At 39.3% G+C, this 130,793-nt stretch overlaps 3 protein-coding genes across 5 annotated transcripts; 2 read left to right on the forward strand and 1 right to left on the reverse strand.

Annotated features, from left to right (window-relative positions):
• The first annotated feature begins 5,456 nt into the window (after positions 1-5,456).
• On the forward strand, positions 5,457-25,539 carry SLC39A6 (solute carrier family 39 member 6). Of its 3 annotated transcripts, none has more exons than XM_005517346.3 (10): positions 5,457-5,545; positions 6,860-7,635; positions 8,812-8,992; positions 9,265-9,434; positions 10,700-10,909; positions 12,563-12,632; positions 13,928-14,305; positions 19,437-19,517; positions 21,895-22,085; positions 22,188-25,539. In XM_005517346.3, exons 2-10 carry the CDS (start codon positions 6,889-6,891, stop codon positions 22,338-22,340), a joined length of 2,181 nt encoding a protein of 726 aa, XP_005517403.1. In that variant the 5' UTR covers positions 5,457-5,545; positions 6,860-6,888; the 3' UTR covers positions 22,341-25,539. The 3 variants fall into 3 exon arrangements, with proteins under 3 accessions (XP_005517403.1, XP_087918650.1, XP_087918644.1); XM_088062524.1 differs by having other exon boundaries at positions 12,566-12,632; XM_088062518.1 differs by lacking the exon at positions 5,457-5,545 and adding an exon at positions 5,780-6,380.
• A 182-nt stretch (positions 25,540-25,721) lies between these two features.
• ABITRAM (actin binding transcription modulator) lies at positions 25,722-29,707 on the forward strand. The gene is made up of 6 exons (XM_005517458.3): positions 25,722-25,824; positions 25,900-25,951; positions 28,259-28,388; positions 29,103-29,179; positions 29,251-29,320; positions 29,389-29,707. Exons 1-6 carry the CDS (start codon positions 25,761-25,763, stop codon positions 29,515-29,517), a joined length of 522 nt encoding a protein of 173 aa, XP_005517515.1. The 5' UTR covers positions 25,722-25,760; the 3' UTR covers positions 29,518-29,707.
• Positions 29,708-30,236: 529 nt separating this feature from the next.
• On the reverse strand, positions 30,237-86,680 carry CTNNAL1 (catenin alpha like 1). Its single transcript, XM_005517347.3, has 19 exons — positions 86,504-86,680; positions 66,163-66,352; positions 59,883-60,070; positions 55,007-55,126; positions 52,733-52,822; positions 52,253-52,423; positions 51,035-51,235; positions 49,088-49,174; positions 45,885-46,043; positions 44,321-44,413; positions 43,859-44,009; positions 37,843-37,880; positions 34,540-34,590; positions 34,289-34,443; positions 33,371-33,419; positions 32,494-32,550; positions 32,255-32,374; positions 31,014-31,097; positions 30,237-30,916 (listed from the first exon to the last, which is right to left on the reverse strand). The coding sequence occupies exons 1-19, from the start codon at positions 86,627-86,629 to the stop codon at positions 30,755-30,757; spliced, it is 2,292 nt and encodes a 763-aa protein (XP_005517404.2). The 5' UTR covers positions 86,630-86,680; the 3' UTR covers positions 30,237-30,754.
• Between the last annotated feature and the right edge of the window lie 44,113 nt (positions 86,681-130,793).

The following is a 130,793-nucleotide window of genomic DNA, read 5'->3' on the forward strand; positions in this document are numbered from 1 at the left end:
AAAAAATGGAACAAACAAATGAGGAAGCTATTGCTTCTGTGTTTTTTAAATATAACTTTTTCTAACTAAGCAGAAAGTTGTTGATTAAATAATTGCTACCTCTGTATTTTAGACACACAAAAAACATGCACATTCTATGATACAGAATCTCTTTGGCAACTTTTAGAAGTAAAGAAAAGCTCTAAGCACCAGATGATAAACTGTACTCAGACATTTTAACTATTATATTTCTATGGCACAGGCACAAAGGAACTGAATCGCCATCCTGGGATACCTTTTAATTATGTAGAAAAGTCTCCTGTGAAGATACATAATAACTTATGCTACTGAAAACATGCCATGCATGAATAAATGCTGTTACTCTCTTCCTTCAACATCTTTCAGTCAGTAACACCTACAAGAATGCATAAAATTATTGCATATTATTGTACTGTGTATATATAACCTTGCTATATAACAAAGTGAGGTTTTTCTGCAATTCTGGAAGATTTCTCTGGAAATCTTGGAAATCTCTGGAAATAATGTGTTTATATATATATATATATATATATATATATTTTTAGCTCATTTTCTCCATATTCTTTTCTAGTATACTTTGCTGCTGCTTACACTCTTTTCCTGGAAACTCAGCCTTTCTGCATCTGAGATCTAATGCCACCACAATACCCAAACAACAATAATTGCTAGAATTTACCAAATCTCATTACCCAGTAGAGGCCAGGCTGTTGCTGCTCTGGATCCCACAGCAGGGAGGCTGAGCAGGTTTTCTCAAAAAAAGATGGAGATGCACAGTACCCACAAAGAGCCAGTGACAGAGATACACAGACCAAAACAGCCCTCATGCAATCACTACAGCACCAGCACCCACATCCTGTTCCCCCATCTGGATGATTAGGATGAAAGCCTGTGAGCAAGGACTGCATACATGGATATAATACAGATCCCTCCAGCAGCAGACTCCATCTGCCTAGTTACTGGCTGCTGGATCTTCTGGCGTCTCCAATTGCTGGCACCTGGAAATAAAAGCCCCAGAGGCCTGTAGCCCCACAGGCTGCTGGCTCCCAGACCCACTGGAGCATGTGCACACATGCACACACTGACACACACCCTGTGTCTCTCTCTGGTCTTAGTCAATCTATACCCAGCTTCTGAATCCCCTGGCCTGACACTTGCCCCACGTACAAACAGGCTCTCTCACAGCCTCACCCCCTAATTCCATGGGTCCTTCCAACAGCTGGCATGGACCTCCGGCTTAATGTTCATTAGCAATTAATTACACACACTGACAATATGCAGGCACGCCAGTCTTTCCAGTTGCTGTCACTTCAGACACACAAACACCTATGACATACTTACGGCCACCTGTCCAGTTGCTGGCACTCAGACCTCCACACATTCGTCTTTCCAGCTGCTGGTGTCATAAGCAAGGGCCCCTGTAATTCCTAGTGTCCTCTCCAGCCACTAGGATTTTCTTATCCACCCACACAGAACAGACAGACCCTCATCCACAAAGTTGCCAATGGAGTTCAGTAACAAGGCTGGAAAACCTGCAGAGCATGTTCTTATCAGCACCTTGCAACTGGCCCTTATTGTCACCTCTTCCCTATCTTCTCATCTTTGTCCCTTCTCAAATCACCTTGATCTTCCTTTTACCCACCTTGGTCTTTCCCTTAAACATTTTATAATAAGCCTTGCACAATCCCAAGAATCCCCGTCCCTGCATCCCATAATGACTCCAATGTCCTTCTCAGGGTGATGGGATGTCTGTAGTGATCCAGCCAGCTTCTCCCATTAACTTATTGGGTGAATTTCACGCTTGGTCCCAAGGTTGATCCTTCTCCTTTGTCAGTCCCAGATGCAGATCAGGACTTTTCCCTCGTGCTTACCCAGTAACTTGGTCACTGGAGTTTCCCCTCAAGTCGTGCTCCTCTGTGCTCATGGCAATGAGCCTCTGATACATATACACACATAGCTTATGCCAGGACACTTTTCTGTGTTATGTCATTACATTATCAAGCACAGCTTAACAGTTTACAGATTATTTCCAATACTGACATTCTACATGCATCATAAACATTGAAGAACACAAAACATAATCAAAATTACCGAACATAAAAACTGCAGCAGACCCAAACTGCAAAGTTTTTGGTTTGTATCTGTGATCGTATGTTCAAATCCCTAAGGACTTTTTCCACAGACTTCAGTAACTGACAGATGAGGCTAAAGGCAAAAGATGCTCTGCAGGGGGAAATAGCATAACTTTAATATTTTATTTCTCTTCTTTACTATTTAATTAATTTCAGGGCTTATTCTTCAGAAATTATTTGCAAGCAGGTCATGGTTATAGCCACGATTTGTAAGAAAATGTATGATACAAGTCAATGCCCCACCCTGGCAGTCAGTACTTCCCCAGACATCTGTGCAGCTAAGCACAGCACAAAAGGATCTTGCTGCTCTTGCTGTGAAGCTTCCAGATAATTGTTTCTTCAGCTAAAACCTCTCTGTTTAAGAGAGGTCTTCAAAAAAGAATTTGTTGACATGAGAGAAGACAGGAGCACAGGAGAACATCATGGAGATTCTTACATAAGGAATTCTGTGCTGACATATATTCATATATGTTTTTCTACTTAAGAAATTACTGTTATGTATTTGTGCTAATTAAAAAAACAAAACCAAACAACAAACCAAAACTCCCCTCCAAAGCTCAGTTTGTAAGCTGCAAAAAATCTGTAGCCATTTGGGAAACATAACTAGTAATACCAATTTTATTTTTTTCCAGACAGAATTCTAAGGATTTTGAAAACCACCATAGAGTGCAAATGCAAACAAAAAGGACACTGCTACATTAAAATGTATCTTTAGGACTTAGAATACAATAACATCAAATATGCAATTGCCAGCCTGTTGTTCAGCATAGTACTGAGAAGAGGAGCCTATTGGAACAATGAAAAGGAATACCTGATTCAGAGATTTCTTTACAATTGTGAAGTGCTGTTAATAGAATAAAAGGATTACTGGAGATTTTAAAGAAAGATATGGGAGTTTTGTGTGAGGTTTCAGCTGTCCAGAAATTGTATGGTAGCAACTTTGCAGTTTAAACTAAAATCAAATTTTTTAACTTTCAGAGTTTTCATTTATTTTATAAAACATTTAATACCTCTAATCACGTAGCTGTTCTCAATAAAAAGTTAAAAGGCAAGGAAATAAAAAGCTTTCCAAATCTCAAGAAACTTTTAGGGGTAGAGGCTTTGGACCACAGAAGGGTGGCTGTCAGCATCATGCTTAGGCCCACTTCCCTATCATCACCTCCATTAAGAGTGTAATATTGAGTTCCCTGATGGACTAAGACAGCAATCAAGCTGCTTCCTGGTTTGTTCTCCACCAACTCTCAAATTAATTCTTCCCATTTGTCCACGGGTTGAGAGATTTTTACATTCATTAAGCCATCCACAAGGATCACCAAGACCTTTGTTTTACGTAACCACAACTGCTCCAGTGCCCATGGTTGGGTATGTATTCAGACTAAAACACTCAACAACAGAATGGGAAAAAAATATTAAAGTACTTTAATTTTACCATAAGAGAACCATACTGAGATCAGTTCAGGTAAAATAGACCTCAAGTTTTATTGCAAGTAAGTGTTTTAGGTGAATTGTTTTTACTGTAAAATGTATTATGTTTTTTGCCTAGCTGATATGTGTTAACTACTCAAATGAAATAAAAAAGATAGAGAGCACTAAAGACCAGTTCTGTGCGACCTAAGCTCTGACACTTAGGTTTGTAAATGACCATGACAAGATGTGAAGGGAAACTCCAGATTTGACACAATGAAACAAAGACGGTCAATTCATTCAAGAGGCTAGAAAAAGGGGCTGTATCATGTAGCAGCTGTAATTTCAAAAGATAAAAAAAAAAAAAAAGGAAAATAATCCACAAACAAATGCCTAACATTAGCATCTTAGGTATAAATGTTGTGTTACTGAAATAACAGAAAGGCACCTGGTAAATAGTATTCCTGAAAAATGAATTAGCATTAAATTAAACAAACAAACAAAAAAATCCAACCCCACCCACTCCTGCATTTAAAGCCTCCCTCAGTTCCTTTGGGGAAAAAGAAAAGAAAGAAAAAAAAATACTAGGGGTGAATGACACAGAATTTTTTCAATACTTGAAAAGCAAGTGCATGGAACAAATCCATAACCTTCTGATGTGTTGCTCTCTATTTCTGGAGTTGTTCACAACGCACACTTCCATTCTGTCCTTCAGTCAGATGAACTCAAGAACAAAGAGATTTAATTCAGTCAGTGAGTGGGAGGTATTAGACATAAAGAAGAGACATCTGTCACCTCCTGACTGGTGAGCAAGGTGGCTGTCAGGAGCTCAGGCAGCAGGAGAGAGATGGCTGAGAATGGTTTGGATGTTAAGTTTAAGTCACTGTCATAACATTCAGAAGTCATCAGTAAAGCCAGATACTAGGGCAGGATTCAGTGCTGCCTTTGCACACTAGCAAGCTGAAAAACCTTGGCAACTGATCACACAAGAGAGGCCAAATTCCAGAGGCAGCGCTGGGTAAGCACAACTGCACCCACTTTACCAGCTATATTAATCATGTGGTGATAGAGAGAAAAACCTCTGGAAATGTTGGAGAAAGAAACAGGCAGTGTAAGAGAGCCTGTGCCTGGGACTCAGCGTAGTGAAGGGCTCATGACCATTTAAGTGCCACAGTGAAGCAACATTCGAAATATATTTTTCAGAAGAAAGCAACATGTTTTTAGCAAGTTTCAAGTCTTTCTCCATGGTGATCTCAGTCCTTTCTTACGTTCTCTTTGTCCTGGTGCACAGAGTGATTCTTCTGCCAGATCATTAATTATAATGACAGGTTTGACCAAGCAGGGCTCACCGCAAAGGCCTTGTGGATGCCGTGGGAACCCGGCACCCCTTGCCATTTACCCGCACCCTTTGCTCACAACCGGCTAGCCCAATTCCGGCCCTTGCTTGCCCACACACGTACTCTCTTAAACACCGGGACAAATCCCTTTCCAAGCCTACAAGTGTGTGTTGCCACACCCAGCGCCATCATCCAAAACAGCGCTGCCAGCCCTGAACGACTCGTGTTTTCTGGGAGAAAGAGACCTCTCTGACTCTCATCCTTTTAACTCTCTGGCAATTATTCACAGCTCCCACGAAACACTAAATCCAAACTTCAGTGTTTTCTGAAACAGGGAGCCTCTGGGGATCCAGCCTTCCTCCCGGGCCACCTCCTCCTTGCTGCTGATTCTGTGTCCTAGCGTGACTGCAGGCACCGCTTTGGAAAACCGGGACGCTCGGCTGCGGGCCCTGGACAGGAGCGGTGGGACCCCGGGCTGGCTCCGGGGGCAGCTCCGGGTGCCGGCGAGGCCGCTCGGGCCGCACGTGAGGCGGCCCCGCCTCCACCGGAGCCGCCGTACCCGGAACAGGAAAGGGAAGGGAAGGGGCGCGGCGAGCCCGGCGCGGGCGGGCGGGCAGCGGCGGGAGTGCGGCTCAGCCCGGCCCGGCGGCGGGAGAGGTAACCTCGGGCTTCTTTTCCTCCCCCTCCTCACCCCGATTCCTGCGGCGGCCTCTCGAGGTGCGGCGTGTGCCGCACTCGGGGCAGCCGCCGCGCTCAGGGCAGCGCGGGCGGCCGGGGCCGCCTCCGCCGGTGCGGGGCCGCAGCGGGGGCCGTGGGCGCTGAGCGGCTCCTGCGGGTCGCAGGGTGGGGGACAGGTTGTGAAGAACCACGGTGGAGAGTCTGGTCCAGCCACCCTGCTCCAGGAGGGTCATCCCAGAGCACGTGGCACAGGATTCTTGACTGTCTCCAGTGAGAGAGACTCCACACCCTCTCTGGATAGTCTGTTCCAGTACTCGGTCACCCTCACAGTAAAGTTCTTCCTCATATTCCGGGGCCACTGCCTGTGCAGCAGTTTCTGCCAGTTCCATTGCTGGGCACCACCGCGAGGAGCCTGGATCCATCGTCTTGGCACTCCTCCTTCAAATACTTATGGACAACGACGAGGTCCCCTCGCAGCCGTCTCTTTTCCCCGTCTTTTTTTGTGGTGTTTTCCAGGCTGACTAATATTTTGGCAACGGAGGTTCTCCATCTCTCCCTGGAAGAGGGCTGAGGCAAATTAGCCCTGCATGCAGTCTCCACAGCAGTTGATTGGCCGCCCTGCTGAAGTGTTTGTGGAATGAAGCACACAAACTCTCACACTTGTGAGCACGCTGTCCACAGCAATGCTCTGCTGCCTAGTGAAAGGAGCTGTGCGACACTAATGTTAAAACAAAGACAGAACGTGACAGCATAAAAAACCAAATTTTTGTAGAGGGTTGGAAACACTTGCCCAGCTGGTTTACCAAAACCATTGGTGAGAGAGAGGCTTGTGATGAACCAGTGATGAAGGGTTGGGAATTTCGATTTTTAAGCAGGAGTGTGTAATTTATTGCTTATTCATTGCTAAGAGAGAAAATACAGGGCTTCTTTTAAGCACGAGAAAACCCTGACCTAGAACTTAGTTGGTGCACCCTTGAGGGCTCTCATTGTATAGCCCATATTCGAGTGACTCATAGCTAAAGAAAGGCAAGCTGGCACCTGGGGAGGTGTTCATGGCCAGTGACCTACCTCACTGTGGCATTCAGCTTCTTCTGTTGCCCGAGGCAACACATCTGGGAAAAGTGCTAAATGTGTAAGAAATTTAAACAGCTCTTGCTGCATTGATACTTTGAGAAGGAGGGTTTTGTTTTGTTTATTGTGGTGTTTTTTTGTTTAAACAAATTACGATTGTGTGTTAGAAAGGACAGTGTGATTGGTTATGTGCAAACTATTTAAATTTTCCTCTTTTCCCAGATTATTTTCACCACTGAAAAGGAACTGCAATGGAGAGTACGGTATCAGTTATTTTCCTTGTATCGTTTTCCATACTGCTGTGTGAAAGTTACCACCATGGAGTGGAGACAGCTACTGTTGTGCAGACATCGGAGAGAGCTTTTCCAGAAAAGACAGTGGGTGTTAATAGTGACTTGGCAGGACTAATACAGAAGTTGCACCTTCAAGAACTTTTTAATCGTTATGGAGAAAACAACTCTCTCTCAATTGATGGGTTTAGAAAACTGCTACAGAACATAGGCATAGATAAAATGAAAAGGATTAAAATAAACCATGATCATGATCATGACCACAGTCATGACCATCATGACCATGACCATGATCATCACGCTCATCATAATCATGTTTCATTGAGTAAAAGCTCTGAGAAGACTGTTTGTCCAAACCATGAATCTGATGCTAGCAAAGACTACAGGAACAGCCACGCAAAGGAGCCTCATAAAGCCGAAGGCGTGGAGCGGCAGCAGAACTTTGTGCGCAGCAAGAACACGGTTCATGAGATCACAGCGTCCGTCATCACCGCTTCCGCAGGCGGCCAAGCCGAGCTCCAGAACGTGCAGCCTGGAGAAGTCAAGATGGTTGTTCGTGTGGGTGCAGCTGGCTCTGGTGCCTTTAATGTCACAGGGGGCCGCAATGCCACCTGGCTTGGTGCTGCGAAGACAAACGAATCTCGTGCTTCTCCGAAGGAAGAAGGGAGCTACCTCTATTCTAAACTGAAAAAACAAAGCACTCAGGAGGTGAGGCTGGTTCTGTTGTATTCTCAGAAATCCTGATCCACCAGGAATGTTGTCACAGCTTATTTTTCAGGTGCTTATTGTTTACCTGGGTGCAAATTTTGTGGTGTAACAATACCCATAGCCAAACACATGCAAACAGCTTTCCTTGGAACTTAACATTTTGAGTTAACATGGTGTTATGCTCAGGGGAAAACTAAGTATAGACATATACTTGGTTTAATGTATTTATGATTTATATATTTAACTGCTACTAAACCTGAAAAACGTCTACAGTTTTAGACTTGCAGTTTTGCCTTAAATCAGGAATCTGCCTAGTTTTTCTATTAATGGAGTGAAAGTAAAAAAATCCAGTTAAGGTACTGTGATTCTCGACAAAGCTGTCTCACATTGTGATAGTGTAAGAACTGTCCTCCTCTAACACCTTCCACTCCCCATCTAACAACTGTATGTAAAAAACAACTCTAAAAAAGACTATGGCAAAATGCCACGTTACTTTAAAATAGTATAAAATTATCACTGATAAAGAATATAGTTGTGTTGTAGACATTTTTCTTAAAACAGTCAGATCCTTTTCCATTAAAGGCTTTAAGAAGCAAGCAGGATCTTAATGTTTGCAGCCGTGCCAGGTAATTCTGAATAGGTGTTGTGTGGCATGTGATGGTGGGTGCTGAATTCACAAGTTGTTGCTGTGTTCTGCACTGTTGAAGCAGAAGTACTGCTGGTTTTTAAACCCACTGAGATTGTGTGTAGGTTGTACAGTGGGGAGCTATTTACTCAAGGGAGTGTATGTACAACATGCTCTGTACAAGATGTTCCACAGCAGCCACTGCTACAAAAAGGTATTTGACCTTGTTAATGCTTCCTTAGGTGGCCTTTAAAACTGACTGAAAGGTATCAGGCTTTTTCTATTTGTACATCAAAGCATCTGACCCATTTGTGCTGAGAATGAGTAATAATTATACGTCATCTACCCAGCAGCCTCCCAAACCAGCTTTCTGGGGCAGGATTGGGATGGAAGTACATTTTTTACTAAAAGGGTTTGTTACTGGTTTTTGAGTTGCGTTGATATAACTGCTTTCATGTGGTGCATTTCAATTAAGATGGGATGTGCAGTCCTTTTAAGGTGTATCGTGGTATTTTGGTCCTAGTTAATCTTTAACATGTCTCTTTCCACAGTGCTCCAATGCATCCAAACTGATGCAGTCTCATGGAATAGGCACTCAAGTACTGTTGACTGCTACAGAATTTAGTTACCTCTGTCCAGCTCTTATTAACCAGATCGATGGCAAATACTGCATAGTCCATGCTACTAGTGAAAAAGCTGAAACTCCTCCAAAAAGTTACTCTCTGCAAATAGGTAGGCTGGGTTTTTTTTTTGTAACATCGAAGCTTAATGGAAAAACATTTGTTGGTTATAAATCCAAGAAACCTATTCTCACAGTTGTAAGAAGTGTCATTTTCTTTTGGCACTTCACCAAGATTAGAGAGAAATCTTTGTGGCATACCTTTTGTTAACATCTGATTAATTGAATGATCAGGTGTGTTTGATTACAGAAATGTTAAGCAAACAAAATCATGTACAGCTGTTACTTACTGTTGTTACTGTTTTATTATTTTTTTTTTTGCCAGCTTGGATTGGTGGCTTTATATCCATCTCTGTCATTAGCTTTCTTTCCTTGCTGGGTGTTATATTGGTACCACTGATGAATCGAGTGTTTTTCAAATTTCTTCTGAGTTTTCTTGTGGCACTGGCTGTTGGGACCTTGAGTGGAGATGCCTTCTTACACCTCCTTCCACATGTAAGTGTTAATTACTGTTTCATTCATTCATTATCTCAAAGCAGAGAACTTGACAGCTGTATGTATTAGTGCCCTATTAGTTCATACCCGTTTGATGAGTCACTTCTCAACCCTGTTATGCAGGTTGTTTGATGGAAAGGTTTTCCATTTGGAACATCTGTATAATTAATTTCACAGTCTTTGAAAGTTCAAGAGCTTCATAACATTATCCCACTCTTTATTTCCTGTTCTTAGTCACATGTGCTGCCAGATCCTTTTATTGTTCTTTGAATACAGGAGTTTTGCATAAATTTTCTTAGTGGTTTACTGCAGTGCTTCCCCCCCCCATTTTTTTTTCCCTGTTTAATGGACTTTAGAGATGGTGGAAATTGCTCACTGAACACTTTAAATGTGAAATGAATAATCAACTATTTTTTGTTACAAGCCACTTATGTTGATGGCTTACCCATTGTGACTTTTTTTTTTACCAGAATCCATAATTTTTGAAGTCCTGGGGAAAATACTACTTGATAGATTTTGGAATTGCTGTTATGTAATAGGGACAATGAAATGGGAATATGATTGCTAAATTTCTACCTTTCTTGAAGTTCTTAAACAAGTTCTTAAATGCTCTCCCGTACCTCCTCTCCCAAAAGTAACTTGTTCCAGCTTTCAAATAAAATGGATAAAAGTGACTGCAGATTCTGTAATCCACCATGTAGTTCTTTTTTCTTTCAATTAATTTTGCATTTGCTGTGTGAGGTTATGTAAATCAGAACATGTGTGAATGAGATGTGCAAAAAGGTTTTTAGTTCTGAACATACCAGTATCCAGTAAGGAGAGGAAAAGCCAGACTTTCTTTAAAGAAAAAAATTTCAGCCAACTTCCTTGTAGAAAAAGTTGTTTGACATCTATGAGTTTTCTTAGATGGGAAGCTAACTGCTGTGCTGGCTGGAACCGCTGCTTAAAATGTGGCTTCCCTTGATGATGTCAGGAGTTTGTGTGGGGACAGCTGTACACCTTGGATTAAACAGTGTCTGTGTGGGTTCAGTGTGTGGGCCAGTGCCAGACCTGTTCTCAGTCCTTGCAGTGTTTCTTCCTAACAACAAATTTCCAGCCAACGGATTCTTTTGTAATTGTTTGAGTCCATAAGCAGAGCATTTTCCCTGTGGAAGTTAAGTCTGGACTACAGACATGAGGAAAATGATGTGAAGAATACTTTATATGTTTCTTACACTACAGTTCTTTTGGATATAATGACTTTCCTCTTTTTGTTCTCTCCTTAGTCTCATGGAAACCATCACCATCACCACGAAAAGCCTCTGCTTGATCAAAAAGGCTCTATGTACAAACATCTTGTTTTTCAAAGTACAGAGGAGAGTGCTTACCTGGATTCTACATGGAAAGGACTTACAGCACTTGGAGGCTTGTACTTCATGTTTCTAGTGGAGCATTTGATCACTTTAATAAAGCAATTTAAAGACAAGAAGAAAAAGGTAGGGAGACTATTACTTTATAGCTCTGTTGTATTGCATACTCATTTCTGAAAACACTTATTAAAAAAACTTCCCATGAATATCATACATATTTTGATTTTATAGCAATGGCTGACTATATTAGTGTTAGAATTTCATTTTCATTAGGGACACATACACTTCTAAAGTATGTGAAAACCTTTTTGTGTTATCCTTTTATTAAAGGCTCTTTCCATAACCAGACAATAAGGTACAGGCTTTGACATTGCAGAGAATTGTTTAATAAGCAAATGTCCAGTTGCATCTTTAGTTTTAACGGAGTGATTTAGGATGTCACGTCATTACTGACTTACTTCTCACATCTTGAGACATTTATAACTATCTGAACTGGTTTTATTATTATTTTTATTCCAATCCTGGATGCAATAAATTTGCATTGTACAACTATTGTACTGCTGTTGAGGAGGGCACTTGCACAGACAGGTAAGGGTTGGCAGTAAGTGCTTACCTAAATAAGCATCCAAATATGCTGTAGAAAGTGACTTTATGGTATAGCATTCTGTGAGGAAACATGGTCTGTCAAACCCCTTGGTGCTTTCCCTTCTCTCCCACAAAAACACAGCTCTCATATTGTTATACCGGTTTTTATGTGTAAGATAAATAACTGGATTTTGGCAGGTCATTAGTGTTGGTAACTTGCCAGTTGCTGGTAACAGTTCTTTAAAGTCCAGTGTAGCCAGGAATAAAGAATGATATCAAAGCTGACTCAGTAAGAAAGATTAAGCAGAAGTTGGTGATACCGTAGAATCATAGAGTGGTTTGAGTTGGAAGAGATCTTTAAGGTCATCTGGTTCCAACCAATGCTAAGCCTTACTTGAAGAAAGTTAGTAAATAATAATTATTTTAAATTAGTTTAAAAATAGCTAATTGCCAGGCTGCCTCAAAGACTGATAATCTCTGTTTAGTTTTCTCATTAAATTGGTCATTAAGGCAGTAGTCACAGGGCAGATGCCATGTAAACTCTTTCATCGTGGGAGGTTGTGTTGGTGTGGTTTATACTGAAGCTAAGCTGACTGAGAGATTTCTCTATCTAGTTAAATTTGTTTGACAGGAAAGAATATGAAGAGTTTCAAGCCCAGCAAGAATTTTGTCTCCTCCCAGCCACAAGGAATGGCTTCCCAGTTAGACTAATTATGCCTTCCTAGATACTGAGTCACTGATCACAAATTGTTGTGATACATACTTTAGTGGGCAAGGAGAGATTTTACTTGGTTTTCTTTCTGTACATTATTAAAAAAAACATTATATTGACATTATGATAGAAAAGAATTAGTGGAATAAATTACTCACCATTTGATATGTTTCGCTTCTCAGATTAAAATCTGCTTATTTCTTGTGAAAAATGTAGGGCGTTTATGTGTGTGGGTTGGTCTGTTTGTTTGTGGTCTTTTTTTAGTTTGTTTTATTTTTATTCCCCTCTTATGGAGTGTGAGGAACCTTTGTCATCTCACTTTAGTAAGTTTCTAATAATTCCTTTTCTACACTCTTTATACGGCTTCCATGTTGTCCTCTTCCTGTGCAGGCTGCATAAATGTTGTGAATATAATGTTGCTCATGTATATCCTGAAAAACAAGTAAAATATTCATAACTGCAGTATTTTCTTTTGGAATAAGAAGAAAAATGAAGATGATGGAGAAAGTAAGAAGTTTTCAGCAAATGAAGAAAAGTTGGATACAGATGATCGTAAGTTGCATTAATATCACACTATTGTTACTCTGTGGCAGCACTGTTTACAAAACACCTGACTGCAGCTCGTAGATCTGCTTCTTACTGTAGGTTGGGTCACTGCCTATTTGAATTATTTTCAAAACAAAACCCGTCTGTCTGCTGATATGTAGAGCACTAAGTCTATCTGCTGCTTTCCTTTGAAAAGGATTAGTGGGTTAGAAGTAGTGAATTCACAGTTTTGGAACTTAAAGCCTATTAATTCTGGATTTAGCAGCAGAAGTTGAAGTCATTCTGTGAATGTTGCAATACAGCTACTGACTTCTTCACTTCTCTTTGCACTGCTAGATGTTATATGTATGACTCGACTCATTATTTAGATTTCTGGATTTTGTTAGTTTGATTTATTATTTATTTGTAAGTGTAATATTACAAAATTCTAGACAATAATTGAAGTTCAACATTCAGAGAGCAAATGAACATGTGTCCCCATGATCATGCTTTAAGCCAATGCACACCAGTTTTGGCTTACTTGTTACTTTGGCTAACTTGGCCATGAGTTACTTGTTAGCTCTTGTTGCTAAAAGAGATGTTCAGTTTTTCAGAGTAATTTTATAACTGATGAAATACTTGTCTGTAATGTCGAAAAAAAGGTGTATTTATTAATTTAAGTGAAGAGGAATAATTTATCAAGTTTTAGAAATTAGTTAAAAGACCCAACTGTGGTGTGTCAGCAATGTTTATATGAGGTATTTCATGGTCTGTATTGATGACTTTGTTTTTTAGTGTTTATTTTCAAGGTGTTAAACTCAAGTGCCCATATTTGTTTTGAAATACACGAAATACAGTTTCCAAAATTATCTATAACATAATCCTTTTTCCTGAGCCCTGAGATAATTAAATGGCACATGCTTTTCAGATACTTGGTTTTTCTAAAGCAATTGAACTAACAGTCTTCATGCTGTGAAACTGGGACTTGGAGCCTTTTGCTGTTGTGTTTAAATTGCAGTGAGTCCTACATGAAAAGATTTTTTGCCTTTTAGGAAGCATTTGTGGCCATAACGTGAGGGCTGCTTCAGCAGTAGGGGACAGAAACTAAAAGTTTTCCTTATTTTGAGCTATTGGGAATTATCTCTGAAGTCAGAATAAGTTGTGGAAGCATTTCAAAAAAATCTTCTGGTTTAAGAAATTGGATTGTCAGTCTCAACTTCTGAACTTCTTTACTGCTTCACATATTCAAACTGTTTATTGTATCTTTGCTTCTTAGATTATTTTTAAAATGCGTAACATTGTACTCTGCGTTTTTGTAACAGGGCCTGAGGGCTATCTAGGGACAGACTCCCAAGATCCATCAACCTTCATTTCTCAGCAGCCAACTGTACAAGAGGAAGAAGAAGTGATGATAGCTCATTCTCATCAAGAGGAGGTTGACAATGAATATGTGTCCAGGGGCTGTAGAAACAAATGCCATTCTCACTTGCACGATACTCTAGGACAGACAGATCATCTAAGTCACCATCACCATGACTACCATCACATTCTGCACCACCATCATCATCAGAACCATCACCCCCACAGTCACAGTCAGCGCTACTCACGCGAAGAACTGAAGGACGCAGGGATAGCAACTCTGGCGTGGATGGTGATCATGGGAGATGGACTGCACAATTTTAGTGATGGACTGGCCATTGGTAAGTGCTAACTTGGATGCTGCAGCTTCCTTGGATGTGAAGGCAGTGAAGTCTTCTAGCTATCTCTTATGTCTTTTAGGGATGTAGCTAATTAGAGGATCTCTGAAGCCTAAACTTTTTTCTCAGAGCATCATCTTAATAAGTAAGAAAAATCTCCAGCTTAACAACCTGGAGGTGATATATGAAAAAGAAATTATGTGTTTGCAGCTGTGTTTAATTAGAAAATCTATAAACTGGGCTTCATTTCCTTCTTTTGAAGCGTTAAAGCTAACATTTTTCAAAACTAAAGCTAGGCTTATAAAAAATATTTAAGATTCAGTGCCTGCAAGTGCTTACCAATTTTTTAAATTTTAATTGTTTTTAGGACAAGCTTGTATTTTTCATCACATGCAAAGTAACTGTTTTTTTCACTTCAGTCAGACCACTGGTACATTGGCTTCTTTACTTCTTTATCTCTTTCATCTTTTCTTGTGATGCAGGAAGGTCAGGTTCTATACTTGGCATATCTGCCTGCCTGCCTATACTGGGTCCTGGTTACACATCAGTGTTTCTCCAGAGGACTGGTGGGTAGGGAGATGAGGCCCTGGTTTCAATCTGTTTTAGCCTGAAAATTTTGTTTTCTGAAACAGTGGTTATACTACACCCAAAATCTCATTCCTAAAGTTGAGCATAATAGTCCCTTTTAAAAAAAATTGATTAGGTATAAACAGTAATTTTACTTGTAAACAAAATGTTTATCTTTTTGTTCCTGTTTACTTCATGCCCCTATTCTTCCCTTAATGCACGTAGTTGCTCAGTCTTTTTTGACAATGCTTCAGTGAAAATATTTCATTATCACAAAAACAGTAGATTTAATATTTTGTTTTGGACTTCTGTCTGGGAGGTCAGGTTTGGGAACTCTCACGTTTTTCCTAGAAGGATAAATAGACTACGGGTATATTGAATTTAAAAGGTTAAAGTAAGTTACAGAAAGTGAAGTCAAATCAATAATCTTCAGTACTTCTGCTAATCTTTCCTGATCTTGACTATTGTATTTAAGACTAATCTTTACAGGTATTGGATTGATTTCCAGGCTGTTTAGCATACTGGAGGCAGTTCAGCAGTATCAGTCTTTCTGTAAATTTTATTGTAGGAAAAAATTCATTCTTGTTTGAAGAGGAAACCAAATAATAACTATTTTTCACAGCAATATTTGCAGTTGTTCAGATTCAGTCAATTCAAAGTGTAATGTGAAAAGAGACTTTCTGATTTAATCTCATTTTTGATGAAAGTTGAAGCATGAAATGTAAATTTTTGAGCAGATCAGTAGTGAAAAATGTGGTAGAAGGAAGATTTGCATACAAATGACACAGAATCAATTACCTCTTGGCATTAGGGAGATTTGGGAATGAGCTATGACTTTATAGTTATGAAGGGAAAAGTACGAGAAAGGTTAATAAAGGCTTATTGAACAAGTGAGAGCAATAGCTTTCAGAAGTCCTGCTGTGTAGCTTGTTCAGGCTAATGGAAATATGGGTTTCTTTCAGTTCTGTATGTGCTTAAAAGTATTATGGGAAAACATCAATTTGATGGTGTTGTAAAAATGCCAATGCTACTTGTGTAGTAGTTCATCTGTATTTTAAAGAAGAGGTGAGCACCTCTGTAAAGATAGCTTTAGCCAGCATAACCCTTCATTTAAGTTCATTCACTTCATGTGATTTTTTATTCATAAGTTCCATCAGTTGCTTTTTTCCTCAAATCTGTTGTGCTAATTATGTAGGAACAAGATTTAAAAGTGCTTATTTTTTTATTAAGATGTGGAACTGTTGCATCTGACTCATTTGTGCAAAAGGATCATCTGTGATTTGAACTTTTATGTGTAATTACAACTAAATAAGTAAAATGCAGAATACTATTTTTACACTAGTCTTGCATACATGTTTTTTTCTTTAGCTTTTGAGAGAAGTCGTGCCTTAAAAATATATTTTAAGATAAATCAGCATCGTGAGAGGGGATAATGCCAGATATATTAATTTCATCTTCAGTTTGTTAACATTTCAGGACTTCTTTTTAGCAGTGAAAAAATAAAAAGAGATATTCTTGATATTTAAGCTTGTACTTTGATTACTTCTTACTTTTCCTCTTCGAACTTCATAAGTATTAAGTTTGCCCTGATCTTGTCTAAAGCTCTAGTGTTTGGTTTATCACCTCAGCCCTTACTTTCTCCCCGCTTTCCTCTAAATTTGCTATTGGTGCCATCTGTTTTATCCAGATCATTAGTGAAGATACTGAAAAAAATGGGTTGCAGTTTTTGTCCTGGTGAGCTCTACTTCTTACCAGCCACCAGGCCCTGTTAGCCCAGCAATTCAGTCAGTGTGCGAGCCCATATTTCCTCTTTACCCAGATAAGACTGCTATAGGAGACAGTGTCAGAAATCCTACTAAAGTTCTGTTATATTCACCGTCTATGAATATTTACCGTATAATGGTCTATTATCTCCTCAAGCTGGATGCAGCTTTTGGACAGGGATTTTAGGAGGATGATCTTCACATGATCTTTTCAGGAACTGAGATGACACTGACTGCTCCTGAGTCCTGTTCTTTGCCTTTCTTAAAGATGGGGATAATGTTGTCCTTTTCCCAGAGTTCCAGTGGGGCCTTCTATAGCCATGGTTTTCCACACATGATCGACAGCAGCGTTTTAGTCACACTAATAACTCTGCCAGTACCCTCAGGTGAGTCCCATTCTGGGATGCACCTGAGCATTTCCAGTTCTTTCTGCGTTTCTCTGAACTGTTACTTCTGTGGTTTGATCTCTCTTTCTTTCCGGAATGAAGTTGGGATCTGGCTTTCTTGAGAAAGACTGAGATGAAGGCTGTGCTGGTGCTTTGCCTCTTGTCAGGTCTACTGCTATGTCTGTCCTTGGAGTCTTGTTAGTTTTGGATCAAGCTGGGCTTTGGTCTTCTTCCCTTTTGTTCCACTGCTTTTAGTTTCCTTGTTGCCAGTCTTTGTTCCTATTTCTTGTGTGCTTCCTTTTTGAATCTTAATTTATTAGGACACACTGCTTAGCTGGGTGCATCTTCTGCAAGTGTCTGCATACAAACAGGCTTGCTTGTGCATCTCTGTGTTTTACAAACTGGCCACCCCTTCTCAGCACATTATCCCTTTTGACTGATTCCCAGGGTATCCTGTGCTGCAATTCCCAAAATAAGTCAAAGTCTGCTTCGGTAAAGCCTGAAGTCCCAGTTTTGCTTCTTCCTCTTCCAGCCTCCTCCTGTGTCCTGAACTCAGTTATCTCATGCTCACAAGATGTCATTTCTTGCAGTATTTGCCATCAGTTTTTCATTATTTTTAAGCAGCCAGTCAATTTACAATGCTAATCGTGGCTGGCTTTTGTGTCATCTGTAGCAGGAAGCCATTACCAGTACAAGTAAGGAACATCCTGGTTTGTGTGCCCAGTACTGTTACCCCCACAGCTGGAGACTCTTTGTGCTAATGGTGATGTCCTGTGTTCATAGGTAGGCTTACTCACCACCTTTCCTTGGTTAGATGATCTGTAACCTTATTCCTAGTGTTGCTCTGACTGACCAAGAGTCTGAACTCCAGTTCACACATACTTTTATACTGGAGCTCTCTGTGATCAAGGAACCCCTTTATGGAGGTAGCCAAAAAAACTCCAAAGTGAATTGTATTCTGTCCCTGTCAGCAGTTAGTATCTATGCATGAGAGGCCAGACAAGCTTTGGAGGTGTCTCCACAGGATCATTCAGGCAGGCTCTGGGCAACCCATGGACTTCCCTGGCCAACAGGTCACCAGGTCTGTCTTTGTCCTGCATAGGAGGGAATCTCCTATCACTAAAAGAAATCTTTCCTTTCTTTTTGTACTTCTCATCTGATGTATGGAACTGCTGGGCAAGGCAGGACTCACTTATCCTCTGCTGCCAGGGTCATGACCATGTTCTTCAGATCAGTCGCTGCAGTGGGGACAGGTTCTTCCTGTTGCCAGACTTGACTGTTTCCAAATATTACTCATCTCAGAGTTAATGTTTCCTGTTCCAGTGCTTCTTTGGTTTTGCCTTTCTCTTTAGTCTCATGGGCTTGGGCTTTTGCCTCTGTAGAACCTCTTCTGAGGACTCTCTCAATGCAGTTTGTTTCCATTCATCCAAAGGTGCCTCCTCACCACGTCCTGCATCCTCTTGCCTGGATGCCACAGCACACATCTCAGACATAATGTTGCTGCTGTTGTCATCACTCAGGGGGGAGCATCAGTAATTTCTTGCACTTAAAGACCTGGATAGCCATGTCTCCCTCGAGTTAGGTCAGCATGTAGTTCCCCCAGTGAAAAGAAGGGATTGTCTCCAGTGGAGTCATTGCTACTGTGGGAGCAGTACTCCTGGGTCCCTTGTGTGCCAGCTGCTGTGACATGGCTTTGTGCCTCTTTGACTGCTTGTTGGCAGCATCTTGTTTGCTGGCAGGCTCCTGGTAGCAGCTGAAGAGGAAGCTGGATGTGGCTCTGCACCCTCGGAGAGGCTCTCCACGCAGCTGGGGACCTGACATGCCATGTATGAGCTGTGGTGCAGCCCTGCAGTGTGCTGCGTCCTGAGCTGCTGCCAAACAAGAAAAATGGCAAGCAACAGGAGGAGCAGAGAAGATGAGAAAGATGAGGACTGTTGGACTAGTTTAAATGGCTTTTGTGGTCTTGGGGCTTTTTTCCTCCACTTAAAAGCAAGCTGCTTAGAAGTTGATCTGTCACCATTGATTTCATAGCCTCTCTTATTTTTGTCTTGACTTTCTTAAGGTGTCTGACTCTCAGGTGCACTTGAGCTGCTTTGTTCCCTTTGTATCTTTTTTTAAAAAAATGTATTTTTGGACGGTATTTCCTTCATTGCATTTTTTGGGAATGGTTGTGTTGTTGGAATATATTTGGCTTAGTTCAGAAATAAGATCATGAAATTTGATTTAATAGCAAGATTTGGAAGAAGAATTTTGCAATTTAAGAATCATAAACAACTGTTCTGTTAAAGTTTAAATGCTTCCACTAAGAAAAATTCGAGTGAAATATATGTCCTAATATGACACAAGCACGTGCAACAGTGCTTCTGCACTTGATGTCTGAATGTTTTGTTTGCTTTTTTTTCCCCTGTCTCTTCATAGGAGCAGCCTTTACTGAAGGGTTGTCTAGTGGTTTAAGTACTTCTGTGGCTGTATTTTGCCATGAATTACCTCATGAGCTAGGTAAGACACCAGTATTTCCATATGCTGCATGTTTATGTACTTACAGGTGCATGTAGGAGAACAAAATTTGATCAGAAAACTTCATCTGTGTCAGGTTGTCTATTCAAGGATACTTCTGATTTCCTTAGACTGTTTAACCATTTCTTAATTCAATTAATAGTTTTAAAATCTAACTATTTCAGCTACTCTGTTTAAAGCTGTCCCTTGCAGTTACAGCTTTTTCTGTCTACTTTAGTTGTAGTTCTTATTCTCCTTGTATATAACATAAGTTTTGAATTGCAGGAGAATGCATGACAGAATTTGCTTTTCTCACATCTCTCCTTAATTTTATTCCTGTGATTGTGCTGCTAAAAGGAAGGTCATGATTAGTCAAAGTACTTTTCGCATAACATTTGCTGCTTTTTCATTAAGTCTTGCAGAGAACTGCTGTAGCTCTAAATTAAACTTGAAACTACTTAGAAATCTTTCTAGAAACAGTTTGTCTTTCAAGCTCAAGTGATTTAAATTTGTGTGCAGCCCCATGAGAGATTATTGTCGTGTCTTCCAAGATGAGTTCAGTATTTGGCCCTTCTGAAGGGCAGCTGGTGAGAAGTGGATGGATGTGCTTAGATGAACTCGAGACAAAGCTGATCTTTCCACTTGTCAAATTATTTCAGATATGCAACTGGTGTTTATTTTTTAGCTGTCATGGTCACAGTCATACTTGGTGTATAGAATGAAGAAACAAGAGTTTGCTTTCCCTTTTTTAAAGGTTTAATTCCCCAGAGGGGAGAACATTCAGTTTAGTTTAATGGAGCTTGTAAACCAGCACATGTAAACATTAAATTCTGTGTAACAGCTTGATGTATTTGTACAGTAATGTTACACAGAAATGTGTTATTGTGGAGAAAACATACCTGATTTTATGGGTTGGGAGGAATTAAGTCTTCCATACTAATCATGGAACTTGTATTAATTATGCATAGTAAATATTTTTAGTTCAGATATAAGAAGTAAATTAATCTTATGAACCTGATAATTTTAGATTCAACTGTTCTGTTGCTTTTAGAAACAAAACAAAAAAAAGCTTTTAAAATTTAAATCATATTTCTTTTATCAGAACAGAAAACTTGATAGAAATACCTTCTTTACCAGAGGAGATGAAGTGGTCTAGGAAAATTGAAACAGAAGTTGAGGTTAGCTGGGAATAAAATTGTATAATTTTTGTTAATGCTAAGCAATGTTTTTAATATACCAGTTCATCTTAATTGCAATAGCTTGTAGGAAAAGCTGTTGTAACAAATGATGCAAATCAGCTTTGAAAATAATTTTTGTTTACTTTAACTGGAGATAACTTATAAAGAATCCATTTTATTTTCAAATAATAAGCTTATATTACTCTGGTTTAGAAAAAATATGTTCTGAATTACTGAAAATCTGTTTCTGGCTGGTGGTCTTATCATTCCTTCAAATAAAAATAAGGTGTCAAGGATCAGTTACAGAAATGAATAAAGAAATTATTTTAAATTTATAAAACAGATTAAAAGTACAAAGAGCATTTACAGGATAATAAACTGAATATGCAATTGAGTTGGAATATTTTTAGGAACACTCAAGCATATCAGGTACTGCAGCATTTTACAGTGGTAATTTAAATTCAAACTGCTTGAAGATATGAAGTTATTAGAGACCATCCAAAAGAGGGGTACGAAGATGGTGAAGGGCCTTGAGGGGAAGCCATCTGAGGAGTGGCTGAGGTCACTTGGTCTCTGCAGCCTGGAGGAGACTGAGGGGGAGACCTCATTGCAGTCTGCAGCTTTCTCATGAGGGGAAGAGGAGGGGCAGGCACTGATCTCTTCTGCCCTGTGACAGGACCCGAGGAAATAGCCTGAAGCTGTGTCAGGGGAGGTTTAGGCAGGATATCAGGAAAAAGTGCTTCACCCAGAGGGTATTTGGGCCCTGGAACAGGCTCCCCAGGGAAGTGGTCACAGCACCAAGGCTGAGCATTCAAGGAGTGTTTGGACAGTGCTCTTGGGCACATGGTGTGACTCTTGGGGATGGTCCTGTGCAGGGCCAGGGGTTAGACTTGATGATCTTTGTGGGTCCTTTCCAAGTCAGGATGTTCTGTGATTCAGCAAAAAGCAGTGTTTTTCAAAAATGCAGAGACTTTTGAAGTTTTAAACTTACAGTATTTGCTGCTGTGGTGCTGTTCATGCGTACCCTCTAATTTTCCGTCCCTCGGTGATTTCTTATGTTATGAATGAAAAAAATAAATAAGGCAAGCAACAGCACAAAAGTAGCTTAGTAATCCTGTAAGTAAGAGAACTGTAAATAAGACAACACTGCAATACTTGGGTGAAAATGAAAACTTCGTCTTGTTTTTTTCCCCCTGTTACAGGAGATTTTGCTGTCCTTCTAAAAGCTGGTATGACTGTCAAGCAAGCTGTGCTTTATAACGCTCTGTCAGCTATGCTGGCCTATCTTGGTATGGCGACTGGCATCCTTATTGGTCATTATGCAGACAATGTTTCAATGTGGATATTTGCACTTACTGCTGGCTTGTTCATGTATGTGGCTCTTGTGGATATGGTAAGTGCCTAGACCTATTTGAATTTTGTATAGCACAGCTTAATTAATGATTTGAAGTAATTGTTTCTTTTGAAGGCATTTAACACTTTCTTGTTTGTTTAGGTACCTGAAATGCTCCACAATGATGCCAGTGACCATGGATGTAGCCGGTGGGGATACTTCCTGTTACAGAATGCTGGGATTCTCCTGGGTTTTGGGATAATGCTGCTTATCTCAGTATTTGAACATAAGATTGTATTCAGCATAAACTTGTAATCCTGGTTGCCAGGAAGACACCTTGGTGTTAAATTATAAGTGGTAGGGGTTTTCTTCTACAAATTTTCTTATTGGGAAGGTACATTTGATATAGACTAGATATTTTTATTGGTGTGCTTTGTTGTTGTGTACTTCCCTCCCTTCTTGCCTGATTGAAAGGGACACTGTAAAGTTTGGGGTTTGTTGGGGTTTTGTTTGTTTGTTTTTAATTGTGTTTTTTTTTACTTGGGATTTAGCATTGCTTATGGTACTGTGGAAAGTGGTACTTAGTAAAACATGGCCAAATCTATATTATTTGTATTGTCTGTACTGTTTGGGGGGTTAGGTTGTTTTTTTTTACTGAATTTATTTACTGTATGTAATTATATGTAATGTTTTTTACTTCTGTGGTTTTGTTGGTTTAAAGAGATAAAAACAACAGTGGGGTTTTTTTTAGCAGTTAGAATCAGTGGATACAAAGCACAGTGAGCAAAGCAAAACAAGAACAAGACATAATGAATGGTTAGCATGTGTTTTTTGGTAAAAACTCATTTCTTCTGCATCCACCTGGTTTATACAGAAAGGCAGGTAAGTCCATTCCATCCTTTGTGGTGGTGCTGATTCTCTCAGTAGCTTGTGGATTCCTGTGTATTTTTCCAGTTGGTTTCTACCCCAAACAAATTAATATAAAACTGTGTTCTAAGTGTTTACATCAAATGTTTAACTTGTTTCATCCCTTCTGATAGGAGTTGCTCTTCACTGATTTCTCAAATCAGCAACAAAAGTCCAGTTCTTAAATTGCCAAAGCTTTAAGATATGTGAATTCCATCAAAAAGACTTTAAAAGCAGTGTTGTATCCCACTTACACTGCCTGAAGTGACAAAGGTGTATTAAAGCCTGTTTGATATCAAGGGGGAGGAGTGCTACAGGCTGAGATAAACAGTCATTTCCTACAACAGCTTCTTGAAGTAAAGTGTTGATTTACTTTGGGAAAATGAGCTGAGTGGGAGAGCTGCCTACTTCTAGTTCAGTGTGATTGCACACAAACCTATGCTATATTTTTTGTAAGAACTAAAGCTGAGAAATCCAAAATAACAAAATTTCTTTGGTACCATAATCTAGAGAAACAGTGTGTTAAGGATGATAAGTGTATACTTAAGTATGTAGTTTAAGCCTACAGTCTTAATATGTTTAACTGCCCTGAATGTCACTGAAGGAAGAAGGTTGAAAAAAACAATAGCAAAAGAAATTCTGCATTTGTAGGAAAGGTGAACATGTCAAAGTTGTTTAATGATGAATAAAAAACAGAATTACGCTATCTTACTAGCTGGCTTTAAAGATCCCAGAAATAACACAATTAGAACCTATTTCTAATCCACTGATTCAAATCATCAGCTGAATAAAAAGCTTGAACAACCAGAGCAATTTTTGATGATACCGTGTATGACAGGTTAAAACAGTTTTTTGGTCTGTCACACAATGGAAGCCAGGAAACATTCTATCACTGCAGAAATAAATGTTTTCAATTCATTGAGAGGTCTGAGGGTTTTTTAGGAAAAACTCCACAGGAGTTTTTGCAGCCAGTGGACTATTAGCTGCTCTTCCTTCAGCCTTTCCTCAGGTTAGCAAGATTGTTATTTACTTCTCTGCTCACAGTGATGAAATCCTGTTCTGTGCCTCCTTTGAAGCCAGGGGTTGAGAAAGGTGTACTTGCTTCAGCTCTCCTAATGCATCCCTCTGTCCTAGCGGGCTTTTTAGGGCTTGGGCACAGTGTTTACCTGTGGTGTGGGAAAACTCCATAAATGCAGTGTACTTCAGCCCGTGGGGCTTCCACCTTCTGCACCGCAATCCTGGCTGCTACAGAAATGGGGCATCTCTGTAGTCCTGGGGCATTTCAGACTTGGATGAGCTCAGTTTGCTTTGAATTTTTCACTGCTGGTTTCTGTTAGCCTACAGCCATAATAGCTGCCAGTTCAGCTGGACTTCTCTTGTCTGGATTTGACACAGGAAGCAGGCAGGTAGCCTACTGTTGCTCAAGAGATTTTAAGATCAATGACTAAACTATGGAGATAAATCTACAAATTTAATTGTTTCCAGTGGGTTCTTGGCTGACTTTTGATGTACTTGACTGACATTAAAATATCCACATATCAAAACACATTGCTAATTTAATCATAAGAAAAATGAATTGCCTTTAGAGCATGTGGGCAGAAATGTCTATCCTGTACACAAGCATGTTCCACCCATTCAGTGCTCTTCAATCACTGATGGAGAAATGTCCATGATAGGCAGCTGTCCAAACTGATAACTGAGAAGGCTACAGACTGAAACTTGCTGTAGTTTTGTATCAGCAGGATGAAAAAAGGTTAGTTGTTGTTTGTTTTGAGTTGGTTTGTTTTGTTGTTATTTCTCTGTCAGCCTTATAAAGTAGAATCTGCATCTGTTGCAATGTATTCATGTTGGAAGTACTCATTGTTTGGCAAACTGGTGGGGCAGAGCCTCTAAGTAGCCCTTTATTTTTATGGGTATATTTTTCTGCAGCGGTTTTTAATGTGCCTGGCTACTCTGGATAATAAATGTGTCTGCTTTGTGTATTCGTCTGTAGCTTCATAATGGTACAGACCTTAATTTATGCTGTTACAGCTGCCTTTAGTGCCTGTGCTAGATACAGGTAAACAGAGCTGGATTCAATTTTGGTTTGTGTTTTTTCTTTAACATATTCTTCTAATGGTTTTGGCCTGTATTTGTACATAAGATGTGTCATGTTACTTTGGGCAGCAGGAGTCAGAGCAAAGGTGTGGAGGTTCTCAAGTTCTCCCCTGCCTGGCCCGTGGGGATCAGGTGCTGGTACGGTTTCTCTGCATCCTCTGTGCCTAAATGTGATGCCAGGTGTGTTGTGGGAATGCAACTCTTTTATGTTTATATAAAACACAGCCCAGGCCGAAACAGAATTCAAAGGCTGAAATGGAATTCACAGAGGCTCTCCTGCTGCCTGAAGTGAGACACCAGTGCAATTAAAATCTCTGTGGAAAAACTGGGGCGTTCTGTTTTCCACGAGCAGGAAACTAAAAGATGATTTAATGGAATGTGGGTGGGGTTGTTTGTTTTGTCGTTGTTTTGTTTTGTTTTGTTTTTAATTTAAGGTACTTTTTTTGGTGTGTGTGTGTATATGGTCACTGTAGCTGTTACTGTATTGCTGTGTGCTAGAGAAAATAAACCACTGAACCAAACCGCAGACGTCTGAGCGTTTTTCTCGGCGATGCAGATACGAGGGAAAAAAAAAAAAACAAAACAAAAAACTAAAAGGTAGCGCTGTATTTCCTCGGGGTTTCCCGTGCCGGGGCGGGGAGAGGGCCGGGCTGGGGCCGCCGCTGCCGGAGCCGCCCTCCCGCCGTCATCGCGCCGCGCCGGCGGGCCGGGCCAGGCCGGGCCGGGCCGGGCATGGCTGAGGGGGCGGCGGGGCCGGGCGGCGCCGAGCGGTACTTCACACGCTGGTACAAGCCAGGTACCGCCGGGGGCCGGGCCGGGCCGGGTCGGGGCGGCGGCGGGGCTCTGACTCCTCTTTGTGCCCTTCTTGCAGACGTGAAGGGGCGGCCGTGCGAGGACTTCTGCGTGCTGCAGCACTCCAACAGGCGAGTGGCCGGCGGGAGCCGGGGTCCGCCTCTGGCCGCCGGGCCCCGCGCTCGGGAGGCCTCGGGCTGCGTTCGGCGCTGCCGCAGCGCCGGGCGGTGGCTGCAGCAGCCGGAACATGGACAGGCTCGGCCTGGGACACAGCACCGGGCGAGCCTGCCTTGTCCGGGAAGGTGGGAGAGTGGCAAATCTGCCTTCTCATCCTTTAATTACTGCTCCAATGAGAAACAGTGAGGCTTGGCCTCCTCCTCCCCGAGGGCCCCCGCTCACCCCCCCCGTACTGCTCAGCAGTGTCCGTGGTGCTGCCCTCGCTCCCTTGCACCCTCTCCTGCTGACAGGGCCCCATATACTGTCCCTAGGGATATCTCTGGAAAGACCGGACGTGGCGCTCAGTGCCGTGCTCTAGGCGACACGGTGGTGTTGGGTCACAGGCTGGACTCGATCTCAGAGGTATTTTCTAACCTAATTGATTCTGTGATCATCAGCAGCACAAGAGCAACGTTCCAAAAGGCCCTTCCGTAATGACATTTTGAAGGTGTCTGCTTAACTTGATTTAGAACTCCTTCAGTTTGAACAAACATTCAGCTTTCTCTAGATAAAACTTAATTGCTTTTCCTTGTACATTTTTGCACTAACGGATGGTGAAGGCAAGATAAGAAAGTGTCTTGCTTGTGGTTGGATGTAGCTGGGTATCATCATTTGGAGTAGATCAACCTGTACCTGATGTGTCTCAAGGTATGGAGTCTCCTTCCCATACCTAATCTCCCCCTGCTGCAGATGTTAGGGCATCAGGAGCATTCTGTTTAGTTCCAGAGGGAAGAACAGAACCTAACAACTGCCCGCATGAAAACTGGCAGGGCCAGTGGCTCATGGGCTGAGGGAAGGTGAGGCGGCATTTGTGTTCCTGGTGAGTTGCCTGCTCTAGGATTTCAGAGTAAAAGGAAGGGCATGCTTGGCACAGGGCAGAACCATAACCTCACTGCAACCTTTGGAGTTGGAGCTTCCCTGTGGCTATTTCCTGCAGTTCTTCCTCAATTCTTTCAAAAGGGAAACCAGAGTACCTTCAAGTAAGAGGTGTAACAGTAACAGCAGGGAAGGACACCCTTCCATTTGTACTTAATACTAAAGGTTACTAATCTCGGGTGTCTTAATAAAAACAATAGTTTAAATACTATTAATTTGTTCAATTGTCTATGAAGACTGCTACTTTGAATTCTGAAATATCAGGACCCTTGGATTTCACAGCAGCTTAACCAGATGTTCTGCAAAGTATTTTACCATTATTGTTATGGTAAAATAACATTTTAATAACATATATATATATATATATATAAAAGTAACATATGGGGCTGTGGCTCAGTTTGCTGTTTTTAGGCAATGTAAAGTTGTCTCTTGATATTTTGTTTTGCCAGGTCTCAGCTCCATGAGGTGATAGCTCAAAGATAATTTGTCATCTTCCCCGTAGAAGGAGGTTGGGGTGAAAGGAGGTAGCTTTGCTGCTAGGACATGCTGGATGCATTCACCAGAGTCCAGCTCCCTCTTGTGGGAGATACGCAGCCAGAACTCCAGAGGAGGAGTGTGGGGAGATGGATACAGCATCCACAGGGAGAGATCTGGTTCTGTGCCCTGGTTTTCTCTGCACCCTTCTGTTGATTCTGGTGCTTGCCGTAGGTTTTACACTCTCAAACAGAATAGCTTTCACTCTTCATTTACTGTCAAATTCATGCTTGTGCATTAAGCATGGTTCTAGGCCAGGAAGGCCTAGTTTCTTCAGCTGGGCTTGTCTCAAACTGTCCAGTGTCATGGTAAGAAATAACCCTCCTTTAGAAAATAATGAAATGCAGGCAGCAAGTTAACTAAGGCCCAGGTCACTGATGGATTCATCAGCTGTAACTGTTCACTACAAAGGGCCTTTAGCTGTTGAGAAACACTGCTTTGTGTTACATTTTGTGACAAAAGTGCATCATGCTTTACTTGTTTGCCTTAATGTGAGTACCTGCTTCAGCTGCTGGCTGAAATGAACCAGTCATGCTCTCATGGGGTACAACAGTTAGAACAGCACTGGCTTATTTACAAGCAGCGGTTCTGTTTCAGTAAGAAGTGTAGGGCTTTTGACAGTCCAGTCTGGTATCTTAAAATGAAACATTTTCTGTGGGAGTGGTTTTAGGTCAGAATGCCATTTTCATTCAGTTTTGTACAGCAGCTGTCAAGTAAGATAGTCAGAGAAGGTTGTGGGACTTGTTTAGAGCACAAAGGTGTGGCTTCTTACAACTACAGTGGAATAATTATATTTTTTTTTTTTTTTGCAGAATTTGTGTCATCACCTTGGCAGAAGCCCACCCTCTTCTTCAAAGTGGGAAAACAATTAAAAACATTAATTACCAAATCAGTGCAAACTGTAGCAGACTCCAGAATAAGGTCTCCGGGAAGTCAAAAAGGGTATGGCTTTTTGATTTCCTTAGCTTTCATTTTAATCTCTCATACCGCCTGAGATCTTTCTGTCCTTTTTTGGATAGAAACCCAGCAGGTTACTTTAGTATTTGATTTAAAACCAGCCCCTCTGCACTTGAAGAATTCAGGCTTCCTCAAGAAGTGCCTTTCTGCCTGTCACAGCCAGGGTCTCGCAATGCTCCTACAGCAGTGGTGGTTTCCAGTGTTGCTCAAACGCACTCAACTCCTAGTAATTTTTTTGGTAGTGTACAGAGGGACATAGACATCCCTGAAATAATAAAAGTTTATTTCTAAAAAGATGTAAAGGATTTGGAGACTACTCTTTTTTTCAAGCAGATCGAGATAGTAGATGGGCCAGCTCAGTGTGGTGTTTTTTTGATGATGCGGTTTAACTTGCTTACACCAAAATCAATGGTGCTGTTCCTCTCCTCTCTCCTGACTTTGGTCTTATTAAAATACAAGTTTGCTAGTCTCAAGAAACTTAATTATGACAAAATCCGTAAGCTTGTAACAAGCTTCTGTTTGATTTGTACACATAACTAAATTGGCATCTTCCCTTCTATAGGGAAGCACAGCTCTGGAACTTGGAATGACCTGTAATTGTCACACATCCTTCCTTTTAGGCATTGCTGATGGTAATACTTTTATACAAGCCCTGCGTAATTAAAACTACAGACATGTTTATTTATTTTCCAAATGCAGGGAGCTCAGTTTTTAACAGAACTTGCCCCTCTGTGCAGGATTTCTTCATCAGATGGAGAGGAATACACCATTTACAGGTAAGGTTTTTCCCATTTTTTTCTTACCTTGACATACCACACACATCTACAGAATCTGAACACTTTTGCAGTTGCATACGAGGGCGGTTGATTGAAGTGAATGAGAACATCCTTAGTAATCCTGCTCTTCTGCAAGAAAAGGTAAGACACTTCCTTGTTCTTTATTTTTCAGCTTTTATTTCACTGCTAACTTCAGTCTCACTTTCTAGCCATCAACTGAGGGGTACATCGCAGTGGTTCTACCCAAATTTGAAGAAAGCAAGAGTATAACTCAGGGACTTCTGACGCAGAAGGAGTATGAGGAAGTTTTGTTGAAACGCCGCAGTTCTGCTTCATGAAATCAATTCTACACTTCCCGTCTGTGTTTGATACTAAATAAGTGACTTTTATTGTACACTGTGAGTTTTATAGTATTGGAAAGGCCCAGTGCCAGATTTTAAAAGTGGAACTAAACTCCTTGATTCATAAAAGAATAAACCAGTTCAAGTAGTTTGGATATTAAAATTTCTGTAAAAACTTGATATAAAATTTCTTATTCTCTGAATTCTAGCACTATAGGTTTTTAAATAAGTTCAGAATGACATGTTGGAGATAATTTATGTTCCACAATCAGCTTTGCTTCTGCTTAATTCAAGCATAGTACATACAGAAAAATCATAGCATTTAGCTATCATGTAATTTAGCTAAACTAATACAATATAGGTGTATGGAAAATAAAAATGCAACAAAAGCCTATGTACAAAGAGCAGATAAACTTGACAATACATATTTCACACCAAGTTGTACTTTCGTAGTATCCTGAAGTCAAATAATGCCCTTTGTACAGAATTTGTAATGATCAGTATCTATTTTCTTCAATTTTAGATGGCATAATGTCAAGTCTGCATAATACTTCAGTGGTTCTACAGGCAATTCAGATTCTGCTCACTAAGTTTTAATAAAAAAGAAAGCAACAACTGCCATCTACAAATAGGGTAAAAGAAAAAGTGTTTGAGTTAAGACTATTAATCACTTAAAAATACACTTTTTGTAGAGATGAATCATATCAAGATTAAAATGCAGCTATTGAAAGAGGGTTTTATTTTTCCCTAGGACTACTTCATTGCAGGTATAACTTGTAACTAAGGTATCATTTCAGTGCTTCAGGCCACAGCCTTTCAGACTATATTCCTGATTCTGCTTTATCAAATACATAGACTGAAATAGGCCAGAGATGAGTTTACAGACTTCAACAGTAGTGTTACATATAATGTATGCAGCACGGGGGTCTTTACATAAAATGTCTACTAGCAGCATCTTTGGGTTGACACATCCATTAAGACATTCATAAGCATTAATTACAAAATCGGTATCAATAGTGAGTATAGGAAAGGCATTCACATTATAAAAATACAGAACATTTAGATTAGCTGGTGTTTTAATGGCTAAGTAATGGGACATCTATTAGATGTGACAAAGGTCAACAGTTTTATATCAAATTAACCTGGCTTGACTTTCCACAAATGAAAGCAGTATTGAAACTTCAGCAAGTGTTACATTTTCAAATGGGAGTTCCTGCATTTCTCAGTGCTAAGATTACTTGCTGTCTAAAAACGTCATATTTGTTACATGATTTTCTAAAGACTTGATGCCAAATGTGTCCACTCTTCTTTCTGAAGTACGTGCATTTGTACCAGTTCGTATTCTGTCTTCTTTCCATGGTGGAGCAGGCTTAAGACAATCATTTCCTGCTTTATTCTGTGTATGTATGTAACAAATATTTCTTAAAAACAAACACAACCCCACCAAACAAACACCAAAACTTTTAAATAGTGCAGATTAAGCAAGTACTTACCTTTCTCAGTAATTTGCAGCAAAGTGGAAGAAGTTGACATAACAGAGTCATCACATTCCTTGTTTTCAGAATGCATGCATCAACCTAAACAAGATAATTAATACTAGAGAAATTAATACTCCATACTTGTGTTAGGCAGTTGGTTTTGGCATGAGATGGTGATCTGCTTTGAGCTAGATTAAGTAATACTTGTCCTTTTGAAATATCTCCTAATCAAATGGGTTTGCCTAAATTTTTAAAAATTTCTCTCTAGTACATGTAAAACAAGAGCATCCCTTCTGTTAAGCATGACTTGAGCTATGATGCAGACACATCCCAAGAGAATGAACTAGTAATAAATATATTAAACAGTAACAGAAGTCTCTTGGAAAGGCACTCTTACAGTCTTAAGTATGAATCAAAATTCTTCACGGTTTTCCTTTTGTTTTATGTCTTGCCAGCATGATTTAGAAAGTCATGCATCATCTAAGCCTTAGTTTGATGTTACACTCAAAGTTATCTTAAATCTTAACACTCAAACACAGGTCACAAGCATTAATTTGAGAACCTGTTATTGCTGTGTACTGATACATCACTGTATAAACAGACTGGAGTTCCCATTTAATTTAGAGAGTGTAAAAGAAACCATGCAGTAGCCCCAAGGTGCTCAGTTTGGTTCTGAGTGGCTTGCATGCTTTAGCAAGTTTGACACCCCGCTGTAGAACTGAAACGCCTTTTCCACAGCCAGTTGGAAACAAACATCCAGGTGCATGGAAATGGTCTTGCTCACATTCATCTCTGCTGGCTCAGGGATACTGATCCCCTCTGATCTTTGCATATCTGCTTCTTGTGTTAACAGTGATGGAACTTTCATGGCAGCTATGTAGCTATTTATAGCAAATATGAATATCAGAAAAAATCAGTGCAGTCCAGGGTAGACGCTACCTACTGAGAAGCAAATGTGTTTCAGTAGTGGAGTTGGGGGTTTGGAGTTTGTTACATGTTAAGCATCAGTAACAGTAATAACAGTAATTATTACAGTAGTGGAAATACATATTACCTTCATTAAAATTTTGATCCCTGAAGTCCATACTGAGGTGCACTTAATTACAGTTCCTGTTTATCTTAATGGAGTTCTATTGGATTACAGTACCACTACAGACTAGTTCCATATTTTGACTGGAGCATAAATTAGTAAATTACTTTATCTTGAAACAAGGTAGGTGTTACTTTGAGACATATATATATAATTTTTATCTTACCTTTGTAAATGTAGCACTTTTACCCTGAGCAGAAGCTTTAGCTGCTATCTGGAGCTGCTTGCACATATAGATGAGTTTTTCAGCCTCCAAGAGAAGCAAAGGCTTCTCATCATGATGTACCTGGTACATGGTCCAGGAAGACAAAATAACTCTGTGTTAAAGACTCCAACATTAAGTTAAGGGAAAAGACAGCACAAGCAACTTCTAAGCAGCATCACTGATGTCGTAAGATACATTACCTGTTCAGAAAGAGCATGAAGAGCTGAAGCAAGCTTTGTGCCCTCTGTAGCAAAAATCTGAAAGGAAGAAAAAGCATGTAACAAAATAAACCACAACAGAAGGTAAGGCTTTTCCCCTCCTCTTTTAATAGTGTGCTTTTAAGTAGAAAGGTAGCAGGAAATACTTGTGAATTACAGACATATACCATTATAACAAGTCAGCAGTTTGCAGTGACTTCTGAAATAACAAGCTACACTACAAACTGCCATCCTCACAGATAAGCAGAGTTTAAAGGTGACAAAAGGCTTTCCCTTTACATATAACAAACCCCCCAACTTCCAATTATTTTTTGCACTGTGGCAGCTCCCAAATGTTTTGGGGGTAGATGACACCTGCCCTTGTTTGTTTATTGTCCTTTCAAAGGTAACTAGTCTCCTGTTACACAGGCATGCCTCCTGGAAATAGCATCCCACATCCCTTCATTTGGACCCTTGTCTTCTGTTCACATTGTGCAAAGTTTTACATCTTCTCTCTTTCCCATGAAAATCCTGCTGCTCAGGCTAGGATTTATTATTTGTTAACACTACCAGGGACTGAGCTGAGTGACACAACAAATACTACAAATATGTTGAAGTCCACTGTATTTGCCATAATGCCAGTTTGCTATCCGTCCTCCTAACTGGAATCTATCAGTGTAATGATCCTGTCTGAAGCTACAACTGGAACACTGGGAAGCTCACTTTCAGAATATGTACCAGAGTTAGACTGCTCAAAATTTATGGCTGCCAGTCAATTCATGTACTGTACACTGTACTTATGTGTAAGGAATCAGACACTGAAGTTCCTGTTTGGCTTCACTCAGAGTGTCTATGTCTTATTTTGTTAAAAATACACTACCTCTGCCTGATGAAATAAATCTTGAGTAGTTTTCAGAAGTCCTTCTCCTCTGTGGGAAATAACAAAACCAGGAGATATGTCATTTATAGACTGCAGATTATTTTGGTTGCTACTTACAAAAATTACAGTCTCACCACTGAACATTTTACAGTTCACACCAGTGAACTGTAAATATCAGTCTTTTAGAAGATAGTAGACACAACAATAACTACCTACAGGAACTGCATTAATAATATTACACAAACACCTCAGTAGCTACAGCACTGTTGGGGAATTAACAATGGCTCAGTTCTCATAAGCTGAACAAAACTAGAAATCCATGTCTCTGGCATACTGAGTATTATTGGACTAGTAGGTAACAAAAAAAATCTCAACTCTGGTAAAAAAAAAACAAACCAAGAAAACCTAAATTCTTCAAGTAAGAAAGCTGATGTTGCAAAGGCAAGTTTCAGATAAACACTTTTCAGTACAGCAAGGATCAGTAATTCTCATCTACAGTTATAGCTCATCTACAAGTATATACTTGTGCTTTAATTCCCTTAATTTTCAAAGTATTTATGAAAATAGTTCTTAATTTTTTTTTCTGTACTCAAGAGACATTTAAATAGATGCCCTCCAACAAAACAGATGTTTAGTCCTTTAAAAATAAAAAGGGGGTTTAAAATTACAGGGTTTTTAAACAGCTTAGAAATTTAAAAAAAATTATAAAGCTTATAATTAATTTTATTTAATTATTATTATATTTTTAATTATAAAGCTTATAATTAGTTTTAAAATTTATAAAGCCTATGGACAGATTCAGGTTCCTTTCTAAATGGGTCCCAATTATTATGCTCTGAAAATGAAAATTTGTTCTTTCTTATAAACACTGTTAATGCTCTTTTTCCCACCAAAAATTGCCACATGCAGTGTAATTACCTGGTAAATAAATACATGGAGTAGGCCATACTTGACATGCCTTGCCCATGTTGCACAATCTCCTTCTCTTGATCCTCCCATTTCTCTGTCTCAGAATCCACATCAGATGTTAGCAGATGCAATTCTAATCCAAGTTTTGCAATTTTCGCCTGTTCCTGTAAATGGTGACCATATTTATGGCACTTAAAAGCACATTCTTAAGACAAGATAAAAATATGAAAGGTTTTTTTACTAAAATGATGGCATCTTACCTCAGTATCTAGTTTGACTGGCTTTAATGCTTTCAGATTTGCATTATGCTTCTGTTTCAAACAAAAAATAATATTTTTAAATAAAAGGAATTGGTAATCATTCTACTAGCAAATCTTAACGAGGTAGTTCTATATTCAGAGAAAGACTTTGTAGGAGAGTTCCAGAGGTTCAAACAAACCTCTCTGCAGAAACTGAGAATCTGTTCTTATCTGTCTGTCCTGAAATGGCAGGTGCAGATGCCCTGAAATTGTAAGGAAAAGACCTCTTCCACAGTTCTCAGGCTCCACTTCCTAATAAAGTAGTCTCTTCTCTTTACCCTCTAAATCCTCAATAATACTCAGGACTAAACAGTCTTAAGCAAGTCCTCCTGCACTGATTTTTCTAAAACTGATGGAAGTGACACAACAAGGATGCTTATTTGGCTAATAGCAGGCTGATTACTACAGGCTACTACTAGGCTACAACCCATACGAATGCTGGTGTGAGGAGGCAGGCCATTATTCTGTGTCACTCTGGGAGAAGCAGCTGTAAACAAACACTGACAGTCATATTTTTGTGGGTTTCCTTCTTTTATTTAAGTCATGAACTATCCAAAATATCAGTCTGTCTGCAAGCCAAATATTAGCTCATATTAAACAGTAATTAGCGGTACTGATGTGAGTGGACTACCTGGTAAGTCAGTGCTTGCCAACCGCATGACACACTTGGGCAGTAATTCATCATTTATTTCATAATTATTCGCTGTTCTTGGCTTTAATTTCATGTGCTGGTGCTGTCACTGTGCAAAGACAGCAAAACCACCAGATGTGGGAGGCACAGGCCACATTCAGAAACCACTGGACTGCAGAGGAATAGTTTAAAGTTGGTGTGATATCTTGGAGAGGTGTGAGACACAGGAGGTAGCTGGATAATCTCAGTGTGCAAATGAGAGCCTTGTCTGACATTCTGAAAAATTCTGAAAAAGAACCTGCTGCTATTCATTAGTGGGAGTACTTAGTCAAATTAGGCTCAGTAATGCCTGCAGGGGAAAAAATAAACAAGAAACAACATTGTTCATTGTGAACAGCATCAGAAATGAGATTCAGGTGCCATCTCCACTTCTCACTCCAAGAATCTGAGCAGAAGTATTCATACTGAAGTTCCTAGTGCAATTTGGTGCTCAGTTGGCTTTCTGCCATTTCTCTTTTCCCATCCAAAAATGTTTAAATATTCTGAATCTTATGAATGTCTACCCAGATTAGACACTGCAATTCTGCCTATGTATTAGAAATGCTGATCTCATATTGAAACATTTAGCACAAAGGACTGATACTCCTAATTGTGATTTGACTATAGTGCATATTAGAAATACAATTTCAGAAATGCTATTTTTTAGGCAGTGTCTTAAGAAAGGAAGACAAAACCAAACTAGATCTGTTTGTAAACACAAACTTTGGTCTAGAAGATATGGCAAATATTTAAGCTACAGAGTGAAGGGTATTCAAGAAAATCAGCACTGGTTACAACAAGTTAGTTTTTCCATTCACAAATAACTAAAGAAATCTTTGAATTTTTTGCTTAGAACTTAGAAGTTTTTGCAGTTTTCTGCACTCTAGTGTTCACTTGCATTATTTGAATAGTACTATTCTTAAAAGTCAGATCCAGTAGATATGTTATTGTGCTTTTAAAACATGATTTGACACTTTAAACTATAGAGAAAAAATATGCATTAAGTACACACATGAATCATCACTGTTGCTCTGATCTTCATCTACAGCATAGTCTAGGGTGCCACTCATTATCAGCAAACAGCACAGTGGCAATTAAACAGATGTAACAAAATATGTGATCTAATTAGATTGGCAGGAACAGTGTGGCCTCTGTGCAGGGACAGCGTGGGTGTCAGCCAGGCACAGCAGATCTGTGGTGGCAGTAGGGGGAGGAAAGGCTCTGCTGAGAGGAAAAGCACCAGGAAGAGAGGCAATTCCAAAGCTCAGAGCATCAGCTAGGCAAAGAAATTACTCTGTGAAGAAACTCTGGTGTCCTGTGGATGCAATCTATACTTCCTGTCTACTTCAAACTGCATTTGTAACTCTCCACAATGGTAAGTATCTTGCAAAACTCAAAAAAGAAGGCAGCAACCTTCCAAACAATAACAAAGCAGACCTGTTTAAATGCTGACCACAAAAAATTATTGAATTTTAAATATTAATTTTAATACTAAAAACATACGAATCCATAAGTGAGACTCTTGCCTTTAAACATTTAATCTCTAAATTATGAAGTACAGAAGCAACGTGTGTTAGTCAAACTGGCCAGGGACAGAAAACCCATCCAAAGTTTCAATATTTAGTTCCATAACTGTGAAATTCACACATGCTCATGCAGCCTAACATATTGTATTTAAATCTGCAGATTTGATTTATAAAACATTTTTATAAATACTGGATTTCTAAAGCTTTTCTCTTTTCATTAAGGGTCAGAAGTTGTGTTTGAAGCTGTAGAATTGCAGCACAGAAGACAAGGAGACAGAGGCCTATTTCAAACCCAAATTCCTCAACAATACAGGTTAAGGAAAGAAAGCAAGGAGAGAAAGAAACAAGCTAGAGCTTACTGTTCCTTTTGAGACCATTCTTTCCCTTTTTCCTACTCATGGAAAGATTCAGTTCATAGCAAGTGAATCAAATGACTGATTACATGATGCTAACAAGGTTTAGGAGGCTTCCTAACACAGAGATGCTCTCAAAAACAGTGCAATATCAATTAAAATCAGCTAAGGATATTAAATACCTCATACCTAAAAACTGGGTATTTGGTGTAACTTTTTTCTCTACATTAAACACACTTGAGATTAAAGAAGGAAACAAGAACCCATTATTTAAAGAGGCTCCAACAGGCTTGAACATGAACCCTTGTTCCAAATAGGTTAACTCAAGCTACAACATTAAGTCTTGGTAGCATGATTTATTTTTTTCGTTTAGTTTTCAGTATATTGCAGCATATTCCTACTGTTTTAATAGCAACAATGCATTTTTTATTATATAACATGACAGTAGAGTATGCGGTAAAAAATTAATGAACAGGAATTAAAGTTTACTTATAATCAAAGTGATTAAAGCACTACATAACTAGTTACATTCATCTTCAGTCTGTTTGTTATTAATTTCATAAACTGACAGACTTTGATATTTTACTATCAGCCATCCAGTTAGGATGCATGTTACCAAGATATTGTTATGTCCCCATCAAGTTGTCACAGGGAAAGAAGTCAAACAGAGAACAGCAGGTACAAAGTAAACACAACAAACTCAAAAGCAACTTACCCCTGGTCTGGGCAGTGACAGGTAGACACGCTTCTCTCCTATGAAGAACACACAGGTTTATACCAAAATCTGTATGCAGATTTTAATCAGTGGGATAAAATGCCTTACTTCATCCTTCCTTAAACTGCAGTACTATAAAAGCAAATTACTTACCTGTAATTCCTCCTCTCTGAATACTGCAGAAGATCCTCTGTCTCATGCTTTCAGAGACAGGCCAAGAACTCTGTACTGCTCAGATTTTAGCAACTGGCAATTAAGAAAGCTTCTCTGAACATTTCTCTCAGTAATACTTCTAGCCCCCTGCAAGTATTTCACAAGGAAGTAAAGCAATGCTCTACCATGACTCAGTAGCTACATGCACTTATTTTATCACAAAACACAGAGCACAAAATTGTAGCTCCATGTATGGCTTTTCTTGGCATGGATTGAATGGTCTAAAATTTGGAGTAGACAGTGACACTGGTATGAAATACCTACACAGGTTTTCCTGAGTAGTGCAAATAAAACTCCCATGTCGTACTGTACTATACCTGTCCCATGTGTGCTGCATTTTATAAAGAAAGAATTTCTACAGCATTTTATGCACTTACTGAATTGTTTCTTGTGTTACCAGGAGCCTGCAATTTTTCAAGTCTGAGCAAAACAAATTAAGGAAGAAAAAATCCTTTTTTGGATGTTATTTAAAAGTTGATAAGAAAACTTTATTTTCAAGAAGAAACAGTGCCTGGGCTAACAGCCTAAGATTAGAGTTTCAATTACCAGAAGACATAATAGTCTATGAAGATTTGCATTTATATTACAATAGATTCAGGAAAGGAAAGTCTGCTAAACCAAATAAAAATAAGTAAAAACTTTAAGAGCTAGTAAGGAATTGGTATTACCAAAAAACCCAGAAACAATCAAAAAAAACCCCACCCCGCCAACTAAAACCCAAGGGCTACTACAATGGATGTCACTACAGGTTTACATAGAGAGGATGCATCTCAACAAAGGACAAGCAACAAACCCCTCTACAATTGCTAAATCCTCTTCTTGTATCAGCTCCTAGAGAAATTCCATCTGAGTTCTCAGAAGACAGTTCTTTTGTGCATTCAGGATTTTTTGAAAGCACGCCCTTTATCTCCTGACACAACAGGAAGATCATAATCTCTGTGTCCAGGCAACTGACTCCTAAAATTTTAGAGTGCCATCAAGTATCCTTCAACCCTCTTGAAAAATATGAAAAATTCCTTTCTATGATCACCTTTTCCTTCTCCTACACATTCATCTTGTGAAAGATGAATGAGCTAACCGGGCACAAGCTGAGTAACCTTTTTTCTGAATGCTGTTATTTGGATATTAGTTGCTCAAACGTATCCAAGCAAGATTTCTCCCTAAAGACCGATACAAATTATGAGAAGTCATTTACAACATCCTATACATCAAAACATCAGCTAAAGGGCATGTAAGAAAGCATGTAAGACATATCAAGAACAAAAGTGAACTTGCAATTTTAAATTCTGCAGCACAAAAGATCTCCTTGGAGCTACACAAAAACTTGTTGTGCCTTGTTAAAAAGTTCAAACACAAAAAGCTTTGACATAACATATGGAATAAAAATGCTCACTGCAATGACACAGTACTTGCACACACAAGGCAGGCATTCAGAATTACAGACACCATATGGAAAGTGGTGGCAAACAGAAGTAAGAAAATAAAAATTGCCTTTGCTCTTCTAGTCATAATTTGACTTAGCAAGGTTTAGGTGCTCACCATATTCAAAAAGAAGAAAGATCTAACTTTATTTCTTGGAACATTTTAAGAAACCCTAAAGACCACAAAATACATAAAAAATACACTTCATCAGACCCACAGATACCAGACCTTTCAAAAGAGCAGATCAACTCAGTCAGAGATATTCCTACTTAATCAGAAAATACTTAATTCCATCAGTGTAATCACAGAACTTTTATTTTATTCCATTAACAGAATATACATATATAAATTTTTTATGTATTTAATTTCCTTAGTTTGTGTGTCGGATCTTTGCTATTATATCAAGGCTTTTTTTCACCATATGATGGTCTTTTTATTTGATTCTGCCTTTGTTTTTCCTAATGTGTTTTCTTAAACATGTTTTTCCTTTTTCTTTTTCCACTTAAAATTAATTTTCATTATTTCATTATCTTTGTCTTCTAATTTTCTGCTTTCTACTAGTTCCAATCCTGTTTTTCTCTCCATAATACCCCTATTTCAACTTTTAAATCACACTTTTGATGTCACTTCTTGTCTGAGAACATGGGAGCATGTCTGCTTCACTCTTCTTTCTAGAATTTGAACTAATTCTAAAATTCTGATCAGTGTCACCTATTTATCATCTACAGCCCTTCAAAAAACTCATGGTCATCAACTCTTCTGAAATCAAGTGGGCAAAACAGAAGAGGAGGGCAGAAAAGTAGGTTATCTTCAGAAACCATTCTCTCACTTCTCACCCAAGTTACAAGGGAGAAAATCAGAGGACTATTTATTTACATTCTTCTCCACCATGTTCAAACCAAAACATTAGAAAAAAGAGACTGGCTGACAGCCAGCAGCTTGGATTGTTGAAAAGTACTTTTGTCAGGTGGTTCATCTCAAAGTGCAAGAGCTTCAGAGTTAAGCATCAAATGGAAATAAACCAAACAATCCCTCTATGGGCATAATCAAGCTTCCAATGCCTGGCAGGAGCTGCCCTCTCACGGAGCCTGTCACGCTCCTCATCCCAGCCTGGACACACCAATCTTGTGAAGAACAGGCCTCCTCACTGCTGAATTAAAAAGTGGTTTAGGACTGAGCAAATATACCTTCCTGTACAGTCCTACACAGCACAGGAATATTTCCAAAATACAAATGAGGGTTACTGGGCTGTGGCGTGCTCACCAATCTTTATCATCCTGCTGTGCCTGTGAATTCTGCTCCTTGAGAGAAGCCCTTTTCAATTTGGGCATGTTCTGGTATAATTTCATTAAAACTGAGTAAAATATTGCTTCACTTTCAAGCTAAATCCAACTCCTCCCATGTGCATTTGGAACCTCAGCATGAGAATTACCTCATTTTATGTTATTAAAAAAACATTTGATAAGGACCTATGCAATTGCTCATAAAAATAAAGAAATGAGTATAAACCATGTGAATCTACTGTAATCAGAAAAATGGTTTTTTTATTTGATGTGTCCAGCACATTTAGTTACCATTCAATTTTTGCATCTTAAGCTGTATTCTGTACTCTCTAACAAAGCCAAACATTTTAATTGATAGTACAAAAATACAAGTTCTTAAACTAAGGAGAAAAAAAATATACCTCTTACTGTAATTCTATCTCCTGTTACATACAGTCACAATTTTACTAGGAATAAAGCACTTGATACATTTTAGTCTGTAAAATAAAGACACTTTTTACCAACTTCAACATTAAGACAAGTATAATGAATCACAAGAAGAATAAAGTCTTATCAAATATTGTGAAACTCCATTGTGTTTGGAGGCAGAAGTTTTGTGAATGCCACTCCTATAACCTCTGAGCAACTAAACATTTCATTTATTTACTGGATCACCAGTTGTGTTTTGTCAGAGAAGAAAAGTGTTGGAAATGGCAAAGTAACTTGAGGGTATTTTCTGGTAGAAAAAAGGTGGGGGTATTTGGGTGAGATTGTTCCCTTCCCTTTTTTTTTCTAATGACAAGAGTCACTCTTAAGTCCAACAAGAGAAGAAAACAAGCAAACAAAAAGAGATTGGCCCACAATACAGAGGAAAACTGTAGAAAACAGGTGGATATAAGAGACCAAATTACTTCTAAGGACATAATTGGTGGCTACTATGAAACAATCCAGATTCAGAGGGAAGTCTCTTACTAGGCTGGGCCATATGACAACAAAAATGGAGATTTCTTAACAGGGTTTTGGCAATACAAGTTCTAATGCACCCAAGGCCACAGAGAACACAAGCTATGCTTAGTATCTTACCAGTGTTGGTATCAGAACACTTCATGCTGAAAGAAAGACTGAGGAAATGAGAGACACTAACAAGAACACAGTTGTGTGGTTAAGCCAAACAAGAGAAGTCTTCACTGTATCACTCATGATGGCCTCCAACCTGCTCAGCAACACCTACCCATTTTCCTTTCCCTCCTTCAAGCAAGGACATTGGGTTGCCATTGTGAAACAATGCTTTAAAGAAAGCGGAAAATACCACTTATGAAAAATGTGTTATCTGCCATCAGCAGCCCCAAGAGAAAGTTATTAACCACAGAGGAAGCTGTGCATCTGACATCAAGAACAATTTGTTTGGAGAGCCAAGGATATGCTTTGCTGTGGCTGCATGATTCTCATCCTATTATTTTTAAATACAGTAATATCTATCTATCTATGTATGCACACACGCACAGATATAAATATATAAAAAGGTTATCATTCAACTTTGCCAGACCATTGTATGAATATGAAAAAAAAATCAGATACTGCATGATCAGCCCTAAAGATTCCGAATTTATTCTAACGCATTAACAATAGCATTATACCACAATTTATGTTTAATTTTATAAAATATTCTCTTTAAGGAAACTGAGTGAGACCCTGGCTCCCAAAACAAACAAACAAAAAATCTGCTGAAAGTTAAAAGGCCCATGAACAGGCTCTCTGATTGCTGAGCATATTTATGTAGTATTCCAGACCAAGGTGGAAAAACAGCTGGGATAACAATCATATTTTTCTCAAAAGTCTCAAACTGCCAATAACCTGCAGTACACACAATTATTGTAAACCCACTCAGAATTTCAACATGCATTGTCTCTTTACAAGTCTTGAGGCTCAGGCACACACTCATTCACCAACCACCAGCGGCAATTTAAGATACTACACCCTGTGACTGATTGCAGCTGTGCTCAAAATGCTGGCAGTAAAGAACTACTTACACAAAAAATTAAGAACAGAAAGTTAAACTACAAAATAAAGTCTGAAAAAGAAAAGAGGTCTCAATAGCAAGACGAAGTATTGTGTCATTGATAAAGTGTCATCTAACCTGAATAAGGATTTACTTTTTCTGTATCTTGGATACAAAAAATTAAGTGCCCATATTTAACTAAATCTAAGCTTTTGAACCTGAGCAATTTTCTTAAAAATAACAAGACATTCAGTATTATTATATGTTACATTCTATCTGTATGCAATTATACCTTAAAGACTGAAACAAACACGTAGCTCTAAGTATGACAGGCTACACTAAAGAGATAATCTGGGAAAAAAAAATTATGTGGTATAAAAATTAAAACCAAAATGCCTTCAAATTACCCTATGCTAAAAGTAGACACAGAATTTTTTTTTCCTTAAGGTTCCAAGCTTTTCTTCTACATGTTGTACAAATACCAATAAACTTACCAACCACAGAAAATATCCCAAGATTGTGCAGAGTCGTCAGAAATTCCATCCAGGAGAAAGGACAGCAGTTTAAAAATCAAATAACTACATTCACTACATTATGAAGTGAATACAAGGCAAGCTGACAGTATAGAATATATATGTATATGTGTATTTTCCACGGATACAAGACATTAATTAAACATGTCACAATTCAAGTTATATCTTGACTGTCATGAATTAATGAAAGCTCCTAGATAAAACAAATGGTGGGTGAAAGCCCTACAGCCCTTGTACTTGGACCTCCTGGCAAAGAGCTGTGTCTAACACTTTTGTGCCCTTTGAATAGTTCTATTTCTTCTGCTGCTAGAAGTAGTCCTAGTGCAGAAAATTAAACATAGCTAATCTTATGTAAATCAGGCCTTTAAATATTTGGCTGCTTTTATTTGAAAAAAACCCCAAAAAACCCAGCAAGCAGCCTGATTTGACATTTATACAAACACAATATACTTGTGTATTACTACCTAGATCCCATGGGAAGTGGATGTTTACTGCACTCCACTCTTGAGAAAACAGAATTTCTTAAATCACACTTAAAATTCTTAGATTTGAAGGTACATTTTTCTATTTCTACACAGCATTCTTACCTCTTCTTCCTTCAAACACATCGTTGATTTCTCTTAACAACAAAGACATGTCACTCAGTTGAGACTCCCAGGCCTCACAGAACACCTCAAGATTTTCTTTTGCAATCTTGCTAGATGGATGTAATGCCAGGGTTTCTGCAGCAGAAATTATCTGGACAAAGAACAAAGCATTTGCTATTGCAAGTCCTAGTACACAGTGTTCCACATGAATTCACAAATGCCTCCACAGGCAAAACATAAAATTAAACTGCTATTATTACGTCTCTGTATGTATTCATCTGACATTTGCAGGCTTGATCTTTGTTGTGCGCTCTTTAAGCGACCACCCAGCATCAGAGCAAAATTCCTTCTTAGAAATGAATGCATTCAACATAGGTAAACATTAGGTCTCCTAAAAATTCACACAAGTAATTTTTATTGATTTATGTGTAGTAGAAGAGGCCAGTTAAAAGCTGAACATACCTGTGGGCCAGTGACCTGAAAAGTATCTTCTGCATGTATGCAAGTAATCTCAAGGGGCTCAGTTCCAGAAACATGCCTCAATAAGCGACACATCTGAATTCGAAAAAACATGAAAAGAATTGTAAAAAATGTGCATTGATTAGTAGTGAGTAGGTGCATATATGAAAATACACACAAGCAAACACTAAGTTGATTGTCCTTTCAAAAATTTACTGGGGACTTCTCAGGGAGAATTAACAATAAAAAAATGGGGTTAAATCCTAACTTGAAAGGTGTGGAAAACCACTGAGAGAAAGAAAAGTCTTAATAACTAAATTAAAGTGAAACAAAAACAATTTCATATATTTATGACTGAATAAAACTGAAAGTAAACACAAAGATCCTGGGAAAACCGCAGCATAAATAACTTTAGCAGAACAGGCTTATTCAGCAATTAGCAACCATGTGGAAAATTTAGGCTTTCATCATTCAGGGGTCTGAATTACCATTGAGAAAATCAGTTTCAAATTAGTTTAAATAAGTAATATTGTTTCCTTCTATTTTTGTTTGTTTTGTTTTTTTGTTTGTTTGTTTTGTTTCTTTTTGTTTTTGAATTTTTTTCAGGAAGATTAGGAGTAAACTTTGCGTCAAGGAGGAGCATGGAAGTTTTCAGATCAAAAGGAACTTGTAAGACAGAGACAGCACATATGAAACTTATTACACTATCTATCATCAGACATGCTATAAGGTCACACATGCAAGCACCATTTAACCTCATGGTTAGGCTTGGAAAAAATTAGTGTCTCACTGGAACACTGAATAGCCACAGATCAAAGGGACATTAGAGCTGAAATTAAGAGCTCAAAGCACTGTTCTGCCAATCCTGGAAGTTCAAGGGTGCTGCTTGTGCATATTCATAGTTCTGGGAGGAATCTTCAAGCCCTGTATATCATAATTTTTTAGAAATGAGTATTGGATACCATTCAAGTACATCTGCTGGCATCTCTGTATTTTAGATCAAAGTGATCTATATTTGTATGTCTCCTGCTGGCATAGGTTCCCCTGCTCGTCTGTGAGGGAGACAGCAACAAGGTCCATGTGGCTGACATCCCCTGCACACACTGCTTTCCACAAAAGAGGAAGATTTTCAGTGGCCCTCTTGACTCATCTTCAAAAAGTCAAACTCACTGCATTAAGAAACTTAACTGTCTCTCCAGCATTCTTGTATACCTGGATTCTGCTATTGCTGGATGCCTGCTGCTTGAAAGAAAGGGGTTATCATTTCCTCTTGGATCTAGAAACTTACTTTTTAATTAATATTTTAGGCCAAATGTCTACATACAGATTGAGTCTAGACTCATGAGGAGAATTGGGCACAAATGTAAATCCCTTCTACAACACTTGCATGCCAGTGACATCTTTGGCTCGGACCCTGACAAGAACAATATAAAATTCAACAGCATACTAGGAAAATAAAATAAAATGACAAAAACACAGACCAAAGCCTTCCTAAAGAACAGATTGATGTAAATCCAGCCACTCATTTTCTAAGTGTCCTATACAATGAAAGGAGCTGTGAACTCACCTCAACAAGCTGTTCTTTCTGCTCTGATAGCTTACAAGTATATTCTGCTACAGCTTCAAGATTTCCTTCTACTCCTGTGATTTTTAATGCTTTGAGAACCATATGATCTGTATGGTATTTTAGAAGATCTGCTGCCAGAGATGTTGCTGCACTGTGGACCTTGAGCAGCATTAAAAGAAGAAGAAATAAGCCATGGAATGAAAAAAAAAATCTATCCAGTACCAAGTCAAACAAGCTTAAGAGACAGATTAATTTTTCAAGCAAAAAAATTACTGCCATGAAAGCTCATCTACAGCTTTCTTATTATCTGTAGTTTTTATTTCTTCAATTACTATTCAAAGAATAAAGATAAAATCCACCACAATAAAAAAAAAATTAAAAAAATAAATAAAAAAACTCCCCCCATAAACAAGAAAAATCAACTCCACAACCAAATATGGAGAGAAACAAAAGAGTAACTGGGTAAAATAAGGCCACAAAGTTATCACACCATTGCTTTCTGATTATGTTACAGCTGGGGAAAATCCAGGTGCATGAATCTGTGGGTCATCAAGTTCAGCATAAGCAAAGCACAATGGCCACACCAGTTCTCGTAAAGAACACTCATTAAACTGTGTGAATCAGACTGAAGCCACACAAATCTGAATTTATAACAGATTAAAAATTGGACTTATCAGTGTCGCAAAGAAAAGCTTGAACATATTCAGATCATGACACAGCCTTAGGAAAGCATAAAGCACGTTTTCTACAAGGAGATGGGTCTTGGAGAAGTCTCAAACAATCTCCCTACACTCCCAACAAGCAGGGAGAAGCTTTTAATTTAAACACATCCCTAAATCCAGATACACACTCAGAAACCATGCTGTGAAGGACTGTGGTTGACAACAGCTATAAGTGACAGCTGCTGCTAGTTCTAGAAACTAGTCACTAAGTTACCTGTGCCCTGCAATCAGCCCCATCTTAAGAACATTGGTAACACCAATTAAAAAAAACAGCAACCTCCTTAGAAACAGCGGAGTACGCTCATAGGAATATTTTAAGTCTTGTAATACTGCACTCACTTTGCTAGACTACACTGAGTACAGAACGAACTTGGTGTTCAAAAGGAAGTATTTTTCCAGCTCTTATGAATGCAATGAGCTTGGAACTCTCTCCGTAGAGAAGAGTGTTTACTGGAATGGTATGTTGGGGTTTTTAATTCACTGAACTCCATTTTTACCCTTTCCTCTAGCAGTCCTTCCTGTGCATCCAGAATTAAATTCTTCTGGATTTGTTTTTTAATTTCACAAAAGACAAGCCAACTGAATTATTGCCTCAAAACCTGCTGCAATTTTTTTTAGAGGGGGAAAAACAGCTATGACAACCTGTTACAAACTATTTATATAACATTGCTCACATGGCATTAAAAATTAGCACAAATCACTAATCCCAGAAATGAAGTCAGCTCTGAAGAAAGGCTATCTGAAAGGCTTGTAACATTGAAGTAGGAACTGGAAATTCTCATTTACATGTAGACTACACAGAGATCCCCTTTTCAATAGAGATGATTTTCATCCTGATCCAAAATATACATATACTTCTATTTAATGCTGTCTCTGATCATTAGCAGTAAAATAAACTCAAGAAAGGAATATAACTTCTCTTTCTTCCATAAAAAGACAGAGATTGGTGAGACCTACTTTAACGAGGCTGTCTTTTGTTCTCAGCCACTCAGGCTATCAGAAATGTTTTAATTAGAGTCACAATATTTGAATTTAACCAGTAGAAATCCCAGTTGCTGACTGAAACACTGAATCACCCCAAGTCAGACTGACAGGACAGCTTTCAGCCATGTAGAAAAGCACGGCCATTCTGGGATCATCTCAATCACTACACAGAGAATAAAAAAAACTACGTAATTCTCTGAACTTACTTCTGAATCCCTTCTTTCACACTACATATTCCTGCCACCTGTGGCTTTATGATCAATGCAATTAAATAGTCACATCCTAATTTAACTGGGAACTCTTCCACCTCATTGAGCAGCTGGGAACAATGTTACTCAAAAAGGATAATCTCGCAATTCACATTCCGAAGTGAATGCCACTTTGGAAAACCTCTGCTACTCATTTCCTCCATAATGGTGACCAAATTACAAACTAGCCCACAATCATAGTGCAAAAATTTTGTATCCTTCACTTTCTGGACCCCAACACTCTGTCGGACAGCAGAAGTGCAATTGAACTGAAACAGATTGAAAGCACAGTTCAAATCTTCAGCATAGCTGCAGGAACTATAGTCCAGAAGACAAAACTTCTCATTTTGCCTGTGGTAAAAAAGGGGAGCGTGATTTTTTCAGCAGCTGAGGTTTTCCAGTTACAGCAGCTGACAGCTCAGCCTAAGTAAGTTCACCACACTTCTCTAACATCTTTGCACTGCTCTGTGTTGAAACTCTCACTGTTCTTAATCTTCACTTCTCCATCTGTTTAAAAGAACAGCAATTTGAAGCAGTTGAAAAAATAGCTGAACAATATGCAAATATTTAGGAAGCTGCCAGAAACCAGATTCTGTATTTCCTTCAGTTCTGTAGAACAGACAAGGCAGCAATGTTATCCTTAGTAGGAAGGGTGAAGACCCTGAGCAGCAAGTGCAGTCCATCTCATGTACCAAATGAGGCAGCTATTCCATGAGTGTATGCAAGCTGACCTCAGCACACTTGCATTTAGGAAAAGAATAATGATTTACCACAGACACATACACAGCTGCCAACTGCTGAGAAAAAAAAAGTCCTGAGTATAAGGCCCTGTCATAGCTAAGGAAATCAATGGGACAGGTTAAATACAAATAAACTGTAAATGTAATATATTAATTTAGGCACATACTAGAAGAAAATGTATTTACAAACAGTGATGTATGCACCCCCAAGGGAAGTTTGCCTTTACATTTAAAATAATGATTACACACACAGTGCTTATTTCCAAATACTTCTTTTTTTTGTGAGTTAGCAATGAGCCTATTCATCCAACAGATTTCTAATCAGTAAGGACAAAGATGATGTAGCTAGCTCCATAATGTTATTCTGATTTGGTTACTCTTGTCTATAAACAGACAACAGTCCTCTGGGGTACAGGATTCTATTTTACATCCTCACATATAAAAAGTAAGAAAGTCAAACTTTTATCTTGCTTGTAAGTCAAACCTTATCTTGCTTAAGCTGCACTTACCTCCCTTTTAAGTTCATTCATGCACTGGCATGTTTTTAAAATGGCTACTTCCAAGTCTTCCATGAGATCTTTTGTCTTTTGGTTTTGCTACAAACCAAAGAAAGAAAAAAACCAAGACATTACACAAAAAACCCAGCAAACCCCACCTTCACATCACATGTCATTAGCTCAAGAAGCTTTAGAAGACAGCCTTTTCTTTCTAGATGAAATGCTTTCACTTGTGTAGCCTGTGTATATTCTACTCAAAAAAATATTTTATAGAAACATTTATCACCAAATTAAATCTAATCCCAACAATGATGCAATCTGATTGACTGCTTGTGTTCAACATGCATTTATTTTCTAAATCCAACTGAGTTTTCAGGAAAAGGGTTTCCTTGACATCTGCCAGAAATCTTCTACCTGACCACCCTAAAGTAAAACAACCATTTAAGGCATTTTTTTTTATATAAACACACTTTTAAAATAAAGTGGTACCTAAAATGCTATACGCCAAATGTTCTATATTGAATTATAAAATGATTCTTCAGAACATTCACCTTGCAATGAAGCTGTTGAGCTGAAAACAAAAAAATCCACTTCAGTGAGCTGTTACTATTTTATCTGCTACTGTGTCTTTAGTCACAGCTAGGCTGGGTTATTTATTAATGAAAATACTTAATGCATAAGCACACATGTACACGCCCAAGAATTTTCACAGATCGTATATATGCATAATCTTGTACTAAGCTCTCATTTCTCTCTCTTGAAATGTAGCCTGTAAATTATTTAGAGGTGATTACTTTCCAGAAGTAATAGAGCTTAGAAATAACCAAGAGTCCTGGTTTTGGCTGGGATAGAATTCATTTTCTTTATAAACGTTGCATGCTGCTGCTTCAGATTTGTGATAAAAGCAGTGCTGACAACATGGTGTTACTGCTGAACAGTGCTTGCACAGCTGCCTACCAGAGTAAACCACCAACACCATGGTTGTTGTAAACACAGGTTTAGCTTCTACAGTTGAAGGGAGTCTATGCAATTAATTTTCTGTATCTGTGTTGTTTGTCATAACAACATTTTGTATTATCAGTAAGATTTATATGCTCTTCAAACTACACTACTGCATTAAAAACACCTGACTGCAGTACCTGATTCAAAGAGGAAAAAAGGAACAAAAATGCTTTCTAGTAAGAAATACACCCAGTTAAGTAAATATCCTGTACCAGGACACATCTGCCATATTTCAGTGTTAATAAGACTTTGTGCTACACATATTCCCAGGAGCAAGACTGAAAACAAGTCAGCAACAATATCAGAAGCTGCATTTTCCATTTCTGCTTTTGCCTCCCCTTTTGCATGTATCTTCTATCATTTTCAAGGAACAAGTAAGACAAATGATAGAGGCTTAACATGCTTCTTCTCTAAAAGCTACCATCATTTAAATAATGTAAAATAGGACAAACAAAAATAGCCTGTCTTATTGTTTCTCTTCTCTCTCCATTATATTAAAAAAAAACCAGTCAATATTTTTACAATGTTTTCCTTTCCAATAGTTTAACTGTTTCCAATATTCTGTTGAAAACAAGAAAGAAAACTGTGGTCATTGCTATGGGATCAAGACAATGGAAATCTCTGAACTACTCCACCAAAAGACTTCACTGTTTAAGACTATGCAATGATACTTCTGTTCACTGCCTTGTCTCCACTCACATCTTCATTAAAATTAGTCCACTACCATCAGTAGCCTAATTTAGCCATGAAAGAATCAATGAAGCAATACCACTGGCATAGGAGGAGGACAGAACATATGGAAGCTTCAGAAGCACAGAACAAACTGTGGCTTCCTTGATCAGCTCCCACTGTGAGTAATACACTCAGCTCTCTGTTCCTAGACCAGAAGAAAGACTGCATTCAAAATTTCTTTTCAAAGTAGAGGTGAAAAGATTTACTTTGCTAAAAAGCTCTTACAGCTTGCATCCACACTGAAACCAGCTGCTCTAGTTCCATTTTAGCCTGTTTAGACAGCTCCAAAATGTGCTCTCTGTGCTCATGACTGGTATAGGCAGAGTCTGTGAAGTCTTCTGTATGTTCCAGGATAACTTCCAGCATTGTTGAAAGGTTCTCTTTTGAGAGAAAATAAAGATTCTCACGTAGACCTTCCACCTTATTCTGAAAAAGAAGCACATAATTTCCTTGAGAATTTACGTGATTTAGTTGTGACACAAATGCAGAAAGCAGATCCATCATTTTACATTTTATTTTTCTCCTTAGTGCTTTTTAAAATTATTCCCTTATTTTCAAAGTAATCCAATAATTTGCTTGTGTCCAGACCTGCAGTTTGGGGTTTGGGATGTTTTTTAGAAGTGATAATACAATGAGGAGTTTACTAGCTCCTCATCAGGAGTAACACCAAATAGACCACTGTTCTACTGCTGTCAATAAAAAGTTTCTAAGTTCAGTAAACTTCAGAAATTAAATATGTGTTCCGACTTTGTTTGATCCTTCCACATCCATGTAATCCATTTTGAGTAGTTTTCTAAAAATGTGTATGTAGCAAATTGAATACTCAGGGGCACTCTCAAAAAATTTCAGTTGAAATTTAAAGAGGGGAAATAGATAAATAAATTGAATCAAAATGATTCAGGCTCAAAAGCAGTAAGCCATAGTTGCCCATTAACTGTTCTTAATGGAATATGAAATTTAGAAAAGCCTTTATGAGGAAAAAAGTCCACTGAGCTACAGGATACAATTTCAATTCAGAAGATTTCTTCTGAATGACATTTCTTTTGAATTTACTCTTTTAAATGTTTGTATGAATATTTTTGTGTGCAGATTTAAAAACACTATCACTTACAAAGCAAGAATTCTCAAAAAATTATTTCAATGAAGGTCTGATCAGAACCTGATACTTCAGTTTATTCAATGTCAGTGAATCACCTCAACAAAGTATTAGAGTTCTAAATGCATACTGATTCAGAAGGAGAGGTGTATTTTGGCAATGACTATTAAAATATAGCCACCTCTTGACAGATTCTTTAACATTTTGGGACAGTTATTTAAGTCAACATTGCTGAAGAGATGCAGCTCCATGATCTCAGATCTAAAACCCCCTTTTTTTTCCCCCCCAAACTCCAAGTTAAGAGGTACTTTATTGCCTGTAGAAAATAATATTATTTCTACTCCTACCTTGAATTCTTTGATGCCAGAATATATGCTGATGGGGGCCATATCATTTTCTCCATTTGGTCTGGAGTCCGTTACAATTTCTATGACCTGTTCCAAAGCTAGTCTCATCCGATGAAAAACTCCATCTTTGTTAATACGAGCAGATTCACAGTCTGGATGCCTCAGACAAGTCTTTTTAAAGAAAGCAGAGTAACTCTTATGAAAGAGTAGACATGCAGTATGTGGAAATGAATGCTTCCTGCGAAGGCAAGTCTAAAGAATGTGTTTAGAATATGGTGAACTCCTTCTGTTAAACTGCTGGTAAGTCAAATTCACACCGTTACTTAGAATATAAAGATTTTCTTTCCTCATTCTTTAGACTTACAACCTTCTTTAGCATGAAATCTAAAGTGGGGCTGAGAGAGGAGAAGTCAGCTCATCTGGCAGATGCCATGCTTTGTGATTTAGCCAAGTTGTGTAAGGGTGCACAAACTCACTCACCTTTGAAGCAGTCAGGAGCATCATAGTGCACTTCTCAAGAACAGCCCTAGATGCTGCCATTCTAGCCTTTTTCTTCTCATCCTTCAAATCCTAAATAAAAAAAAAAAAAGAGAGACCTAAATATTACGCAGTATCTAAATATTAACTGCTTGTGAGACTGGAAGAAGGAAACTCATGCAGGTGAATGGGTTGTGAGAAAGCTTTCAAATTTCTGACAACTGCTATTTCCAGCCTAACTCATGATTTAGAACTTACTTTTCAGACAGATTTTAATTGATGCATTTATTCTTGGCTCTCTTCAATTCAGATTTCAAAGAAGGAAGAACTCCAAGATACAGAGTATGTTATATAAACTCTTGCTAATTTTGATACATTTATCTTAAAGCATTATTCATAAAAGACAAAAATGAGGTGAAAAGAATAGCTGACATGAAGTATTTTCTGAAATGGAGGGGAGGGTAAGGTAGAGACAGAGAACACCTGCTTTTCATTGTACTGCAATGGAGGAAATGTAAACTAAATCTTTTTTCTATTTGAGAGTTATATTTGCTAAATACCAGTAATAAAAGAAGCCTTAATAGGCTGAAAAAGCAATTCCTTGGTATTTCTCTGCTCTGAGTACAGAAACTTATCAAGAACTTTCCAGGGAAAGATGGCTACATCTGCAAAACTGAACTATACCCCCAGCAAAGCTCATCAAAACAGAAGAGTTGAGAATCCAAAGCCAGGTGTGGGAGAAGAGGGTAGACATGAATCCCTCAGCATGCAAGAGGTTCTAACAAGGGGAAGAACTCAGAAAGCTCCAACTACAATCTTGCCACTGCTCACAAAGACAGCTGAGTGCTATCTGACAGTCAAACAGGTAACTGAATGGGACTGGTTAAAGGCTTACAGGATCCTAATGTATATAATAATATATATAATATATTAATCCTAATATACCCTAGATTAACAAAAACACCCAGATAAATCACAGCAGTCTGTTTTGGCATTTTTATGTTTGTATTTAGCAACTACAGAAAATCTTTACGATCAAAATCACATTGAAAACCAAACCAACAAAACAATCAAACATGGAAACAGTTGATTTCTGAAATTCTGACATTACACTGATAAATCTGATGGCACCCAAGAATTTATGGCACACTTAAAAATACTATGTGGGATTTTTCCTCCCCATGAAACTAGTAGTGCCAGACAGTAGTCTTCACATTGTAAACTGAGCATATCAAGGAAGTCCTGACACAACTGAAAAAGTGGTAATGTAGCATTCTTTCTAAAAGAGTCAAGTAGGCAAGGAGGGGAGAGCAGAAGACCACTTAACATTGAAAATCCAACATAGCTGAAACGACTACAACTTCCTAATAATGCATGTTTCCCTTTCAAAGGAACAACTGCTTCAGGGAAAAAATACTTCTGGGAAAAAAAGTTCACTTCTAAGCAGGTATTTCCTTTAATTTTAAGCAGCTTTCGCAGTAATGGTTCTTTGACACCAAGCATACACACATCCACAGTAAAAGGAAACACATGATGCCAGCCAATTTGGTTGTACAAAATGAATTCTCAATTTTGCTGGATATTATGGACTCTGTATAATTATATCAAACCCTGGTTTAGTTCTGAACAGAGGATTGGAGTATCAAGGGAAAGCAACTAGATGTCACAGCAGAAGTCCTAAGCCTCAGCAAATCATTATATTTACATGGAAGTAGTGGGAAAAAAGCTTCCTGTATGAATGAAAGGCTTTGAAAGAGTAGCTGCATGTGAGAACTAAAACTCATTGCCCTAATGTAAGAAAGTTTTGACCTAAATCTAGAAAAAAATTCCATAATAATAATAATAATAAAAAAACAAACTCTAACAAGCCACCAAGCAGATTCTTTATTAGAATCCATTTGGAGTTTTCTAAAATAATGAGATCCTTTCACTACATGCAAACATCAAATATTTCTGTCAAGTAACAACAGACAAACTCTCTACCGGAGTAATGAGATAGAAAAGTTAGAGCCAAAACATAGTGACTGAAGCCAAAAGACAGTGCAAATAACACAAACCCAGGCTTCTGGAAGATATGCAGGGCAAACAGCGCAACCACATTGCTCAGGCTGAGCTTTAAAATCAAAAGGCATGTTTTGGCTGGAGCAAGGAGAGGGTAGGTTCCAGAGACAGGATTCCAGCAATTGTTTTGTTTTCTATTATCATCCCAGAAGAACCCATACCTTCCTGATAATAAGATTAAGATGATACTGTGCAACATCTCTTACTAATACTTACATTTTGCCGATCTCCAGTTAAATGAGCAAACTCCACCATTTCATTTCCAAACTGACTGAATATTTGTACAAACTCCTGGAAACTACTGACTTTTTCTAGTTGCTCCATTGTTGCAAGAACCTTCAAGATAAGGGAAAATACCATAAATTATCAAGATGCTGAACAAAAAACATTATCAGTGGACTAGAAGTACTATTTAAGCATTAATAACAGCCAGAAATCAAATGGAAGTTAATTACCATGCGTCATTCTAAGTGAGTCATTTGTTGTCAGCCCTCAAAAAACATTTTCCTTGCTCCTCACAGTATTAAGAGTAACAGTATTAATGGATTCAGCTTCCAGATTCAGGAAAAAATGTGGTTTTAAATTTAATATGACAGTGACAAGTGCAAATTATATCCCCATGTTATAACCCTGCATTGTAACTTTCCATTTCAGATGCCTAACTTTTAAAGTCTAACATCACAGTTGCACAGGCACGTTTCAGTGGCTCTGTATATTAAAAAAAAAAAAAAGCAGAATTCAACAAAACTGAACAAAGAAGTTTGAAAATGAATACATAGTTTGATACTTCCCATAAGAACTCTAACTCTGGAAAATTTTATTAGCTGCATATAAAACAAAGAACTAAATATACCCAAGTTGTATCAAGCTCTTACTCAATATACATTAAAGCATGTAAAATCAGCCTTTTTTTAAACATTCAGCAAAGACTATCATACAGCTTATAAATTACTGATTACTGAAGGTATCCTGTGAAGTCACTACATTATGGATTATAACAGAAATTAACATCTGCTTTTTCAGGTTAGACACACACTTGCTAATCCCAAGGTGATCTTTCAAATCCACTAAATGTGTTCAGAGGGGAAAACACAAAGCAGTTCTGTATTGTCTTTCAGACTGGTGATAAGACTGCATGAAAATTTAACAGACTGTACTTGAAAGGGAGAGTCTTCGACTGATTTTTCCTCTTCTATGCCAAAAGTATCTTCCCCACAACTACAAAAGCTGTGTACACACCTGATTACGACAAACTCCCCCTTCCCTGCCAAACTCTCCTAGAAGCACTCATTTGTTTGTGGCACAGCAGCAATCTCGGCTGTAACCTAAGTAAAGCAAATGTCCCACTAAACGCTGCAACCACTGTGGAATTCACTGCTCTATCAAGCAATATTACATCATATTACAACATTATATTACTTTATATTATACATTTATATATTTATATTATATTACAGCAATCTGTCTGAGTATATTATGTTGGACAGACAGTTCCACAAAGGCTGCAGAAACAAGGACCTTTCCTGATTGCAGTGTTGATGCATGAGAAAGGCTGGAGTACAAAGGACGTAGAAGGGAGATGCATAAAGATTTGAAAATAGCAGTATGGGAGTGAAAGAAGGAGAGAACCGCAGGAATGGGAAACAGAGGATGCAGAAAAGTAAATGTGGATAAAACATACAAGCTAATGTCCAACTTTCTCTTCTGAAAATAGATAAAAAGAAATATTAATGATGCTCAACTATTCTAGGTTTAAGCAAATGTAGTACTTTATGAGTATGACCTTGGTTGCAAACAACTCTGTTAGTTTTCTGTTTCTCTCATGACAAATTTCTTGTCCAATAAAAATTTCAGTGAAAGCACATGCATTTCCATTACACTGAATAATTCTAGACATCCCAGGCAGAGCTGACATTCCGAAAAACTGTGTAGACAGCTCTAAATTTGTCTAAAGCTTATTCAAATGCCGATACAATGCAAAATACCTGTGATGTCTTCCAATTTTTTAATTTTAAAACTTTTTCAACAAGAAACACACAGATAGCAATTAAGACATACATTTTTTAATTAAAAGGTTAAAAAAAATGTAAAAAAACCAATGCTTTAAGCTCTTCTTAACATCTAAATTAGCACTAGGTGTTTACTCCACAGCTACTGCTGCAGGATGAATGTCGCCTTGCAGACAGCAGTCGTGGGCTGACATCACTTCAGGGCACATCCATATTTTGATCCAAAATGAACAGTGCAGCAACTCCCCCACTATCTGTCACTTCCCTGCTTATTGTTCTGGCTCTCCTAACCTGACTGGTGACAGTGAGTGGAGCAAAACCTTAAGCTCACTGATGCAGTGACTAAGTGTGATGGACAATGAAACTGATTTTGTGAGGTAGGAAAGATGTGGGCAGGTATGGGAGAAAATGTATGCGATCCAAGAACACAAGGACAGCATATATGGTGCAGAGAATGTGGAAGCAGGAAGGGGATCACTGGGGATCATCAGCCAGAGGCTGGATTCCAGAACAGATCAACATTCTGGAAGATCTCGATCACTTTGTTGGTCTGAGAGATTAGATGTTCAACCACTCATCTGTTTTTCTATCCTTTGCCTTTGATTGACTCTTTGTTCACAAGAGGAAGAAAATGACAATGGAAAAAAAAAAAAAAAAAAAAAGGTGTTCAGAAATAGGCAGTAAAAAAAAATGGCAATAGAAATTTAACATTGGGCATTCAGTCTCTTCAGATAAAAATGGAGCTGAGATCTTCTGGAACAGTGACGTACTTCAAGAAGCCAGGATCTTCTCCAGTTGGCAGTAGTGATGATTCTCTTCCTACCTTTCCATCCTCTTTGCCATATTTGCTACACTGTCTTAGAGTATTTGTGTGCGCTTCTTAAATTCCTGTCCATATTACCCCACTACCACATTTCCTGTCTCCTACAAGAAGAACCTCTTTGTTATCCATCATATTGGTGTCTGACACACTTTTCAGGAGTGTGCTCTATAAAAATTAGGGCATATATAAATATTAGGCCTGTAAAAGACACCATCATTTGTTTAATCTGGTCCTAGAGATGTGCATTGTTCTACCGCTACTACAGACAAAAGCAGACTTTCCCAAATGTGCACTATGCACAGAAAGGAAAATGCACTAAAACCCAAAGATCACAAAGACTAGCTGTGTTCGGGGGTCATCAGGCACAGCATGGCCAGTCAGGCACGGAAGAGGATTTTCCTGCTCTGCTCTGCACTGGGGCAGCCTCACCTCAAGTGCTGGGGACAGTTCTGGGTGACACAATATAAAAAAGATATTAAGCCATTAGAGAGTGTCCAGAGGAGGGCTACGAAGATAGGGAAGGATCTCGAGGGGAAGCTGTATGAGGAGGAGCTGAGGTCACTTAGAGTGTTCAGCCTGCCAAACAGGAGACTGAGGGGGAGACCTCATTGCAATTACAGCTTCCTCATGAGGGGAAGAGGAAGGGCAGGCACTGATCTCTTCTGTGACAGGACCAGTAACAGGACCCAAAGGAATGGCCTGAAGATTTATTTGGGGAGGTTTAGATTGTTTATCAGGAAAAGGTGCTTCACCCAGAGGGTGGCTGGGCACTGGAACAGGCTCCCCAGGGAAGTGGTCACAGCACCAAGGCTGAGCATTCAAGGAGTGTTTGGACAATGCTCTTGGGCACATGGTGTTACTCTTGGGGTGTCTTGTGCAGAGCCAGGAGCTGGACTTGAGTCCCTTCCAACTTAGGATATTTTACAACTCTATGACTATGGCAGTCAGAGTCAGATACACTTTGGACTATGAGATTGCTTGAAATGCTTTCAAAATTAAATGCTGCACCTATGCTTACTATATTTACATTGGTGTATAAATGACAATATTTTCATATATATTTAAAATTATCAGAAACCCAGAATGCTCCTGGAAGGATATAGCCCTCCTTATCCTTTCATGACACACATTTGCATAGTTGCTCCACAGCCTAAACCTACCACTTTGAGAAAGGTAAATATATTAGGATTACTGCAGGACTGCAGACGACAGCAGAAAAGCAGCAAAAGGTATTAAATGCACCATTCTGGTCTTCAGTGCAAAAAAAGACCAAAGCTGCAAGGAACTCCAGCAAACCAAGACTGATGAAACTGCTACCAACCGAGTCAACCACTGGGAGAAGAAATGAGCACAGAGACAGCAGATCAGTGCTGCCAAGTCCAAAGCCAGAGAGAAGCAGGTAATTTTGCTGGTTTTGAATCCTAGACTGAACTAAGTGTCTTGGATCTAGGTGCTGCAAAGAGACCGGCAGGTCTGGAAAGGAAACTGGGACAAAGGAATAGAGACAGTATGAGGAGTCAAAAGTGGAAAGAAGGGCACTACTCTGGATTACAAGCACAAAATTAATGGAAAACCCCAGGCCTTATCAGGTTCTCATTTTTCAAACAGGATTTTTCTATTTTTGTTTTAGCACATTGTGAAGAAAAATGGAAGAATATCCTAAAGGCAAGAGAGTGAAGTCTCCACTGCATGAAATAGATTACGTTTGAGGTTAAATGGGCCTTCATACATTATTTAAACCAACCAAGTAGTTTCATCCTAAGTTTCAAGACCTAAGTTAAACTGCACAAAAACCTTTTAATCTGTAAACCTCATTTCACTGGTATTGACTTCTATGTGCATTCCTCACAGCTTTTTGCTTAGATGCCATAACGCTCTCCTTATCTTGATCCTGACAGTACAAACATCCTGTCATTAGCAAGTAGATTTATTGACCATTTTACCAATAGACACACTTTTCACCACACAGCAAATTTGAAGTTAAATAAGCAGTAACAAAGCATCTTCTCCAGCATAATAAGCATAATAAGAATAAAGCAATGTGTGTGACATAAAATGCAGAATCACTGAAAATTGTTATTTTTATCCTACTGACTTAGAGCCATCCCCTTTCATATATCTGGTAAGTAAACATGTGCAAGACATTAATTTTTATCTCTTTACTTTATAATTCCACCAGAGAGACAATGACAATTTAACATCACTCTTTTGCACTCTCTACAGGTATTAGTTAAACAAAACAGAAACGAAGCTACAATACCTTGTTCCTGGAAGTTATAATTTGCTTAATAACAATTCTGTCTGCTAACACCAGCACCTTTGTGACAGAAGAAAGCAATAACCTTGCAGCTTTTACCACACCCGTTTTGTCTGTAAAGATTGTTATGTGGCTGTCAGATTCCGGATGATCCAAGCTTGCCACATCTGTAAGTTGTGCAATTGTTTCACCTAGAAGGGAAAAAAAAAGAATAAAGTGATTTTATATACTTAGAAGAAAGATATTGGGCCATTAAGCATTCTTAGCTTTTACCTTTGAGACTAAGACAATTTCAGAGCTAACTACAACTCTTTTTATTTCACTTCTTTCGACTGACTGTTGGTGGCACCCTCTCCATATTTAAATGTGGATTACTATTCACTACTACCTTTTTCTTCCATCTGTAACATACACTAATTTTCTTACAGTAATCTACAGCTATTTGAGGGGGGAGGGGGGAGTGATGGGTGAAATTAAGGAGTGTGGATGGAGAACACATTCATGGGAGGCATTTTTCTGATTTTAATAGCTAAAGTCAAACCAATGTCCACACTTGCAGCATCAATCCACTGAAAGAGTGGGATGCAGCAAGGAAGAAAGAGCTACAAATTCCCCACCACCTTCCAAATTTCAATTAGCATTCCCATAATTTATGGGTTTCCTATTCCTGGAGAAGTCTTCAGACATGAATAATAAAGAGATTCCAAACAGCAACTTTACAGCTCAGAGGACTGAAGCACGATTGTGAGACTAGTGCACTTTACATTCAAAGGAGGGCCACTAAACAGAGCATTGTCAGAGACAGGAGAGGAAAAAAAGGCAAAGGAGTGCTGATTTTCAGTTCATCACCATCTTTTTATTCAACTTGCATTTAGTTAAATAGATAGTTAAACAGGCTTAATTGACCACTTCTACTTTTTATGCAGGTAAAAACTCTACATCCACTGCAGCTAATGGGTTCCTTATCTGAGAAAGAAACACAGACCCTATCCAATTTAATCTTTTGGAGTACCCTAGATAGTAATGCAATACAGGAAAGACAGAGCATTTTGCTAGTCTGTAACCAGAGAAGGAGCAAGCTCTGATACATGATTTCTGTCAGTGTGCAAGAAAAGGTGATCAACCTACACCTGACCTACAGATTGTCCTTAAAAATAAAATTTAGGAGATTTGATCAAATTCCCTATGACTCATCTGCAAAACCTCAGTGAAGGTAATTCACCTAAGCAGGCAAAATACTCCAAAAGCCTGATAAAGCCAGTGCTCCCATTTGAAGAACCTGCATTATTCTGGTACTCCAAAAATACCACACACTATAGAACAAGGAAGGCCTGACAGTCCTTCAAACCACAGAGCTCCAGATTTCATAGTGCTTCTCTCTTCTGATAATTATAATCCCCTGGGTCCTTAAGCTGCCGAAATAGTATTGCATTATGGAAAGGAACTGGCAGTACATTTTCTGGGAGCAGGCCAGGTCACAAAAGGCATGCTCCAAATAATCAGAGTCATTCCAATATACCGTCCTATAGTACGGTCTGAGACAGTGAGTTCCACAGCTGAAGGCCCTGAAAACAGATAGAAGCAAGAGGAATTATAAAAGTACAGCTACAGTCCAAAGAGCGAGGGGCAGCCAGGTGCACTCCCAGTGAAGCTGTAGGACAAGTCTCCAGTCAGGTAAGATAATTTGACAGTAAAACACATTGGCCATTGCCTTCTCCACAGTCCAATTCATTTCACTTCACACCAGTCTCTACTTGTTCACCTTTTTCAGCAGATTAATCTATTTCTTTGACCTCACAATATCTGTGACAACATAAAATACTGCAGAAACACACAGAGTACAATTAAAACAGATGCAAAGTTCTTTCGGTAACCAAGAAAGGATGCACACCGTTATCCCATTTCTTATGCTGTAGGATTCACCTTCTCGAGGATGAATCAAATCATACGTGAAGCAGCTAGCCACACAAAGAATTGTCAGAGAACACTGAAACATCTGCAACATCTGCCTGTCAAAAGTTCCAGGCAGCCACAGAAACTCAAGTCTTCTGTTAAAAGAACAAAGGCTTTGTTCTCTGCCTACAGATCTGCAACTACAGGAACAGGAATTAAGCCCTGGGAGTCAGCTATGAGGATCAAGACCTGTTACAGTAAAGGGATGGAGCTAGGGAAGCTACACCCAGCTGGGTGTACACCAGTCCAAAAAACACATCTGAGCATGTCAAAGAAACAGTTCAGTGTCACTGTAATTCTCCTATCATGACAGAGATTATGACAATTGGGTAGAAATGATAGAAAGACGCCTGTCATGTCCATCTCAAAGAAGGCTAACAAGAAAAATTCAGGCAATTGTGGGCTAGTCAACCCCACATCAGCCTCTAGGACTACCACTAAAATAATTTTGGAAGACATTACCACATTAAGCAGAAAAAGGCAATCAGGAAGAGCCAGCACAGACCTGCCAGGTTGAATAGTCCCTTATTGATCTGAATGCCTTCTACAATGAGATGACACTGTTTTTAAAAAAAGAAAGTAATGAATGCTGGGCATCTCAGCTTCAGCATGGCCCCTGCCATGATCTCCCATAACTTCATCAAGGGATGTGGACTAAGTGAACAAAAATGTGGGTAGGAAATGAACCTTACTGTTGGGCTTGGGGATGCTGATAATGGGTACAAAGTTCACTGGGCACTCAACTTCCAGACGTGTTCCTCTGGGACTGACAGGAGTCATGAAAACTATTCCCTGGATGATAACTCAGCATGTTCAGCAAGTGTGTGAACAATACCAAAGTGGGTGAGTGTCTGATACTGTGGAGGACAGGGCTGCTAGACAGAGGAACAGGCTGAAAAAAAAAGGGTCTGATAGAAAAATCTGTGAAGTCCAACAGGGGCAGTAAATACCACATCTGGGCCAGGGTAACACCACTCAGCCCTACGTGCTGAGATCAGATGTCAACAGGGAATCTTTGTGGGGAAAGGCATGGGGGGGGTCAACAAAGAGTTTAACAGGGTCAGCAATAATGGCCAGCTGCACCTGGAAGGCTGCAGAAACGATTCTTCCCTTCCTTTTAGCACCTGGAGGCAACATCTGGAGTACCCTGCCCACTTCTGAGTTTCTCAGTACCTCAGCTGACATAGTGGAGCCAGTGACATATGGGGAGAGCTTGAAGAGGGGAAATTTCTTCTTACCCAAGAAGAGAAGACCAGTGGCAGAGCTTTCTACGCTCTACATCTATTCCCCAAGTGGGCAGGTATGGAGAGACACAGACTGATCCCAGTATGTATGGTAATGAAACAAGAAGCACAGAACAAGACGTAAGAAAATACTTTCACTACAGCAAAGGTGGACAAACACCCTTAAGTAAGGGCACAAGAAAGAAGTAAGAAATGAGAAGTGTACAAGAAATTGCATGATCTCCATTCTTGGGAGTTAAAATGGCCCTTACAACTTCAGTTATTCTGTGATTCCATTTATCCATTTAAATTTCCATTTTTCAGCCTTCTTCATTTAGCCCTCTCTGTACTAAAACCCAAAGCAATAATAGGAGAGAGCTATTTATTGCCATTATTTTATTCCATGTCTCCCTTTAGGGCTACGTAGTCAACTGGCAGTGAATACTGGAAAAGTTATGACACTTATTCCTGACATGTGCTTTCTCTTTTAAATTAGCTGGTCTTTCCTAGTTTTAGGGAGAAAAAAAGGACCAAAAAAAAAATCACAGATGGGCATCTAAAATGTGCCTCTTTAAGTTACATTCCACTACTATACTGTCATTGTAAACATTGACACTGCGCAAGAATAATGTTACGCAAAATCTGCTACATGACCCTCTGCAGTGTTTTAGGATTCTATTTTGAGTCAATCGAATTACAAGGTTTATTACAAGGAAATAGTCATAACAAGTCTGAAACACTTCAGATCACTGATTATACCCTTCATAAGAGACAGATACAACATCTGTCATCCTTCAAAGCCTCTGCAGGATACGCAATTGATTTAAAGACTCCCTACTTTTCTCAGAAACTGAGATGCTTAATGTTCTAAATCCTTTTGTGTTGAAATCTATCTTTTATGCCTAACAAAATCTCCATTTCTGAGACACAATCTAATTTATTGGCTAAAAAAAAGTATGAACAGCTCTACCAGATTCCCTGCCCTAAAGAGCAAGGGGTTTCTGCAGCCTATGCCCTCAGAACATAGGGCTCTGTAATACAGGTCACTATTCTTAGCTATAATTGTCCAGGATTTTTTTTTTGCCTTGCTTGGAAACACCAAACTTATTAAAAATGGCACTTGAGTAATCATGTTCAGAAACTGAGTTCAGACAACATTTATCCATAAGAATTAATCCGCTCAAAGGACGATGTTACTTTGTCCAACACTGAACAGCTCACAGAGATAATATTGGCACAAAAAACCCTCCATCAAACAAATAACCAGGAACAAACATGTTCGCTACACTGAATTTCCCATGTAAGTTGTCGGTTAGATCTCAAATGCAGGGAACAACTGAGACGTGCCAAAGTAAATGTGAGGCTGACAGAAATGTAAACAGCCCATATCTTCACTCCTCTAGACTGAGGCTATTACTGAACCACAGGAAATAAAACTTAAAATGAGAAAGAACTATAGTATTTTGCTGGGATAAAGTACTGCTGACTATTTTTAGGTTCTGAGGTCCTCCTGCATACAGTGATTGGGATACTTAACCACAGCATAACTGTGAAGTCAAGAAACAGATTCAGACTGCACTGCTCTCCCAGCAGCTGAGATTATCGATGTGAACTTTGGCAATTTTGGCTTGTCAGCATTTTACTTGGATCTCTGAAGAGAAAACACATGCTTCACATAACAAATTGGATGCTTTTAAATTAGGACATTTCTGTTTGCAGCCAAGTTTACTGGAGCGACTAGGAATTTTCAGACTCAAGTTTATCCAGAATAGTCCTTCAAATCACAAGAACAACCACTCACCATCAGCGTGTTTCTAGACATTGTGACTTATTGTTGAGGGATTTTCAGAGGATTTCTTACAGCACTATGCCAAATTTCTAAGCTTCTTTTTTCATTTAATAGTATGAACTGTATCCCCAAAGTCTGAGGCCAGAACAGCGATTCAACAAGACATACACCAGTTAGGACAGCAAAGACAAGTTTTCCAGGACTCTGAGGTCATTCTAAAGATAAAAGCGAAACACCCACCCAAGCCCCCTTTTTAACTTAATAGTTTCAAGTACAGTAACCCACATCTTGGAGTAGAACACTGCTCCATCCATCAAGACATTAGTGTTGAAGGGTTATTGAAAGGTCATTTATCTGACTATAAAATACAGACACACAGAAGCTCAAGATTGTCTCCCTGAAGCCACAGCGAGCAGAATGTCTGTCACAATTGCAGGTTCACCCACCTGCTCAAATTGGGAAAGCTTCAAGTAAAATTTCCCATAATCCAAAAGTATTTGAAAGAAAAGACAAAACCTCATCCCACTAACAACAAAAGGAACATTCTACTAGATGTCATCTTGAAGCCTTCACTGCAGATCTAAGAATATGCATTTACTGAGGGCCACTGAAATATTATGCGAGGAATAGTATTTAGTATCTAGGAAGGTAGTTTCTAGCATGACATTGACATTCTCCTACAGCATCAGAGAATGCACCCCCCTATTTGCCTAGACAGTCTTCTGGGGGAAGGAGAGTGACAGAAGGCAGCTCAATTATCCACACTTCACATTCAATTCACACACACAGCAAGTTCGCAACAAAACTGGAATCCAGTAAAAAGGCAAGCACAATATGATTTTCATTCTACTGAGGCAAGTCATCAGATACTGATGTGAGTCATCTTACTGAGTCCTGATGAAATATGGGTTGACACTGACCTTCATTCAAACACTGAGATTTGGAATTCAGTGACCTTAATAGCATAACACTCAAATAATTTAAAATAATCCACTGTTTTAACTTGGCAGCAATAAACTTTAAAGTTGTATTCCCAACACTCTGCTCTTTATCTGTAGTAACATCATAAAAAAGAGCAGTCAAGTAATTCCTTGTGGCAAATGATCCTATAAAAATCAATGCCAACACACAATTCCATTCCCTATTCGTAAGATGACAGTAATTAAAGTAAGTGACAAAATCAGGTAACAGATCAGGCCTTGAATGAACCAGCAGAGGAAGGTTAAGCAATTAAATAATAAAGCTCTTACATTATGCCTGACACTAAAAATAGTGTGCCAAAAATGGCACAAGTACAATTTCATGAGTAACTACATACCTGCTCTCCTTGCCTCGATGCAGGCAACACTCATTTCCTCCTTCAATTCATGGTTTTCGTTGGCTATGGCTTCACCCACAGTAACAAATCTCCCGACTGCCAGGTTAACGGCTTGGCCCACTCGCTGGATTGCTTGCAGAGTCTTGTCTGAACGCTTTGGTTTATCCTTATGATTAATGAGAGTAGTTATCTGCAAACAAGAATAATTATTTGTTAGAACATTTTAACTTTAATACTAAAGGCAAGTTTTGAATTGAACTCAGTAATACACTTTTACAGTACTTCACTAATAAAATTTAGTTTTGCGCTGTGTCATTAGGTATCATCTAACTTCTCAGAGAATGAAAAAATACTGAAGTGCAATTAAGGTTGCTCATCTGCTCAGTTTATCTCTGATGAACATGAAAAGAGGGATTTTTATTTTTATTCCACTCCCATTTGCAGTACTAAAGTAAGCTGCCCTGGATCTCAACAGCCTTTCACACTACACACACAGCCCTTCCCCTATCAAAATATCCACCATAGTCATAACTTAAACATCCTCAATTATACATTTCCTAGAGTTTAGAAAAAAGTTGTCATTTAGATACACGTTATCAGTAAAACAATTTGTGAGGACATTCCTATTTTGAACTCCTGACTTGGCTTTCCTGCCCACTGCAAAGTGCTATACATTCCCTCTTGAATCACACGGACTGGAGATCAGCTGCACACTGGCTGCAGGAGACTGAAGATTTGTCCCAAACATGAGGAGACAAAGAGATCCTTTCCCCTCACAGAGGAGAAAGGCAGGATTGCAGATGCAGCTTCTCAACAAAGGCATCAGGTGAGCATGAGGACAGTATGCAAACCTACCACTCTCAACCAACTATAAACTGCATTACAAACATGACCTTTACATTTTTTGTTGCAACTCCCTTCTAGAGAGAAGCAGGAGAGAAATTAAACTCTGTAGTTTCAAACATCCTAAACCAGCATTAAATCCAACAAAAATAGTCCTGCCTGTCCTTGTCTCCCACTCATGTTTGCAACGAGTTTATCTGATGTGGGTTAAACCTCAGTTGTGGAGAAGGTGATACTTGTTGTTTTAGTTTTCCCCATAATCCGGTGCCCAGTCTGGTTCACTGCATAGCTTCATGAATACTTTTTGTGGCAAAAGGGAAACAGTACAGCCTGAGGAGAGAAAGATGGGCAGAAGTGCTCCTTTCAGCAGGAGTATCATTTAAAATGCCCACAGAACCCAACTGTAAACCACATCCCCAGGAGCTCAAAGATGTCTGTTTAGAGAATCTCAGGCTTACATGAATTACTTAAGTGTCTGAACATCTCAGCTATATCAGCTTGATCACAGACGTCTTTGCCACTCCTCAAAAAAAGTAAACCATCATTCACTAATTCTCCTCCCAGACAAGCCTGTGGTGGGACAGAAACATAAAGCTGTACCTGTATTGCTCACTACAGATTCAATGACATAGCAGGAAGCAGTAGGAACTGTTCTGCTTCATGATTTGATCAATGCCCAAGGATTACCCCTCAGATATCACTGACTCGTCTTTCTGGAGAAGAAAAAGGAGTGGTATTGTTTAACACCTTGCTGAGGCTGGTTTTGAATGCCAGGAGCTGGTTTATCCAAGCTTCCAGAATTAAACTCTTTGCAATGTGAAATATCAACACATCATAGAGCTCTTTGCACACACAAGAAAAATAAAAAAGCCAAAAAACCTAAGAGGTGTGCTGCCCTATAGAAGAACTCCTATGAGAATGGAAGAATATTTTGTTCTGGTACAAGATATCAGTACAGAAATGCATTGTCTGCTCACTGCCTTCTTATATATGCCCTACTTTTTCAATTTGTGTCTAAGCCACAAGGTCTTTCTATGCAACACACAACATATATTGCTCATACAACAAATCTGTCCCTGTAAGAGTCCCCTGGATCATCAAACTTCAACTCCAAAGCCTCTGAACCCCAGATGCCTTTCCAGTGAAAAGATCATCTTATGATGGAAACAGAATCCTAATAGAGAGTAAACTGAGAAAACATCTGAACATCTTCAGATTCATTTTAGATGAGGAATGACATTCATCAAAACACACAGTTACCATCACTTCCGACCAACATGAAATTCATGATAAGAACAACTGCACTATGCAGCTCTCCTGAATTCTTGTGTTGTAAGTACGTCACATATACAGAATTAAAAAATACCTGTCAGCAGCAAACCTAATAGTGCCAGCTGTTGAATTCTTGAATAGGCATGGCTAGCAATCCAACTGAGAGCATTAGTCCAAATGCTGAAGAAAAACAAACTGATAGAGGGTCACAACTTTTAAACATACAGTAACCCAATACTGGGTTAATATTACATTCATACAGTTATTGACTTCTCAGAAGTATATACAAAATATTCTGGCCTAAAACAAACTGCAAGTTTACATACTGGCTGTAAGTTTACCTCCCACAGCATTTTACACCAGTAGAAGTTTAAACATGTTCTGCATAACCCTGAAAAAAAATGCATATGCAAATAACACTGCAGAGTGAAAGGAATCCCACTGTCTCTTACAAATCATCAAGGGCATTTATTTTAATTCCCATGTTACTGCAGTGGTATGCAAATAATAAAAATCATTAGGATATCACAGCTTAAATTGCTTTACTAAAGTCTTACAAAATACTCTCAGGAACATGAATGCCTTTTACATTTCTATAATTTCTTTAGCATTCTCTTCAGAGGACATCATAGTTTTTGCAGTAAAAAACAACCCCTCTACTCTCCCCCTGCCAAGCTTAAGTAAGAATAAGGAGCTGTTTTGACAGGTCTATCACCAGTGTAATCTTAACCTCATGAAGTCCAACAAGGCTAAACACAAGGTCTTGCACTGGGGCTGGGACAATCCATGGTACCAATACAGGCTGGGGGATGAATGGATTGAGAACAGCCCAGCAAAAAATGACTTGGGGGTACTGCTGCAAGAAAAATTGGATGTGAATCAACAATGTGCTTGTAACCTGGGCTGCATCAAAAGCAGAGTGGCCAGCAGGCTGAGGGAGGGGATTTTGCCCCTCTACTCTGCCCTGGTCAGATCCCACCTGGAGAGGGGTGTACAGCTCTGGGGTCTCCAAAAGAAGAAGGGCATGGACTTGTTGAAGACAGTTCATAGGAGGGCCATGAAGATGGTCAGAGGGATGGAGTGCCTCTCCTGTGATGACAGGCTGAGAGAGCTGCGGTGGTTCAGCCTACAGAAGGCTCCAGGGAGACCTTACAGCAGTCTTTTAACATATAAAGATGGCTTAGAAGATTAGGAAAGACTTTTTACCAAGGCCTGTAGTGAAGCAGAGAGATCAACAGTTTTAAACTAAAAGAGAGCAGATTCAGATTTGACTTAAAGAGGGAACTTTCTACCATGAAGGTGATGAGGCACTGGAACAATTTCCCTGAGCTAAGGAAGCCCTGTCATTTTAAGAGTTCACGGCCAGGTAGTTTGAACCAGCTGGGGCTTAGATGGGGCTCTGAGCAACATGGTCTAATGGAAAGTATCCCTGCCCATGGCAGGAGGGTAGAACTAGATGGTTAAAAGTCCCTTTTAACCCAAACCGGTCTCTGATTCTATGACCTACTCTAGACACCCACTTGAGTAGCTTGTATAGATTAAACTCAACCTATGGTTATACACAGCAGTGGAAGCTTCACTCCTGGAATAATAAACTCTTAGCTGAGTAATATCCATTCCTCTCAGACTGGCTAACTTAGGGCCAGTATAGTAACTATCTTTAACACTGGAATAGAGGGAAGTTGGTTGAGCTCCATATTTTTTTCTTTTCAGAGAAGTCAAAAAATTGTATGGATTGACAGTTAAAACAACCATTGTGAGAGAACCAAAAGAGATGTTGGTCAAGAAGTTTGAAGCATCACAACAAACAGCTTCATATAACACCTCTTTCATGTGAGAACATTATGTAGCAAATGGACCCTATACTGATACCAGATTTGCATAAGATGTTTCCTATAAAAAAACTAAGTAACAAACAGCCTTGAAATGTTGTAGGTAGGTCATGATAAAAGAAAGAACGATATGAAATATAGATCAGTTAAAGAAAAAAGGGCTGGGTTTGATTCTAGGAACACGAGTTACGCATAAACCAAATGAAATAATGTCAAAAGCATGACGACAGCTGCTCAGATACAAGATGGGCTTCTCCTGCCACCTGCAGAAAACACTGCTCTATGAACAATGAGAGAGATTTTTCAGAATTATGCATTCTCATTACCTCATAGAGCATTAAGAGTGACAGGTACATCCTCCATATCAAATGGAGTTTTGAAAAAGCAGAGGTAATGGCAACTGCAGTTTAGGATTCTTTTCAAGACTTAATCAGGCTTGTAATTAACAGTCAAGAGTTAAAAAAATAACAAGATCTTAACTTAGCAAGGAGAGGAATTTCACTAGTACGTTAAGTGACAAACTGAAGGAAACCGTAATGCTAATAAGCAGTGCAAAGATTATTTAACCAGTCCAGCACTTAATAATAATTGCCTCAGAGCAGAAATACAGTGGCAAGCATTAAAAGGCCAACAAGAAAGGCTTCTAAAATAAATAAGCAAAGGTTTTGCTCTTGACTTTTAAATAATGTTGAAAATTAAGATAAAAAATTGGACAAGTTAAATGAAGAAAAGGAAAGACCCCTAAGAAACTTAACAAGGAATTTTCTCCCCAACAACCAATCAAAGAAACCCTAAGACTGAACTAGTAAAACTTGAAACACTTAAGATTCACATTACAAGAAATTGCTTTTCCCCTGCAGTCCATCCGGTTGGAACCAGACTAGAACTATTACCATGTTTTAATTTTTTTTAAAATAAAGGAAACCCCTGCAAGTCCAAGAACATTATCTAAGAGCTCCCTCAAATTTAACACCTCCCAAATATTTAATCTGTTATATTCTGATCATGTATTTCCCAGTCAGCAACATCTGTGATGTTTGGACAGGAGTTAGCAGCTGAAAAGATTACCTGCAATTCTCTTTGAACAAGAGCAATACGTTACATGCTGTTTACTTAAGGATTTACTGATCGGATCCTAGAAAGGAAACAGTCCTTTTGATGGTACTCACCCTCTGTTTAATGTGAGTTCTCACATCAAACTATTTCCATGGAATGTTTATCCGAGATTTGAGACAACCAGTTTAAGGAGTGTCTCAAGAATCTGTCAGCTACAATCTTATGTCACTTGTTATGAGAAGCCATGGAAAAATAATGGCCTTTTCTCAAGAACTTTACCAAAACTAAGAGATACAGCCGTAATGTATCAAGATGTACTCTATATTTAAGGAAACAAGCTCAGCTGGGGCAATTTTTGAGCAGCTGTTTTCAGGTCTTTTTGAGGGCTTTCAGATACCGACATTTAAGTCATTATATGCTTCATGCTCAGGAAGCATCATGACAGCACACTTAGCTAAAAATATTCTAATGTCTATTTATTGTCAGTGTAATTAAGTCTTGCATGACAGAATTAAGTGATACTTAAAGAGACTGGGTTTCACAAGGTATTTATAGACATCTATAAATAAAACCAGAGGAAACATAGCTATTTCACAGTCCCAGCTACAAACACAAGAGTTAAACTGACATGTCATGTAGGAAGATATCCTGCCCACCTATCTCCCTAGGAAAGTACCTACATTGTACACAGGATGATTTAGACTCTCAAGAGTAGTATTTGTTACTGCCTCTTGTGTGGTGGGTTGTTCCTGTCTGGATGCCAGTACTCACCAAAGCCACTCTATCATTCCCCTCCTCATTAGGAAAAAGGAGAGAAAATATAATAAAAAGCTTGTGGGCTGAGATAAGGAAGGGAGTGATCACCCACCAGTTACCGTCACACCTTAAATAGAATCTGCTTGGGGAAATTGAATGAATTTATGACCAATAAAATTAGAGTAGGATTGTGAGAAGTAAAACTCATCTTAAAAATACCTTCCCTTCTACCCGTCCCTCCTGGCCTTTATTCCTGATTCTCCACCTCCTTTCCCCCAGCAGCACAAGGAGACAGGGAATGGGGGCTGTGACCAGTTTCTCACATGCTGTTTCTGCTGCTGCTCCATCCTCAGCAAGAGGTTTCATTCCCCTGCTCCAACATGAGATCTCTCCCATGGAAGACAGTCCTCCATGAACTTCTCACACATGTCCTTCCCATGAGCTGCAGTTCTTCATGAACTACTCGTCCTTCCCACAGCCTCCTCTATGCAATGAGGATTAGCTGCCTTAGAGTAACAGCTCCTCTTCCATTTTGTGTATTTTCTGCTTTCTACCTTCCATTAACTTTATAATGATAGAAAATTTGTTTCTTAAAAAAAAAAAAGTAATACCAGGAATGAACAGTTTTTGCTAAAAAAAATGTATTAGCACTACATACTCGGAAAGAAGTTACAAACCCCTACAAGAAGAGTGCTGTAAGGTAAATTTAGTTGCATTTAATACAACACATACAAATCTTGGTCAAAAAGGCCATTCCCACACTGCTTGTATTTTCATTTTGTACTTTCATTAGTTCATCTTGAGTTTGGGGCAGAGAGGAACTTCTAATATTACATTTTAGGTACTGTCTCTCATTAGGTGCTGCATACTCCTTGAAGATGATCAGTTCTCCAGACTCCTTTAGCCAGACAGCAGCACACGTTGTTCCAACACCCACACCTGCTACAGAATACAACCATGTGTCAGAGAGAGCAGAGAAGCAGCAACTGGCATTTGACATCCTGTCCATAAGCGTTGCAAGCAGAACTTCCACACAGACTTCTCACCACAAGATGAGCCTCAGGGATCTTACGAAGTAAACAAGGACTATCTGCTTGCCTGTCCTAGAAAACAAAAGTCTGTTAAGATTAGATGCTTGCCCATGCACTAATGGAAATCTTAAGTGTTTTTTTACAAATTCAAGCACTAAAATATTTTTTAAAAGTTTAGCTACTGTATGGACTTTTAGAATCGGAAAATACATATCTTTCTATTCATATTTAATTTTGTAGAAAAATTCTACAAATAAACTTTGCAGAAACTCAATTTTGAATGTTTTCAAAGGTTGGAAAAGACTAACTGAAATGAAATTCAACTGTACTAATTACTAATGCACTCATTAACTGTAAGAATCCACATTTTTTTATGCTGAAAACATTATTTCAGGCAATGTTTTCTACTTTATGGACTATTGAATCAGAACAGTTTCTTCTACATGTTATCACGCAAAGGGGCAATCAACCCTTCTTGCAGAAGGCACATGGATCTCAACACATCATTCAGGATGCTGAGTCAACACTTTTGAGACACCTTCCATGAAGTGATGTAATCCAGCTAGCCCCTATTGAATTTTCCTCATAGACTTCCTCCAGAGGGCTGGACTGGTGTCTAGAAGAACAGAACAAATGCACTGCATATCCAAGACTGCCGAGTACTTAGACATGTGGCATTGAGACTCTTGTGTTTGTACTTTTACCTGGAGGCTTTTTAGAAGTATCTTCTCAATGGTTTTATACTCATCTTCTAAAAAACCATCAGGGAAGCAAATTAAGTAAACTTAAACAACCTGTAGGCTGGTTCACTTATCTGTGGGCAAATGCTAACAGCTTAGCAGAGCCTCAGGCAATCTTTCACATGCAGTGTCTAACAAGTAGGTAAGCCACCTCTGAAAAGGAAGGAGGAACAATCCATGACCCACAGTGACAAGCTGGAGCTGCCAAGCAACACAAGAACAGCCCTACCAGCTCAGATCACTGGGGTACCTAACCTAGTATCTTGTATCTCACAGTCCTCCACATGCTTGCCTAGAAAAGATCATGAGAGTTAAACAAGCAACACAAGCTATAATGCACTTGTAACCAGATTTCCAGCTGGCTACCTGAAAACTGTACATTAAATTTTAAAACACCACAATACCTAATTGTGCACTTCTCACAACCACAACAGCTTCAGCAGATAGAAATACTATCTGGAAGGGGTGAGAACAGTCCTCTTCACCTCCTTCACGTCTACACTTCAAAATCTACTCTTTGTAAAGTTCACCAAGGAAGAGAAAAGTACACAACTTCAAATTCAAATACACACCTCAGATTTTTAGTACCATTGCTATGTACTTGTTAGACATTCCTGGAATTCTTAAGAGATCAAAAGAAAGGATTCAACTCAGAGAGAGACTGTACTATAGTAGTGAATACTCTTTGTGCTGACTGCATTCCTAGAAAACCAAGGAAATTATAAATTTCAAGTTCCGAACCAACCACCACTGAGAAAACGATTAACTAAAATGTGATATAGATGAACTTGGTCAAATGCAGTGCAACAACTTGATTACACCAATTTATTTTTTCCTCCGGTGTTGGTTATTTTGGGTTTGGGGATTTGCAGGCTAGATCTTCTGTGTTTGGTTTTTTTATTGTTGCTTGTTTATTTGTTTGTTTTGGTTTATTTTCAGAGCAATGAGAACTCTGAAAACTTCAGGACTTCTTGGGGTTTTTTTTATCCCAAGGGTTTAAATTGTCTCAAATTCTTTCATTTTTTTTTTAATTGTGAAAAGGAATATCAGAGGGGAAAAAAAAAAAGGAATGATCACAGCTCACTATTCTTACAGCCTGTGGATTCTTGATGTTATGTAGAAGATTAATGACTGATTAATGATGTTATTAAAGTACCCTACTGTAGAGGATAAATACTCTTTCTTTTTAATGTTCTCTTTCCACAGACTCCTTAAAACCAGGGATCTCCACTGATCTGCAGAGGTGAAGTAGAAAAGTACACAAAAATCAACATGCATTGCTGATCTTTTTTCCACACATGGAAGAAGAGACCAATCACTGGAAAACCCTTAGTGAGGCTTAACCAATGACCAAAGACACCTTGTTTACTCTTACTGCCGCATGCTGTACAAGTAAGAGGACTTCCCCACCTTTCACCCAATAACAGCATCTTCAGAATTTCCATAGCAATGAGTGACCATGAAAAAGATCAAAAATTTTCAGACAATTCAAGTTCAAGTTCTTCTCTTTTTTAAGAGGTGTATGCAAGTTCGTAGAATGAGATGCCTGAGCAACTTGACAGGAGTTGGCAAAGATAGCTTTTCAAACAAGGTCCAACATCTTCTGATAATACAATATGTGCGTCAACAAGCACACTGGACATCATAAAATATGCATTTACCTATTAAAAGATGTGTTCAGAAGTAAAAATGGCCTTCTAACTCAACTGCTATCTTGAAGTTTGAAATGCACAACTACCTCACTAGAAAAGGTGAGCATAAGCTAGCAGACCAAATAATTGGGTTTCAGGGCATACAAGGCAGTACGCTTCCCTCCTGCTGCCCCTTCAGTATCTTCTTAACCAAACAGCTAGATTTTATAAACAAAGCAATTCCTGCTTTTAATTCCACATATAGAAAACCTGGGCAGGATTAAGCCTAAGGAAATCCAACTCAGAGGGAAGTTCAATGTTTAAAGTGTACTTTCAGATGTGGTCAAAACAGATGCAGACTTGTTTTCACCACCTGAGAGATGAAAGTCTCAGAAATAACTCAATTTACTAACATAATCAGGTAACCTCAAAACCAGAGACTGGCAAACAATAACTCTGGCTTTTCCCCCTAACTTGTTGTTAATGTACCTTACCTCGTACTGCTTGTGCTAACAATGCCCGAGCCAGCTCTGAGCCGCTTATTCAAAAAACCCACCACTGTTGTGGAACTAAAAACTCAGACATTGTAATAAAGGATGTAGCAGAGACAACACACTTATTTCACCATCAACTGAGAATTCTTTCTATTCAAACCTGGATTGGCTCCTGAAGATGTAGAAAATGGTCCTTGTTAGCTCATAAGCAGGTGGCTTCCCTTCCATGAATACCAGCTATTCAATCCTTCTTACATTGCATGTTCCCAACAGAACAGTTCCTGCAGCCTCTTTCAGAGAAGGCTTCCTTAGCAGCATTTTGACATCCCACTTCAGTTCAGAGCGACACCTGGTATTCCATTTTGAAAAGCACAGACTTGCTCTAGGGATTAACTGAGAAGTACATGTGTTCTGGAAAAGGCTATGCAAATCCAACTACTATCCACCTACTTGGAGTGCAAAACTAAACAAAAACTTCACCTAATCCAGGAACTATTATCTTATTTATGCTAAAGTGCCTGTATATTCTTTTGATTGCTTCATTGAAGAGCTCCAGGGCAATAAAACTCATTCAGCTGGAAAATTTAAGAACATTTAAATGTAACATAGAGATACAATACAGGATCTTTGATAATTAAAAGGGAGCACTCCATGCACTGGTCTAACTCCTACATGTTAAGTCCTTGCAACATGAGACATTACCCTTCTACTTGTAAACATTTTTCATGCCTGTGAATAAACAAACAAACAAACAAACAAAAATACTATCACAACCTCCATACTGAAAAGATGTTACTACAGAACAGCTTTGCTTTATTTTTATTTAAAAATAGGATTTCTGTGGTTCTAAACGGTTATATTCATTCTGTTTAATAAAAACATGTTTCTGCAAGACAAAAGCAACAGCACAATTTTTTAACTTTTCTATATACAGCTGAAAGTACTTTGGGATTTGCTCATAAATTACTTTTGCAATTTGTGCCTGGGAGTTATCTTACCATTTGAGAATTCATTTTAGGCATATAACTAAGAAATGATTCAATTCAGTATCTAAAGCAGAGTAACAGTTATAAATTTGCTCTAGAGTCTATATCACCTCTCATTTACCCCATTAGCTTTAAACAAGGCTATTAATTAAATGCAATATAGCTCAAAAAGTAAAAAATAGACCTTAAGGTCTAGCAAGGGTTATAGTTTTCTAATAAATTAAGAAACATAAAATAAATCCATGCAGAAAGCCACAGGCTCATAGTACCACACAACAGTCTTACTAAACTATAATCAGAGTTGTTTTCAATCATTAATTCATAAACCATCCTTTGGGGATTTCCCTACCTAATCTGTCTAAAACCATCTGTTAACAATGCCGAATAGCAAGAAAGCTGCTGTAATTCTTCTTGTGCAGGATCACAGAGAGGCAGTTTTGATTTAGTACTCATTCTACTGGAGAACTACAAAAAATTGTTTAATCTGGAGAAAAGTCATTAATCAGATTTCAAAAATATGAAAGATACCATTGAAAAAGAGCAATTGATTTTCAGCTATGTCAGTAAAAAGCATCTTCCTTCAGCCACTTGAAATGCTAGTCTGACTCATTTATCATATCAAAGACTAAGGTATTGAACATTATAAAGCAGTAGCCAAGCTTAACTCAAAGCCAATTTTACTATCCAAGGTTCACTGAAAAAAAGGTTTGAAACCACACCTGTTTTATGATAATGCTGTTGCTCATGTGATAAAATATGCAAGTGTAATTTTCCTTGCAAAGCAGAATATAATTAGTGATAGTAACATCATTAATTATTCATGCAACAAAATTGTTTCATTTACCTATTTAAGTTATTCTAAGGTACTCCTGGGCTCCCCAGCATACCTTATAAACAACAACTGTAAATGATTATGTTTTTCTTTCAATGTTTCACAATGGCCTAGCTTCAATGACTAAAAGTTGTCAATTAAAAACTAGTCTCATTATAAAAGGAAACCTGCAACCACGTCAGCCAACAAGTACAATTGATGCTTTGAGATTAACTCTTCTGCACAAATCAAAGTGAAACAATCAGGCTCCTTTAGAGGCACAGAGCACCAAGTGTAGGCTAAGTAACAGCTGAGATTCTGACAGAAAAAGAATTCGCAAGGAGTGCAAGATGCTTCGCGCCAACCAGCAGCTGACAACCTGCAATACCTATGGAACCGCAGGGAGAAGAGTCACCGAGTTAGTGACTAACTGGAACTAGAGGTGCAGCTCTGAACCCAGGCAGCACCATATGCTTCTGGACCCACAGCAGTTACAGCATATGATCCATGGCAGAGTTTCTCTGCTGTACAGGATGTAAACTCTTCTGAGTTTAGCAGGAGGTTTGCCTTCCTCCATACAAGCCTTTACACCACAGCTCATAATTTTATTACTCAACAGTAGTGCCAAATTTCAAGCCTAAAGTCAGTACCAAATTAATTCATAAGATGGAAAATTCTGAAAAAGAGGAGAAACAGCTTCTCAAAGCTTTCAAGTTACTGGGATTTTTAAAGTACTGAAAAACAAAAATAAGGTCCCAAGAAGCATTTTAAAATGAGGACATGCAGATCTTTTTTTTTTTTTTTTTTCCCTCAGATGCAATGAGCTAAAGACAAATATGGATCATTTTACTTTTTCCAAAAAAGAATTTTCCCATCCCATCCTCCAAAAAGAGCTATAAGGGGCAATGTACATGCTCTGGCACCATACTGGAGCAGTAACAGCCAACAATGTAAGAACCCTTTAGCACCTTAGACATATGAAAGAGAAAGACCTAGAGGTACCAAAAAAATGCCCAATGAAACAAGGCAGCCAAGGGATTTGCTGGAACAAATCTGTCAGTGCATCTGCTGCATGGGAAATGCAAATAAGACAAAATGTATCTGAGTTTGGACTGATTGCTGAAGTTCAGGAAGGGAATGAGACTATGCATATTCCTTAAGATTATGAATATTGTCCAGAGAGTATATGAGACACTTCTATTTAGATTCTAATTGAGAAAGAGAGAACACATTTGATTAACAAGTTCAAAAGTAGGTATGTAATGAGCCTGTACTGCAATACAATATTATGGTTATAGACATTCAAACATTAGCTTATATACAAGACTGAAGCATGATGCAGAGGAAAAAAATACAGGGAGAATGTGGTGGGTCCCCCCCCACCCCAAATTTTTATAGACTTCCAAGAATAAAGAGCTAGTGACAAATAAACTAAAAGCCTAACAGTGTTTTTTATATAGGTCTGCTTTAAAGTTTAGAATAACACAACCAAGTTTCAGAAGGCTCATCTCTTCCAATCTCTCCAACCTGCCTAGGTCCTTCTGAAGGGCTGCACAGCCCTGTGGGGTATTGGCCATTCCTCCCAGCTTTGTGCCATCAGTGAACTTGCTGAGGAGGCCTCTGCTCCTTCAGCCAAGTCATTGATGAACAATTTAAACAATGCTGGTCCCAGTATTGAACCTTGGGTGACACCACTTGTGACAGGCCTTCAACTAGCCCCTGTGCCACAGATTACAAACCCTCTGGGATCTGCCATTCAGTCAGTTCTCAGACCACCTCACTGTCCACTCTTCCTGAGTTGGCCTATGAGGATGTTGCAAGAAACAGTGTCCAAAGTCTTGATGAAGTCGAGGTAGAAAAAATCTGCTGCTCTCCCTTCATCCATTCAGGAAGTTGTTTCATTGTAGAAGTCAATCAGGTTGGTCAAGCATTATTTACTTTTAGTGAATCTATGCTGACTACTCCTGAACCCCTTCTTGTCACCCATGTGGACAGAGATCACTTCCAGAATGAGGCGCTCCATCACCTTTCCAAGGATTAAGGTCAGGATGAGTGGCCAGCAGTTCCCTGGCTCCCCTTTCTTACCCTTTTTGTAGGCTGGGGTGACACTTGATTTCTTCAATCATCAGGCACCTCTCCTGATCATGCTGACCCTTCAAAGACACCTGTGAGCAGCCTCACTGTGGTGTCTACCAGCTCTCTCATCACTCACGGATACATCCTGTCAGGGCCCATTGACTTGTGGATGTCAAGTTTTCCTACATGTTCTCTAATCCAACCTTACTTGAAGAGGCAGAAGTCTTCCTTCCAATATTCCTTTACTCTGGTATCCTGAGTTAGAGATTCATGCGGGCTAGTGTTGTCAGTGAATACTGATGCAAAGAAGGCATTCAGTAACTCCGCCTTCTCTGCATCCTCTGTTACCAGGGTCCTCTCTCCATTTAGCAACAGGTTCATGTCCCCCTTAATTTATATTTTGTTATTGATGTATTTGAAGAAGCCATCTGAAGACTTCCAAGCCAGCAAATCCACAAAAGAGCTCCCCCAAAAACACTGCTAGCCTAGAGACAAAATCCAAAGGCCAGTGTCAGTAGCACTGACAGCAGCATACTGAACTCCACATCTGCAGTTTTATACTTGTCTTAAATCTCTCTCTTGGACAATAAGTGCTTTTTCAGTTCTGTGGAGAATAACATCAGTTCCACTAAAGATACAGTAATGTACCAGCTATTTCAGTCCATTTCTTCAGGACTTATAACCCTGATGTATGCTGTTACTTCCTTACCACAGTTTCACCCTATTCTTTTGACAGAAAATAAGAACAGAGCAGAGCAGTCATTGAAAATTGTGCTCAACTGCAAAAGAAAGTGAAGCAATCCCTACTCCAGAATGTACCTCTGTGAGGTACTCAGAGAATCTGTGTGGAATCAAAGTGATATGCAGAACATGATATATGTAAATGTTAGATAAAATAAACTGGAACAACTTGCCAACATTAGATGTTATACACTAAGATTTCAAGGGGCTCAAAGATACAATGGATTGTATCAACTTTCTCATGCAATCTCCTGCTTAAAACCAGGTAAACAGCCAAGGTACGAATGTTGCCATGATGCTTGTACATGTCAAATCAATATAAAAACTTAAAAAGAACTAGTGGACACCCAAATAAATGTGACATATTGGCAAAGATTTAACAAAGGTGTTTGTTAAAGGAATTACTGCCTCAGTAAAAAAAAAAACAACTAGATTTCTCTGTAGACATCACCAATTACTTGGATAAGAAGGCACTCCACTGAAAGAAAATTAGGAAACAAAATTTACACCACAGTTTTCAAAAGACATCAAGCAAGCCACTGAGAGAAACAGAAGCATTTTGTATAAATATTGAACTCATCAAGATACAATGATGAGAAGGAAAATGAAGGACATCAGAAAGTGAAAGATTACTTACTTTAATAGAGTTACACAGAAACCTGTACTGCAACGTGGATTATTATATATAATCATAAAGAGAGAGGAGAGATAAGCAAGTAATAAAATGATCCAAATTTATTTGGGACAATAAAGATAAGGTCTGACTACAGAACTAGAGAAACATCTTGCAGCACTGACCAGGGAACAAAATGTCAAACCAAAAAATCACTGCAGATCAAAGTCATACAGATGGGCAAGTACATTCTTAGCTTTCCTTATGAAAGCTAGGTCTGAGCTGACCATTACTGCTCAGCAACAAGATCTTTTGATTATGAAACAGATATCTATGAAAAAATCTGACTTGTTTATGATGAAAGCAATTTCCAGGATCATCTACTCTAGTTCCCTGCTCAAACCAAGTCCAGTCAGAGTGTGCTGTTTATAGTCTTATCCATTCTGACCATCTCCAAAATTGCAGACTCTGCAGGAGCTCTGCACACCTCATCCAGTGCTTGACCTCCCTTACACTGAAAAAAGCCTTCTCCTATATCTCATTATATTGTCCCATGTTCCAACTTCTGTCCATTGCTTCTTGTTCTGTCACCATACATGTCTGGGGTCAGTCTGTCTTCTCCATACCTGCCCTTAGCTGGGTAACTGTAGGCTGCAGTAAACTCTGACATTGTCCAGACAAAAAAAAAGGAAAAAATCACTGCAGATTCAAGTGATACAGAGAGAAAAGTACCATCCTAGCTTTCTACATGAAAGCTAACAGACCATTACACCTCTCTTCTTGAGGTGGAACTTCAGAGTGAAGCCCACTGCTTTCAACCTCTCTCTTTATGTCACGTACTCCACTATGTCAGTGTTTTCCCTGGTAACGTGGAGCACAGAACTCAACATGGTACTGTACCCCATGCTTCCTCACAAGTGCCAAACAAAAAAAAAAAAAAAAAAATCACTTTTGCAGTCTGCTTGTTACATTCACGCTACCAACCCCAGGTGCAGCTGGCCATCACTGCTGACCCTCATTCAACTTGTCCTCCAGGACTCCCATGCAGAGTTTTCCTGCAGACAGCTGATCCCAGCCTGTACTGTTGCATGGTGTTTCCCTGGCTCAGCTGCATCACTTGGACTTCACAAACTTCCTGTCATACCATCTTTCCAGCCTGTCCCTCTGTCTAGCAGCCCTGTCATTGACAGCGTCAGACACTGCCCAACTTGCTGTACAGAAGTTCACATGCCTGCTGAACGTGCTGGTCCATGCTCACCCCAGGGTTCAGATCATTAATAAAGATGTTAAACACCACTGGCCCCCATATCAGTCCCTGATAATTGACCAAAACAAAAAAACAGAGAAAAGTTTACAGATTATATACAGACCTCTAGCTTGACGCACAATGGCTAAAGTCATACCTTCAGTCTGAAAATGGCATCAGTGAGCTTTTCACATTATTAGGAAAATATCAGTTGTGGGTTCTTCTTTAGGGTCTAGTATACAACTCCAGAAACTTCTGGAAAAACAGAACACTGGCAGAACATTATATAACATTATGTAACATTTACTGAGATGGGAATTATTTTAGCTAGCTTCAGAGAAAGCAAGAAAACAATACAACAGTAAAGGACAGGTTTGTTTCATTCACCTCAAGGCACTGTTAACTTATGTAGACTCTAAGACTGACAACAGCATTCAGAAGCATTGTAGCATTTTGTAGCTAAAATAAAGTAAAGCTTGAAAGATTGTATTTTTTATTATATAGGTCAAGTCAATTCCAAAATCTCTGGCAGGATCTCCTATACCAAGAAAATTGGAAAAACATGTTCAGTAACATATGGGTGTGCAATCATCCTCCATAGTGCCTATGACAAAATGGGCTTTCTGAAAGTTGAGCAGCTGTAATCACATTGGTCTGCACTCTGGAAGCTGGAGGATAGGTCTCCTTCAACTGTGAAAAGTGCCTTTGTTCTTTCAGAAATACAGAAGTATAGGATGATTTGGGATGCAAGGGAAAGATCACCTAGTTCCCCTCCTGCTCTGCCAAGGGCTGGGACACCTTCCACTACATCAGGTTTCTCAGAGCCACATCCAACCTGGCCTTGAACACTTCCAGGGATGGGGCACCCACAGCATCTCTCTGGACAACCCACTGCAGTGTCTCACCACCCTCAGAGAAGAATTTCTTCCCAACATCTAATCTAAGTATATCTACTTTCAGCTTAAAGCCATTCCCCCTTGCTCTATCACTACACACCTTTGTAAAAAGTCCCTCTCCAACTTCCTTGCAGGTCCCCTTTAGATACTAGAAGGCTGCAACAAGTCTCTCCAGAGCATTCTCTTCTCCAGGAAGACAGATCTCAAAGTTTCCCTCTTTCTCCCCAAGTACCTGACTGTGAAGGTTGACAAATATCTATTCTGCTGTTTCTCTGAATGCTTCCTTAGAACAGATCTAGACAAACTCTTACAGCTGTGAAGGTACCTGACTGCTCCTACACTGGCACAGGTTCAGAATAGCAGCTGCAGAAGTCACTGGTGGAGCCACATCCTGAAAAGTGATTTTTCCCTGTCTTTTGTTTTCCTCAACTGTATAAACGGCTTGTTATTAAATGAGTCAGCACTGACCACTTCAAACACCCTTCCTGACGTGCCTTGCCAAAAACTTTCCTCTAAATAAATGAACCCCAAAATAATTAGACTGAAAATGGGTAGCAGCAGCGAAGGAGATGTCTAGACTTTTAAAGAATACCATAGCATTTATGCATGGAAAACTGAACTAAAGACACCTATCCCAGAGAAGAGAATACCACTTATTTTAAAGAAAATTGTGGTGCTTGACCCCAGAAGTCATATTTTCTGAACTGCATGCCACATGCTTTGCAAAATACTGTGGAATATTCTTTTCACAGTACAACTATGTAGATAGTGAAAAAGAAGTGTTAGCAAATACGCTTAATACTGTGGCTTGAATTTGTCATCTTTGTCATCTGTGGCACTCTTAAAAATGGGCCACATCAGGGTCTGAACAGATCTAGTTTAACTCTGTAAATGTTCTAACTTTTAAAACAAATTTTAATTGGTTTAATAAGTACATGCAGTAATGACTCTAAGGGTAATTTCTCCTGCTGGAAAAAGAGGAATCTTATACCATTGCTGATAGCAAATGTACTCTGTTACAACACAGCATAAAAGGAAAAAAAACCCAAGCTGCAAAATGCAATTAAAAAAAATCAAACAAAACCAACCCTCACAATTGCTGAGGAAGAACAAGCAGGCAAACACATGTTTACAATATTACAATGAGGATGATGTACGGTACAGTACATGAATTTAAATAAGAATCAATGCAGCTTTTTTTTTTTTTCTTAAAGAAAAGATTTAGCCCCACATGAGCGATTGAAAGTGAGTTTGTCAGACAAGGCACCTTTTGTTTCCTCTTTGCTTAAAATAAGTAGTGAAAAGCAGCAGGAACATTCTGACTATTTTTTTCAGTAGTATACAAGTATCACATAGCGCTTCTCAGATTTTAATAAAAGGGTAAACAGTGAAGTTAACTTCACAGTAGGAACAAAGCCCTTTGCAAGTGTATTTTGTACAAGCAGAAAAGCAAAGTCCTGAGGGTTACTGCATTCACAGCTTATGCAGAATCTACAAATTCTGAGACTAAGAAGTACCCTATAAACACCATTTTGCATAAATTTCCAAACAAAGCCAGTCAGTGAGATGTCAACTGAGTAATCCAGATAGAATGGTACAGGAAGAACTGATGAACCACTACAGTAAGTGGGGCATTTTACCAGGCAGGTGTAGGGAGCTACTGCTGATATCATCAGCAACTTCAGCCTGAATCTGAACAGAGCTCAGCACTCACGCTTCAAGGAACACACTTCTCTCAAGTCTGGAGTGCCTTAGCAGGAAAACAGTGAGTCCTGAGTGTTCACAAATGCTCAGACATCCCATAAACAGGGAAGTGAAAGCCGCTTAGCCATTCTGGAAGATGTTGTAACGGGATTTGTGGTCAATGAAAAATCATACATGACACACTTCTCTGTGGGCTTATTGCAAAGGTAGTAAGATCACTGTTATTAGAGAGTACTCCAGAGAAATAAGAACATCTTCACATAAATCTGCTAAAAGAACAAATTTAACATATGCAACTAAATTCAGCTTTTGCAACTGGATGTGCTTCTGATTGCTCTTCAGCTTCCTAAAACAGGTCTGCCCGTTTTATCACAGGACTAGAAAATGCATTTTACTTTACTTTGCTTTGGAGCAAGTGGATCTATCCCTTTGCAGGGCTTTGCTGTATTGACTGTGATTTCTCCAAACAGAAAAATTAATACCCATTACCATAATGGGTACAGAAACACAATTACCCATCAGAAACCTTTCCTGCAGCCCAGACGTACAAATGCAGAACAAGACTTATCGCAGTTTGTTTCCAGATGGATTATGAGGATATAAACACAATTTGACCTCGCCAGGACTAATTATTTTTCTATAGCTGTTACATATTGTTTAAAGATTTTGTACAGATATATTTTGACTTGCTAACTTTATCGATCAGTGCTCAAAGCACAAAAATCCTATAGAGCAAACACTGCTGTTTTCAGAAATTATTTTTCAAGAAACGAAAGTCTAATGAGTATGCCAAATGCTAATTTTGTAACTAAATGTCTGAAAAAAACCCCAACAGCAACAACAACAAAAAACATCAACGCCAAAGCGACTGGCATAAAATTACTTAGCAGAGCACTGAAAAGCCCGAATTGGGGGTGGGGGTTTTAAGGTCATTTAGCACTGTGCGGGACATGCTAAAAGGTCACCAAGATAGTTTGCCTATTATCGAACCTCTTAAAAATCGAGCAGTACCCCGGGGTGCACTAGGAGCTCCAATCAATGCAACGCTCAGGCCAGACCGCGAAAACACAAAGCTCCGCCGAAGCCCCTGGAAGACGAGCGCTCTCTCCGGCGCCGAGCAGGGAGGAAAGGAGCGCGCTCCCAGGCGGGCAGCCAGCGGGCGGGAGGCTCGGGAAGCCGGGAGCGCTCTGGCGGTGGGGCAGTCCCTCCGTCCCCCACCCGCCGCTGCGTCCCGGGGCTCGGACGGCCGGCGGCACCGCAGCGCCCGGCGTTACGCAACGCTCCCCCGCGACCTTGCGGGGAACTTCGGAGTCTTTCTCGGGGAGGGACGTGCGAGCAGCACCACCCACACGGCACCGGCAGCCGCCCGCGGCCGGCGGGACCCCGGGACGGGCGGGAGGGGGCGCGGCTCAGAGAAGTTGCCCCCGCCGGCGCGGCCGGAGAGAGGGGGCCGCGGAGCGACCCGAGCGCGCAAACTTCGGCGGCGGCCGAGCTCCGTCCCGGGAGGACAGAGCCTCCCGGCGGGACCCGAGGCAGCCCCCCGCCTCCCGGAAAATTGCGGGGAAGGGGGGGGGGGGGGGTGGGAAATCGTTCTCCCGCGGCGGTCTTCCTACCTGTGACACCAGCGGCACCAGCGTCTGCTCCACGGAGCGCGTGCGGATCTCCAGCCCCGCGTCCGCGCCCAGCCCCGACGAGGACGACGAGGAGACGCCGCTGCTGCTGCACGGGGACGTGGCCATAGCGGGGCAGCCGGGCCGGGACCCCCTCGACCCGCCCCCCCGCCGCGCCTCCGCACGGGCAGCCCGCGCCCCGCCGCTCCCCTCACGCCGCTCCGCCCCCGGGCCGCCGCCCCCGCCCGCCGAGGCTCCGCTGCCGCGCCGGGCGATGCCGCGCGCGCGCGCTCAGCCCCCCCTCAGCGGCCCCTTCCCCGCCCCTCGGGACGGGATGGATTTAAAGCGGCAGCTCCCGCTCGCACAGCTCCTCTTCTCCGGCGGCCGCAGCCCCCCGCCCCAGCCCGCAGCCGGCGGAGGAAGGGAAGTGGGGCTGGTCCCGACATCACCGCTCCCACCCGGAGTTTCCCCTCCGGTCTCGCTCGGGGCGGGGGCAGGCGGAGGGTCCCTGCCTGAGGGGGGAAGCCGGAGTAGGCGGTGGCTGAGGAGCTCGGGTGGCCCCAAGGAGGTGGCAGCCCGGGCAGGGGACCGGCCCTGGGCTGCAGCGGCACCGGCTGTGGCGGGAAGGGCGGTCTCGGTCGGGAAGTGTGGGGCGCCGGTGTGGGGGCCAGGGAGAGGCAGCCGAGGAGCCGCTCTCTTCTTGAGAAAGGCTGCAGTCACGATTCGCCTACTTTCAGCATTCGGCGGGCTGATGAGGTGTCTCAAACTAAACGCCATCAGCTTCTCTCTTAGAAGCCTCACGGCGAAGTGGGGAAAAGGCTTCTGGCTTTGGGTAATTTGTATTCCGTACCTGGCCGCTCTTAAGAGAATAGCTATCCTGCTTCTCCGTGTTTGCCCAGCCCTGGTGCTAAGGCAAGAACATCTGTGGCTGATCTAGCAAAAAGAAGGCAAAAGTAATTCAAAAAGTAAAAGTGGTTTAGTTTGTGTTGTGGGGGTTGTTAGGGGCTAAATTCACTCCTCCGCTGTGTTTAGTAACCTGTGCTTGAAAAGTATCTGTACACGGATACTTACGGGTCTCATTTGGCTTGTGTGTTTTTGGTACGGCAGATTCTTCTACAGGCTTGTCTGCCCAAAATCGTGGACAGGGAACTCAGCTCTTCTGGCTGTTATCCAAACTATCAAGGTGCGAAGCAGCTCCAGCCCAGCACTGGGACCACTCCGTGCAGTGCTGTGCGGGACAGTAAATCACTTCCACGCAACTACTTAAGTTTTCTGGTCAGAGCAGATGATTTGTGTTTGACTGCTCAGCTCTTGCACAACACAACTCTGTAATCATGCCTTTGGCTTTCTTTATGTTTTAGATCAGGGTTTTTGTATCATTTTATGTCTTCAAAAAGATTTCTGACCCTTCTTGCACATAGTGTCTTTTCCACAATTTTGATACACAGACATAAGATAAAGGACAATATTTGTTGTCCTTTAGAGTCCTGTGGGCTTATCCATATTTATTAAAAAAGAAAATTGCCAGAGCTGCAAGTATAACACTAGATAACGATATGACCCTATTCCTTAGCTCTTCAGGAAATTGGTTTCCAACACAGTCTCATATTTTCTGAAATGACATCTTATACAACATCAAGTATTTCAGGAGAGAACTGAAGGCTTAAACCTGCCATGGTGCAAAAACATCTGGTGAAGACTTGAAATAAATGCTAGTCATGCTTGATCAAACTATTTACAGCACACTTGAGATTCCTTGTTTTGTTTTTCTCCCAAACTTTTAATTTTCCTACCATGTCTTTTTTTCTTTTTCAGGTAATATGTTTTCCTTTTACTTCTCAATAGCCATATTCTGAGCTCTGGCAACGACTGCTTTCTTTTACATTTTCATAGAGTACTGAGGGCAGGTATGGTTGCAGCCTCCCCAAGACTCCACACAGAATCATCCACCAAAGTGTCAGTAATACAAGAGAGAAGTGCATTCCTTTTCCCCCTGTTATTCCCACTTACTGACTATTTTATGAACATTGCCATAATGCAAGTTAACTCTCATCAGCGTCTACAGACACAAATCTATGATTCACATCAGAAATGCACTAGAAGGTCATGAATACTTGGATGCACATGTGGTTTATAATTTGACATTTTTGTCACTTAATTTTAAAGACAGCTGCCTGTCATCTTCAACACAGTAACAGATCAGACATTCCAGGAAGGACAGGGTTAGTAACAGAGGTTAATGATTAATTTTGAAGATTGTAACTTTTTTTTTTTTTCAATAGAAGAAATGTTGAGTTTAAAAGTTGCAAAAATAGTTTAAAAATAATTTCTTACACTTAGTGGACAAATCATGTGAACATTGCAATGCCTTTCTGCAGACAGAAGTTCTGTTCCAAATCTACCACTTTGTTTTACCTCTTGAATTTTGTTTTCACTTGAGAAGCAGCATTAGTGGGTGGTGCTAGTGACAACACTGTCTATCTCTCTCAGTTCTCTTCCTCAGGTGCTTCTAGTTTTAAGCATGGAAACCATGCTCTGCTTCTGGAATCCTATGCTAGGCAAACAGAGAGCATGTTGTGATGTTTTTAATATAACACAGTTGAGAAGCTCTAGCATGCTGCAGACTAATATCTTTGAAGACACCTTGAGGAGATTGTCAAACATCATAGCCTGGAGCTTAATTGTGCTTTTTAATTATGTTAAGACAATTTGAATGAGCCAGTGTGATAGATTGCAACCACACCTTTGGCACGCCAACACATACCTCTGAGGGAGCATGCTGCGCAATGTACAGCAGTAGAACATTTTGCATACAATCATCTTCAGCCCATGAAAGCAGTAGCCCATCACTCCACAAAGAACATCCTTCATGGCTGCAGGGTGTGAGGACCACCCACTGGCCACGGCAGTCTTGTGCTACCACTTGAGTTACCACTGTTCAACTCTGCTTTTGAACCTGCAAAGCTTTTGAAGTATGGAAGACCAGAGTAATGCCTAATGGACTATATTTCTAACTTCATAACTTAGTGGTCAAGGGGAAGGAAGTGATTCATATCCTCATGGCATTAAGTACATGTCAATCAGGTCCTCCTTGTATTGTTTCCAGGCTTCACTCAAGGAGGTGACACCTGCTCCTCTGTCCATGATCTTGGGTTCTGTGACTGGTGACAAATTTCCTACACAGAATGCAAGCCAGTTTTCCTTCATCTAGCTCTTCACTTTTACTGTTCCTATCAGAAGTAGCTTTTGTGGGAGGCAGCTTTACTACCTCGCACAGTGCTGTGCCAAATTTCTCAGACAAAAGTGCTGTTCCCCACACTCTGACATTCTGTCAAGGATGGCTGTTTTGAGCCTTTATGCATAGTTAGGCCTCTCACCATGGACGGTGACCTCTTAGCTTTAATTAGAATTATATGAAACATACTAATGTGTGTACTAAGCATATCATATGCTACCTGTGCCATGGCTTGTTTGAAGAAGCTGTCAGTCAGCCTCAGTTTGATGGGGCAGCTGGCACCTGCTCTTACTTTATAAGATGCATGTGTTCCTGGCCTGTTCAAAGCAAAACAAGATGGGTAACAACCCAAATGGTTTAAATTATGCTTTTGCTAATCTGGTCACTTTGACTAGCATAAGGTTCAGCAGTGAAGACAGGAAGCCTTTCCCAGTTGGAGAAACCTTCCTTAGGAAGCAGGTTATAGTTGTTCCATATGTGCTGTTGAGGCACATGCAGCAAAGCAGATGCCATTTAACCAGTCAAGACAGGTTCGAACATGTGAGCGGTGAAGAGGAGCTTAGCAGTTTCTGTCCACAAGGAGCAGTTGCTCTAGGAAGCACAAACTGCAGGGAGAACAGGGAAATACTGGTAAAGGCCAGATGATGAGATCAGAGGGCTTTTTAGTCAATTTTCATAATGAGCACTTTTCAACACATGCTTATAATGAATAAGACATAGGAATTAGCTAAATTATTAACATTTTGAGGATGAATTCCGAGGGGTAATTGGTCTTTATCCTCCCACAGAGAGCATCCCAAATATCCAGGGGTGTGAGGAAGCAGTGCCTCCATTGCTTCCTTATCTCTCAGCTGCAGTCTGGAAAGCAGAGCTGAGTGGGCTAAGTGTCAGATTCCTCCCTTTCTCTTTCCTCCAGGTGAGATTAAAGTTATAGCAGTGTGGGAGGGGAAAGCACATCAATCATCCTTCCAGATGAAATTTAGAAATCCACATTAAGATTAAGCTTTTCCCTCGATTGCCTTTGGTTTCCTCTAAAATTGACAAAGTCATATTTCTTTTTTTTTTTTTTCCAGTGGGTATGTTTTGCAGGCAGCTTGTGAATCAGTAATTTTAAAGACAGCTAAAAAAATTAGGCTTTTGAGAAATATCAAAAGATGAGAGACTAGCATTGCATGAAATGTCTAATCCTGATTATTAGTGGTTATTAACTTCAAAGTACATTACTTCTTTATAAAAACAATCAATCTTTTATGTTTGCTTCATGCCCCATAGTAAAATACTCTTTAAAAAGACTACATTTTTTTACATAGATAGCATTTCTATGACTTTACTGTGACTATATTTGTCATTTTGTGAATTTACTAGTTTCACAGTTGGATTGCAACAGTTATTACAGAAACTATGAAGAAGAGGGGATATAAAAGTAATGGATAGACATATCTGAAGGTCTACAAGTTAGTGTCTATTTTTTTCTGAAGATTTATCCAGAGTAATGATATAATAATGATATGTATATTCAATATGTATAATATCTGTGCCCATATAGCCAGAGGGTGATTTCAAGCTCCCTCTCCCTTTGAGTTTGCAAGGTGGTAGCTGTCAAAATCTTCAGCAAGTAACAGCTATTTCGCCTTGGAACTAAGTGTGATACACCTCCAAAACACTTCTGTCCCCTTTGTCTGAGAAAAATGAGGGACCTTGTTTGGATGGTCAGACGCTGATAGCCCATCATGGCTTCACTGCCTCTTTTACAGAGCTCAAAAGAATAGAGTTACCTATGGTAGGTCTCCAGGAAGTCTAAGGACACAGTATTTTTCATCTATCCCAGCACGCCCAAGAGACTTCTATAATGAGTAGCAGTTTCTGAGAAAACACCTAGGTACAAAACATGTTTCCTGTATTATGCTGAACACAAAGAGCACAGAAGCTTTAATCAACCAGTCAAAATAAAAGAAAGAACATTAAAGTCAGGGCCTGAAGGTTATATCCCACTTTTTCATTGATGTTTCCTACCAAAGCCACCTGCAGTTGTAGAAGATGTGTGTCTGAGGTAGGGAAGAGGAAGGGAACAATTTTCAATCCTGTAAAAATACGCTTTTTTAATGATAGTATAAGACTTATTGGCAAGAAAAGACCCAGTGGGTAATATATAATAGATACTGCTAGAGTTACCCAAGACTTTTCATTGTAAGACCCATGCTTTTGATTGAATATGAATATGCTGAGTTTTAAAAGAGGTACTATGTTCTGCAGGAGAAGCTGAAGCTGCTCTGTAATAAAACCTGGGGTTTTTCTTTTTCTGTATTTAGAGCTTCCTTGTGATGTCCTTTAATACATATTACTGATATATAGACTTGAGTCTTACACTGATATTGGTGTGACAGCTTTTGGAGGTGAAAAGTCTCACCAGTTTAGCTTCAGCTGTGAATTTGGCCTTATTTCAAAAGGACATCTGAAAAATGCAGTTTCAACTTGACCTGTAAGTAGGAATTAATCTGCAGTTTTGTAAAGTCATACCCTAGGAATGGTAGAGTACAGAGTTCTTTTCAGACAAACACTACATGGATTTATCAATGCATTGCTATACTCTTTCAAACTCAGCACTGCTATAACATCTCAGGCAAAATCCCCTAGATGAACCATTCCTAGATGTTAAGCAAAAGTTTTGCCTTCCTTCCTTGCAGTCTGTGAAGTTCTTCTTTTGCACATACATATTTTTTGAAGGACTGTGGCTGAGTCTTATTCATTACATCAAGGACCTTGTTCTAAACAGGAGCTAACACCAGTTTCAGAAGAAGGCATGAGCAGCCATGTAGTATGCAGATACAGGATAATCAGCCCTCATGGAAGTCTTAAACTGACCTGTAGCTAGGATTGGGAATAAGCTTTTGATGCCAAATCTTTTATCTCTTTCAAATCTGTGATCATCCTAGCGCTGAATGGTATTTTGTGGGTTTTTTTAACAGTTCCTATGGGTTATAAAATAAATATGGAGGATTAAAGGTTCGAAGGAATTTCTAGCCTGCAAAATCTTTAAGAGCATTTGCCACCTAGCAACAGCCAGGAACGTGCATTTCCTTCAAACAATCTGCAATTGTGTGATTCAGAAAAAACCTCCACAGTGTTTATAACTGCAATCGTAACTTACGTAGGAAGGAAAAATGCAGCAAAAGGCTCTGGTTACATCACTGACAAAGGATTTCATTACCATAAGGAGTCCCTAACAGGGTGACAAATAATCAAGATTAAAAAGAATGTGTGAGACCAGCAGAAAGGGAAACAATGACGTTCCCATTATAGCTGTGGCCTTTGCAATAAATGATATGTCAGCTTTTTCATTTTGAATTGTGCTGAATAACTTGGTGATTTTAATTCATCAGCAAATGAATACTTAGATTAGAAGCTATTTTCTTTTCAAATGTGCGTTTGCTAACTTAGTCATGCAATAAATACCACTCTCCTTGAAAAGTGTGATAATATAGATACTGCTTATAGAAGATAATGATTTAAACCACAGATACTCTGTTAGTTTGCTCAGATATGTGAGGAAAGTATGGGAATTATATGAGAGGAATGTAATTGCAACATGCATGAGCTGGCTGGCTATCAAAATTCTGTTGGTCTGGATTTTGTGATGTTAATGAGATAGTAGGGGAAAAATTACACAGATGCTAATGCACATGGGTTCTATTTAGATGATTATCATGCATAAGTCTTTGCAACATCTAAGAATATACTTTATTGAGTATCAGTTATCCCAGTTGTTCTGTTTTCCTCCTTTTTTTTAAAAAAAAAAAAATCTCATTAAAGGAAAGAACCTGGGGATATCTAAGGCCACTGCATCTTTCAGACTTCCCTGACCTCCAAAATATTGTCATTTGTTAAGGAATTTCACCAATGAGACATTGCTAAATTAACCTGGATTTGTTCTAAAAAAAACGAGCAGCTTCTAGACTTGTGTTGATAGCATTACTTAAAATTCTTTATTAGCAGGGTACTAAACCCCACTTTGTTTCAGTGAATGTTCTTTATAAAAGATGGGTTGTAGTTTCTTCAGTTAACAAACCAACTTAAGCCCAACAAAGACATTACTAATATACATTACTAACAAAATACTTCCAATGCTAAAAGATATTGTTGCTAACCCCTTACTGGCTGGTAGGGGTTCAATTCTGGTAGGATTCAATTCTGTTTCTGGCAGCAGGAGAGTACATGTTGAAGTATCAGAATTGGAGCAGAAAATTGTAAGTGCAGCTGAAATGGAAGGGGAAGCAGCAAGCTATTGCCAAGGGAGCACACGGATTTTTGAAATAAGTACATTCAGCGAGTTTATACTAAATATTAAAAGTCCCAGAAAGCATAATGTAAATAACTGAAAATTTAGAAGTCTCTCTTTTTCAGTCATGTTCAAAGTACTAAAAGCATTTCTTAGAACCTGACATTTGTACTGAATTGCCAATGCAATATCAGCCATTTTCTGGAAAACATCTAACGTAGACAGGCCCTAATAGGCAAAAGTTTTGATAGCAAAATGAGATGTTGCAGTGCAAGGAGAACATTGTCAGAATGGATTTTTGCTGTACTCACTACCAGTAGTCCTGGCATGGTGAGTCTTCCGTTGATGTACTTTGGAGTGGTGCCACATGAGGACTGCACGTTCAGGTATGCTTGGGACACTGTTCATGTTCCTCAGCAGGAGCAAGTTTGTAGATCACAGGTGGAAAGCACTTCAAAGTCCAAGCTTTCTTCTTTCACAGTTGATCTATTGTAACAATCAGAATGTGAAATCTAATTGTGGGCTTTGGATAAGGAGAAAATAGTTTCCTAAACAATGTTTCTTTGATTATGCCATAAAGGATGGCAAAAGCCCTGCTTCTCTGAAAAGAGGAGAAATCAATGTATGGGAGACAGTTTGTGTTTTCTGAGTTTCAGGACTTATGCCAGCTGTTTAGCCTGCATGTTGCTTCAGGATTCTCAAGACCTCATTTACTGTCTATGCCTCTATATGTACCCAATTTGATTTCTTACCATACTGTGTCTCTTACCAAGCAGCATAACTAGAAAAATATCACTCTACTTTAAAACAGTGTATTTTTTGAAACTTATAATTATATCCTGATGGAGTTGCTCCCTACTCTGCCTGTCACGCTCAAATACTGGTACACATTGGGTAGGGAATCTCAGCCCTTTCAGCAGAAACTGCTACAACTGTATTTCATCAACCTCTGTGTCCTTCTTAAAAGTTATGATCAAGGTGCCAAGGGGATACAGCAAATGATTATATTCTTCTAGCTCTAGCAGAGCTTATCCTTGACTTTGAAAGACAGATGATTAAGATTCACTTTTTTTTTTTTAAAATGGGCACTGTGGAGGCAAGACATAAAGTGAAAATCCACCTAGATTAGTGTAGCCTGGTGTACAGGTCACACATGTAGCTTTCATAACCTGATCTAAATCCCTGCTTAGCCAGCTTCACATCATGGTCTTGAAAATAAATTCCCTCTTCCCATCTGTGTGTTTAGCTATGGATCTTTCAAGGTGGTGTCTTTTTTTGAAGAAATCCCAGTCAGGCTTCATCTTCATTCAGATACAAAACAGACACTGCTGTTTTCTCCACAATTAATTCTTACCTAAATTCAGGGGGAAAAAAAAAAAACCAATAGTATCTTTTCAGTCTTAACATTTTACTAATGTACTTATGATTTACTGCTCTTTTTATTTCAAAATAGAGTTGGGACTTGAAAGTGTAATCTGGAGCAATTCCTAGTACATTTAGCAGTATTTCAGAAGGTTTACCTTTCATCCCAAATAAAGAACAGTAGAGTCCTCTTAAGGTTTTAAACTTAAGTTTATTTTGTCCTTCCTAATGTTCTTTGCAGTATCTGAAGGTGCTTCAGGACATTTCCCACCAAAGACTTCATAATGGAAACTGAATTAATAATTTTGACTCCTAAATCATGTATCATTTTGCTTCCTCCTCTTAAAACTTTCTTTAAAAGAAATCACATATTAAATATGAGTTTTAGAGAAAGTTCAGTTTTCCAAGGACACTTTATAAAAAGCATAAGCAGCTGTCTTCAGACAGGGATTTTGTGTATATATGCTGATCCCAACAGAATTAATGTGCATGATGGAACCGTACTATAGCCATGCAATTTGAATTAGACTGTTACTTTTATATCTCTTATCACAACTCCTTTCCAGTTAACATTCTCCTCATTTAAATCCTGCATTTGTAATCCCTTAGGATATTTTCCCCCTATTTTTACAGATCAAAATATTCATAAGATTAGAATCAGTAGTTTGTCATATTCCTCATTTGAATACAGCAAACCTGCTTATAGTTGGTTCTGCTATACCTGGTCACAATTCTTTAGCAAAGAAGAATAAAACCCTACAAACTGTTTTGTTGCCTTATACTTCTCCCAGTAGGGTTTAATTGAAGGAAATTCTTTGGTGAGAGTCAAAACCCTTCAGACACTGGCCTAAAAGTGTTCCAGTGGAAGTCAGCTGTCATCTCCTGAGTCCTCTGGGTCAGGCACTGAGGTCAGGTCAATAAAGGGCAGGTTTGTGAATTCCCACTTACATAGCCCAAGCTCTGGTCAGAAGAAGGCTGTATTCTGGCTTCCCACCACCTGATAACTTTTCTTACTTATCCTCTGTTCAGCACTATGGATGTTCTCAGGTTTTGGCAGACTAATGTGGAAAGATTGCTAGCAGGAATTAGGCTGAGGGAACATGCACCTATTGAACCTTACAATATTTATAGTTGTCATGACTCTATTTTTGTCCTGTTCTAGAGTTGATAATGAGAGACAGTTTATCCCTATTTACTCATCTCTTTTTACATTTATTTCCTGTCTAATGTGATGGATGGAAAGAGGGAGGGAGGGAGGGAGGGAGGGAGGGAGGGGAGGGAGGGAGGGAGGGAGGGAGGGAGGGAGGGAGGGAGGGAGGGAGGGAGGGAGGGAGGGAGGGAGGGAGGGAGGGAGGGAGGGAGGGAGGGAGGGAGGGAGGGAGGGATTCCTTCCCTGCTCTTTGATTATGTGACCCTGAACAGTATTGATCATCAAGTATCCCAGTATTTGAATTCACCTTCTAATGATACATATTATTTGTTATTCCTCTGCTTTTCAGAAAAACAGACTTCTCCAGTCAAAGATCAATGACAAACTCAGAGCAGAAGTAGATTTGTTCCCAGTAAGAAGGTACTACCTTCTTTTCCTTCCTTGGCAATTTTCCTCCAGAAGAATCAGTCACTGACTTCCTGGGGTTATTTTTTAAGAGATTTCCCTTTGATCCTAAGAATGTACTGGAAGCTGATCCAACCATAGTTAGTGTTCTCTTTTCTGGATTATTTATGTGAGGCCACTGGGAGAATTGGTGTATTAATTTCTCTGGCTTTTACTTTCTATAGGTCTCAGCCTTGGAGAGCATCTTGGAGAGCACCTTGGAGAGTCAGAAAAAGTAACAAAGTAATAAATGGTCTTATTGTTCCACAGGACCTCATTCTACTCCAAGAAAAAAAAAAAAGAAAAAAAAAAAGAAAAAAAAAGATAAAATTTGCATGGTTTAGCTGAGTAGGTGTTTTAATGATTTCTAGTTGAGACATGTTGCTGATAAACTTTTATCCCTTTCCAGTGGATGACAGACAAAATTTTGAAACTGTTAATTGAAGGTAAATTTGAAGAGTTTTTTTAGGTGGGAAAGTAGGACTGTGTTAAGTTCAGCCTTGGAAGAAGACAATGCCAGGAACTATGATCAAGGATAAAAAGGCTAAGTTTAGGCTACTCCTTAAATTTTTTTATCTGAGGTCAAACTTATTGTTAATAGCTGCCTCTCTTTGCGCTAAGACATGCAATTTAGGGCCCATATAAAAAACACCAGTTCAATCCATACTTTTCCAACGAAGCAGCTATAAAGCACTAACCAGTTCATTCATAGCCATTCAATCTGAGAAGGATTTCTTCACCCAGCTGTAATATTACTTCATGGAGGAGTTCCATGTTTTCAAAGGAATGTTTAAAATCAAAGCCTGTTGGCAAATGGAGATGGCTGAGCCTCCTCTGTTCCACAGTCCTAAAGCACAGAGGGCAGGCAAGGCCAACAGGCTAAGCAGGCTTGTTAGACACAGCTTTCTTTTTAGGACAATTCTTCTGACACATTTTATTAAGCTCTAAGTTGAATATAGGTGGAACCTGTTGCTCCATTATAATGCAGAGCTAGGAACCTTCAGCTATCACAATTTCTGACCTAACAAATACTTGGAGGAAGCTATTGATCATTAAATCTGAGATTAGAACAGGAATCTGGAGCCCTATAATAGGCTAAGATTGAAGATACGCTTTGAATATGGTTCCCTAATGTTCATAGATATGTAGCACATCTTAGTTCAACAAAATAAAGGGATACTGGATTAAGTTACAATATCTATTATAAGTCACAAGACTGGTAGTTCCTGAAAACACCTTTGCATTTGAAAGACTCAGGAACCATATTTTGTAAGGAAAACCTTAATGAGCAGTTACATAAAACTGGAAGGGCTCTTGTGCAGCAGCATTTACTTGTGTGCCAGTAATATGTTCCAGGCAGCTGTGATCTCTTGGAGAAGGCTATAAAGAACATGAGTCTTGCTTTCTGACAGCCTGTAATACAATTTCTAACAGCCTGATGGAATGAGAGTAATTTCTTTCAATTCTTTTTCCAGTGTAGACTTTACTGAAAAATGTAAAACAAAGTGTACTTTAATTTCTTATATTGTGTTATTTGTTATTTGAAAGTCTAAAATGAGGCTAATATTGTTGGTTATTGATTCACTGGTAATTTCTTTTAGTTAGTTGAATACAGAGCTTTCATCAGATTTCTGCAGTGATTATTTTCCCAAGTAAATTCAGAATTATTTTCAACAAATGTTTCATAGTGAGACTGAAATTCATTTTATGCAAACGTATCACAGATGGTACCATTCAAATGAATGAGTGTGGAAAGAAATGCATAAAATTGATTCATCTAATTATTTTAAATACTTATGGGGAAAAAATAGTATCCAATACTATTTTCAACAGATTTTGTATCCTCTCATTAAAAAATGCTGATCCCACAGACTTTTTTTGTTACAGATTAGGAGTGATGTTGTTAAAAAATAGGTCTTTATAAGTATAAACCTGCAGCCTCTAAACTCACCTTCCCTATTATTTTTTCCTAAACGTATTTTTAAAAACCTCTCATTTTCTTTCATCAACTAATGTATCTAGCCTGTATTACTTCCCTGTAATTATTTCCTATATTTTCTTCTGTAATCATTGTTTTTGTCATTTATCTCAAGGGAATTTGAATGACTGAAACAAGCAGACTCTATTTTGTCATCATTTTAATGATATAATTTTGAAAATTTCTTTAATATTTACCATATAGTTCATGGATCCAGTCATCCAGTAATGCACTCTGCAGTAACCAAAAGCCTGCTGATGAAATCTCTGTACTCAGATTAGTTTGCTGAAGTTTGTCACTTTTTCCGTGAAATGAAATTTTCCCATTTTGTCTGAAATATTAGCTGGTGCAAAAGGATGGCTGGAGGAGCAGAGTCTACAGTGCTTCCATCCCCTGCCGCTGCTCTGATAATCAGGAAAGCAGCACATCTGTCACTTTTAGCAGATGAGCAGTGCTGCTGCCTTCTGAAGTGAGACACCTGAAGGGATCTTACCTGCAAAGGGCTATTTGCACCCGTGGTGTAGGAATTATTCCCATATGCACTCTCTTCCAAGTGTAGCTTTTGGCTCCCAGCTTGGTTTTAATAAAAACAGTACTCAAATTCTAATTACTTCTGACTGATCTGAATTCTGTTTATCAACAGGTACAGTATGTTCAGGTATTATTATCAAGTTAGAAAAGCTGCTAATGCCAGAAAACTGAGGTGGCTTTTGTATATTTTAAATATGTAAAATTCATGAGTACTTATAAGCGATGCTGCATCCCATACTTCTAATGAAACTCTACTTGATAGCATTTCAGTTTTCACACAGTTCAACTTTTCAGGTGCCTTTCATGACCTAATTCTGCCAAAGTATTTTTTTTTAAATTCTAACGTGAGAAAAACACAGCCTTTGGTTTTAGCAAGAACTGTTTTTAACCAAAATAACACAGTTCACTATTTTTTCAAACTTATTTCTGAGACTGCAATGTGGTCTATGCAGTTAAAAATGTGGCAATAAAACAAATAGTCTTATAAATTCTTGTACAAGATGTTCCAAGAATGCAGTCAGAAGAGGAGACAAAGAGGACTGGTGAAGGATAAAACATTGTGCAGGCTCATTTGCAGTTCTAAAGTGAATGCCTTTATGTGGCTGCTGCCTTTCCTTTCCTCTCCTTCTCAAAAGCAAGACTTCCAGGAGAGACTGAACTTTAAATTCGTTTTGGCATTTCTTACTGGGAGGAATTTACTAGTAGCTACAGCAAAAACAGTTAGTGATTTAGGACTAGCTTTGACGTATTTGCTTTTCCTTTAACTCCTTAAAGACAAGACTTTAGTTTTGCAACATAACTAGCTGGGTTTTTTTCTTTCTCTAGTTTGCAGACTGAGTTAGGGGAATATAAAGAGTTGAAGGTGCTTGGACTTCCACAGCAAATCTGTAGCTAAGTCATAAACAGATGCCTGGGTTCTTCTGTTCTCTGCTCTAACCATGAGACTCACTGTGTGAGACTCACATATGTGCCAATACATACGTGATAGCTCATGGATTTTGAACTGATAACATTCTGGTTAGGAAGCTGCTCAAGAAGTAGTTGAGTCATTGGTGGATTATGTTTTTAACTGGTGTCATCATCTCACCACCCATTTTATCCAGCATCAGTTTGGCTGTTGCAGACCACCTATTTCCTCTTACTCTGGTCCTGCCAGAAAGCATTTCTAAGCTGCTCTGCACTGCACTCTGCCACTTATGCAAATTCCTTTAGATACTATAATACACTGCTTAAGTGAAACTAGCAAGCTAAGTGCTACATGAGAAGCAGTTAGACTTTGTTTATATCTAGAGTATAATTCTAATTATAGAGGCAAAATATGCCAAACACTACACACACACAAAGATATACTTAACAGTTGTGCTTTATATAGTAAAGCTTGAAGATGCTTCAGGTTTACTTTCACACAGATTATTGTTACTATTAATGCAGTGAGAATCTATACCAAACATAAAATTTGAGAAGTTACCAGTTCCAAGACAATGAATAAAGTTTCACAACTACGGAACAGGAGGATCTCCACAGAGTCAGATAACAAGGGAAGAAGCTTAGAGGCTGAGTTCTGGCAGGGTTTTTAATTCATCAGGCAAATTGGAAAGTTGACTAATATACCAGTTACACTTTTTGTAACCCTATGCTAAATGGAAAACCACCTTTCAAACATTGGTATTTTTGAATGTCATGGGGAACCACTCCAATCCCTGTGTATCACACAATGAAAAAGCTTTACCACCCTAAACCAAAGGAAACCCAGGGCAGATACTTTTAACAAAAGGATTTAACTGTTTCTCTCTAAAACAAACCCAGAATATTGGCTTTCCACCAAGCAATTCAAGCCATGTAAAGGAGAAGCACAGCTAAACCAGCCTGGGAATTCTGACTCATGGGGTCAAATGTCCTCCTTGTTGCAGAGGGGAAGCGGTTTGCACCACCCTTTTTCCTGGCACAGCCCATTTCCTCCTCTTCTGCTGCGGGATGCAGCCCAGCCCATGAGCCCATGGTGTTTTATGTTCTCTGCCCTCACCAGAAAAAGGATAAGTCAGTCCACCAACAGCTCCTTGCCATCTCATACAGGACAGCAGCTACTTGCTTTTCTGTGCAGGCATTCAAAAGGGCTCACAAGAGGGCTTCAAATATTTTTGTAAGTGTTGACATTTTGGGTGATAAATTCTTCATTAAAAAAATGTTACTGACCTGTCTAATACTTTAGTAAATCTGCTATTAATTTTTGGCACTTCACCAGAAATTTCAGCATGATGAGAACTTCTATTGTTCAATTTATCTCAAACACACTCTGTTAAGGTTTCCAAGAAAGGTGTAACTACTGATTAAATTCATTGAATATGGTTGTGGAGACTGTGCACGAGGTTCCGTGCTAGCCTTCCCAAACCTTGCCTTCAGTTCTGGCTTACTGGTCTCCTGACAACTCAGAAGTTAAATTGAAGGGTACACTCTCAGTTGTCCTGTAATTAAATTCCCGGAAAAGCATGAATTCAGCTATTGATGTATAGTGGTCCTTTGCAGCACAGCCTTCACTGTCAGCCCTCCTTCCAGGTCACACAGACTGTGTTCAGGTCTGCAGCAAACCTCTCCTTTGGTCCTTCTTTGGTAAGTTTTGGCACTTGGACTCCATGACCCTTATGGGTTCCTTCCAACTCAAGATATCCTATGATTCTAAGTTGCACCTCTGCCTCTGCAAATTTCACCCCTCTCCTTGTTTTCCTCAAACTTGAAGCACTGGAAAAAATACTACAGGTACACCCAGATCCTGTATTTCTCTGGAATACCACTGTCCTTACAACATAACTGTCCTGCAGTTACCCAGAAAAAAAGCCCCTTCTCCCCACTTCTTCTGCTCTGCTCCTTTAGGTGTCCTCCCAAGTGAGATTGAGATTTCTGCTCTCCTATCTGCTCGTTTAGGTACTGTGTAAGACTGGGGACAGATCAAATGGTGATGGTGATCCCCTTCAGCGAATATCTACACATTGCCTGTGCACCTTAGAGCTAGACTACAGAAAAATCCAAGCCACTGACAGAAGGAAATTTATACAAGATGGAAGGCTTCATTAATTGCGATATTTTACTGTGAAACAGTGTACTAGTGTTGCTTTGCAACAGCTAGTTGAGGACTATGTTTGTGTATTCAGAAGTGTTGCTTTAGATACGTAAATTTCTAGCTGGCCTATAACTTATTTTCACAAGTCTGTTATTTTCTCCTGTACTGTGCTTTCTCCTGTACTGTGAGTTGAGTTACCTCTCAACTGTCATGTTCAAGTGAGAGACTTCAGCTGATGGATCTCGAGACTTATCTGTTTGGAAGGGGATTTCTGAGCATGGGGGAAACTTTCATGAGTTCCATCCTTGCATTATGGTTCTTTCTATCCATGTGTACATAACAAAACAGTCAACAAACAATGAATCAATACTTTCAGTAACATTCCGTTGATGCAATCTTTACAGAGTGTTGGTATCAATGACAGTGCCCAAATCTCAGAATTCTATTCTTGTTTCTGTTGTTCCTCAAGGAGAGGAAAATATCCTTCAGTTTTTAAAAAAAATTCTCCAGCTCATGCATACTGTAGACAGATGATTAAAATATGCCATGGGTATGGCAATGACTTCACAGTTACTGCTTCCCAGTTTAAATCGTAAAACTTATGACTGCTCCATAAAAATATCTTGTAAGTTTTTCTCTTATGGTGAATTTTCATTATAAACTGCTTTATAAATTCAGCATGAACATAAAAGGAAAAATTCATGAAAGTTGAGCACACTCTAAGCTGAACTTGGCAGCTGTACTGGGTAATATACATGACAGAAAAATGGAAAGAGAAGAATTAACAGGCAGTGGATATGAATATGAAATATGTCAGAGTTTTTCTAAATCACTAATGTTTAACAAAATATTCATTCTCCAAAGATAATATTTAAATTATTGGATTTCCACCACTTAATAAAAATTATAATTTCTTTGAATATCTTTTTGAAAAAAAAGGAAGCAGAGTAAAGGAAAATTATCAGATTTACTTTCCTGTTAAGCTCCAGTAATGAAACACCTATCTAGAAATGCATTTCTTTCTCAATGTAGGCCAGGGTAGTAAAATTGTTCACTATTTCCTTTCTTAATAAAAGATATATAGGCCACAAAAATTTCATTATTTTATTAGGAGATTTCAAGGGTGTCTGTCTTGAATTGAAGCAGCTTCGTTTGGAATCGTTTTTTTTTTGTTTTAGTTCCAATTACTCTAAGCCAGGCAGTGTCCCCCATCATTAAACTGATACAGAGCACTTGGGGACCATGGTCAATGGCACAAGAAACCTGTCTGGGAAGCCCAGGCTGCTGAGAAGAATGGGATTATGAGTTGCATCTGAGGTACCAAAGGAAGAAGGAGGGACAAGATGGTTTCAAACCATGACAAAATTATGGGGTTCTAAGTCTCTCAACTGAAATTTTCTAATTGAAAATTAATAAATCAGTATTTTTGTTTTTGGTTATCATCCATTTTTCAACAGTAGAATTCCCAGGAACTACAAATTATCAGTTTTAAGAAATCCTCCTGGAAAATAAAATACCTGGTGGGCCTCTTAAATACCACTTACAGGAACAGCTACCTAAGCTTCCTCTCATTTAGCCTTCAGCTTTACAGGTCACAGGGGCACAACAGTAATAGCTTTCTGAAACACTCAACTGCTAGGGCTGTTTCAGAAGATTTATTTCAGATTTGTGGAAGTTCTGGGTCCTGAGAAGCTGGGCTGGGGTGTTGTAAGAACTTAGTCTGAGATAAAATGGCAGGTCACCGTACAAAAGGGTCCTCTCAGATTTAGACAATCTGAATTCCAGTTTTGTCTTCTGAGGCTTGGCTGCTTGCTGGCTTCCTAAGCCTGTAATTCATATACAGAAAGATAAATTTCATATCCATGACTGTGACAGCCAGTATGCCTTGCCTATTGGAACAAGCTCGCAGTACTCCATACAAAGCAGTTCCCCAAAGGGCCCAGAATATTTAGGATTGGTGCCTGGGCAAAGCAGTGCTCTCATTGCTACAAGCAAAAGAATCCCATCACAATCATTTTTCTGTTCAGAGTATGTTTCTCTGATTCTTTGCTTTCTTTGCTTTCTTCGTTTTCTTCAAAGTCCTCCCAGTTTCTAAATTTCCCTGTGCTGGCATAGTCAGGACTCTGTGTTATTCCAGAGAATTTGCATTTTGGTTTGGGGATAGTGCACACTTCTTTTCACAGTGAAACAGAGCACAGCCCACAATATGAAATAAGAAAAGAAATCCTATTCTGAAGAATTTTACCTCTATGCTGTGTGATACTACCTAGTGAACTCATTAATCCAAGTTTCATTCATCAGGTATCTTGTTCTGTAAATTTGAGGTTAAAAGGAACCATGACATTAGGAACTGGCACAATGTTAGGGCAGAAAAGTTGCCTTTGAATATTTGGGGGCTCTTATTGGTTGATTGGTTTAATTTTACACTGATTATTTTTGCCATTCTTCTGTTTGCTATTGTTCAGTAACATTTTATTTTTCAGGTATTTTGGACCTGGTCTCTTCATTACTTGAAATCTACAGGTGTTTTATCTGAGCATAATTTGCTATTGGCAGATTATTCTTCTCAAGCTCACAAAACAAATTCCACTTACTCTCTGTGCTCTCAGTCCCCTTTATTTTTCCCATGTAAATAGTTATGTGGGTTTGAAGAGAACCTCAGAACAAGGGGTAACAGAGCATGGGGGGATAGAATATGAGTTAATCAGACCTTACAGCAGGCAGCTGGGTACTATTTTTTTTTTCAAAAATATCTTTTGCTACTGAGATGCAGGAGATGATACCAGTTATTTCAAATATTTCAACAACGCTGGGACACTTAGGAGAACACAACAGTTTCCAAGCACTCACTAATTTATGGATTCAGTTAAGTTGTCTCTTCCCCTGATGACTGATGATGTTGAGAGTTAAATGGATGACAGAACTACTCAAGTATCAGGAAAAATAAGTGTGAAATCACTCATCACTGGAGCGAGTGCTATTGTTCTTGTCCCATCCTGATAAACCTGAGCCACATTAACTAGGATGCCTGCAGGAAGGGCTCAGCCAAGCTCTAATTCCAGTGGTCCTCCACTCCGTGTTCATTGCTGTATTCATCCTGTATTCAGACTTTGCCTCCCACTTGAGCAGTTTGAAGGGCTGCCATCCATCAGAGTATGGGAAATGCAGTATTTAGGCAACAGAGCAGTTTTGGCCACACTATACTTTGTGTCCTCGCTGCTCTGTGTTACACCACTGCAGTTGCACTGAACTTACCACACAGCCTCCTCCATGGCAAATTCCAAGTGATTTTAGAAAGCTTTCTCAGGATTTAGGTGGCTGTGGGTTAAGCCACTCAGAACATGGTGCTGTTTTCTTCTAAAACTGGAAACAGGAATGAAATTGTGATTTTCTCATAGGGCAAAACAGCTCCTGTTAAAGATTTTGGAAATCGCCCACAAGGCCTATGCAGCAGCTGTTGTGAAGCAGGGGGAATGGTAGAGAGCTGGGAACTGAGATCAACAGCTGCAGAATTATTTTTTACAGCTGTCTCATGCTGTTTTCCTTGGATATGCATGTTTTGATTTTGTGGTATTTGAGAACAGTTTCTTATGACAAGCATAATTTTATGGGTCTGGGGTGGGGTGAGCATCCCTGAATGACAAGAAAGCTTCCTGTTTTGTTGTGATGAGCTGCCTGGGGAGCACTTCCACTTGGTTGAGAGAAACAACATGTTTTCTATGGAAAAGGTGTGCAAGAAGTCACTGAACTTTTTGAAAAGCCTTGGTAGGCGATGCTGCTGAGGAAGACTTCAGGGAGACACTCACTGATGGAGCCCTATGTCCATTCTGTGTGTCACCTCTAATCTCTTCAAAGTCCAGAGTTAATTAATTCCATTAATAGGAATGCAATAGTAACTTATTGTGGTGGTATTTGAGGAAAGACCTTAAATTGCACCAGGGGTGGTTTAGATTGGATATTAGAAAAAGAAATTTTTTCACTGAAAGACTAGATAGGTATTACAATAAATTGCCCAGGGAGGTGGTGGAGTCACTGTCTCTGGAAGTGTTCAAGAGGAATCTGCATGTGGTACTTGAGGCTATGGTTTAGGGGTTATTATACTGGTGCTGGGTTGATGGTTGGATGATCTTGAAGGTCTCTTCCAACTCTGATGATTCTGTATTTAATGGTGTAGTTAGAATCATCAGGCAAGAGTTAAAAACTCTGCACTTAACAAGAGCAACTGAAATTATGTGATCACCTTGAGATGGAAGGAAGGAGGATAATGTAAAAATATCAGATAGTGTTTTAAGTAGGAAATCTGTAATCTTTAGGTGTACATTCACAGTTTCCTCAGATAAATAATTCTCTACTGAATCTCTCAACACGTTATTCTTCATACCTGTGATTATTAAACAGTCCAATTCCATCCTTTTGTCATATTTCAACCCTTCAGTCCTTCTTACGTTGAAAAGTGATATTTTTCTGTAGGAAGTAGCTGAAAATTTGTTTACTTATACAACACTGAAAAGATAGGTTAGAACAGAGGTATGCTATTGAATTTATCCCTTCTCACACACCTTGTTCTTTGTTTGGATGTGTTTCTTAGATCAAAGTTACTGCTATGACAAAAGAATTTGTCATCAATTCTTTGTCATTACTCTGCTGAGAATGCATCATTTCAGAAACCTCAGCATATAAAATTGAGCTGCTCCAAGATTACACCATTAAAAGACTTTTAGCTCACTATAAAAGAATATAAGCAGCATTTCAGTTACCAAAAGTGGTTTGTCATCATCCACACCTTCGCCATCCTGAACCAATTTAGAGACTGCATTTGATAAATCCTCTAAAATACAGAGGCAACTTATAGAAGCTGGAAAGCTTTTAAATGCCTCTTATTGATGACATGTATTGTTGGTGAATAAACCTCAGAATACCTGTATATTCTGCTTAGAAAATTAAACATATCCTGAAATCCCTAGCCTTTGTTTTGGCATGAATGAGAGTGACAAGAAAGTTTTGTTACATACATAAAAAATCAAGAGTTATGTTATGCTTCTTGTTATATGCAGCATATGATCTCACACTTAGGGAGCAGCTGAAATCCTTTCCATATGATGTTTATGAAGGAACATATGAAATTTGGGGTTCAGGATTTAATTCAATTATTTGGAAGTCTCTCTAGGAGTGAACACTGTTCATACTTCTTTCAACTGTTTCTAGTCTTCAGAAAACAGAAGAAATTTCCATGTCACTTTGTTTTTAGAAGATGTCTGGTCTCTGGAATGCTCACATGATCTTTCTCCTAATATCAGAATGGTCCCAGCTTGCTTCCAGTTCCCCCAAAAAGCTGTAACTTTTATTTGTTCAGTGTGGTAGTCTGTGGGGATGAAAACATCAGTGGCACAGTAAAACGCCCAGCTGCTGAAGGTCTCCTTTATTTATAGGATGCTGTGCCTGTTATGAAACTCCTATAAAGCACTAGCAAAGCTTCTACTTTAAAAAAAAAAAAAAAAAAAAAGAAAATATGGAATCCATATGGGCCAGTATGTTTCATGTTTCTGCCCTTCCCACAGTACTCACTAAACATGCACATAAAACATTCTAGACTTCAAATAACATGAAGTATTTTCTGTTCATATAGTCCTACATGAAGCCTGAAGCCTTTGAAAGGTTCCTTTTTTTTTGCATGCCATTTCTCTAAATGGGTTACAAATGCATAAACATCACACTTCAATATCCAGTGGCTCAAATACCACACCCATGACTTTGTATTTCAAGTTAATAATTCAGGATAGCCATGGAATAACTGAAAAATCTTATTTTTTTTAGGCTTTGTTTTTTAATTTTTTTTAAAAAAAAATTCATTTCCTCAGGCTGAGCTACAGCCTGAAAAGAGGGTCTAGTCAGTGATTGGATCTGTTGGTGTTGCCTGGCAAAACTTACAGTCGTAGTATTTGACTGAATGGTTCAACCTTCCCCATATCCTTTGGAAAAGTGAATGAAAAAAACAATGTCCCTTACAATTAAGGATGGAGTGCACCCATGGTGAAAAAGGTTCTTCTGCCATCAGGGAGTGCTGACCCTTGTGGGGTCTCGTCAGCTTTCACCTACTTGAGCACATCAGAAGCTGCCCCTCTTTTGACATCATCCTTAAAAACTTCCTCTGGTTAGCTAAGCCCAGGCAGATGCTGGCTCAGTCAGAATTTGTTGTCATTGATGATCTAGCTTGGATCAAAATTATGCTTTTTAAGTGATTCTCCTGATTACGTTCACTTACCATGTTTTTATTTGCATCACAGAGAGGCCTTTGACATGGCTGGATGAAGTCTGCCTAAGGGCCCTAGGAAAGCCCTTCCTTTGGCATGGAAGCACACCAAACATTTGGTTCCATCAGACAGTATCCCTCAGGACTGCACTCTGTGTGTGCAAGCCACTACTGGGCTGTCAGTCCAGGTGACCAGAGAAAAGCTGAAATGCTGAATGTCAACACTGGGTCATCACCACAGTCTCAGACTGTGGGCTGCAAAGCTGGATTCACTCCACTGGCACTGCACAACTTATTAATGTAGACATTGTCTTGGCAGAAAAGAACTGGGGAGACTTTTATTTTTTAGAGGTCACAGGGAAATGTCTTTTGGGCGGCAAAGTCCTATGTTCAGAGCTCATTGTTCTAGTTAGCATGCTTCCTGCGTTTGCATAATAGGTTTTGAAAATCAAAAGGGGATTTTGGACACAGCAAACTGGGAGGACAGTTCCACAGCCTTGAGGTGGCCAAAAGACCAAAGCTGGTTGCTTTTGTCTTTAATGAGGCTGTGATTAAGTCATGATGTCTACAGGCTGGATGCTTTCAGGCTGGATGCTGGGCACTTGTAAAAGACCTGCAAATTAAAATTTTGTTTTATAAAGTGGGTCTCTGCTGGTGTATATCTGCACCTGCTCATCTTGCTGTGAAACATTGTCTTCACTTGGAAACTAGAAGATAACTGACCTCCCAGAAATGGGATAAAAACCTGCTTTCTGGATTGCAATGTTATCATCAGTAACAGCTTTGTATTTTCCTCCTTAGGAAAGTTTTAAGTTAATAGTGAGCTCAATGTCAATCTTGCGTCCTTTAGGTTTTGATTTTCCCTTCTGCTGTGATTAGTTTTTTTCTTCTCCACTGCCTCAAGGAGCTTCTAAGTCAGTCATGAGCCCCAAGAAAATCATTTTGATGGGGCAGGAATGGGATGGGACGAAGGCATTTAGCAGAAAATCATGCTGTTGTCCCCACTGGTATTTAGGCCACCCTTGGTAGAATAAAGGAACAGCTGGATATGTGCAGCAGTTATTTTTGGCTTCTGGAAAAATCAGTTTGGATTAGAGGAAGCTAGGTGCAAATTAAAGAGACCCATAGCTGTCGTAAATTTTCGAGGATTAATGACTTGTCAGTTAGCCCTAAAAAGGGTGAGCAGGAAGATGGAGGATAATCTGTTTTAGCAGAATTTGTGAGCTGCATTGTTGCCAGCATTTGCCCAGAAGAAACATTCAGACACGTCATGTTTACAGCAGCTGCTGTGAAGTCTGAGCAATCAAAACAGATTTCTCCCAGCACTCTGAAAACAAAGCAGGCCACACTGAATCTCCCATGAGCAGATGAGAGCTCCCAGCCATTATTTTCTGTTTATTTAGCGTGCCTGTGGAATGGACCGTGACCGGTGATTTCCAGTCCATCCCGCTGTGCCTGCGTGGGCAGAGGCACCACAGCTCTCTCTCAGGGGTGAGAGGCAGCCAGGCTGCCTGCAAAGGCAATGCCAAATGAAGAGCTGGGACTATTGCTCAGGAGAGCTGGTGCTGCCCATGGCAAAAGAGCCAAGACTTCCATCCCACAGTGCTGAGTGGGACGTTGTTTCTTGTAACAATCCTTCCCCTGGATAAGTGACTAGGAGGTGATGGAATTTGCAATGTAATCCTGCTTCTGGCTGTTGGAAACTTTTGAAGAAACTGCAATGGTGATCACTGATGTGCAGGGTGACACACACCTTCTCTCTTTCTAAAATGAGAAGCCACCACGCTGGTGGCAATGGATGTGAGATCTGCTTGGTTACAGAAGAGGGTGAGAGCTTGTTTGGACCAAAGTACAAATGAAATCAAGCATTTCAAAATGTGATTATGGCAGAGACAGTAAACTGCACCCAAAGGACAAATTCTGCACCAAAATTTCAAACTCTGCCTGTTTATGTGCATTCAGGAATAATTTTACATCAAACCAAATGTTTTTTGCTTTGTTTTGTTTTTTTTTTTATGATGGCTGAGTCAGAGGGCAGTGGGATTTTCTCTGTGGAGAGCTGCACAGTTTTTTCTTTGGAGAAGCAAGGCCTCACATGGCTGTCATTGAGTGGAAATCAGAAAAGGTTCATTATTAAAACTCATAAGAAGTGGGATTTCTTCTCCAGATGAGCCTGATTATGCTGAACAGTACAAAGAGGCTGTAGCAGAGCAGTGGGCTAATATCCAAATTTCCCCTTTTGTCTTTCACAGGGCTACATCAGATAGGTCCCCACCTTCACAGAGTGAAATTAAAAGACATGTTTCGCCCTTCAGGGGTGTGGACTGAGCTTGATGAGCTGCAGTTTACAAAATCTTCTCTGTTTCTTTCAGATGTGTAACTAGGCTGACATCTCCAAGCCATCGAGAGTCCCAGACTGCTCTATGGGTCATGAGTAAGGTCCTTTGCCTTGGCTGTCAGTGTAGTCTAAGTTTCATATGACTGCACAGACACCGCAATTTGAGAAATCTTAATATGCTCATTTCTTAAATAGGAATATCCTCTAGAGAGTCTAATTCCCTAATAACTGATGACCCTCTTATCTGGATTATTTTCCTAAAACAAACTTTCAAATGCAAACTCATTATTGTTTTTTCTCCTTCTACTGATGCTCTCAGCCCCTCTCACAGGCCTGCAGGGTTACAAACCCTCTCTGATCATATGCTAATGAGTCATTAATACTGGCTCTCTGTTAACGTGAATAAATCCTCCCTTCTTAGTCAGCTTTTGTCCAAATAAAGAAGTCTATTCTGATAACAAAAATTTCAAAACCAGACAAGAATCAGTGAACTCTTCCTCAGCTCTTCCTCAGGGTTGCCTGGAGCAGGGCTCAGCTCACTCTACCTCAGCCTGGCTGGTCCTCCCTACCGCTGCTCCTTGTTTTATTTAAGCACTTTGAATCTAAGATGGTGTAATCGGGTTTCAGTCAGATTTTAACTTCCTTAGATGGCCAAGAACAAAAGGTCAACACTGTTACTCACTGTGTGGCTTTACTGAAGTGTGACTTTTCACTATAAACTCAGCACAAGGTCATTTTAAGATACTTTTTACACTTTTGTTAGCAAAGGGGAATTTCCCATTGACTTCTGGACAAGGTTAAATAGCTGACAACAGCTACAGGTTAAATATTAAGCTGTTGGTCCTTCCTTTCAAGAGAGAAATTGCAGCTGTCTTCAGAAACGCTTGAAAGTTCAGGCAACATCTTGGAACTAGTACAAGGAAAGGCAACTTCTAATTAGTACAAGGGAATGCTACGGATTTTGAGTCAGACTCGGTTGTCTCGCACCTTCATACAATTTTGCAAGATTAATAAAGGCCATATGTTGGTATTTGAAAAACTCAGCAGATTTTTTTCAAGAGCAGACAGTGTTTGCTTGTTTTATACTCAGCAGGTCTGAAGGTACAATCAGATGAGATGGCTGAGCTGACTTCACAGCTTGTTATGTCTAAAAGATATTTCTCTCTCACCTTTTTTTTTTAATCTCATCAGCTCATGAAAGCTGATGGATCAGTTCAGTCTATTTGGTCTGACTGGACCCTTGAGGTCCTACAGTAGATTTGCAATAGCCCAAAGCCTCCACAATCCAAGCTTTTGGGCACAGATTTATTAAAATATTTAGGCTTGTGAGGTTTTTTTCTAGACTTGTAACTTCCTTTTTGATTTGCTTTACAAAGAGTTTGGTAACAGCTAGGATCTATACCTTATTGTGTTTAGATCTGTGGAATTATGATTGTGGTGATAACTTTAAAAATATGAAGTGAGTTCAAGTCACTGGTTTGCTCACAGCTTGCAGTAATAGCTACTGCAGGGGGTAAAAAGCTGCCTTCATTTCAGACAGGGACTGTGTGCTTCCAGAGTGCATGATTTTGGCATTTTTTCCAAAATGTTACTGAATTTGGTATTTGTACTCTAAAGTGCACCAGCTTGTTGCATTTGGCCACCATCCATTTCTCATTCATTTGGATGGCCAGGACGGGCTGACAGCTCAGTTTTCCTTCCTGGTTTTCCTCACATGGTTTTCCAGGCTGCCTGAAATGTGGCACATGATGTCTGAACTGCTAGACCCCTACCTGAATAAAAGCATATACCCTCATTTACTACCCAGCCATATTACCAGCCCAGGAATGTGGTGTGTGTCGGCTTAGCTCCTTGAGGATGTAGTTCAGAGCAGAGGCAAGAGCAGCCCCATTTCTAAAGGCGGCCATGACCCATGTTCTACACGCTGTGTGGCTTGAATAAGTCAGGCAGAAACAGAAGCTAAAAGTTGGCAGTCTATAGCTGCTCAGAAATAAGTATTTATTTTTAATTGCACCACTCATGAAGTTTCCTAATTCACAAAGGTTCAAAGTGAAACACATTACCTTAGTTGTGTTTAAAAATTGCCTTGAAAAGGGCTGGAAAAGCTTAAGTGTCCTGGGATGATCAGGAGGCCATTCAAGAATGTGAAATACCCTCAGCTCACAGAAGTGGACTGTGTGAGTCCTTCTAATTCACTTTAGCTCAAACTAACAAAGATGCTTTCCACACACCTACTTAAATTTGCTCTGAGAGGGGAACTTCAAAGAAAGGAGGTGCCTGGAAAATGGTCACTTAAAAGCTTTTCCTACCTGCCCCTCAGCTGCTAGCTCTCCTGGCTGGCTGAGCAGTACCCAGTTGTGTGAAGTGGCCAGGACAACAGTGGGTCAGGCATTGCCCTGGAAGAAAGGTCCATGTAAAGTTTGGATGGAGATGTGTTTCAGTGGTGCTGCAGGCTTTGTGCAGTGGGGGAGAAAACCCAACCCATTATTGTAGTGTTTTATAAGCAGTATCTACTGCTGGTTTGCTTTTGATATTAGGTACTTGGCTATTACTGTGAAGTTTCTATGAGACTTCCCTTCTAATGTATTTTATAGATGCTAGTGTAAGTCTGGTTCACTGTGACAGATGACTGAGGATGCAGTCCTCTTGCCAAATGGTGAAACATGTCCTGTAACATTTGCTGGCCACATTTGTCTAGGTCTGGGGTTAGTGATCAGTGCTATGGGACTTCTTTTTTTATAAGTAATACTCTAATTCATTTAATAATGCAAATGTGGTCCCAGCAGTACAGCTTTAGTGCATAATGACTAATCTCTGTCACAGCAGGTTGCTGAGAATGAGTTTCCTTGGGAAGCTGTGGGTATGCATAATGAACAGCTATCCCTAATAAAGTCTTTTTAATCAGGAGTGTTCCTCAGATCAACTGAGTTAAATGAGTTTGCACTTTGTACATACAGGGGTTGAAGTCTATGACTTGTATAAAACACCACATCTACTGTGAAGTCAGTGAGCATTTAAATACATTGACATCCTGGCCCTATGATTTAACTCCTATGCTCACATGTGTGACAGGAAAGCCCATGTCACTTTACGCTTCCTCCAAAGAATGAATACAGAGTGTGTGATAAAGCTTTTTGTGTACATATTTCATTTTCCCCCAATGACCTATGAAAACAAGTCACACCCAAGGACTCTGTTGCATTTCAAAAAGTTAAAAAAAAAAAAAAAAAGAGAAAGAAAAAAAGATGTTTCAAAGATGCAAGTTTCCAGTACATTTGAAGAAAGCAGGTGAGAAAGGAGGGAGATACAACTTTAGGAAAACTTCATCTGGAATTCATACCTTATTAGATGCCAGGGAACCCAGTCTTCCATCAGAGTATGTCTCTGTTGATTGCACCTTGGCAGGGAGATCACTCTGAAAGCAAGCAGGAATCCTGAGATCTGGTGTTCGCAGGACTGCCTGGTTAATAGAAACAGCTCTGCTTCCAGTCTGGGATTCATACAAGTATGACCACTAGAAAAATATGCCTTGGGAGTATGGGCCATTGCAATTGTTCTTATGCATTAAAAATCACTTCAGCAACACATTTTGTGTTTGAGAGACCGTATTCCCTCATGGATTTGCATTTGAATGTCACAGCATTACAATCATATGTGAGAATCAGTAAGTAAAATGCCAAGTTTGCCCTTGATGGCCATCCTGAGTATCAAGGCTCATAACTTTCTATAAATACCTAAACAACAACACTATACATAAAATATAGGTATAGGACAGATCTAACAGACTGATATTTTATTCACAGGATCACCACCAAGGAAATGAATCTGTGCTTCTTAATATGACCATTGACTCTGCAAGGTTGTGCAGACTTACCTCAAATACAGGTGCATCCTTCCCTTACTGCCTTGTAAAGAGAAGGTAAATGTCTTGTGCTCCTGTAAGTATGATAATCTAAATTCTCAGTATAGATAGACCCATGACAGTAAGATACTCTTTTTCCTTGACTACTTCTTTGTTAATGACAGAGGTAAGAACAGCCAGTCATAAAAATTCAGATATTATTGTAGTTCAGGTCACTCTGTAAAACAGGCATCTTGTTTTTATGGTTTTCTTTTATTTTTAATTTTATTTTTTTTTGCTACATATTCAATGACTGAAGAAGAAGTTCTTTTCAAAGATGCAAATAGACATGCTGGAGTGGTTAATAATTCCTGCCAATTTCTAACATCGTTTGCAAATATTGTCCCCCTAGAGTTTCACACCAAACCAGTTTTGTAAAACTCTAAGCCTCTAAATTTCATCTCTTAACTTTTTATCACACATAATCTCTCTGTCAGAGGGAAAGCCCATAGCCCACCCAAGGATGTCACACAGACTCTGCAGCTGCAATTTATAAACACAGCAGCTACTGCTCCCTCTTAGGGGTGGAAACACTCCAGTCTTCTCATGGAAATCCAGCATAGAAAATCTGTTTCTTCTGTTAAAAAGGGGTTTTGCCTTTATTTTCTGGCTTTGATAATATGATTAATTTCTCCTTGCATACTTGTCCAGTTAAAATTTTAATTACTACAAATCCATGTCTTGCTTCTCTGGTTTTAGAGTTTAACAAAGCAAGTCCCCGCTAGGATGGGAAATACTGTGTGACCTGTGGAAGACCTGATAAAAACACGTCTACATGTGGTGACACAAAGAGACATAAAAGAAAAACAAAGGGTTGTGGGTTCCTTCTGCTAATACTCCATGGCAAGTGTAAACCTGAGGACTGTTTGAGAAGGCCAGATCTCTTTGTCTGAATTTTTAACCAAGTGTTCTGCACCTAAATCTCCTTTCTGTCATGCTGTGTGGGAGTGTATATGAAAACTACAGCAATGTGCCACCGAATATGATGTTCTTCCTCTTCGAGGAAATCTGTGAGGTACTACTAAGTAAGGCTCAGAGAAAAAAACTGTCATAGATTAAAACCTGGGGTATTTTAGCTTGTTGGAAAATCAGATATGAGATGTTCATGAGAGTAAAAATTTGCTCATGAATAGTATTTGATTTTTTTTCTATTTAAGCACAGTCACTATACATTTATTTAAATGTTTTTTAAAAAAAGATGAAAGAAGAGAAAAAGGGAAATTATTTCCAGTGTCCCCATTCCAACTTTTCTCTCACTGAGAAAAGCTGAGATACCTTCAAGGGAAAATGGATTTAAAACAACTCTTTTGTGAAAGTGGTAATTGATAAACAGGTGTGATTTCAAAGAAATTCTCAGGAGCTCTCTGAACACTGTCTGAAAATGAAATTAAATGTTAAGGATATTTCCTATAAAGGAATCACCTCAATTTTATCATCAGAGTTATACAGCCTAAATTAATTTGTTTGGCAAAGTGTTAGCTAATGTACAGTAATTTGTAATGTTGATATTTTTATCTTCACAAACCTACAATCCATGTAATTTAAATTGCCACTGAAGCATAAATCAAAGGCTTTCAGCATGCCCTTCTGAGGATGTATAAGAGGTGTATATGTATATGATGTGTATATGTTAAATGTCCATTCTCACACAGTAGATTAAATTTCATAATAAACAAGAATTGCAATATGCTTTGGGAAATATACTCTCTGAGGAGAGTGCACAGCAGCTTGAAAAATTATATTCCTTATCAATATGTTTAAAGACTGTCACTGTGAGCAAAAAGCCCAGATATATGTTTAAAGGGAATCCTGCCTCTGCTCTTCCCTGTAAAGACCAGCCCATTCACAGCATGACCAGAAGAGCCAGCGTCCCTGGGGTGGCTGATGATCACAGAGTGTCCCTGGCAGGAAACCTGCAGCTGAAGAGGGAAACTTGCCCCACTTCAGGAGGGTGAATACTCTGATTACTGCTAGTGAGAGAAAAAAACAGGGTAAACCAAACAGCATTTGGCTGGTTGCTGAGAGATGCTCCTTGCAAGGAGATTCTTAATTTTTATTGATGCTTTCATAAAGCTGATGTCTTTATCAGCTTTTTTTAAGGCTTCAGGAGTCCCAGAAGTTGTTGAGAAAATTGCCTTGCTTCCACTTTCAGGAGCTGGTAACACAGGATTCCTTGGCTAAAAACATTTTATTTATTTTTCATCTCCTAGGCACTGAAACAAATACCCATTTAAGGTCCTAGAGAACCACAACCCTTAACATCTATCATTTCTGTGACAGGAATTTTGGAGAGGAGGCTCAGATAGCATGAAACAAGAACAACAAATGCAACAAGAAATTGCTCAAATCCGTTCTGCAAGCATCCTGTAAAGCACTAGAAGATGTTGGTAGCAAGTGCCTTGCTGACTGCTGGCTGCAGGACTCTGAGCTCTGCCTCTGTGCAACCTGGCTGTTCTCAGAGTAGTTGCTTGGGTTTTTCATCTGGGCTTTTTAATTTTCTTGGGATGGATTCTTTTCCAGGTTCTCTAAGACAATTTCTTTTAGCTACTCTAATCTCCAAAATGGTCTGAAAAACAGTAGCCAAAGGCAGTGTAAAGAAGACAGCACAAGCACAGTGGTTCTACTGCTGTTTAGCACAACGAGACAAGAGAGCTCTCTTGCTGCTGGAACCTTCACATCATTTGAAGATGCATCCTTGGAGCACCTTAATCTCAAGAGATATAACATGGCAGTTCCATTTTATCCCCAAGCTACTCTGCACCAGTACCACACCTGACCCAGCCTTGTCATGGACCTTTGTATCATGGACATGAATATTTTAAAATTGCCACTCCTCAACAAATTGAGCACAACCTGTCCCAGCTTTAGTCAGATCACAGTAATAGCATATGTTGGCTGAATGGAATATTATTCTAGGTTTTAAATGAAATATACCCACTGTGAGAGATAGCCCATAGTAACAACGGCTTTAGATAGGGGATGGTGCTTCCCTTTGAAATATTCCAGGCTTTGTCCAGCTTTTTCAAATTCTGTCGTAAAAGCAAGTAAACATTCACATTTAAAAATACTTTCACTGTTTTATTGCCTAATTCATTCTCATTGTAGTCTTTTTTATTAGATATGAATTGCATACCTCGTATAGAAAGCTGTGCTCTTCAGGAGAGGAAAAAATTTCCAATTATGCATTCCTCATAACAAAAAATATTAGAGTGATAATGTTTCCTACATTTAAATTGTGAAATAATTTGCATTCTGAGATTAAAAAATCCTCATAACAATGCCAAAGGCAGAACGTTTCCAAAGAAAAATGTTCCCTCTAACAACCTGGCTGTAAACTGAGGGATGATAACACGTGACAGTTTTCTCTGGCTGGGGTGTATGGAGTCTTGGTTAACTATAAGCAAAAATGACAAATCTGAACACACGTACTCTCATTCCAGTTCTCACCATGTTGCAAAGCGTTGAGTGTTTTTAGTGGGACTATTTCTCTTTCTTATCTAGTTAAACTCAGACTACTCCAGGAAGCAGTCTGGACAGTGTAACACTTCAGGGACTGCGTTTGCCTTGTGCAGCAGGCAGTGGTGGTGCCCGTAGGCTCAATCCCAATCACATCCCACACTGTCTTCTGCTCTCTAGGGATCTGTTTTGGCTGCTTTATCCTTCCATTGAGTGCATTGTGTTGTTTCTCACAAAGATGCAACATCTTTTTTGGATAATAATATTAAAAAATATATGTATAAAACACAGATATGACATTTGGAGTTCTATTGGCTTTCCCAGTGTTAATAGTAGCAGATGCTGGAAATAAATTTGCTATTAATTTACTTTCATGTCAAACACTCAATATAATTAAGCGAAGTGTCATCTAAACTCTGATGACTTACTTTCTAATTAAAATAATGTGTTAAACAGACTCCTAATTATCATGCTAATACCTGTGAAATGCTGTTTTCAGTTTCCAAGCTCCACAGTCTTTTTAGTATCCGACTTCAAAGTCTCCTGACAGGAATTATGGGTAGGAAGGTCAGGACTTAGTGCTAGATTTGTTTAATGCTATCCTTCATGTGAGAGCACTCATTTGGGTTGTTAATTCCCTTTGCTAAATTTCACACACACAACAAAGCATGATTATCAGTGTTGTACTTGGGTACCATTTGCTCCAGCTGCACATAAAAAAAAAAAGTGTTATTCTCCCTAGTACCAATAGAAATTACCTAAGTGCACCACAGGAATGATTTAAAACCTTAACCACAGTATATATCTGTGCTTATATACAGGAAAAAACTCTATTTGTGTTACTGTTAATTAAAGCCAAATTAGAAGAACAGAAAAAGAAATCTGACTGAGGAAAACATCATCATGCATGCCACTTGCTTTGTAATTGTGCACATACCTAATTACCCTTCCAGAGAGAGGAAACACAAAGAACTCTCAAGCCCTTTTGCTTATTATCTGCTTAGTACAACATTCTTCTTCTACGAGCTATTGCATCCAAACTTGTTTTCAGTGTTTCAAGCTACTCAAAAATATTTCTTTTTTTTTTCTCCTGAGGAAAACCCTGTCCAATATTTTACAGGCTGATCAAGAAAATGTTTCCAGATACTTACCCTGCCTTTTTTATTCCTCTGAGTAATCTAATCCCTCCTATGTCTGCTGCTGGACTTCAAAATAGGATTATTATATGTGGTTTACAGCCTGAAAACTAGATATAGGATTAACCATTTTAGCTTACTCCTACCTGATAAACTGTGAAATAGTTATAGGAGAAGAAACCTTTTTCCAAGCAATAATTTTCTACATAGAAATGTCTCTTTAGAAATATTGTTGCCTCAAATAACAGGATAAAATCACAATTGCAGTAAGTGGGAGGGAGGATGATCCATGCAAGAATTCTTTCTCATTAAAGTTTCTTGAAAAGGTTTGAAAATCAGCCTCAGCTGGACGACAAGGAAGAAAATCAAGGAGCAGGGCAAAGATCAGCAAGGCTATCATCATACTTCATAAGCATAGAGTACGTGTGCCTACATAGCCCAGGAAAAAGCAGCTTACAGGCAGAAGCTCTCTTCAACAAGGGGAAGAAATAAGAAGATTCCAAGTTTTAAGAAAACTAGTCATACAGGGCTTTGGCCAGCCTGCCAGTGGTAGGCTGAGGACAGCCTGAGTAGATGATACAGAAGCAGCTCTGGAAAAATTTTCCAGAATGTCTTTTACAGTGCTGGGTGATTTGCTTTTATATAAGTGGTCCCTGAGACTCCTGGCAGCCTTACATTCAAAGACAGCAAAAGGACTTAGCTTCTGGTTTGGAGATTAAATCATTTAAGTTTTGTCATTTGCAAAGTTATAACCTCAGTGAAGTGTGGAAAAAGCCCTACTGGAGGCTACCTAGTGTCCGCCATAAACCCTGTATATTGTCATGTAGCTCGTACAGGGGCGTGTCAGCAAAGGGCTTAGAGCACATCACATCCAGTCATCTTCACTACGTCCTTCCAGGCCCTTACAAATGATGCTCAGCAAAACAAACCAAGTTTATTTTAAACCATACCGTACTCCGTCAAAAATAAAACAAAACCCTCAGTTCTTCAGAGACACCAAAATGATTCATGTAAGGATAATGCTTTTTATTAGAGATATTAAAATTAAATGTAAAAATATTTGCTGGACTCAGGAATGGGACCAAAATACCTCTCTGTCAAAGCAATATGTTTCCAGGTGGTGAAAACCAGTATCACACCTCTGACTTGCCTTTGTGTGGGAGGGCATTTGCACAAATGGATCAAAATTATCACAGTACTCAGAAGTGGAGGAGAACACTGGGGTCAAAGGTATTACCTAAATGATAGAGAGTGAAAACAGTGACTACTTGAAATCAAATGACATTGAAAAGGTGGATATGCTTTTGAGACCTAGATGTGCAAATTTGTGATAAGTGTGAGAAGCTACATATGCACTGTGATACAGTGGCCCTGCCAGCCCGAGTGGTTCTCAAATTCCTGAACAAACTGGATGAAAATAAAATATATATTCTTTACCTTCATTGTTTGTCAATGAGATGGAAATGGAAACAAATATATGACATCGCACTTTAATTGAAAACATAACTGTACTTGCCTTGAAGGAACTCTGTTGCCAGGGGAAGCAACAGAGAAATATCACAACATCTCATGATAAAAGATGACAGTTCCATTATGCGGCTGCTGGAAAACAGGACAGAAAAAAAAATAACATCCTTGACAGATAAGAAGCCTCCTTGTTTGTGAATATTGTGTTTTGTCTGGTTATTATATTCACTCTATGGGTTGAGGAGATTGATCAAAAAGTTCAGACAAAACTTGCAGCAATTTAGGAAATAACAAAATGTGCCAACCCACTCTGCACTTTGTCTGTGGGTAACAGCTTTCTAGTGCAAAGCAAAGCTGGCAGGACAGAAGTGTTGGCTCAGAAATTCTGCGCTTCTTAAGCAGATTTCTTAAGCTGAATTCTGGCTACTGGACTTCATATCACCTTCAGTCTTGAGGGCTCATATGTATACCTGGCTCCACAGGAGGGCTGGATTGATGCACTGGGGGAAGGTGGAAGGGAGAAAGGAGCTACCTTCCTCTTTCTACAGAAAGGGCATAGGGACAACTGGAGCCCCAGAACTTAGAACTACAAATTACCAAACTCAGATTTGCAGGATCATCAACAATTTTCATGCATTGAAGCATGGTCTTAATCAAACTTTGCTCAGAGATAAAAAAATTTCATTGTCTGGAATAAATTATTGTCTGTAAAGAAGGAAAAATGTGAAACCTCTTTATAGTAGCATAATAATGTAAATCTCTAAATAGGATAGGAGCAGGGAAAATAATACACCATGAGAAAAAGTGGGGATAATGGAAGAAGAAGGTTCAAAGAAAAGGTCATGGTCAAGGTTTTACTCAGAGTCTTTCTTTTTAAAATTCTGTATGGAATTTAGAGATATTTATAAGCATATACAGTTTTGTTGAAAGGGTTTAAGGACTAAAGGGGTTTGGGGAAAAACAATTGGGCAAGATAATTTGAAGAATGTGTGGTCAGAGGAGACATGTCACACAGGGAGTAGACAGGGAAAGACATGAGGATTTCAGTGGGATGTGATGAGTGAGAACAACTCACATCCATACCAGCTGGGACTCAGCATCTTTTCAAGATGGGTCACCTCTGTTTTATGATGTTTAACTCAGATTTGGAGCCCAAAGATATGAAAACTCTAGATTTCTTTAATCTTCCTGTCCTATGACTCATAAGACACTTTATCAGGTACCTTCTTGTCAAATGAGACATAAATCAAGAACCATCACAAAATGTAAACCCTAAATCAGATTATCTCAGGCTCCAATGCTCAAGATTTTTGAGCTTCAATATGATTCTCTTTTTATGGCTACTAAACATACAGATACTAAATTATTGCAGTATAATTCAATTCTCTTGGTTAATATATTTCATAACTGTGTATAATATTTAGTTTACCACTAATCTTATTTAAAATTCAGTCTACTCAGAAAGAAGCACATGACTATGACAAAACAAACCTATTTAAGTCTCTTAGACACAAAACATAATCTCTTAAGGTTTTGAAAGGACAAAATACATACAGGCTAAAAGCAGAAGGATGTCCATGTACTGAAAATTAAAATATTCATGTGATAATGCGCTTGTAAGAATCAAGGACTTAAAGTAACTGGAAAGAAAGGAACTACTCTATGAGAAAATATTTGAACAAACCAATAGGCTGTTCATACAAATAGAACCCTTAAAAATGTAGGCTGAGGTTTGCACTTGGAAGTGAACAGTGATGAGAAATAATGGTAAAACCCCTATTAGTCATTCTTTGTTTATCAAATCTTCTTCAAATATACTGTCAAATTGCATCTGATGATCTCTTTTGAAAAAAAAGGTATAGTTCTGGACAAATAGGTATAACAAAATGTGGAATAATAGTGATGCAGAAAAGAAAAGAAAAGAAGCCCACCAGGTATTTTACAAAGATGTGTGAAAATGACTTAATTTTAATATATGGAAATATCTGGATGCAATTATCTATAATAAAATAGGGAAGGTACATCCTGTTTCTATGTCATAAAAGCAAAACCAAAAAAAAACAGAAAGGGAAAAATCTGCCGAAGAGGCTGCTGATTATATTTTTTTTTCCATTTCATGAACACCCACCTAAAATTTATTCAATTTGTTTTTCAACTGCTGCCCTGAAAATGGTAGAATAAATTTCCAACATTCGTAAGAGGATTTTTGTAATGTACTGGGGCTACGATAAATTGATTCATATCATAGCTTACTGGGCATATTGAACACTTGCTAAAGTAAAGAATAAAATGCCACTTTCTTTACTTCAGCTCAGAAGCAAGCCTTCAGAAGATGCAAACAATCTAAGATTTGCTCCAAGAGAAGAATAACAATTTCTATCAGCCTGGGACAACTCCTGTAATGCTTTTTATGTCTAGGGAGAGATTAGATTTCTTCTAGGAGTTCTCTGAGTCTCTGGGAGTGTTCAAGGACAAGCTGGATAGGGCTCTGAGCAACTTGGTTTAGTGGAACTTGTCCCTGTCCATGGCAGGGAGGTTGGAACTAGATGATATCCAAGGTCCCTTGCAGCCCAAGCCATTCTATGAATCTATGATTAAATTAAGGAAAATAAAAATTTCTTGTATGTGATGGAAATAGCAAGAAGGAAAACATATTCTCTCCACAGATCTAAGGACAAAAAAAAAGGCTCATGCAAAAAATAAAAAAAAAAGAGATCATGTTTAAAACATTTTTCTAGCATATTATAGAACATTGACATCTTTTATACAGTACAAGAAAATCTGTGTTTACTTCCTGACAGATGCTACATATTCCAAAGTGGGTCAGAAAATATTGTTTAGATATAAATTTTTATACAAAAAGTTACAAATTTACAAGAGAGAGATCATGACCCTTACATATCCTAAAGCTAATCACAACTATGCCGTAATTTTTTTATTCACATTGATGCCTTTTATCAGGAATGTGATAACAATTCCATTGGTATACATATGGAAAAATATGGAAGAATTATTAGAGATTATATAATTCAAATATGACCATAAGAAGCTGGGTCTGGGTATATAGTTTTAGAGCTTACCTGCTAATATTTTAGTCAGTTTTGTACTGTATTATAAAATAAGGAAGTTGTGTTTATTATAATTTAGTCATTCCTTCTACTAAAAACTCTATAAAGATGACTAATATTTGATGCAGTTGGATGCAGGCTGTCATAAAGTCCAAATAAATAACACAATTTTTTGTTGGTTTTTTGGCTCCAATGTGAAAGCACCTTTTTCAGTTTTCCCCAAGGCTAAAGGTTTATCCTTTTGTTGCCATCCTTATTATTACCCTGGTGTTCCAAAGGTAGAACAGTCCTCAGGGTAACACCACCTCTTGCAGACTGTTACAGACCCCCCTCCGGGCTTGTGCTTTTCCCTGATATTCACCTGAGCACGTCCAGCCGCAGTGACCTTGGGATCACTGCAGGATTAAGGAGGGAGGACTCCCTTGCTGGAGACCTGTGGTGGAAAAACTTCTCATTAAGAATAAAGTTTTGCCATCTGTCACAAGCCTCACCTGACAGCTTAACTAAAATTCCTTGTCCTCCCCAGATCCTGAGCACTTCCAAGTCAAGTAATGACTAATGATAGTCAGGAAAAAAAAAAGAACTCAGCCATTGAAAACAGAATACTTTAAAGCCAGTCTCCCAAAGTGCTAAACACAAAGCAGAGAAGTGTGCAAGTAGAAGTCATCTCAGCAGCTCCCTTTTATCTTGCCTGCTTGCTATATGTTTTTGGGTGAGTTGGTTGCATTAGGCACATGAGTAGTCTGGGAATGATACATAGCTCCCCAGCTCACTGTAGCATGAGGCATGTATGCAACTCTTCAGTGCAGATCTTGCAACTTCTACAGCATGTTTTTTTTCCAGTTTTTTCTGTTTTTTTTTTTTTTTTTTTAAGGGAATATATTACAGTATGAGAAATATAAATGTAATGCAAATACACTGAGGTGGGTGACAGAATCTTTCTCTCCCCTGTACCTGGACTTTAGGCCATTTCATGGACATCTCAAAGCCTTTCTATGGCCTGGTTCTCAGGGCTGTGAGGAAGGAAATGAACTGACAGTGCAGAGGGGTGGTGGGATTAGAGGGCAGGGTTACACCTGCAGTAAGGGGAAGGGGAAGAGGAAGAGGCAGAGGGAGGGGGTGAGGTGAAGCGGGAAAGGAACAGAGCAGTGCTTGTTATGGATATCAACAAGAAAGGTTAGAAAATTTAGCAACTTTATAAAATAGCAGGCTTTGTACAATAATAATAATAATATATATACAGTGAGTATATTGTATACCCCTTTAGATGCTGGGCACTCTTGTGCTCATGCAGCATCTGATGGAGCCAGATGGATTTCCCCAAGGAATTCCACACAGAACAGATCCTGTCCATGGAGAGACATTCTCCCATCCTCCCCCTTTTGATTCTTTGAGCTAATATAGGATTTTCTCACAAGAAAACTCTGTTCCTGAAGGATGCTCACAGAACATTTTGCTGCATGGTTAGATACAGGCAAGGCCACGTAGGAGGGAAAATTGCTGGTATGGTGTGGGAGCTGCCTGCAGGCAGCTCTGTGACTGTGATGCAGGTGAGGTGACCCTGGAGGCAGGGGACCTGTGCAACCTGGCACAGCCCAAGGACCCTGCTGGGGTCCCACCTGTGCCTGTTTGGGGCTACAGTGACAGGGGTCACACAGAAATGTGACCACACAGAATAGGCTGAGTTGGAAGGGACTAGAAAGATCGAGCCCAACTCTTAAGTGAATGGTCCATACAGGGATCAAACAGTGACCTTGGAGTTATTAACATCCTGCTCCAAACAACCGAGCTAATCACTCACTCCTCCATGGATAGCCTTCTCCCAGGCAGGACAGCTGTGCTTCACCCCCTGATCCACACAAAAATCACCTTTCTCAACCATTTTGTAAATTACAGATTATCTGAGTGGGCTGTCCGACTAACAGTGTTCCAATGGCTTGGAACATTATCTCCATCCCACAGACACCAGTGCAGGTCAGGCTGGTGTGGGGTGGCTCCCATGTAGGGCTGCTCACTCTAATGAATGGGCTGCTCCACCGCTGTGTACAAGACCCAGTAGAACAGGGGTGTTCAGGATTGTCAGGCCCTTGAACACAATGTGTTCTGCAAAACACTCAGTGAACAAGTTAAGGCAACAGGGAAGTGAATAGAAGAGGGAAAAGGACATGAAAAAGGAAAAAAAAAGTTACTAGAAGGTAATGACAGACTAGGAAAAGGATCATTGAATAACTTAAGTTGGAAGAGACCCATAAGGATCGTTGAGTCCAACTCCCTGCTCTTTGCATGACTTACTAAAATTACACCATAAAATTAAGAGTATCATCCAGATTCTCCTTGAACTCTGACAGGCTTAGTGCCATGACCACTTCCCTGGGGAGCCTGTTCCAGTGACCATTCACCATCGCAGAGAAGAATCTGAACTTCTCCTTACACAACTTCATTCCACTTCCTCATATCCTGTTGCTGGTCACCAGAGAGAGAAGCTCAGCAGTTCCTCCTCCACTGCCCCCCTTGAGCAGGCTTTAGACTGCAATGAGGCCACTCCTCAGCCTTCTTTTCTCAAAAATGAGCAAACCATGTGACCTCAGCCACACCTTGAAGTCTTTCCCTCAAGACCTTTTGTCAACTTGGTTGCCTTCTCTGCATACATTCCAACAGTCTGATAATCCTTCTTACACTGTAGTGCCCAAAACTGCACACAATATTAAAGGTAAGGTTGCACCAGTGCAATGGATAACAATTTCCATCAACTGGCTGGCGATGCTGTGCCTGACGCGCCACAGGATGTGATTGGCTCAGGGCACACTGCTGACCCATATTCAAATTGCCATCAATCAAAATTCCTGGATCTCTTTCTCCAACCTGTTTTCCCCACAATTTGTACATGTAAGCAGGAGGATGTAGCTCTCCATGTTTTGGACTTAAGGGAAAGCCTGGCAAGAGCCAAGTTTTGCTGCTGTTGACCACATGGATAATGGAGTTTTTGGATGGAAGAAATGGAAGAACTGAGGAAGGAAATATGAGGCACGTTGCAATTTACCTTGATCATATTCCTTGGTGAAATGACAATTTTTCATGCACTCAAAATGAGGTAAAAGTTTACCCTAGCCTTGTGTAAGTTTGGTTTTGTTGACAGTTAATCCAGCATGAAAGGTAAGGATCTACTCTCTGAGTGTTATTACTGCTAAGTGTGCAGAAGTTTGATTCTCATGAGTGAATTTCAGCATGCACTGCAGGCTTTGGTAGATGCCCCTTCTGCCTGCTTCTTTCATGCAAAGCTCTTTGAAGAATGACCTGTAAGGCTCACTGGTGCAGAGATTGCTTTTGCCCTCATTCTCTAGACATCCATTCTTCAGTATTTTAGTTTAAATGGTTCAATTTATGACTAGAAATGTAGACAAAATACCTTTCATCAAAACACTTTAGCATATGAGAATTAAAAATAATGCACTTGGAAACACCAATGTTTGAGCTGTATGTTGTATGTGTTTTTCTAAATGGTTAAAATGATGCAGCTTTTTATATCTTCATATTTCATATATATATTTCATTCTTTCCATTTCATGGTGTTTTTCTTATGCAAACTAATTTTCAATTTTTCTGTTTTATCCAATAAGTTGATTTGAAGTATCAAAATAATTGGTTGATGTCCAAAGAGTATGTTTTTTAGAATTATTATACAGAAGAAGGAGGCTGAACTCCTGGTTTAGGCACAAAGCAGATTTCACTACCTTAAATCTGAAGAGATATCACAAGATCCTTTTCATGACACTGCAATTTCCTGATATGCCTTAACTGATTTATCAGAAGGATTTTTTTCCTCATGTTCACTCAATATTTTTCCCCTCTAAATTTCTTTACCATCAACTATTATTCAGTCTTATATCTCTGTAGGAAATACTTATCTTATTAGCAATGTTTTCTTAATGCCAGTGTGGTATGAAGTCTTCCTTTGAGGTGCTTATTTAAGCTGAGCCACATCAAAGAGAAAGCACATTTCCCCCTTGCAAAATAAAGTATTTTTTATTTCTCTTCTGTGGCTTGTGGCATCTGACAGGGCTGTGTCCTACTGTGGGTGACAGGGGAAAAGCAACAGAATCACCTGTAATGCCAACACCAACTTGAATGGCACAGGACACTTTGTGGCCCCTGTGGCAGGACAGGTTCAAGCCTTTCTTATAACTTCATCTATAATGTGTGGTAAAGCAGTTCATCAAATTCTCCAAAGAAATTGTTGTCTATTACAGAAACTTTGTACACCAATGTACACCATTAGCAGAAAAAAAAAAATCCCCCCCATTTTAAAAAGGAATTTTGACAGAGTTTTCATTGTCTTTCCTTGGAGAGGAAGTTTCACCCAACACAAGCAGGCTGCTGTATGAGCATAGGATATGCTGTGTCATGTTCCTCTTTTCTCTGCAGCTGTGAGACTCAGCAGACATTTGCTTTTGAGAACTTAGCATTGGGAATGGGAATTTCCTCATACAAACTTAAATGCTGTTCGTACTTCCCCTGAGCTGAAACCGTGACAGCTTCAGACCAGCAGGATAGAAGGTTATTAATTTTCCTACCTGTGCTCACCAAATTACTGGGAGTGAGACAATGACAAAGAGTAGGGAAATGTGGCATTATCATACAGATAAAAAAGGCTGCCAGTTTCTAGTGTTAGTAACCAGATCTCTGATACAAAGCCTCATCAAATACTGGGAATCTCTGACTGCTTTAGAAAGCTGAAGGCTTTGGATCAGGCATATGTTTCTGGAGATATGTAACTTGTACAAAACCCCTTCAATTATCAAACCCATTTTAAATATATATGCAGTGGATGTGGCTACATGATAAATGTGTGTGTGTGTAGAAATGAAACCACCAACTGATATTAACTCAACGTATTAGGTTTGGGTTTTTTAAATGAGCATGAAGAGATGCATCAGGAGATTATTACAAAACTTATTTTTGGGTTTGGGAGATATTATTCTATGGCGTGGAACAATATCCTATACAAGTCCTACAAGAACTGCTGCTAATACAGAATTCAAGTGTAAAATATTACTTTAATTATTCCAGATGGTATTTCCACGTACTTTTTCTTTTGTGTGTGTGTGCATGTGTGCTTGTACACGTACGCCCTCCGGAATGAATGCCCATTATCATGTCTCTTTTTAGAGCTTCTGTTTCAAAAACATAATGCATAATCAGTTTGATTATTTGACAAGCTGTTTCATCCTTTTACTCTTTTTTTTCTTCCCAAGCAATTTTCTAGGTCATGTTTGTGTTAGGTCTTCCTTAAAAAAAAATAATATCAGGAAGATTTTATGCAGAATTTCTTTCAGCTAGCAATTACAGTCATTGTTTGGAGAACTAATTTAGAATTATATTTCTAAATAATTAGTTGTTCTTTTTTTTTTTTTTTGTTAGAAAATCAGAAATCCATTTAGGCAGTGGGGATTTAAGCTATTCATAGAATACTTAAAATACAGCCTTCAAGAAAAATGGAAATAGCTATAGTTAAGATTTTTTCAGTTCAACTTCTTTCACCAGCATCATTCAACTTTCAATCTTCAGTGAGATGAATTATAGGAGAAATTGTTTCTAAAAATGTACTTTAAATATTTGAAATTAAATCTATTCAAGTAACAATATCTACTTTTTTATCTTGAGAAATGTATTTGGAAAGGATGCCCCAGGCTTACATTATACTCAAGATACACTAGAAATCTTAACTTTTATTGAACGCAGGACCACAGTTCCCCAATTGTTCCAGTGGCAGTTAAAAAACAGTCTGATGTTGAATTTCAGTGGACTCAATTAGTGACTTTGAGAATGACACTTCTCCTTGATCATTCTTTCTGGGATCAAATCTGGTAGGTGCATGCTCCAGGGAAGGAAATCCTAGCAAACCTACAAATTAGTATTCCTCATGCAGTGGAATACCTTCCAACACAGATCCCACAGCTGGCAAAAAGGAAGAGGCTGGATCTGTTTAAAAGATGTCAAAGGCAATGGAACTGTTCCCAGCTGCTGTACAGGATATCCTCTGTGAAGCTGGGAAGTTCTTAAAACCCATCTTTATGGTTTGGTTGCTATTGCTTAATATTTATTTTCACAGTGCACCAGCTCTGATCCCTCAGATGAAACCTTGGCACAGCCATCAGTAGTGTCCCAGGGCTGGAATCTGATTTCCAAGTTTTGAATGCTCTCAATCCAAGCTGGAGGCAAAGGATGCTGCGGATGGTTTGTCAGTGTCCTGAATGCTATTCTCTGTCTTCCACAAGAGGCATTTCACCTCTAAAGATCTATGGTGCTTGAGAGTTTTGGGGTTGTTCAGCCTAGAGAATGGTCTGGAGAAGTCTAGGACCCCCTAGAGAAGTCTCTGGGGACATCCTGGAGCAGCCTTCTTGTACCTAAAGTGGGTGGAAATGACAGCAAATAGGGGAGAGACTATTTATCAAGGAGAGTTGTGATAGGAAGAGGGGAAATGGCTTCAAAAGGAAAGAGCAGGTTTAGGTTAGGCATTAGGAAGAAATTCTGTACCGTGATGGTGTTGAGGCACCAACAGTTCAGTTGAAACAGTTGGCCTAGAGAAGCTGTGGATGCTTCATTCCTGGAAGTATTCAAATCCAGGTGGGATGGGGCTCTGAGCAAC

This window comes from Pseudopodoces humilis, chromosome 1 (assembly GCF_049639895.1).
Source record: "Pseudopodoces humilis isolate 2021_Gansu_Grassland_sample_001 chromosome 1, ASM4963989v1, whole genome shotgun sequence".
Taxonomy (NCBI): Eukaryota; Metazoa; Chordata; class Aves; order Passeriformes; family Paridae; genus Pseudopodoces; species Pseudopodoces humilis.

Excerpts from the sequence above, each read along its gene's own strand:
- CTNNAL1 (XM_005517347.3), bottom strand. The coding sequence starts at position 86,629 with ATGGCCACGTCCCCGTGCAGCAGCAGCGGCGTCTCCTCGTCGTCCTCG. Across the intron at positions 55,127-59,882 it reads TTATAACTTCCAGGAACAAG|GTTCTTGCAACAATGGAGCA; the intron begins GTATTGTAGCTT and ends CTTATCTTGAAG. Across the intron at positions 49,175-51,034 it reads TTTCAGTGTGGATGCAAGCT|CAAAACCAAAAGACAAAAGA; the intron begins GTAAGAGCTTTT and ends TTTGGTTTGTAG.
- SLC39A6 (XM_005517346.3), top strand. The coding sequence starts at position 6,889 with ATGGAGAGTACGGTATCAGTTATTTTCCTTGTATCGTTTTCCATACTG. Across the intron at positions 9,435-10,699 it reads TCTTACACCTCCTTCCACAT|TCTCATGGAAACCATCACCA; the intron begins GTAAGTGTTAAT and ends TTCTCTCCTTAG. Across the intron at positions 10,910-12,562 it reads TTAAAGACAAGAAGAAAAAG|AAGAAAAATGAAGATGATGG; the intron begins GTAGGGAGACTA and ends TTTTGGAATAAG.
- ABITRAM (XM_005517458.3), top strand. The coding sequence starts at position 25,761 with ATGGCTGAGGGGGCGGCGGGGCCGGGCGGCGCCGAGCGGTACTTCACA. Across the intron at positions 25,825-25,899 it reads CACACGCTGGTACAAGCCAG|ACGTGAAGGGGCGGCCGTGC; the intron begins GTACCGCCGGGG and ends CCCTTCTTGCAG. Across the intron at positions 25,952-28,258 it reads GTGCTGCAGCACTCCAACAG|AATTTGTGTCATCACCTTGG; the intron begins GCGAGTGGCCGG and ends TTTTTTTTGCAG.